Source organism: Phaseolus vulgaris, chromosome 3 (genome assembly GCF_000499845.2).
Source record: "Phaseolus vulgaris cultivar G19833 chromosome 3, P. vulgaris v2.0, whole genome shotgun sequence".
Lineage (NCBI taxonomy): Eukaryota > Viridiplantae > Streptophyta > Magnoliopsida > Fabales > Fabaceae > Phaseolus > Phaseolus vulgaris.
Window position 1 is genome coordinate 21,645,691 of NC_023757.2, and position 119,529 is coordinate 21,765,219.

The 119,529-nt window shown below is 33.3% G+C and overlaps 8 protein-coding genes and 1 long non-coding RNA gene across 14 annotated transcripts in view; 6 read left to right on the forward strand and 3 right to left on the reverse strand.

Annotated features, from left to right (window-relative positions):
* LOC137806859 (stem-specific protein TSJT1-like) overlaps positions 1–768 on the forward strand; it is a 3,868-nt gene extending 3,100 nt beyond the window's left edge. The window contains exons 2-5 of the mRNA XM_068607198.1: positions 1–24; positions 113–233; positions 312–421; positions 559–768. The exon at positions 1–24 is cut by the window's left edge and continues 217 nt beyond it. Of these exons, the coding sequence (XP_068463299.1) occupies positions 1–24; positions 113–233; positions 312–421; positions 559–594 (291 nt within the window). The 3' untranslated portion in view covers positions 595–768. The remainder of the gene's footprint in view (positions 25–112; positions 234–311; positions 422–558) is intronic.
* Positions 769–4,287: 3,519 nt separating this feature from the next.
* On the reverse strand, positions 4,288–9,266 carry LOC137806855 (ATP-dependent (S)-NAD(P)H-hydrate dehydratase). 4 transcript variants are annotated; one of them, XR_011080437.1, is made up of 11 exons: positions 9,056–9,214; positions 8,592–8,848; positions 7,842–7,918; positions 7,610–7,719; positions 7,397–7,511; positions 6,695–6,757; positions 6,415–6,578; positions 5,918–5,979; positions 5,502–5,568; positions 4,636–4,825; positions 4,288–4,559 (listed from the first exon to the last, which is right to left on the reverse strand). XR_011080437.1 is itself a non-coding variant. In XM_068607192.1 (11 exons), exons 2-11 carry the CDS (start codon positions 8,824–8,826, stop codon positions 4,532–4,534), a joined length of 1,116 nt encoding a protein of 371 aa, XP_068463293.1. In that variant the 5' UTR covers positions 8,827–8,848; positions 9,056–9,266; the 3' UTR covers positions 4,288–4,531. The 4 variants fall into 4 exon arrangements, 3 of the variants coding, with proteins under 3 accessions (XP_068463293.1, XP_068463294.1, XP_068463295.1); XM_068607192.1 differs by having other exon boundaries at positions 4,636–4,830; positions 9,056–9,266; XM_068607193.1 differs by having other exon boundaries at positions 4,636–4,830; positions 8,592–8,851; positions 9,056–9,250.
* A 4,713-nt stretch (positions 9,267–13,979) lies between these two features.
* Positions 13,980–18,420, forward strand: LOC137806856 (protein trichome birefringence-like 11). 2 transcript variants are annotated; one of them, XM_068607196.1, is made up of 5 exons: positions 14,053–14,505; positions 14,590–14,868; positions 15,876–16,265; positions 17,444–17,602; positions 17,703–18,420. In XM_068607196.1, exons 1-5 carry the CDS (start codon positions 14,423–14,425, stop codon positions 18,067–18,069), a joined length of 1,278 nt encoding a protein of 425 aa, XP_068463297.1. In that variant the 5' UTR covers positions 14,053–14,422; the 3' UTR covers positions 18,070–18,420. The 2 variants fall into 2 exon arrangements, with proteins under 2 accessions (XP_068463296.1, XP_068463297.1); XM_068607195.1 differs by having other exon boundaries at positions 13,980–14,868.
* Positions 18,421–35,958: 17,538 nt separating this feature from the next.
* On the forward strand, positions 35,959–40,580 carry LOC137806861 (NEDD8-activating enzyme E1 catalytic subunit). Of its 2 annotated transcripts, XR_011080439.1 has the most exons (10): positions 35,959–36,173; positions 36,281–36,444; positions 36,561–36,763; positions 37,114–37,346; positions 37,414–37,476; positions 37,569–37,625; positions 37,830–37,951; positions 38,022–38,139; positions 39,434–39,817; positions 40,503–40,580. XR_011080439.1 is itself a non-coding variant. In XM_068607199.1 (9 exons), the coding sequence occupies exons 1-9, from the start codon at positions 36,081–36,083 to the stop codon at positions 39,719–39,721; spliced, it is 1,341 nt and encodes a 446-aa protein (XP_068463300.1). In that variant the 5' UTR covers positions 35,959–36,080; the 3' UTR covers positions 39,722–40,460. The 2 variants fall into 2 exon arrangements, 1 of the variants encoding a protein (XP_068463300.1); XM_068607199.1 differs by lacking the exon at positions 40,503–40,580 and having other exon boundaries at positions 39,434–40,460.
* A 2,267-nt stretch (positions 40,581–42,847) lies between these two features.
* LOC137806857 (uncharacterized) lies at positions 42,848–43,688 on the forward strand. Its single transcript, XM_068607197.1, is given in 3 exon segments — positions 42,848–43,076; positions 43,177–43,380; positions 43,383–43,688. Coding segments are annotated over 3 exon segments (363 nt in total). The 5' UTR covers positions 42,848–42,944; the 3' UTR covers positions 43,410–43,688.
* Positions 43,689–61,520: 17,832 nt separating this feature from the next.
* On the reverse strand, positions 61,521–63,687 carry LOC137806858 (uncharacterized). Its single transcript, XR_011080438.1, has 3 exons — positions 63,505–63,687; positions 61,927–61,998; positions 61,521–61,829 (listed from the first exon to the last, which is right to left on the reverse strand). It is a non-coding gene; the product is annotated as an uncharacterized lncRNA (long non-coding RNA).
* Positions 63,688–65,438: 1,751 nt separating this feature from the next.
* Positions 65,439–66,853, forward strand: LOC137806863 (glucose and ribitol dehydrogenase-like). Its single transcript, XM_068607201.1, has 4 exons — positions 65,439–65,631; positions 65,777–66,153; positions 66,240–66,598; positions 66,683–66,853. The coding sequence occupies exons 1-4, from the start codon at positions 65,506–65,508 to the stop codon at positions 66,703–66,705; spliced, it is 885 nt and encodes a 294-aa protein (XP_068463302.1). The 5' UTR covers positions 65,439–65,505; the 3' UTR covers positions 66,706–66,853.
* A 2,177-nt stretch (positions 66,854–69,030) lies between these two features.
* On the forward strand, positions 69,031–74,060 carry LOC137806862 (protein root UVB sensitive 6). Its single transcript, XM_068607200.1, has 13 exons — positions 69,031–69,705; positions 69,799–69,897; positions 69,975–70,088; positions 70,166–70,237; positions 70,338–70,448; positions 70,531–70,650; positions 71,523–71,624; positions 71,715–71,787; positions 71,956–72,036; positions 72,122–72,186; positions 72,294–72,395; positions 72,490–72,669; positions 73,359–74,060. The coding sequence occupies exons 1-13, from the start codon at positions 69,412–69,414 to the stop codon at positions 73,425–73,427; spliced, it is 1,482 nt and encodes a 493-aa protein (XP_068463301.1). The 5' UTR covers positions 69,031–69,411; the 3' UTR covers positions 73,428–74,060.
* Positions 74,061–80,186: 6,126 nt separating this feature from the next.
* LOC137806865 (zinc-finger homeodomain protein 4-like) lies at positions 80,187–82,607 on the reverse strand. Its single transcript, XM_068607202.1, has one exon. The coding sequence runs from the start codon at positions 81,508–81,510 to the stop codon at positions 80,695–80,697; it is 816 nt and encodes a 271-aa protein (XP_068463303.1). The 5' UTR covers positions 81,511–82,607; the 3' UTR covers positions 80,187–80,694.
* Between the last annotated feature and the right edge of the window lie 36,922 nt (positions 82,608–119,529).

The following is a 119,529-nucleotide window of genomic DNA, read 5'->3' on the forward strand; positions in this document are numbered from 1 at the left end:
ACTTCTACCCTCTTCCTCGCCTCTGTCAGTAAACATATTCCCACATACCAATTCTCATGATCCACTATAAGCTTTCATGTCTTGCTCATTTTGCTTTTATTATTTTTCACAGGATCAATATGGTAAGGTACCTCTATATTGGGGAATTACTGCTGATGGCTATGTAGCATTTGCCGATGATGCAGAATTGCTTAAAGGTGCTTGTGGCAAGTCACTTGCTTCTTTCCCTCAAGGTGATTATCTTCTATCATGTGCTTATATTATTACAATTCCCATTCATTTGCTGACACTCTTGCTCTCTAATTGAACAGGATGTTTCTACTCCACAGCTGTTGGAGGGTTGATGAGTTATGAGAATCCTAAAAATAAGATTACTGCAGTTCCTGCTAACGAGGAGGAAATCTGGGGTGCAACCTTCAAGGTAACAAAATGAAACAAATATCTTAAAGTACACTTGCCATTTCACTGCTCCATTATTTTGCTCTCCATGGATGATGAACTTGAGATCCAATTATGTTGACTAATTGTGAAACTGGTGGGATGATATATACACATCAGGTGGAAGGGCCAGCAGTTGTTGCAGCCAGACAATAGAGCTTCCTTTGGAGAGTGTAAGGCATGAATGGGGAAATGTAATTACATGGTTAGGTTGGGAAATCACTACTGGAATGTGTAACTTGGTTCATTAGACACACAATTTACTCTTTCTATCGGTGCACAGTTACGCTTTTCAATCTAATAAAAACTCTGCTTTTAAATTCCCTACCATCATTCTATGTTCAAATTTTCAATTACATAGCATACAGACTATAATACAGATTGCCACTCAACTTTCTTAACCAATTAATCAACTTATTCGCCAATTATTTAAATGCATACAAGAGCTCGGTTTCTGTAAACTTTTCAATCTGCACATTCTGAAAAAAAAAAGAAAAAAAAAATTATTTATGAATTAAAATATATTTAATTCGCCTCACTTTACTTAATAATCAAAACCAAACATAATTTAAACACACTTCATTTCCTTAACCTCTCAAAATAGTTTTTAACCCTAATAATACTATCTTAACGATGATTTTACGATTGAAGATGTCTGTTTCGATAAGCACACATGATATAATGTACAAAGTGTTAGTCACTACAACCACAAGCGAAACGATTCTGCAACTTTGTAATTATCGAGGAGAAAAATTGTGAAACGTCTTTTTTTACCTTTTTTCTTCTTATTTTCCCAAATGACATCTTAAGTAAAGATTTTGTCTAGTTAAAATAAAGAATTAAGAAAGAGTGATAAATTAACAAAATAATGAATGTTAACACTTTGTATTTAAAAATTTAAAAACTAATTTATTTTTAAGTGATTTATGAGATGACAAAATACTTCTTATCATAATTTTTATCTTATATTTTTTTTTTCTTGTTAAATTTATCCAAATTGGACTTGACTATTCTTTATTTTTGCTATTCTTTTCTTGCACGTTAAGAGATTCGTTTTGTCTGCAGGTGAGAATGCAACATAGCGTGATATTAAATTTGCATTCCATATTTGGTCTCATCTCATTTTAAAAACGAAAAGAAACAGGACACACGAGATGTTAAAAGTAGATTATGTTGTTTAAAGTAATTATTAATCATTTCCACCAATTTGAGAGTGAAATAAAAAAAGTGACTCACTTCTTTATTTCTTTCTTTCTCCTACGCTTTCAAATATACTTAATTAATTTCTATTTTTCTTTATTTCTTCTACTCTACCGATTTTTTTTTTTAATTTTGAATAAAGAAAGAATATTTTATATAAGTATTATTTTAATAGTAATAAATATATGTTATCCATTTTTTCTAAAAAAATTGTCTTATTATTCACTTTGTTACTTATTGGATATTTATTGAAAAAAACTAATTTATATATACGAGCATTTATGAATACTAAAAATATTTATTTTATTTTCATAAAATTAAAATAAATTATTTAAAATTATTGGTTAAAATATAAACTAATTCAATATTATATATTTGTTAGAAAAAATATTTGATAACTTGTGTTATTAATAGAACTTGTTTTATTTTAAATAATAGAACTCGTATTAATAGATTGAATTTTGTATATTATAATATCGTTGTTTATTTTAAATATATATTATATATTATTATAATATACCTTAATCAGGCCTTATACTTATTTTATTTTACAAATTAGCTATATACATGATGGTAATATTGATATATTATTCTGAAAATTTATAAAAATTATGTTGTCAGTTTAACTAGCTTTATAACAAATATCTATATAGTTAATAGATTAACTTATTATCTAGATTAATTATTTAAGATTCTATTAAAAAATAATAGATTACTTTTTATATATGTAATTTTTTATCATGAATTTTTTTTACCTCAAACATTCAAAATGTGGACCTAAGTTATTCAAACATCACTAAAATTTAATATATGATAAAATAAGTTTAGAGAAACATTTTTCTCAACTATTTCTATTAAAATTGATAGTTAAATTCTAAGAAAAAAATATGTAATAAATATCTTACTCTATTTAAAAATCGAATATAGTAGAAATGTAACTTGACTTTTCAATTAATACACATCTAACAAATTTCGTAGTTTTTTTTTATATAATATTCATTTTCAATAATTTTTTATAATTTAAAATATATCAACTTACGAAATATTTATGGATTAAATTCTGAATATTATAATAGATTGAATTTTGTATATTATAATATCGTTGTTTATTTTAAATATATATTGCATATTATTGTAATATACCTTAATCAAGCCTTATACTTGTTTTATTTTACAAATTAACTATATACATGATGGTAATATTGATATATTATTCTGAAAAATTATAAAAATTATGACGTTAGTTTTACTAGCTTTATAACCAATATGTATATAGTTAATAGATTAACTTATTATCTAGATTAATTATTCAAGATTCTATTAAAAAATAATAGATAACTTTCTTTATATGTAATTTTTTATCATGAAAGTTTTTTACCTCAAACATTCAAAATGTAGAGATCTAAGTTATCCAAACATCACCAAAATTTAACATATGATAAAACAAGTTTAGAGAAATATTTAAATCCTAAGAATAAAACATATAATAAATATCTTTAGAGTAAAAATGAACTTACTCTGTTTGAAAATCGGATATATTAAAAATCGGATCGGATATATTAAAAATCGGATATAGTAGAAACGTAACTTGACTTTTCAATTAATACACAATATAAATCTAACAAATTTCATAATTTTTTTATATAATATTCATTTTTAATAATTTAAAATATATCAACTTAAGAAATATTTATGGATTAAATTCTGAATATTTAAATAAATTCCAATCGATGAGAAAAAAACATATAGTAAAAAGGAGTGTAATGGAGAATGTGATTTAATTAAAAATAAATATAATTAATGAACTAAACTCCAAAAGTAATTCAACAAGATTAGATTAATTGAATTTTTTTTATGAACTGAACTACATTATAATTTAAGTCAAGTAACCGAAATCAAATTAAATAAACTTTAACTATTTGAGCTATTTGAATTATTAATAATAAAAAAATTATTTCAAAATATATTTTTCAATCTAATAAATTTAAGTCAGTTTAATTCAATCAATTATATTCAAAATAATCAAAGTTTTAAAAATTAAATTAAAAAAATTAAGTTTTATTCAATAGTACAGAGACAAAAATCTTTATTATTTATTTAGTTTTTATTTTTTTATGTAATTCAAATTAAAAAAAATTGTAACTAAGGCCCCATATATGATATTATGTAAAAATTACATACAATAAAAATTGTAAAAAAAAATTAATGTAACAATAGTTTAAATTGAGAAATAAATAAATTTTAAAAGTTTATAAATAAATAAAAATTATATTTGATTAATTCTCATTAAATTACCTAATTTAAATAAATGACATGTCCAATTCTTAAAAACTAAATAAAAACACTACAAAATTTAATAAGAATTAATTTTTTTAAATCTACAATTATACTTACATAATATTATTATTTTTCATAAAATAATTTTTTATTTATATAATAACTTTTATGTAATTATATTTTCAAGTCTAACTAGTTAATCAACTAATTCTACTACATATTTTTAATTCAATAACCATCTCATCACTTTTCATGGTACAACTAATTTACGAGTTAAAACCTAATTTATTACCAATTAACTAACTTAAGCTAATTTTGACAATTCCGCACAAAACAGATATTTGGCAACTCAGAAAATGTAATACAAGTAACTCAAATAAATACATTGTGCACCTTTAACATTAAATTTTAACCAAACTCTGTTCCACACGCTTCGTCTATTATGACACAACAGACAGACATATTTTAAATATTCAAAATAAAAATACAGACCAAACGGGGAGAAATAAAGACAAGAAAGGAGAAAACTCAACAAAAGAAGGAAAATATTATTGCAGGATACGCAAATTTGGTTGCCAAGGGTAAGCATCTGGAGGCCACAAAGACTCACATGGAATTAACTGGCAGGAGAAATGTCTTCCAAACTGCAACAAAGAATGCAAAAGCTTAATAATAACTTGGTCACAATCCCACAAATAATTTCATTCAAGAATACGCTACCATTGTCCCAAGCATTCAATGATGTCACCAGTGACTGTGGATCTTTTCTTCTTCAGGAAAGCAAGTGATGCAGCCTTCCTCAGTATAGTAGACCCAGCGATGCATCCCAAAACTGTTGGATTTTTATTACTGAGATGCGACTTTGAATCAGCAGACAAGATATGTTTACGTGCCCATGATAGGAAGACACCTACACTGCACCAATTAAGAGAAAAGAATAAAAAAACTTCATCTTCGAACTGCACAATTAATGATCAATGGAACTAAAAAATGTCTACAATGGAGTAGAATGTGAAGAAATGGATTAAAGATATCACGTGATATCCAACGAGGAATGGAGTAAAAATCATATTAAATAAAATGTAAGTAGGTCTCATAATCCCCAAAAAAAAGTTGGGAGGACAGAAGCGTCGGATGGAATGGATTCTACCATGTTTTGTTTTATCTCATCTTGATTTTGAAAAACTCAAATAATGAAGATGGCAATGTCATTCCATTTTCTTCTCATCAATAACAAAATTAGCCAACAACATATAAGTAATTACATACTTCCTGCCAATCAGTAATTGAGTCGCTTTACTCCAATTCTCAGAGCTAATGATAGGATAGTTTAAAACTGAAGAATGCCTTAACAGCATTACCGAAATAATCTCCTTCCAGAACTACTTTTTAAGTATTAGATTTAGTTGTCCACCCAAAAAGATGAGGATATAATTCATTCATTTAAAGAGGAAATCAATATTCTACTTGAAAGTTCATCAGCAAATTTGGCAATAGACAAAATAAAGAAATTCTCATCGCGCTAAGAGACGAACCGCCAAAACATATAGCATACGAGAATTTTGAAACAAAAAAAGAGGACTTGCCTTCCAGAAAGGATATCACCTTGGCCACCACAACGTCTAGGAGAACCATAGATGCTCACTGCTTGGACTGCATAAATGAAAATAACACCACAATCAAACGATTTCTTAGCACTTGCAAATCTCTATTAATATTCTTTATGCTGATACAATTTATCTACTGGAGTCGATTGTACCATGACTAGATCTTTCGTCATGTTTGGTAGAACATTTCTGTGTTCCAAAACCTAAAGGCCTAATCAATATAGCCACAGGAGAGACCAACACGTGCACCAAAACAGACCAATTTAAAATGAAAGACTTCTTTGTTGCAATTGCAGAATATTAATAGAGAAGGATGAACAAAAAACTAAGTAAATCTTTGATCCCCTCCTCCAAAAAAGAGAACAAAATAAGACTTACATTTGTGAAAGACCTACCTGAGTTACCATCACTTATAAGATCAGAATTTCCTTTCCTTAGGATAGTAACGCCACCAATCCTGTTCATTAAAAACAGTCCATCATTGTCATTAAAATTGAGCATTGAACCACAACATAGATAACAGTGAGAAATAACTACAATCAGGGATCAAAGCAAACAACTTAAGCATTAAGCCATTATCTAACTCCCTTTATTTATTGTTAAAATATATTAATTTTCTTTTAGCAAAAAAAATCAGAAGGATTATAACCTGCTTTTACATATTGCACAGCACTCAAGAGCTGAGCAAATAAATTTAACAACACAGAATGAAAACTAACAAAACATGCTCTTTTACCACTCTGTTAGTCCAAGTACATGTGTGGATGCACATGGTTTTACAACTCAGACTCATTGTCTAGGTACATGTTTCATAAACATCAAAACATACAAAGATCAATTGCCTCACAGCATTGGCATAAAAAAAGCTAGTATGTGGAATCGAGGAACTTACTGTTTGGCAAGAGATATCAGTTGTTGAGGAGCATCTTCATTATTTACTTCAGAATTCAGTACTTTCTGAACAAGACGCTTATATTCATTGACATTTGGTGTTAGAACAGCTAAGGGATAGCCACGGACAAGGTCAATATTATTTGTAACAAGAAAAAGACCATCCTGAACAACACCCAAAAATTTAATCAGAATGCTCAAACATAAAGAGTGAAAAAAAATGAAAGGATTCACATGTTTATCAAACCTTGTGCCAGATATCTAAAACTCAATATACATACCCCATCTATAACTATTGGGATATTTGACTGTCTTGCATGTCTCATGAGTTCACTCACACAATCCTGACAGTATTGAGCAAATGTTGAAATAAAGATGGTGGTCAGTGGCTGAAAGAATGTCATAAAAGCATATAAAAAATATCATAGAACTGAAATAAGAAAAATATATTGTCTGCAGCACACAAGGATAAAAACTTGAGTACAAAATAGCATTAAGTTTCAAGAACTATGCCTTGCCACATTTTAAGCCAAATGAACGTTTCAATATGTGTTAAAAAAAACCCTGGGTTCTTCTCCAGTAGTCTGTTTCCTTAAATGAGTGTTTTTTTGTCGGTCACTATACCATAGTTTGTTTGTTTTGTTTTTTTATAGAATGATCACGGTTGAAATTAGCATTACATGAATGGATTAGATACATCATACCTGCTTAATGGTAAAATGGATGGGGTTTACCATCCTAACATTAACATGTTCACTTATGAGGGAATGGGACAGGGATAACAAAGCCCTGACCTAAGATTGCATCATGTAGTCAGAAGAAACACAACTCACTAAAAGACTAAATGCATAAGCCTTCCAAAAAATTATGGATTTAAGATAAAACTCAAATATCTAAAGTAAACACAATACGTGAAAGGTAAGCAAGATATATCCATGTGCAATAAAACTGGTATATAGTGAAGAATTCAAGAGAAAGCATACTAGAAGAAATGGGTCTCTTCCAAGGCCTGGACCAACAACAAGGCAGTCAAATCTTTCCATCCACTTATCAACTTCAGCAAGAACCTTGCTTGATATGGATCTCTTGTTTTCCTCCCTGAAATTAGTCTCTCACTAAACACAACACCCACTTGGTTTCGAAATGTTCATATAGGGGGTAAAATATAACATTAACTAGAGCACTGGATGTTATACCCGACACCATACGATTCTTCCAAAACAGGGTGCACAATCAGCTCAGGACTGTAGCTTTTGATGACAGGAGCAGCATCTTTTGTACAAAAAACATGGGACAGATCTGCACCCTGCATGGATGGGAAAATAATGGGATAATTTGAATTGACAGAAAGAAAATTTCTTTCTTTTTCAGGTCAAGAATTCAGTTAAATGGCAAAAGGCTAGATGCGACAGGAGTGCTTGCACTAACAAGTTTTAAGGCCGAAATTGCTGCAAAATATGGAGCCCCTGTGTATTCACGGCACCCTCCAATAACAGCTATATTTCCTGATTTGAAACAAAAGTGAAGGATACATTACACATTACTTCTTTTTCTTCAGCCAAAAATAAAATACAAAGATACAGGGTTAGTCCTGGATTACTTTTTCATTAACTGAATGAACCACCAATTTGGGCTACGTTGGTTTTTCTTTTGGATGCTCCAAACTCAATTTGAAAAATAAACCCAGTTTCATGGCATGTTTGGTTATCCTAAAAAATAGGTCTGCACATTAAAATTTTGTCTGAATAATCAATTTTTCAGAAGCAAAACTTAGGTTCCCTCGCAAATTCAGTTTGCAAACTTAAGGTTGGTTAAGTTTAATCTGAACTTAAGTTAGCAAACTTATATCCAAACATGCACATGGTCTCCCAAGTATAACTCACTCTCAAGTAGTCCTTGAAGTAAAAATACATATATGAGTAATCCACCAAATATTGAATATTCATCAATTTAGTCCGTACATTCATATATTTCAGTAACTTTCAGGAATCAATTTAAAGTTTTTTTTTAAGATTTAGGAAACTACTTATCATGACTTTTAATATTTACAAATGTAGTTTTTCTACTTTAGGCACCATTTAGGAGAGAGAGTAATACTTCAAGTACTAAATTTGTGGTTTATTGTCTATTAAAAAAGAAAGGATCATAGAGAGATGGAATGCAAGAATGTTGTTATACCAGCCTGGCCTTTATGCCTGGTATGATCAAGAGCAGGAGTAATTGCTCGAATAAGATTCTCAGGGTCAACCTCAATAGACCTTAGGACTTGCATATCTCTAGAAAGAGGTTGATGATCAATGGAGCCTTCCACACACCTTATCAAGAATTGTTGTCTTCTGAAAACAGGAGAAGAAGCCAATATGCAACTTTTTGCACAGTCCAACAATAATCGGGAATTCATGCCATCTTTCATTAGCTTGAGCAAACAACAATCCCTACTAACACAACACAAACACTTATATCCCTTAGAAATTCGGAAGAGTTAACAGTGGTTACAGCCATAAACGAGTTTTAAAAAAATGGGCATCTCATAAGAAATAATTGCGAAGTTAATTTCTTCTTAATTACACAAAGAAGCGAGTAATAGTAAGCATGCCGACATCATTAATTCTTCAACTAATCAATTGAATTCAATTTCTTACCAGCAATGTTTGAGAAACACATAGTTTGACTGAAGCGAGATACAAGTTCTGAAATCGACGCAGATAAAGAGCAAAAAGAGGATACGAGAAACAAAGATTCACAAACTTGGCAGTATCTGCAACTCCCACTGTTCCAGAGAGCTTTCGATGGCTCTCGATGTGACGATGACTAAGCTCAGTGTAAATAATTGGGCCAACCAAATTCGATTACGGGAATTTATTTTTGCAACCTCCTAATTTATTTCTGCACCATATACTTGATACTTATAAAAATTCCTCACTTTAAAAAAAATACTTCTAAATTAAATAATCTAAAAATTATTTTTTACATTAAAAAGAAGTTTTTCGGATTTCACAATTTATAAGTGTTTTTTAAAATACTTTTAAATTATATAATTCCAAAATCTTCCGCATTGCATAATTCTAGATTATGTAATATAAATTATACAATCTAATTTTTTTTTATAAAAGAACATAATTTTAAAATTTTAAAATTCAAAAAACAACACACATAAGAAACGGTGGTGGCAGCAAGAAGTGGCCACAATAAAGAGACAATTTGATCTTTAATCAACCAATGGGTGGGTGCACATGGAAACTATGGTGCAAAATGGTATTTGATTACCGCACAATTTGGTCCCTACCGAACAGACTATAATTTGTATTGGGCCAACTGATTTCGAAATACACCCCACCCCAATTGCTAAATTTAATATATATATATATATATACACTAGCGGGAACACAGGTACTGACGTGCCTATGTATCCGCATTTTTTATTTCTATTTCTTTAGTATTTTTTTATTTTTCAAAAACAATTTCTCTTAATAACATTAAAATGAGAAGTTAAAGAGTATACATTTTTTATTTCTATTTCTTTAGTATTTTTTTTATTTTTCAAAAACAATTTCTCTTAATAACATTAAAATGAGAAGTTAAAGAGTATACACTTAAAGAGTACTGTGATTCACATTTTTTATTTCTCTTTCTTTAGTATTTTTTTATTCTTCAATAACAATTTCTCTTAATAACATTAAAATGAGAAGTTAAAGAGTATACAGTTAAAGAGTAGGTTAATAAAATAGTGGAGAACGGTAATTAAAAGTTACACATGGTAAAGAGAATGAATGAATTTTCAAAATTTAAAATTTAAAATTACTATTTGAATTCAAAACCGTCTCTCAAGATAGAAAATAATTAAATAGAATTTGAGTTTCATATTTTTTTATAATTTTTAATATTTTATTAATTATGGGTAAAAATATATGTATTTGGTAATAGTTAAAATTTATTTAAAACTGCAAACTCAACCGAAAAATAATTAAATAGAATTTGAATTTCATATTTTTTTTAATAATTTTTAATATTTTATCGATTATAGGAATTATTTTTCATTAGGTCTATAAACAACCAATAATATATGACAATCATTACAGTACATATGACACCATTAAACAATAAACCAAAAATTCATCCTCAATTGTTTGAAAAATATTATATACAAAAGAAGAAAATGCAATGAAATCTGCTTCTCTTTTCTTCAGCTTGGACCTGTATAGAGACTCGTTTAAATTGTTCTCATCTTTCGCACCCAAATCTAATGTTCCTTCGTGTTAGAACCTTACGATTGGGGTTAGAACCTTACGATTGGGGGAGTGAGCGCGACAATCCTTCTATGATTCCTCTTTTTTGCTATGAATATTAACTCTCTACAATTAACAAATAAAAAACAAACAAAATATTAGTATAACATGTAAAACATAGATTTAAGAACACGATGACATACCTTCTCTACATAATGTTCTCCGGTGAGAGAACCTATTTTGAAGGTGGTCTCTAAAGTCATAACTTTATGAAAAGTTAAGATGATTTCAAAAATCAAAACCTAAAAGAAGAAAATATAGAGGAAGAGCAAAGATAAAGAAATGGTGATGACAAAAAACTTAAAAATTAAATTGGAAGTAACTTTTCCGTAAAATATGAGGAAATGATAATATAGTTTAGTTAATGCTCTGTATGATTTCATTTAAATCCATAAAATTGTTACCAAAAAGGGTCTTATGATGACTTTCATCATGTACATCTCTTTCCTCTTGTTGAGTCCTTCTTATCCCTCTAGTCACATGTTTCAATCACAATTTCAGAAGACAAATTAGTGTTTTACAAATTGAAATGCATATAAAGAGAATTACCTATTGTTGTGATGAAGCGCGCAACTTTTGAGTCTTTTCGTTCCCTCTAGTCACAAACTTCAATTACAATTTCATGAAACAAATGTCAAATTAGGGTTTCAGAAAAATTAATCAAAGAAATGAAAGTATGATTTTACATGAAAGTGAAAAGGAAAGAGAAAAGAAAGTGAGAAGTATGGTAAAAAAAAGAATGTGTTATGTGTAGTGGAGAGAGAAAGTGGGAAGTAGATACATATATAGGAGAGAGAAAGTGGGTTATGTGTAGTGGAGAATCATAAAATATGTTTCTTAAATCAATTTTAAAATTCTACAATTTTAATAAAAAAAGAATATCAGTTTAAATCAGAAAAGTAACATACCAAATCTCCACTTTCATGCTAAAGTGGTCCACAAAATATTACAAATATCTTTAATTTTTTATTTAATAGAGAAGAAGATTTTTAAAACGGAGAAGTAATTAATCAATCTTTCCACTCTCTCCACTCTCCAGTAAAATAATAACAAATAAAATAAATTTTAAAATTAAAAAATTATTTTATTAATTTTGAAATTATAAATGTCCAAATAACCAAAATAAATTAATACAATAAATTATTAAGTAAAGATAAAATGAAAAAAAAATCAAGAGCAGTTAAGAGGAGAATAAGAAATGACACAATGACCATAATACAATAATAAAATTAAATATTAATATAAGGATAAAATAGGAAAAAAAAATAAAAGCAGTTAAGAGGGGAATCCCCTTTATATATAGGTATAATATAATATATATATATATATATATATAATGAAGTATTTTGTCATTATAAAATTATTTTTTAATTTTTAAAATTAATGTTATGTGACTCCACTCTTCTCTTACTTCCTTATTTTAAGGCAACAATAGAAATAAAGAGAGCATACTCTCACCCTCACTCCTCCATTCCCACATATATCAAATAAAATAACATTTATTTTCAATCACTCTCTCCACCCCATTTCAAACAACTCTATTCTTTGGTAAAACCATCATTCTTTTTTATCTACCATCCATCAAGTGAATCTTAAACTTAACATAAACATCATCACACTCTCCGATCTCAAAACCACCAATGAAAGAAAATAAAAAGCTTGAATGATAGAACTCAAACCATAGGAGAAAAAAATGTTGATTAATTAATTCATCATTTTTTTACATATTATTTTTTTTTAATTTTTTCTTATCCAAAATTATTTTAATTTTTTCTTATCCAAAATTATTTCTATACGTAAGTTATATAAGTTAAACAGAAGAAAGAAGGAAATGTGGATTCACTTAGCTGTCCATTATAGTTTTATTCTAATATTCTAAAAATTCCATGTTAACTAAAAATAAACTTCAATATTCCACTCTTAAGTCACCACTACATTGAACGAGTTGATTACACAGAATGATCAAAACAAGGGTAATATATAATAAATTTCAATAAATTTATAGGATGAACTCTTTATCTATACCTATATATATATTATATATATTATTATATTATTATATATATATATGGGATTTCCTCCTCTTAATTTTTTTTCCCATTTTATCCTTATATTAATATTTAATTTTATTATATTATGGTTATTGTGTCATTTCTTATTCTCCTCTTAACTGCTCTTAATTTGTTTTTCCATTTTATCCTTACTTAATAATTTATTGTATTAATTTATTTTGGTTATTTGGACATTTTATAATTTCAAAAATTAATAAAATAATTTTAAAATTTATTTTATTTGTTATTATTTAACTTAGAGTGGAGAGAGTGGATAGATTGATTAGTTACTTTTCTATTTTAAAGATCTTCTCCTCTATTAAATAAAAAATTAAAAATATTTGTAATATTTTGTGGATCACTTTAGCGTGAGAGTGAAAATTTGTTACGTTACTTTTTTTATTTAAACTGATATTTTCTTTTATTAAAATTGTAGAATTTTAAAATTGATTTAAGAAACGAATTTTATGATTATCCACTGCACATAACTCACTTATCCTACTTCCCACACTTTCTCTCTCATATATAGGTACTTACTCCCCACTTTCTCTCTCCACTACACATAACACGTCATTTTTTACCATACTTCTCACTTTCTTTTCTCTTTTCCTTTTCACTTTCATGTAAATAAATAAATTCATTCATTCTCTTTGCCATATGTAACTTTTAATTACCGCTCTCCACTATTTTATTAACCTACTCTTTAATTGTATACTCTTTAACTTCTCATTTTAATTTTATTAAGAAAAATTGTTTTTAAAAAATAAAAAAAATACTAAAGAAACAAAAATAAAAAATGCGGATACACAGGTAGGTACGTCAGTGCCTGTGTTCCCGTAGTATATAATAATACACATAATATATAAATATATACAATTTTAGGTTACTATAACAAAATTAATATTACAGCTATACTAATACAAAAATAGTTTTTTTATTTTGTTAAGTATGTTTAGTTTATTAAACTTAGAAGATATTTTTTTAGTGAATATTAGATGGAATAACACAAATTGTTAATTCTGGCTTACAGTAAATAGTATTGAATTGTGTTACTGTTAGTTTTTTTTGGAAGGAGTAGGAATAAGTGAAGTGAATAAGATAGGAGGGTTTAACCGCTGTTAAAACTTAGAACACGATATCTGCGCGCGTGTGTTCAGGGTTAAGCCATTCTCTCATTCTCTTTTCAAAGTTCAAACTAACGTGGGACCGTTTCTTTCTACCGTTAACCCATTTTCCCTTAATTATTTTGTATAGTGGGTTAGTGGGTTCACCCAAATTCTCTATATAAAGCATTCTTGAGAGTGTGGGAGCAAAGTCTTGGTTGCTCTGAGCCTCATTGTGTTGTTGAATACGTCACCAAATCTCAGTTTAGAAAAAAAACTGAAACTCAATGACTGAATCAATGAATGCTTCTTTGCTTCCTCCACACCCATCCCTTTCTTTTGGCTGTTCCTCATTGATGCTATTTACCAAACTGACCTACCAAGCCAAGTTATCAAAAACATGATTCTTCTGTTTAATGCGTGCCATGAATGCCATCTTGCTTGCATGCCACCCTTCTCACTCTGCCTTCCGCTTTTAACTCTCTCTTCGGTCTCCTTATTCCACTCCACCACTCCCACCGTTAAAGCCATACCCACAATCTTGAATTTGATTTTTATTTCATTGTTTAATGTCTTCTCCTAAGAACTCATCACAACATGAAGCTGAAGTCATGCCACTTTTTGAAGCTATCAGGAGGTCTAAGCGCTTAAGGTTGTTCGAGCCGTCTTTGGGTGTTCTTGGGTTTGTTGTTGTTACTGTCTTTGTGATTTGTTGCTTCTTCTATTCGGATAATAGATACCCTGCTTCAAGACTTGGATTCTTGGACCAACCACAGAGGTTTGCTTGGTTGCGGATAAACGGGTCTACTGGGCAACGCAGAGTTGAGTTTCTTGGAGGTAAGGGTGGTGGGTGTGATTTGTTTGACGGGGAATGGGTTTGGGATGAGAGCTACCCTTTGTATCAATCAAAAGATTGCAGTTTTCTGGACGAAGGTTTTCGATGTTCGGAGAATGGAAGACGTGATTTGTATTACACAAAGTGGAGGTGGCAGCCCAGAAGTTGCAACTTGCCAAGGTAGATGTTTGATGTTTCTTTTCCACCGGTTTCATTCTATTACTTCTCAAGTTCGTTATGTTTCTCATGTCTTTCTTCAGTAATAATCGTTGGATGAAGATGGTAAATTCAAATGCTGGTCTAATAATAATTTCTCTAAGGAACAAAACCATCGAGTATCACGATGTTCATGCTTAACTTTAAGTATTTAGAAAATTGGAATGATAAGAGATAAAGATACTCGCGGTTTGTGGCTTTGAATGAATGTCTTTAACCATCTAACTGACATATTGTCAGAAGGACAGCGACCCAACATTTGGGTTTCAATTTGCTATCGTTCCGTTGTCTCATTACCACTCATTTGTAACTTTCAGCTATTGGGACATGCAGCTATGTGAAAATGACAACATTTTTGTGTGTGCAGTTTCCACTCGGATACTCGAGTCTTTCTTGGATGTCTATATTGATAAGCATGAGGAAGTGTTCGATTCCTTTTGTATTATTGTCTCTCTCTCTGTTTTAAATTCCACATCATTTTCACTTTTCAACAATTTTTTGCTTTGTCTTTTCCTACGCAACCCCCGTTTTCTTTGTTAGTTTTGATCGTTTCTGCAACCTTGGCCTTTAGTTGGAGTCTTGAACTATCTTCCTTACATTCCCTTTATATATCTAGTCTAAAGTTTTCTTTGGAGAGTTTAACTGTTATATAGTGAAAGTGTAAAAACACCTTTATATTACAAAAGTCAATGAGCTATGATTGGATGACAACATAGCACAGTTAATTCATTATATTACTAAAACCTTTATCCATAATTTTATCATATATGACAATATATGATTGGATGACTTTTACACTACCAATCCATCCTCTTTATATTCTTTTTTTTCTTAATGCTGTCAGTTTGTGATATATGTGTGTAATGTTGGTTAATTTCAACAATTTTATCTTATAACTTGGTTGGTGAATCTTTTAAAAGCAAAAGTAGATCAAGCAAACTTACACAGTCGGTTTCTCACTAATAAAACAGATTCAATGCAACATTGATGTTGGAGAAACTGCGAAACAAACGAATAGTGTTTGCGGGGGACTCAATTGGGAGGAACCAATGGGAATCACTCTTATGCTTGCTCTCAACTGGAGTTTCTAACAAGGAATCAATCTATGAAGTGAATGGCAGCCCAATTACAAAGCACAAGGGGTTCTTGGTGTACAAATTCAAGGATTTTAACTGTACAGTGGAATACTATAGAGCTCCATTTCTTGTATTGCAGAGCCGGCCTCCTAAAGGAGCTCCTCAAAATATTAGGACAACTCTCAAAGTGGATACAATGGATTGGAACTCTGAGAAGTGGAGAGATGCAGATATCCTGGTTCTTAACACAGGGCACTGGTGGAATTATGAGAAAACAATAAGAGGGTATTTCAATCCTTTCCATATTTTTATTCATTTTAACATTTCCAGTTTGAAAATGAGAAAACATGAATAGAAAAAATTTCGAATAGGATGACATGACATTTATAATTGAGTATTTTGGATTTAACAAAATAAAAGAACCTATTAGTCAGTATGGGAAGTTATCTTAAAAAAGCATAATAGGGAGTTCTGTCTCTGCAATCACCAGTGTCACAAGAAAAGAATTACATAAAAATAGACTGGAAAAAGAGGATAGAAGAAACTACTCATTTGTGAACACTAATTTTAATTTTATGAATGGAAGATTATCTTTTCCCCTTTATGTTCTGCGTGAAATTAATGGATTAAGGTGCAGCAAATTTTTTTTAAACCAGCATTTTTCTGTTTTTCCTCATTTCGAGGAAGGAAGACCATGTGAATTACTGCGGCATTGGCCAATTTCTTTATAGAAAACTATGATACAGATGTAAATTCTAATCATATTAGAAGAAGTATCTTATAATCTATCATTCTCACATTCAAATATAATAGTGATTTAATTATAATAGAAATATACCCTAAACCCTAAACTTACTGAGTAATGAGTAATTAATAAGAGAGCCATAAGTAGTTTCCTTAATCTTTTTTTTAATTTATCTCATTCCAATTCTTTTCTTGTTACACTTTTTTTTATGTCAATAGTGAGCAACCACCATTGCAGACAGAACCTGGTTTGCTTTTGCTTCACAATTTCAATCAAATTGGTTACCATCAAATTTTTCTTTTTAAAGATAACTTTTCATATTAACCAATAAACTCTTTTATTTTATTAAATCATATTTAGACCCAAAATATATTTCACATAAGTCACACTATTTAATTAATTTACATAATTTTTCTAAACAGCATCAGGTGTCAGCTTGACATCTATGATCTCTCTATGGTAATTAGACAGATTCTGAATGGTGCGACAAAGGGGACTGAAATTAGGATGATGATTAATTGATTTTGAAAAATGACTTTGTTTTTGCTCTCTCCCTTTTATTCCTGTTCGTCGTCCTTTCTTCAAGTTGTGTGCTTCCTTAACTCCATGAATTTGAATGATTCAAAACTATTGGTTGTATCACTCTTAAACTGTACATGCCATTTATCTGTAATTTTTTGCCAAGCACAAGGGTTCAAAGTTTTGTATTTTGGTTCAGGGGTTGCTATTTTCAAGAAGGCGTGGATGTTAAGCTGGAAATGCAGGTAGAAGATGCATACAAACAGTCCATTCAGACAGTAATGAACTGGATACAAGATACAGTAAATCCTAGCAAGACCCAGATTTTCTTTCGTACTTTAGCCCCAGTGCACTTCAGGTTTGTTTGACGTTTCAAATGATGAGTTTCCACCACAATAATATTCAGCAAATATCTTTACACATACTTTGGGAAACTATATTGGTGTGATATGTTTCAGAGGCGGGGATTGGAAAAACGGTGGAAACTGTCATTTGGAAACGCTTCCGGAGCTTGGCTCCTCACTGGTGCCTAATGACAACTGGTTACAATTCAAAATAGCCAATGCTGTTTTGTCTGCACACACAAATATCTCTGAAACTAAGAAGTTCATGGTGTTGAATGTAACTCAAATGACTGCTCGTAGAAAAGATGGGCATTCATCGGTCTATTATCTTGGTCGTAATGTCGGCCCCGTGATGCCTCATCGTCGCCAAGATTGCAGCCATTGGTGTCTGCCTGGTGTACCTGACACTTGGAATGAGATGCTCTATGCACTGGTGCTTAAACATGAAACTGCTCACAGAGGGAACCTGTGGCATTCATGAGTGTGATTCACTGTGAAATCCTTTTGATTGTGTTTCATGGAATCATGTTGCGCTGAAAAAAGCCAATTCTTTCCTACAAAAGTGTTGCAGAGAGAAGCAAGAGATATTTTACATCAGAAATGTGCAGCCAGGGACTGAGGTATCAGATTTTATTGCTGCCAACAACATTCTGGGGACACGGACTTCAGCTTTGAAATACAAGTGCGAGAAACTATTGGTTTCTTTGGTTTGGTTATGGTGTGAGTTGTGACTACTAGACGAGGGATGGAACAACTGTAATTATCAAATTCTTTTGTAAGGTAATAATACGAACACCGTTTTGATGCAGAATGGAATATTATTTAAGGAAAATGGCAACTGCAATTTTATTCCTGTTAATTTCGAAACAGTAATTTGTGATGAAAAATCATATATGTAACATTCACTTTTATTTGATACGCTCTATTTCAAACTATTAAATTTCAATCTATTATACTCACTTTTTTTTTACAAAATGTACTTTTAATAATATTATTTGTACCTATATAGGCAAAGAGAGCCTAGATAGTACATGAGATTGGTTGTACAATTGCTGATGTGTCTGGGATCCTCTGGTTCCTTTCTACGAGTCTCTTTCCTCAAATACTGATACTCTGACCATCAAGTAAGTACTATGTGTAAAAAGTGTATATTGATAATTGATAAAAGCGTACCTTACACCTCCTTATAGGGTTTTATTTATAGTATTGGTTATGGAACCTTGCCATGGTTATTCACTAATGTGCATCATGATTCCTGATTAATAGTGAAGTACATTAGTATATAGGTATGTTTGAATATCTGAAGAATATTTGTATCATCTTTCAGTTAATTAGTATTTAGATGATTTGTCGAAGATGATTCTTGCATATTCTGGGATATGAATTAACTCATTAAGTGCTATTGTAATTGTCGTTATTATCATTTATTGCGTGCCTTGAGATGTTTTTCGACTCAGTCGGTTATTAGGCTCGAGACTGACTCGTCCGGTCCCGACCGGTACACTTGCCCCTACGCTCGAAGAAGTTAATTTCTGAAGAGTCGTAAATTGACCGTTGGGATTCTCGAGGGCATATGTGACTGTTGGGTGCATTTATTGTTTGTCAGGGATGTGTCGCGTGCTTTTTCGAACTTGGTGAGCACAATTATGATCGAAGAGATCTTACGGTTGGTAAGATGTGATCGCTTCAGATGCCGAGTGGCATGAACCCTTGGATGAAGAGTGATCAAACGATGTCGGGCAAAGTATGCCTTATTCTCTCTCTTCTTAGTTTTCTATAAATAGAAAACTTGTTAGCATTGACAAGTTTACTGTTTCATCTCCTGTGTTAGAGTGCTTCAAGCATGATCCGAGAATTGAGTCTTCAGGCAGTTCCTTGTCTTTCCCGTTTTTTACTCATAGAAGGTTAGTAATGTCTTCCTTTGTTGAGTCTTCTAATACTATTGTAAATATAAAGTCTTTCGATCCCACTAATTTTGCATCTGGTGATGTGAGAAATAATTCATACCAATCAGTAGGTGTCGGTTCTGACATTCCTAACTACATATGGGTTGACCCACGTGTCTTAGACATCCTGTCGCGTTTTAGGGGTTTTCTGCTTTAGACAGTTTTTTGTCTAAAGTATCCATTCTGAAACCGGACGCTCCATCTGATGCGGTTGCTACAGATAGTTGCACTCATTCTGACTGAGTATGTCACGGTTGGGAGAATGCAACCTGAGAATTCTTTTATGTATATAATACTTTTTTTAATGACTTGCATGTCACTCTTCCATTCGACGAGTTTACGATGGGGTCCTTCGGATCCTCAATGTTGCCCCTACTCAGTTACATCCCAACTCATGGGTTGTTCTTCAAGCTTTCAGAGCACTTTGTGATGTGCTTAGATTGATCCCGACCCCTCAATCTTTCCTCTTTTATTATAATTCCATATCGGTAACTCCTGTGAGTTGGCTATCTCTAACTAGTCGTTCGGGTAGCATATGTTTTCCCCCTTACACCTCATCCTATAAACATTTTAAGGAGAGGTATTTTAAAGTGAGGTCGAAGTTGGCATTTCATTGGACTCAGAATCCTAGGCGATACATGTCTTGACCGAGGTCATCGATGACTTTGCATGATAAAACGAAATTTTTCGTTATCAACTTCCTAATAGGCTTTCCAACTAGGAAGCTTGTTTCTTTGTTTGAGTCGTTCAAGAGGTGGACAAACATGAACGGTATGTCATATTTTATTGTGCAACATTTGACTTGATGTTCTGACAAGGTGATTGAATATTTCTTGTGTTTTTTTTCGTAGAGATAATGACTCAAGTTGACCCTGCATCGATGAATTACCTAAAGCAGCTAAAGCGCCAAGCACTTAAGCGACAAAAGGTTTCACTGGAAATGCTCGGCGCAGGAATCTTAGCCCCGATCGTGAATGTGGTGCCTTAAACGGTGACCCAAGCTCTTGTCGGTCAAAGGAAACGAGGTCGTCGATTGCATGACAAATTGAGTAGACATGGTTGACCGAACCTTTAAGCATTTACTTTTATTAATTTGATAAAAAAACTAATCGATGCCATAACTATTTGCGCAAGTGAATAGCTTGGATAAGCTCTTATATTTTGTTTTTCAGCGTTTGACATCCCTCGGTCGTATGGTCGAAGTTGCGATGGTACTAACAATGCTTAGACATATCAACATTTCTTAGACTTTGTGAGTGCTTTAGGGTCGAGATTAGTTCGACTTGCAATGCCTCATCTAGAATTTTACCCCTTGCAGCATTCAATGAACTGTAATAAAGAAGTCGAGGTCCTCGATTTTCTCTGAACTTGTCCGACCGATCAGATGTAGATTGATTCCCTATGTCTTTCTCCTTCCATTTATCTCATCCGTTCTCGGATTAGACGCTTATGTGAAAGTCAGTCAATTCCTCTATCTGCATGAATTCGGTTACTCGGTTCCTCAATTCGTTAAGATGCTTGACGAGTCTCTTGATAAACTTTCGATGAACCGACCCAGTTGGATTGTCGAGATCAATGATGCATGACTATTTTTGGCGAGAGATTTCTGATACTCATGCAAACCTTACTAAACCTTTCCATGAACAAGTCGCATCCTCCTTGCGGTCAGAACCAATGCTAGCGTTACCTTCTCTATCATTTGTTACCTTGTCTCGACTGCATGGAGGGTGCGACTGACAAAGTACACCGTCGTTTTTCTTTGTTGATCTCTTGCACCAAGGTTGCGTTGACCGCTTCTTCTAATACTGCCAGGTATACCACGATAGGCTGCTTCTGCCTTGGCTTTTGAATGATGGCCGACGACGATAGAAATTCCTTGAGCTGGTTGAAAATGTCTTCACAGGTTTCATTCTAGCTAAAATTTGTTGTTTTTCGAAGCATCTGCGCCATCGGTCTGATCCGTTCAGCTAATCGAGGAACAAATCTGGAAAATGTTGTCAATTGACCGAGCAGTTGCTGCACCTCTTTCAGGTTCTTCGGGCTCCTCATTTCAGTTATTGCTTTACACTTTCAGAGAAAATCGAGGACCTAGAATTTTACCCCTTGCAGCATTCAATGAACTGTAATAAAGAAGTCGAGGTCCTCGATTTTCTCTGAACTTGTCCGACCGACCAGATGTAGATTGATTCCCTATGTCTTTCTCCTTCCATTTATCTCATCCGTTCTCGGATTAGACGCTTATGTGAAAGTCAGTCAATTCCTCTATCTGCATGAATTCGGTTACTCGGTTCCTCAATTCGTTAAGATGCTTGACGAGTCTCTTGATAAACTTTCGATGAACCGACCCAGTTGGATTGTCGAGATCAATGATGCATGACTATTTTTGGCGAGAGATTTCTGATACTCATGCAAACCTTACTAAACCTTTCCATGAACAAGTCGCATCCTCCTTGCGGTCAGAACCAATGCTAGCGTTACCTTCTCTATCATTTGTTACCTTGTCTCGACTGCATGGAGGGTGCGACTGACAAAGTACACCGTCGTTTTTCTTTGTTGATCTCTTGCACCAAGGTTGCGTTGACCGCTTCTTCTAATACTGCCAGGTATACCACGATAGGCTGCTTCTGCCTTGGCTTTTGAATGATGGCCGACGACGATAGAAATTCCTTGAGCTGGTTGAAAATGTCTTCACAGGTTTCATTCTAGCTAAAATTTGTTGTTTTTCGAAGCATCTGCGCCATCGGTCTGATCCGTTCAGCTAATCGAGGAACAAATCTGGAAAATGTTGTCAATTGACCGAGCAGTTGCTGCACCTCTTTCAGGTTCTTCGGGCTCCTCATTTCAGTTATTGCTTTACACTTTCAGAGAAAATCGAGGACCTAGAATTTTACCCCTTGCAGCATTCAATGAACTGTAATAAAGAAGTCGAGGTCCTCGATTTTCTCTGAACTTGTCCGACCGACCAGATGTAGATTGATTCCCTATGTCTTTCTCCTTCCATTTATCTCATCCGTTCTCGGATTAGACGCTTATGTGAAAGTCAGTCAATTCCTCTATCTGCATGAATTCGGTTACTCGGTTCCTCAATTCGTTAAGATGCTTGACGAGTCTCTTGATAAACTTTCGATGAACCGACCCAGTTGGATTGTCGAGATCAATGATGCATGACTATTTTTGGCGAGAGATTTCTGATACTCATGCAAACCTTACTAAACCTTTCCATGAACAAGTCGCATCCTCCTTGCGGTCAGAACCAATGCTAGCGTTACCTTCTCTATCATTTGTTACCTTGTCTCGACTGCATGGAGGGTGCGACTGACAAAGTACACCGTCGTTTTTCTTTGTTGATCTCTTGCACCAAGGTTGCGTTGACCGCTTCTTCTAATACTGCCAGGTATACCACGATAGGCTGCTTCTGCCTTGGCTTTTGAATGATGGCCGACGACGATAGAAATTCCTTGAGCTGGTTGAAAATGTCTTCACAGGTTTCATTCTAGCTAAAATTTGTTGTTTTTCGAAGCATCTGCGCCATCGGTCTGATCCGTTCAGCTAATCGAGGAACAAATCTGGAAAATGTTGTCAATTGACCGAGCAGTTGCTGCACCTCTTTCAGGTTCTTCGGGCTCCTCATTTCAGTTATTGCTTTACACTTTCAGAGAAAATCGAGGACCTAGAATTTTACCCCTTGCAGCATTCAATGAACTGTAATAAAGAAGTCGAGGTCCTCGATTTTCTCTGAACTTGTCCGACCGACCAGATGTAGATTGATTCCCTATGTCTTTCTCCTTCCATTTATCTCATCCGTTCTCGGATTAGACGCTTATGTGAAAGTCAGTCAATTCCTCTATCTGCATGAATTCGGTTACTCGGTTCCTCAATTCGTTAAGATGCTTGACGAGTCTCTTGATAAACTTTCGATGAACCGACCCAGTTGGATTGTCGAGATCAATGATGCATGACTATTTTTGGCGAGAGATTTCTGATACTCATGCAAACCTTACTAAACCTTTCCATGAACAAGTCGCATCCTCCTTGCGGTCAGAACCAATGCTAGCGTTACCTTCTCTATCATTTGTTACCTTGTCTCGACTGCATGGAGGGTGCGACTGACAAAGTACACCGTCGTTTTTCTTTGTTGATCTCTTGCACCAAGGTTGCGTTGACCGCTTCTTCTAATACTGCCAGGTATACCACGATAGGCTGCTTCTGCCTTGGCTTTTGAATGATGGCCGACGACGATAGAAATTCCTTGAGCTGGTTGAAAATGTCTTCACAGGTTTCATTCTAGCTAAAATTTGTTGTTTTTCGAAGCATCTGCGCCATCGGTCTGATCCGTTCAGCTAATCGAGGAACAAATCTGGAAAATGTTGTCAATTGACCGAGCAGTTGCTGCACCTCTTTCAGGTTCTTCGGGCTCCTCATTTCAGTTATTGCTTTACACTTTCAGAGAAAATCGAGGACCTAGAATTTTACCCCTTGCAGCATTCAATGAACTGTAATAAAGAAGTCGAGGTCCTCGATTTTCTCTGAACTTGTCCGACCGACCAGATGTAGATTGATTCCCTATGTCTTTCTCCTTCCATTTATCTCATCCGTTCTCGGATTAGACGCTTATGTGAAAGTCAGTCAATTCCTCTATCTGCATGAATTCGGTTACTCGGTTCCTCAATTCGTTAAGATGCTTGACGAGTCTCTTGATAAACTTTCGATGAACCGGCCCAGTTGGATTGTCGAGATCAATGATGCATGACTATTTTTGGCGAGAGATTTCTGATACTCATGCAAACCTTACTAAACCTTTCCATGAACGCCCGCAATGATTCCCCATTTTCGTGTTTTACGTTAATGAGGGGCATGGATGACGTGTGATGCGGTCAACTCGTCGCATATTAAGTGGTGAACTTAGCTGTCAAGACTTTGAAGTTGTCCTCCGAATAGGGTGGAAGCCAAGGGAACCAACCGAGCACCCCTGCTTGGAGAGAGGTGGGAAAAACCTTGCACCACACGACTTTGTTTGTCGTGTAGAGGTTCATTTGTGTCTTGAAAACGTTCAAGTGCTCGTCAGGATTTGTGGAACCGTCACAGAGCATGTTAGTCAGCCCCTTCCACTTTGATGGAAGAGGCCAAAGGACAAGCCCAAATGCAAGCCCAACAAAGAGAAGATCTGGGCCTACCACTAGAGCCATGGCCAAGAAGATTCACGAAGACTGGAACACTGCTACTGATGGCAGGGAAATCTTCTTGTATATGTTTAAAATTCCATAACTCTAGTGTAGATTAGGATTTAATTTTTGTTAAAGTAGAATAGGAGATATTATTTGTAATTTTTCCTTAGATGAAATTTGGCACCTAAAAACCAACCTAGGTTAAATTAGGGTTTCTAAAACACCTAATTTAACCAAGGCTGGTTATGATTAAGACATGGAGAAGAGTACACATTTTCCACATGTTCCATATCCTACATGTGCTAAACGTTTTCCATCACATGTTAAATATGCTCCATGTGCTCCATGTGCTAAGTTCAAAAGTAGGCGCCAATTTCAAATTGAACTTCATTTGAATTTGGCTTGTAATTCCGGCCTTCCTTTGCTACAAAAGGATGTGCTTGGGTCATGATTTTTTCAAGATTAATATAGAGTGAATTGCTGCCAAAATTGTGCCGATTTCACTCCTTGTCTCCTACCTCTCTAGGATTGACATTTAGTCTTCATTTTTCACCTATTCCAAGTGAGATGGCCTCACCACTCACTCTCCACACCTAGCATTCACCTTCAAGGAATCCACAAGCTCTACGTGAGCTCCTTGTCCATTACAATCCGTGATGCTTTCGTCACTCCTCCAAAGAAAATTCCAATCCCATCAAGTGGTATCAGAGCCAAGGTTCTTCAAGAGATAAGTGTGCCTTCTTCTTTTCATTTTAATTTTTGTGTTTGATTCTGGATTTCGTGTTGTTCATCTTGTTTCCTTAATGTCTTGCTATTTTTGAATTTTAATTTTGATTTGGTTGCTGTTTGGATAAATCCAATCGGTGCAATGTGTTTAAATTGTTCTTGAGCTTCTAATTTCAATTTTTTGTAGGATTCCTTTGAGTTTTGGTGTTGCTGTTTTAATTTTGCTAGATTTGAGTCTTTCTTGAAAATTTAATCGGTTTATATTGATTGTGTTTGAGTCATTTTGATTTTTGAATCTAAATTTTGTTTTGTCAAGTCATGTGCATTCTAAAATGTCATTCATTCTATGTAGTACTTTTCTTGATAATTTTGGTTGTTTGATTTTAAAATTGAGTCCAATTTTATAATTCTGTTTTGAACCTTTGGTGCATTTTAATTTTTAGATTTGAGTTTATACTTGTATGTTAGATCCATACAAGTTCTTATACATCCATTCTATTGTGTTCTTGAAGTTTATTAGTACTGTTTTTTATTCTAGATTAGGTTTCTTGAAATTGTGACTGACTGAGTTTGTTTATGAAAATTAATTTCGTTGAAAAAAAATTGTGGAACTCTGGATATGAATAGATTGAAGTGTTAGAATAAAAATGCAAAAAAAAGTGAAAAAAAAAATCAAAATAAAGAAAAAATGATAAATAAAAGACAAAAAGTGTGCAATCTGGCGCAAACAAAAACAATGAAGTGGCAACAAATTTGAAAATTTTATCACAATTAATTGGCGCACTGTTTTGGTGTGATTCCAGCGCCAAAATTTAGCTAAGATCTTGAATTGTCTGTGATTTAGATTTCAAATTCAAATTTGAATTGTCCAACTCAGCATAAATATTTTAAGTCTCACATTTGATACCTCAAAATTTCCAGTAGTACTGTTTTGGTTTTATTAATCCAATTCTACTGTCATTCTTTAGGTTCAATTTGTGTGCCACCTTTTGTTGTGTGCCTTATTTTGATTGTTTTTCATATTCATTCAATTACTAATTCAAGTTGTGTCATATACCTACTCTTTTTGTTGTAGTCCAATTACATATTGAATTTTGTGGCTTTAAATTTTGTTGACCTCTTTCTTGGTGGGAGAATTTTAAAGGTGCCTTGATAAGTTTGGAGCTAACATCTTTGGTGAGAGCTTTATCACTTAAATAGGGGCAAATTTGAATACCAAGTTGAATATCCTTGAGAGGTTGAGCAAGAGGGCAACAACAAGTGAGCTTAAACACATACACAAAGAAGGAGTGCCAAAAAGAAAAAGAGTACCAAAAAGAAAGAAATGCATAGAATAGGATTTGCTAAAAAGTTGTGATCCAATTTTTCATTGTATTTGCTTTGAGTTGTAATTGTATTAAACCTATTAATTGCGCATTAGACAGTGAGTGTGTCTTCAATGGTTATAAGTGCCTAGAAGCCTCACCTTAGGATACGTCTAGTTTAAAGCTTTTTAGTTAATTTTCCAATTGTGTTTTTGATTAATTGCTTTGCATTTTGTTTTCTTGCATAAAATAGTGTTTTCATTCTTGATTGTGCTCTAAGTGAATTACTTATAGGAAGGTTTGTGAAAGTGTTGAGGGATAAAATCTGGCTAGGAAAGGCTTGGTACTTAAGTGATCCAAGTGATCCACCTCCCTTTCTTGGGAATCTACCTCCACTACTCAACCTATCTTTCTTACAGTAATAACTTTTAACACATAACTTTAACATGTCTTCTCATTCTTCAAGTCCAAATGAAAGTGATCGAAAGTCTACAAAAACTCTTTTAAAACAATTAACAAAAGACTTTCAAGCACTTTCATATAGACAATTGCAACATGAGACCCTACTAAAAGAAAGGGATGCTCACTTTGCTAGAAGAGTTACAACTTGTTAAAGTTGAACTTTTGCCCTACCAAGACTTGAATGATTTAATCCAACTTTGTATCAAAGTTGAACAACAAAATTTGAGAAAAGAATCAAGTCATAGGGAAAACTCATACTCTAATTCTTATCCCAAAAAGGAGTATAAAAGAGAGGAAAGCTTACCAAAGGAAAAACAAAGAGAAACTCCCAAGAGTATAGAAAAAGATGTGCTAACCCCACCAACCCACAATAGAGATGTCAAATGTTTCAAATGTTATGGTAGAGGTCATGTAAAAGCCCAATGCCCAAATAAGAGAACTATGTTCCTAAGAGGGGTAGATGAATATAGCAGCCATGACGACGAACCTAGCGAGATAGAAGAAGAAAATAGTGAGGGAGCATATCCATGTGAGAGGGAGTTAATAATGATCCAAAGAACCTTCAACAATCAATCTAGCGTGAACCTAGCGACACAAAGAGAGAACATTTTTCATACAAGATATAAAGTTTTAGAAAATGTTTGTTCTTTCATTGTGGACAGTGGCTCTTGCTGCAATTGTTGTAGCGCTAGAATGGTTGAGAAGCTAAATCTACAATTAATACCTCATCCTAAACCTTATAAACTTCAATGGATAAATGAAGATGGGGAATTAACTGTAGATAAGCAAGTGAAAGTCGAGTTCTCTGTGGGAAACTATAAAGATAAAGTTTTATGTGTTGTAGTTCCCATGGAAGCTTGTCATATTTTGTTGGGTAGACCTTGGCAATTTGATAAGAAAACTATGCACAATAGTCCTACCAATGAGATTACCTTCACCCACAAAGAAAAAAAAGTTTGTACTTTATCCCTTATCACATTCACAAGTGGTAAAAGATCAAGTTCAAATGAAGCAAAAGAGGGATGAAGAAAAAAAAATAGAAAACCAAGAAAAAGCCCTTAGGGAAAAAGAGGCGTGGGAGAAGAGTGTTCCTTCCCACAAGGTTATTTAAAAGGAAGAAAAAATTGAAAACAAAATTGGAAAAATACTTCTTTTTGAACAACCTTCCGGTCTTTTGCTTTGTAAAGGAACACTTGCATGCACTGCCACACTTACTAAGACTTGTATTCTACCTCCTCAAGTAAAAGAACTTTTAAAAGAATTTGATGACATATTCTCTAAGGAAGGCCCTATAGAACTTTCCCCTTTTATAGGAATAGAACATGAAATAGATTTAGTTTCGGGAGCCAGTCTACCCAATAGACCAACTTATAGAACTCATCCTGAAGAAACTAAAGAGATAGAATCACAAGTACAAGATTTGTTGGAGAAGGGTTGGGTTCAAAAAAGCCTAAGTCCTTGTGTTGTACCTGTCTTGTTGGTGCCAAAAAAAGATGGCAAGTGGAGAATGTGTTGTGACTGTAGAGCCATCAATAACATCACCATCAAGTATAGGCATCCAATTCTAAGACTAGATGACATGCTTGATGAGTTGCATAGGTCCACCATATTTTCTAAAATTGATCTTAAAAGCAGATATCACCAAATCAGAATTAAAGAAGGTGATGAGTGGAAAACCGCTTTTAAAACCAAATTTGGACTATATAAGTGGTTAATGATGCCATTTGGACTCACTAATGCACCTAGCACATTTATGAGGCTAATGAATCATGTCTTAAGGGATTGTATAGGTAAATATGTAGTAGTTTATTTTGATGATATATTAATGTATAGCCAAAGCCTAGAATCTCACCTAAGTCACCTTAGGGAAGTTATCAGAGTGCTTAAAAACAATAGCTTGTTTGCTAATAGTGATAAATGTACTTTTTGTGTTGATAGTGTTGTCCTTTTAGGATTTATAGTTAACACAAATAGGGTACATGTTGATATGAACCAAGAACATGATATGAACATGTTATGAATTCAATATGAGTTGGGACATGAATAGGCACCTTTAGAATTGGATCAAGATTCTTTACCCATTCAAGAACTTAATCAAGAACACAAGAACCAAGCCAAACTCACATAGAAACCCATTTTTTCAACATATGAACCGAATGAAACAAGGAAAGAAAACTAATGCATCGATTAAAACTTCAACAAACACAATTAGAACTACAAGAACAGCAAACCAATACAAACTACCGAACATAAACACAAACTAAACAAGTTCTACCGATTGAAACAACAAGAAATAACAAAGACATGTTTTGGAGTTTGATTTGGAATGGGTATGGAAGAAGAAGATGAAAAGGAGAAGGGAACTTATGTGGTTGTAGCTCTTGGAATTGTGCACGCCACTTGAAGGATGGTTGGCTTCAAGATAAGTGTTGCCGCCACTTGAGAGTCCAAGCAATCTCCCAAGATAAGACTGGAAGAGGAGAAGACACAAGCCTCTCACACTCACTCACCAATTCGGTATAGATTCCTTTCTAAAAGCTCAATTTCAAACTTTCAACTTATTTTTTGATATAAAGTACCCTACACCTCTATATATAGGAGGTGGTGACCGGTTCTATAAGTCAAGAGATGGGTGAAGAGTCATCCTCTAGCTCCTTCCAAGTCATTCTAGCGCCTAAAGAGAAAAGGAGTGTGAAAAGGCACTCTTCTAGTCTCTTCCTACCAAAACTAGCGCCTATGTGCCTTTGTACAAGAGAGGTGTCTTTTGGTTTTCCTCTTTGGCACATCCTAAAGCTATTTCTATATTATTTACAAATTTATACAAAAGAAATTACAAAGAGAGATATTAATTGGAGCCCATTCTTGAATGCTTGTAGTCTTCTTGTTGGCTTTGGGCTTGGTCCTCTCTTTATTTAATTCTTCTTTATTTTTTAGAAGACTAGAAGGAAGAACTTTAAATGCTTGGGTGGATGGCCTCTTCCTCCATTAGTGAAATCCTCTTCTACTTGATCTCCATCACATGTTGACACTGAGAAAATCAAAGCCATCAAAGAATGGCCAATTCCTCAAAATGTAGGAGAGGTTAAGAGTTTTCATGGTATAGCAAGCTTTTATAGAAGATTTGTGCCTAACTTCTCAAGTTTAGCTTCACCACTAAATGAGTTAGTGAAGAAAGACCCTCCGTTTTGTTGGACCGAGAAGCAAGATCAAGCCTTTAAGAGGCTAAAAGCTCAACTCACTAATGCATACATTCTAACTTTACCAAATTTTGCAAAAACTTTTGAGCTAGAGTGTGATGCATCAGGAGTAGGCATAGGTGCAGTGTTGTTGCAAGTTGTGAGGGTCGTAAATGTTGGGTCTATTAGTGTCTAAGTTCAAGAGGGGAGGGGTGAATTGAGCTTATAAAATTTTCGCAAGAACACATAATTTTCAGTATAACAGAGACAAAAAGAACAAATTGATTTTACATGAAACAGATTGATTCTTCAGAGCAGTTTAGCACAATTTGACTTTGTTCAAATTAAAATTGTAATCAACAAAGAGTTATAACAGAATCAGATTTTATGAGTATGAAGAATACAGCTATGCCAAGAAATCAATCAACTTCATTCAACACAAGGTTTTAATGAGAATGAATCTTTTTCAGGTTTTAATGAATAGACAATTTGTTTTCAAATCAATTGAACAACATATACAACTGCCTTGTTTGAGATTATAAAGCTTTAACAAATCAGGAAGAACAGTTCTTATTTAAACCCAGAATTAACAGATTCAATTTCAAAAGAACAGATTTAGTTCTTGACAGAATTAAGCAAAACCAGAAATGAGTGCAGGGATGAGAAGAAAAAGTACACAAGTTTTTATACTGGTTCACTCATACAGAGCTACGTCCAGTCTCACCTTACCCCAAGGTGGAATCCACTAAAAACAGTACCAATTACTTACAAACTCATCAGTTCTTGAACACTACAAGAACAACACCAACAATGCTGATAAACCCTATTTCAGCACACCTTGCACTCCAAGAAACCCTATCAAGGAGTGACTAACACTTACACCTTTACAAAACAGAATAAAGGAAAGATTACACCTGAAAAGAAGATGCAAGAACTCAAAACCAGTAGTTCAGTTTGCTGCAGAACTGCACCAACACCTTCACCAAGATCAAAGGTTTCCTAGAACAAGCACACTTGAAAATCTCTTTGGAAAACCTTTCAAAAATCTTTCAATCCTTCTTCTCACATGGAAATTGTTTGATCTCTGTCAAAAACGTGATTGCTCAGCACTTTTTCATGTGAGAGAGACTTTTCTTTATATAGAAAATAGTTTCTAACCTCTTTTCAAAAAACAGTTGAAAAGCAGTTATGAAAACAACAGATTCATTTTTGAACTCAACAGATTTATTTTGTGAAAACCGCCAACTCAGCTAATTGAAATAACTGTATGAGTTGTACCTTTGGTGCCCTAACTAACTTGTGAAAAACCTTTCAACTGACCAAAGGGCAAACCGATTCTTTCACAGTGAAACAGATTAAAATATAGCAAACAGACCAGCTCAGCTTTAACTGAAATAACTAACTAAGCTTTACCTGTGGTGCCCTAACAGAATTTTAGAAAAGCCCTTTTAACAGAGAAGAAATAAACCGATTCTTTCTCCACAAAACAGATTTATTTTTGTACTGATTTAAATCTTTTAAGAGAACTTTTTAAAAGCTTTTCAAAAACCATTTAACCACATCATGTGCTTGATCTAGACTTGGTTAGGCATCTAGGATAGGTTATACAGCAAAAGGTAACCTTACACAATTACAAGCCTAATTACAAACGAATCTAAAACCTATTACAATCTTCAAAGCACTCAAGCTATTTTCTTCATCAAACACACATCAAGCCTTGGTAGGGAAGAAGCTTCCTCCAGCTTCAACAGTAAAGACTTGGGAGCACTATCTAGTTTATAAAGAATTTGTCATTCATAGTGATCATGAGTCTTTAAAATATTTGAAGGGTCAGCATAAGTTGAACAAATGTCATGCAAAATGGATGGAATTTCTTGAACAATTTTTTTATGTTATTAAATACAAGAAGGGCAGTACAAACATTGTGGTTGATGCTCTTTCAATGAGACATGCCCTCTTTTCAAAACTTGGAGCCCAGATTCTCGGCTTTGAAAACATAACTGAACTTTACAAAGAAGATCATGATTTTGCATCCATCTTTGCTAAATGTGAACATAGAGCACAAAGAGGATTTTATGTGTCTGTAGGGTATCTTTTTAAAGAAGGAAAACTCTACATACGTCAAGGAACACATAGAAAACTTATTGTAAAAGAATCTCACGAAGGAGGTCTCATGGGCCATTTTGGAGTTGATAAAACTCTAGAGCTTTTAAAAGGAAAATTCTTTGGGCCACATATGAGAAGAGACGTTCAAAGACATTGTTTTATATGCATATCATGTTTGAAAGCTAAGTCTAAAACAATGCCTCATGGACTATATACTCCTTTACCTTTTGCAAGTGCTCCGTGGGAAGACATTAGCATGGATTTTATTCTAGGACTTCCTAGGACCGCAAAAGGTTTTGACTCCATTTTTGTGTTGTGGATAGGTTTAGTAAATTGACATATTTTATTCCCTGCCACAAAGTGGATGACGCTAACAATATTTCTAAACTCTTCTTTAGAGAAGTGGTAAGACTTCATGGGCTACCTAGAAACATAGTTTCGGATAGAGATCCAAAATTTATAAGTCATTTTTGGAGAACCCTTGGGAAAGGCTTGGAAATAAATTGAAATTTTCAACTTCTTGTCATCCTCAAACAGATGGTCAAACGGAAGTTGTAAATCGATCTCTTTCTACTATGCTTAAGGCGGTCATGAAGGGTAACCATAGATCTTGGGATGAGTATCTTCCCCATATTGAGTTTGCATACAATAGAGTAGTTCATAAAACTACTAATATTTCTCCATTTGAAGTTGTATATGGGTTTAATCCTCTTACTTCTTTAGATTTGTTGCCACTTCCTAATCCACAAGAGTTTGTGCATAAGGAAGGAGCTACAAAAGCTGAATTTGTTAAGAAAATGCTTGAGAGGATTAAAGAACAAATACAACAGCAAACAAAGAAATATATAAAACATTGCAATAAGGGGAAGAGAGAGATAATATTTGAAGAAGGAGATTTGGTTTGGCTTCATCTTAGAAAAGATAGACTTCCAACTAAGAAAAAGTCTAAACTTAGTCCCCGGGGTGATGGACCTTTCCAAGTCCTCAAAAGAATAAATAATAATGCATATAAACTTGATTTGCCTACGAAGTACGAAGTACATGATACTTTTAATGTCATTGATTTAACTCCTTTTGTAGGTAATAATGAAGAAGAAGAAGCATTGAATTTTAGGACAAATCCTTTTCAAGAGGGAGGGGATGATGGAAGAGGCCCAAGGACAAGCCCAAATGCAAGCCCAACAAAGAGAAGATCCGGGCCTACCACTAGAGCCATGGACAAAAAGATTCAGGAAGACTGGAACACTGCTACTGATGGCAGGGAAATCTTCTTGTATATGTTTAAAATGCCATAACTCTAGTGTAGATTATGATTTAATTTTTGTCAAAGTAGAATAGGAGATTTTATTTGTAATTTTTCCTTAGATGAAATTTGGCACCTAAAAACCAACCTAGGTTAAATTAGGATTTCTAAAACACCTAATTTAACCAAGGCCAGTTATGATTAAGCCATGGAGAAGAGTACACATTTTCCACATATTCCGTACGCTACATGTGCTAAACGTTTTCCATCACATGTTAAATATGCTCCATGTGCTAAGTTCAAAAGTAGGTGCCAATTTCAAATTGAATTTGGCTTGTAATTCCGGCCTTCCTTTGCTATAAAAGGATGTGCTTGGGTCATGATTTTCTCAAGATTAATATAGAGTGAATTGCTGTCAGAATTGTGCCAATTTCACTTATTGTCTCCTACCTCTCTAGAATAGACATTTAGTCTTCATTTTTCACCTATTCTAAGTGAGATGGCCTCACCACTCACTCTCCACACCTAACATTCACCTTCAAGGAATCCACAAGCTCTATGTGAGCTCCTTGTCCATTGCAATCCGTGATGCTTCCGCCACTCCTCCAAAGAAAACTCCAATCTGATGAAGGCAATACTCCTTCACACTTGGAGGGGAGTTGTGCCTCCATTATCTCATACGTAAAAGGATGTCCTTTCGGATCCTCATCGTCATTGCCCGGGTGGGATCACTCTGTGTTTGAGACTGCTCTTCTCATTCGGGTCCATCGAGTCGTTGCTTCAACTCTTTATTCTGCTCCTTGAGAAGGCGCGCTTCTTCTTCATTCCATCATTGATCTTTCAATGCCTTTTTGTTGCTTTTCTTCCACTTGGGCCTGATGTGTTTGGATTAGTGTGATATGCTCCTCTGTGACCCGATCGTGGTTGATAGTGTTCCTTGTCGACACCATTGTTGCTAGTTTGGAATTGATGCTGGACTTGACTACTGTCTCGACCCCACGATGGGCACCAATTGTACCTGTATAGGCAGAGATGGCCTAGGTAGTACCTAAGACTGGTTGTACAATTGATGACGTGTTGGTGATCCTCTGGTTCCTTCCTATAAGTCTCCTTCCTCAAATGCTGATGCTCGGTCAGGATTAACCTGAAAAAGGTACTCTGACGATCAAGTAAGTACTTTGTGTAAAGAGTGTATATTGGTAATTGATAAAAGCGTACTTTACACCTTTGAAGAGAGTTTTATTTATAGTATTGGTTATAGGCCCTTGCCGTGATGGGCCGAACATCGGTTATTCACTGATGTGCATCGTGATTCGTGATTAATAGGGATGTACATTGGTATATAGGTATGTTGGAATATTTGAAGAATATTTGTACCATCTTTCAGTTAACTAGTATTTAGCTGATTTGTCGGATATGCTTCCCGCATATTCCGGGATATGCTTCCCGCATATTTCGGGATATGAATTGTGACACATTAAGTGCTATTGTAACTGTCGTTACTCTCATTTATTGCGTGCCTTGAGATGTTTTTCGACTCGGTCAGTCGATTACCAAACCTGAGATTGGCTCGTACGGTCTCGACCAATACATCATTAAATTTTAAATAAATAAATAAAGACATGTTTGGCTTTAAAATTAATAAGAATAATTTAATCAAATGAAAAATAATAAATTTATGAAGAACTAACCAACTAATAATGAGATTACTTAGATATGGTTTAAAAGTAAAATGCCTTCTAACTCTCTTGAATGTTCGTTAGTTGTTTGATATAAAAATATATGCACACTAGTTCTTATCGTGGAGAAATTACAAGTATGAACCACCTCATAAATTTTTTCTTACTATTTAGACAGAGAAATAAATAGTGTATAAGTTAATTAATTAATTAATTAGACTAGTTATTAATAATAGTTGATTAAGAAGTCATCTTGTATTTTGAAGAAAGTTATTAGCTTAAAAGTTTTAGTTAGATAAGGTGATTATCCAGTTTTTCTGAATTAGAATATTTTTTTAATAAAAATACAATATTATTTAATAAATTTAATATAATACCAAGTTAAAATTTTAATTAATTTCTATATAATTATATTAATGTTTTTAGCAGTACTTATTACTAATCTAACACAATTTAGTTGTTGTGAAAATTTTCAGAATTATGATAATTGGTTATAAATTTGAACAATTTAAAAATAATTTGATCGAAATAAATAAAATCCACGACTAACATATATGCATTCATTGCTTAAAATTAAAGCCGAAAAAAAAAGGAAAAAGTGTGGAATTAGTGGAGAGAAAAATCTGAGGCGCGGGTGCCGGTGAAGAGAGCGTAGAAGGTAGGGAGTGAAGCATCTTCAGCTCCAATGGCGGATACCTCGAGTCGATCCAGAGACCTCGACAAGCTCCTTCTCCGCCCTGGCAATCTCGTCGGTCCCAGGTTCGAACCTGGCGCCGAGGTACTATTGTTTTTACTGTTCCTATTACAATTCTATTCAAATTACTACACACTCTCTCTCTCTCTATAGGGTTTCGGTTTTGTTCTCTTATATTTTCTCTGTTGCAGTTGCGAGATGACCTTCAGGCCTTCGCCAAAGTGTTGGTGGTAGGGGCAGGAGGTTTGGGTTGCGAATTGTTGAAGGATTTAGCTCTCACTGGTTTCCGAAACCTTGAGGTCATTGATATGGATCGCATAGAGGTTACTAATCTCAACCGCCAATTCTTGTTCAGGTTAACTTCACGCGTTTCTTTTGAATCCTCATCTTTTACTTGTCTAATAATCCCATTAGTTTTTGTTTTGGTATTTCATTTCTACAGTTTCTTTTGTTCACTTGCTTTGCTTGTAGACTTGAAGATGTTGGCAAACCCAAAGCCGAGGTTGCTGCCAAGCGGGTCATGGAGAGAATCAGTGGCGTGCAAATTGTGCCGCATTTTTGCAGGATTGAGGACAAGGAAATTGAATTTTACAACGATTTTAGCATTATTGCCCTTGGTCTTGATTCCATTGAGGCACGCAGCTATATCAATACTGTTGCCTGTAGTTTTCTAGGTGTGTTTTGTTTCCTATGCCTTTCACGTAAACTGCTTGTGATTTGCCTTTTGAATTATGGTCGCAGTCGTGGTTTTGTAGTTTCCTTAATATTACTGGAAATTTTGGACAAATAACCACAATTGTGGTTGCATTGTGGTGACAGACACCTAATAAATCATGATGGTGTGGCAAAAAATGTGGTCATGGACCATCTTTTAAAACTTTGGTTTTATATATCCTCCTTGTTTTATTATTGAATTGTTTTCAAGCAATGGTTTTTGTTTTGGCGCTCTGACCTTAAGTATAAGGTATTCAGCAGTATGCTTATGCTAATATTCAGTTTCTTTTCTTTTTGCTGATAATGCTAGAGTATGATTCTGATGATAATCCACGAGAAGAGACTATCAAACCTATGGTGGATGGTGGGACTGAAGGTTTCAAGGGCCATGCTAGGGTTATCTTGCCAGGGATCACTCCTTGCTTCGAGTGTACAATCTGGCTTTTTCCGCCTCAAGTAAAGTTTCCTTTGTGCACCCTGGCTGAAACCCCTAGAACTGCTGCCCACTGTATTGAATATGCTCACTTGATTAAGTGGAATGAAGTAAGTCATTGTTTACTCTTTCCGTTATTTGCAATGTCCATTATTTCATCCAGAATTTAATGTACAGGTTCATGGCGGAGTGGATTTTGATCCAGATAATCCTGAGCATATGAAATGGGTTTATGACGAGGTAACCACTATTTCATAGTGAGTTTCTTGACAGATTAATGTGCATTTTTGGCCACTCAATCAGTTAGACGTTTAATCATTTATGTTTTACAGGCCGTCAAGAGGGCTGAGCTTTTTGGTATTCCTGGAGTTACTTATTCTCTTACACAGGTATGTAGATGATTAAGTTGGATAATTAATCCATAGCAAATTCTCAGTTTTTGTGCGGTGTGTATAGTTTTGTACTTTGCTTTTCTCTAAATGATAAATTCCTAGGAATTCTTTGATGTTTATCTTGTTTACTGGGTTTTCCTGGTGATAGTCAGCCATATTCTCCATTTATCCATTTTCACTAAGAATTAATTGTTTTAATAGGGTGTTGTGAAGAACATCATTCCAGCTATTGCTTCAACAAATGCTATTATATCAGCTGCATGTGCTCTAGAAACATTAAAGATTGCAACAGAGTGCAGCAAAACTTTGTCGAATTATTTAACGTATGGCTGTTTTCTTATCAATGTTTGTCTTCTGGCCGTAAATATTATTGATTGGTTAATACCTCTGTAGGTATAATGGATCAGAAGGCCTCCATACCGAAGTGGCAGAATTTGAAAGGGACAAGGACTGTGTTGTGTGTGGTCCTGGTATACGTATAGAACTGGATACCTCAATCACATTGCAAAAGGTTAATTTTCAATTATCAACTCCTCAAGTTCTTTGTATATACATATATGATATATGTCTGAGTTAAGATACGTTTACATCATGTGTAAGTATATAGATTTATACCAAGTTCTAACCATTAATTTTAGTTAGTTAGGGGAAAGTTTTAGGGAAATACAAATATGAAAGAGAGTAGCACGTGACTTACACCTTGTGTAAACAGATCCTACGTATATGACAGTTGTGAAAACATTTGCTTATACGAGAATGATTACAACTACCAACAGTCATCGTATTAAAATTAAAAATAGTGAATAGTCAACGTTTATATACTTAGGGAAATACAAAATGATGCAATATGAAAGAAAATAACACGGGACTTATGACTTACATCTGGTGTAAACTGATCCTAACCTTATATATAAACTGATCCTATCCCTATGATAATGAATTCAGATTAAATTTCCATGTATTCATTATATCTCTAAAAGATTCATGATAAAATAAAATAAAATCTATAAAAGATCTTCAACTATTATTATTGCACGACTACCACCATGATCGTTGCTGCCACAGCTATCAAGACTATCATCGTTGCTTCCACTACGCCAATGATGGTAGTGACAATGTCATGGTTTTGGCAGCAACAACGGTCATCATAGTAGTGGTGATGACAGTGACGGTGGAATGGGTTAATGTTTATGGTCATGAATCTTTTATAGATTTGATTTGGTTGGGTGAATCTATAGAGATTTGATGGCTGCAAGATATTTGAATTTGTACTTTTAAGTATTTTAATCTTCACTGTCTATTATATTTAATCTTTATCTGATGGTTGTAATTTGTTCTTCTCACTAGAGCCACTCCTTGTGTCTCTGTGTGTATATATACGTTTAAAGCCAAATCTTGGATGCTTCATTATTAGTTTATTTTCAACCTCTGTTTCCATCTTCCTTTCCCCTTTTTTTTCCTTATTGATGGCTGTCAAGAAATTGTTAGAATGTTGAATAGGTAGTAGGATTTTGGAAGTATTAATCCTTGGAAAGTCTTCCTTTATTGGCAAAACCAGCCATTTTTGTTTCTTGAAGTACTCGTTAGTATGAAAGGTGAAATAATGTTTTTGTGATCTATTAAATGTTTTTCATCATGACTCCAAATCAGTGAAATTAGTACCCTTAAAATCTAGGGTACTCATGATATATATGTATTTTTCACAAGTGAACTGCTTAGTTATTTCTGTTTTTAAGCAACTCATCTTAATGCAACTTTAGCATAGTCCTTTCTGATGCGTTTTCTAATCAAATTGTGGTTAACAGTTCATGGATCTTTTGGAAGAACATCCTAAGTTGAGGTTATCAAAAGCTAGTATCATACATCGAGGAAATAATCTGTACATGCAAGCCCCCCCTGTTTTGGAAGAAATGACTCGATCAAACCTGAGTCTATCTCTTTTTAACCTCATGGGTAAACTGCCCAAGGATGTCATCCATGTGAATGGTATGACAATCAAGAACGACCAAAAGTTCTCTTGTTTGAGAAAATTGCGTGTTGTTTTCAAGGGAGTCGATGGGGTTACGGATATGGATACAGCTGGAGGAGCATAACTTACGCCATCCTATCATGTGTTGCTGCTTGAAGTTTTTAGGCTCTATTAGCATAATTAATGTTAGATATCTCAGCTTGTTTCCAATATTGATCAGGTAAGTTTTTACAGTTTCTACCCTGTCAAAGTTTTTCATAGACAAGCCAGTCAATAACACTTGATGCAGTGGATTGGTTGCCCCACAGGGTGACAAATTTTGGCAATTCCATTTTATCTTATGATCAGTTAGACTATATATGATGAGATTGAGTTGCTTTTATGTTTCCAAGTTCCCGAATTCCATCTCTGAAATTCTGAAGTTGGTCTTAACATCTTGGAGATGAACTGTAGAGAAATGTCCTCACAAGTATAATTTGGCAACGAATGGTTGAGAATTTTGAAGATTCTGGTATCTAGTTGCTATTAATATTTACTAAATTGAAGTCAAGGCGCCAATTTTGGATTGAATTCAGAAGGGGTCAGCTTACAGACGGGAGAAATGTGCTAAATAGAAACCATTAAATTATTAGCTTTGTACATTCGGGGGAATATCTCCCTGGCAGGCTAAAATTCAGGGTATATCCACAGATCTCTTGTTTGTTTCGTGTTTGAAAAGATTCATCACTGTGCCATACATTACAACTAACAGTAAAGGTGGCAACTTACATTGTTTGAGTCTTTGAGAAGTACTAATGATTTAGTACAACAAAGTCTGTTTAGTTTTTCAGTGGCTAATGATTACATGTCAGTTGTTTGTGTCATATTATTTAGCTAGAAATTCAAGTACCTGGTTGTGATTGCAGCTTCCGTGCAAGACATTGAAGAACATGCAAGCTACACTTCATATCATTGGATAAAATTTATTGAATATGTTGGTGGTATGATTTTAACTAAAAAAATCCTTGCAAAAACAAAAGCATTGAAAGAATATATAGTTGCTGAATTTGAAATAAACGACTTTGGAGAACTTAATATATTTTTGGAGATTGAACAAAGAAAAAACAAGGGATTATTCTTGACAAGAAAAATATGTTTAGACCTTTTAATTGAAATTGGTATCTTAACCATAATGTGTTATTATAACTATTTTCATTCTTGCTATTAATTATATATATGACAATAAAAAACAATGAAAGGAACTTAGTTTTAATCTAATATATGACATTTGAGATTTTTATTTGACTTCCATTTAATTCTCGTTCCCCAAATCATAATAGTTAAGCCCAGATCATTCTATGCTAGGATTTCATTTTTAGAAAAAGTGATACTTGTAGTCGTGATTTTATATTTCAGTTAGATAATCATTTTTAATAATTAATTAAAGAACTTACGTGTCGAAGTACTTATGTTAATGAATTCTGACAATTGTTTATTGATTTACTACTGAGACACGCACTCTTATCTAATACCATTTATTGTTGCTTAGAAAAAATTCCGATCATATATAGTCATTAAATTGTTTTCAAGCCATATGTATTCATACAGTTTTTTTTTTATTATAAATGAAACATTTTAAAAATTTGTGTTTTAATATTTTTAATTTTAATCATCAAAATATTTTATTATAATAAAAATAATTTTATATACAATACGTTAATTTTACTCATTTTTTAATTTTTATCTATACTTCATACATAAAAATTAAAATAAAATCTATTAATCAAACTAATTTTGGTTTAAATAGAAAAATATCGTCACAGAAGAGTTCTCATGTCATTAATACGATTAATTTGTTGGAAATAAAAAAAAAACTACTTGTTAAAAATAGGTAATTATTTTAATAAGAAAATATATTAATAACTTTTAATTATAATTTGGTTGTATCGTTTTAGCTTCTAGTTATTTTTTTTTTTTTAAAAAAACTGTGACAAACCAAAAAAGTGATTATCTTTTTACAGAGAAGTGATTATTTGATGAAAAATATTGTACATACGGGCGCTTAATTAAAAGCTTAAAACAATAAAAAAACATGTTTAACAGAGTTAGAGGCCAATAAAATTAATCTAACTTAAATACAATACCGCTACTATAATCAATATTGTTTTGATTTGTCAATCATTCAAAATTTCTACGATTGCAAGGCAAGCAATTTTAAACTAGGAATGGGCGAAAAAGAAAAAGGTAGAGAAACAATATAGCTTTTATGTAAACAACACTCACTTGGACCAAATAATAATGCTTCTTCTTCCACGTATTCAGGAACCACATTTTCTTTGGTCAAGGGTAGTACTTGGCAAAAAATGAGATTGAATATCCACCCAAAAGTAAAGAAAATAATTGACATTAAAAGTAACTATTAATAGAATATAGTTAGGCTAATGAACTGAGTGAACTATAATGACGAAGAACTTTATTTGTTGAATTTTAAAAAAGAAAACACTATATGAAGAGAGTTAAATTCAGGATGGTTAAATATGTATTTTTTTTCACTAATCTAAATTTTGGATTTGAAAAACCATTGGAATAAATCATTACGGTTTAATGTAACAAACGAAAATATTATAATATGGTTAACATGAAATAAATTGAAAATGTAGCAAAAGGCGAAAAATAATTTGAGAAAAAAGTAAAGAAGAAAAAGACATATTTAACCCGTAGGTGAAGTGCAACTGTCTGAAGAAATTGAGTTGCGAGTGTGACCTTTATATAATTGATTAATGATAGGAGGCATTATCCATGTTAAGAAGAAAAAGGTAGGAAAGAGAGTTTTGGGTGGAATTGCAAGTTGTGAAAGATGAAGAAGATCTAGTGACGGTAACATGCAGGATCTGTCTCGGTGGTTTAATCTTGACCAAGAGCAACCGGTGCAAGATAGAAAACGGATAAAAATTGATTGTTTACTGAGCCATGAATGTGATGAGTTTTTAGGATATGATATGAGGGTGGACCATTCAGAACCATGTGTGTATTTTTGGGATCATGAATCTGCATGTCATGGATTTAATATCTTCACAACAGTTGTTTCCTGCTGTTCCTCATCTCCTTTAAGATCAACTGGATAATATCACAACACACTTCCATCATTCTAGTGGGCTGCTTTGTGGGCCTCAGACAGATTGGCCAACTCTGCCCATGGCCCACCAACCCACATGCCCATCCCTTCCATCTCCTTTTCATTTCAACCCTTCTCTCTATTAAAACCTCCCCCACTTTTGGGGCAACACAATACAACAAACATAAGACACACATCAAACTTCATAGAAGGAGTACCAACTCTTACTACTAACTAAACTGCTTTCATTCTTATGGAGGTTGCTGTGGAACTAGAAGATGACCTCTTTTTTGCTGACTTGAGCAAGCAAATTTCTCTCCTAATTATGGATGAAGATGAAGATGAAGACCCCCTTCCTTCTTCTCCTCAACAACACCATTTCCAGGTTTATTCATACACACTTTTAAATAAAGAAAAGTACTTCTCTTCTACTTGTTTATTCAGAAAAACCTCACTTCAACTTCATTTTCTTTTTCTTATTTCAGACCTTTTCTGGATCATTGTATCCTCCTCCACAGTCTGCTATGTTCTATGAGCATGCTCTGAGAAGACAAAGCAAAGGGACAGGGGTGTTTATCCCTCAATCCACACAGCCTAGAAGGAAGCACAGGAAAGGAAGATCAAGCTCAAACGCAAAACATCAAAAGCAGTCTCCAGATACAAGAACGGCTGCTCAAGTTCCTTCAAATAAAGTACTTTCAAATCAAAAAATGGTTGAGGATATGTATATGTCTTCCCACAAATCTGCATAAGTTCTATCGATTAATTCACTTTGCCAAGTTTAATTACTTCTGTATTCTTTAGTCTTTAGGCAATAATTGTATGGTTATATATAGTTTGAAGAAACCATGTACAGTGAATATGTGCTGAGAGAGATGCCAGTAGAACAATTGTATATACAGTGGAGATTGGAGAATGTTTGTTATGAATTAGTTTTTAGGGGTTTAGTTCAAGTTTAAACTCAAATTCTAAAATTATGTACAAGAGAATTTTGCTAGTGGCCAATGTCTTGTAACCTTTAGGCTGTGTTTGGTAACATGGAAATAACTCAAAAATACATAAAACCAAACCATAAGTTTTGCTTATGACAGATACTTTCTGTTTCTTCATAACGATAGAGCAACAATACTATCTTTGTACCAGAACTTCCATAAAATTATTTTTTGCAAAGGTTTTTCAAACCACCCATGTCAGTTAAGCAACTGCCGCAACATATATATAATTATGTAACTTTCTTTTATTGCATATTATATCCTCAATAAAAAATTTAAAATAATTTTGTTGATCTAATCATTAAATTATAATTTTATATCATTTAATAATTATTGTTTCAAATTTTATTAATAATAATATATTTAAATTATTTATATTCTAATATATTTTAAAATATATATTACATCAATCTTAATCCATATAAATAATGTGAAAAGAACTTATACTTTAATGATAAGTTTAAAAAAATTAATTAAAAAATATTAAGCAATTAATATTTAAATAAAAATACGAATTCAATAATTATATATATTAGAAGAAACTATAATAACTAAGTATTTTATCATTCAATAATTTTATTTAAAATGGAAATTTTATCAAGTCAGCCTTGAATTATAAAATACATATTATCTTGATTCTTATTATGCATATTAAGTTTTATTAAAAAAAATAACAATAGTATAAAAATATGAAATTATTTATATTTTAAAATATTTTCAAGAAAGAGTATGTATTACTTTTTTTATTTATGTGAAAGATGTATAATTTGATTTGAGATTATTCTGAAAAACATGAGTGGCCCTTTATAAAGCAGTTGGATTGTACTTTCCGAATTCAAGAAGAGGAATGTTTATCGTCCCTCCCAAATGTTCATGAACGGTGAGGATTCCACGATCGAATATAGCTATATAAAAAAAATACTAATTGTAATAATTTTATTATAAAAATATATTTATATTTTATTAAATAAATTTTATTTATATATGCATTGTAAATACTGTTGTTACTTTGATAAATTTTAAAAATATTTATTTTAAGATACTTTTTAAGAGGTGCATGGGGAATTACTAAATAAGACAAAAAAAAAAAAGAGTAAACTCAATTCAATCCAATTAATTTGATTAGGTAATTGGACCCAAGTGAGACTCTTTGCATCCTTAATTAAACTATGTATAAATATGACTACAGTTATTATCACAATGTGTTATTACTATATGACAACTGTTATGTTAAATATTTCAATAACCTCGTGATATTATTATTCAGATGTCAAATCAAATTTAATCATTATGAATGATGTTTAATGAATTTTTGTGTCAATTTTCAATTACAAAAGATGACACATTTGATTCTCAGATATGTTATAGAAAGTAAAAGGTTGGAGATTTGTTAAATGTTGTGAAAGTTATAATGTGTTTTTTATTTGAAATGAAAAGGGGGAATTGAAGAATTGGGCTAAAAGTATAACCGAATAAGTATAATATATGAAGCTCAAATAATAAAGTTAAAGGAAGAATTTGTAAGTAGTGTGAGAAGTACATTTACACCACAAACAATTGACACTTCCTTTTAAGCCAATAACATTTTTTCTTCATCAAAACGATTAATTTTGCATTCATTTTTCACTAATGAATACTCTTTTCAAACGGGTGTTGAGACCTAGAGAACGATTGTCTTGCTCCTTTCTTAGGTCGATCGTTATCACTCTCAACTTCATGCTTCACCTTCCTCCTCTCGGTCGTCTGGTAGCATAGGCTGGGATGGTATCTGCAGAAGGCAATCCGACGATCAAGTCAGTCAGGGTGTCGACACTCGGTTGTCTGAGTACTTTAGATAATGACGTACCTGATTCTTGGAATCTGCGCTATTTATATTACCTTAATGGGTCTTCGTTGGTGGGTCAGCTTAGGAGGTTGGTTCTTGTTTAGGGTTGCGCTAAACAACTCTTAATTATGGATTAACCTTGCTAACTTGGTCAACCCATGACTCGTCGTCATGGGTCGGTCAGCCACGTGTCGTCATGTGACCTTTTATCGTGGTCGAGTGGTCAGTTGGTTCGGGATTCTGACCGACTCAGTGAGTCGTCCGGTCGTGCCAGCACTAGTGCAAAAAGGAAAAACGAATGCGACTATTTTATATTTATAAGGGCGATTATATAGCCGCACTTGATGAGCACGCATTCTTAAATCAGAGATTTACAAGTGCGGCTATTTAGCCGCATTCGTAAATGCGATTTATAAATGCGGCTATGGTAAATAGCCGCATTCTTATTTAATTATTTTAAAAAAATAAAATAAAACCCTAAACCCTAAGGCAACAATAGCGGTGGCAGCAACAACAACGAAGCAAATACGACATATCAATAACACAAACAGCAGGCAATGAAGCAGTGGTGACCTTCGTCAATACAAGAAAACAAATAGATAAGAGAAACGAAAAAAATATATATAAACCAATGGTGAAGAAGAAAGAGAACTCGAAACGAACTTACAATGACACAAAGAAGATAATGAAGGCTTGTAGAAAACAAGAGGAAGCACGAGAGCATAAACAAAAGAGAAAATGAAGCGTCAGAGAACCCTTCGTCAATGCAAGAAAACAAACAAATAAGTGAAACGAAATTTTTTTATAAACCATTGGTGAAGAAGAAAAAGAGTGAATCGAAACGAACTTACAATGTTACGAGAACACAATTAAACTCGTAGAAGAAGAGAGGAACACCATAGCAGAAATAAAGAGAAAACGCGAAGCGCCAAAAAGAAAGTATGAAAGCGTAAGTGGCGCGCTTCAAAATTAGGGTAAAAAATGATTTAAGAATGCGGCTATTAGTAATAGTCTTATTCGTAAATGAAATTAATTTAAAAAATGCTACCGCGTTTTGAATGACAGCGGCTAACCCTAAAACTGCATTAAATAAATAGTCGTTGTTTATACATTTTGTACTAGTGCAGTACACTTAACCCCCAAGCTCGAGGGCTAATGCAGCCAAAAAGACTGAGAATTGGGTGTCATTTGGTGACGTAATGATGGGTGATGTGATTGAAAGCGGCGCCTGAACGAGTGACGTGACGCCCATTTATGAGGGGATTTTTGGGAGCCAAATGACGTGGACCGTTGGATCGAGGAGATCCAATGGTTGAGAAATTTGTGACGTTTGGGCTTCTGAGACGTCCTCGGGCTATAAAGAGAGGTTGTCAACAGTGGCTTCTCACGCTTCCTTATTCACATTGTGCTCCGAGTCCCGAACGACTATCGTCGGTTTGTGTTGTTGTTCTCGTCCTTTCAAGGTTAGTGATGTCTTCCCACTCTCGTCCTACTTCTTCCACTTCGGCCGCTCCTTCTCCTCTTCCCGAGCCCCCTTTGTCTTCGTCTTCCTCGTCTTCTTCGTCCCCTTCCTCTTGTAACGAAATCCTTTCGATCAAGGCAATTCAAACCATTGCCCCCGAGATGGAGGAAGTAAGGGGTGATGACCCGGGCAGCGATTGTGTCTGTATGAGGGTCCTAGCTAGGTTGATCCCAAAGTGTTCAGAATCACGTTCGTCTTTCTGACGGACGCCTCTGTTTTTGATTTTTTGAATAGGGTTTCTGTTTGGAAGGCTTCTGCTAGGGGATCCCTGTTAACATTCGGTCCTTGTTCATTGACCGACCGAGTGTACAGGGAACGGTCATCCACCGAACCCCCTTTCTTCTTCATGTACTCTTGTTTGTTTTCTAACTTGCACGTGTCGCTTCCCTTTGACACGTTCACGGTGGGTGCCCTTCAGGCGCTCAACGTTGCACTCAGTCAGTTGCACCCGAACACGTGGGCGTCCATGCAGGCCTTTCGCGTGGTATGCCAAACTTTTGGTGTGCGTCCTTCTGCGTCCTGTATTTTGCATTTCTATACCTCTCATTCGTCTGACCTTATTAGTTGGCATTCATTAGTCAGTCGAGTGGACAATATTTTGTTCAAAGCCTACACGGCCTCCTACAAAAACTTTAAAGAGAGGTTCTTTCAAGTGTTTGTGGAGCTCACAGGTATGTCGCACTTCTTTGATGTTGTCGGGCAGCCTAGGTTTCCTTTATTTTGGACCAAGAAACCTACAAAGATAAAGGATTAGCCTTGTCCGGTCAACCCGAGTGCTAGTGAGCAGGAGATTTTCGCTCTTTTCGATAGCCTTCCTAGAAAAGTCCTCGCTCAGCTAGTGATGTCCTTGTACACCGAGTCTGATCGCGAAGCGGCCTTTGACGGTATGTTAACATCTTAGACCTTCTGTCGTTTCTTGGAATTTTCACTAACACTTTGTTTTTGCTGCAACAATCGCAAAAAGAGAAGTCCCCCAAGCGGTCGGCATGTTGAAAGCCTTCAAAGATCGTGTTAAGGAGAAGAAAGGGCGTTCGAGCCCCGAGACCCTGCAGACAGAGGCCCGAGCAGGGCAATCCCAGAAAAATCCAAAGAAGAGGGCACAGAAGGGTTTCAAACGACCATCAACCTCGACTCCCAGCCGACTGATGACTTCAACCGGTCTATTCCAACCACAGTCGCCATGCCGGTGGCGGCCGTTCAGTAGTCACCCCTATCGGTGTTGGGGGGTGACTTGCGCTTTGTTGGGGGGGGGGAAGTGTGAATCCGCCTCCCAGCACTGAAGAACTAATCTGGGCGGTCCCTGAGGACGACTTGCTCGAGGATGACATAAAGATGATATGCCGAGGTCTGATAACCCGACACGAGGCAACGGTGCGCGGTTGGTGCGTGGAGAAGGTCTCCCGCTTGGAGCACGAGCTCTTTGAGGTGTCGAGCAGCCTGAAACAAGTTGTTAACGCGAAAACAACTTATTAGAAGAAGCTATGCGATCAGGCTGTTGAGCGGGAGCTCGATGCGGCACAGATAGCTGAGCTGCAACGGTTGGAGGCCAACAGGGCAGCGACTTGTTGTCAGACTTCCTAACATCACTGCGCATCCTCCAAACAAGGTCTCCAGCTTCTTGGTCGAACCTTCGTGTTGTATCTTCTTGCCGCCCGCAGCTTGCATGCAGCCTCGCAGATTTTGCTCTTGTCGCGAAGTTCATTGATGAGGTCAAACCCAACCGCCAGGCTTTCTTGATTTATGTATAAATCGAAGAGTTGTCATCTGATGGACGACTCACCCACTTCTATCGGGATCATGGCTTCAGTGTCGTACATGAGGCTATACGGCGTGTCTTGTGTCGTCGTCTGAGGTGTGCACCGATATGCCCACAGGACTTCTAACAGGTTCCTCTGTCCACCTTCCCTTTGTTACGCCAAGTCTCTTCTTCAACTCGTTCAAGAGGACTTTGTTAGCGACTTCGACTTGACCGTTCGTCTGAGGATGTTCGACCAAGCTGGTCACAAATTTGATATCGAGGTCACCATAATAGGTCTGAAGCCCTCGATTGATGAACTACCATTCGTTGTCCGATATGATAATGTTCAGCACCCCAAATCAACACACGATATTCTTTCAAACAAAGTTTTGGACATTTTTGGCCGATATAGAAGCGAGAGGCTCGTCCTCTATCCACTTTGTGAAGTAGTCCACCGTGACCAGTAGGTGTTTCGTTTGACCTTTGTTGGGCGAGAAAGGGTCGATGATGTCCATCCTCCATATGGCAAACGGCCATGGCGATGTCATGATGTGGAGATCCTCCGATTTTGAGTGATGCAGGGGACCAAACTCTTGGCACTTCAAGCATTTCTTCACGTATTCTGCACAATCTCCTTGGACGGTCGACCAATAGTACCCTTCCCGGATAACTTTGCCCGTCATTGTTCGTGCTCCAGAGTGGTTATCACACGCTCCGTCATGAATCTCTTGTAGCACGTATTGTGCTTGTCCTTTGGTGAGGCATTTTAGGAGTGGCGTTGAATAGCCTCTCCGATACAGATTCTGACCGATCATCGTGTATTGGGCGCATTGCAGTCTGATCGCTTTCTCATCGCCCGATTTGCACGTTCCATGCTTCAAATATTGGATGATTGGACTTATCCAAGTATTGGCTTCGGTAATGGCCAAGCATTCGACATCCCCCACGCTCAGCTGTTTCAGATGAATCTGAAGGACTGATCGATGGTGGCTTTGCTTCTTTGTGGAAGCAAGGCGAGATAGCGCATCTGCTCGTTCATTGTCCTGTCGGCGTATGTGTTTGATGATGACCTTATCGAATTTGAAAATTGAATTGTCGACCGTGTGGTAGTATATCTAGAGTAGGGGCTCCTTGACTTCGAATTCGCCTTTGATCTGGCCGACAACAAACTGGGAGTCAATTTTGCACACTACCTCGTGGGCTCCGAGGTCATGGGTGAGGTTGAGGCTGGCCAAGATGGCTTTGTACTCGGCCTAATTGTTTGTTGCCTTGAAGGCAAACTGCAATGCTTGTTCAACTAGTAAGTCGTCTGGTCCTTCTAGGACGACCCCTGCGCCGCAAGCGGTCTTATTGGACGATCCATCCACATAGGCCGAACGACATCACTTCATAGAAGTAATTTGCGCCATCGGTCGTGAAGGTCGTCTTCTATTTGTTTTTGGGGTGCATGCTTATCTGGTTATAACCAGAGTAAGCGTCTAGGAAGCTTAGCACTCTGTGTCCGACCACCTCATCAACAGTCGATTGATGTTTGGCAAGGGATATGAGTCCTTCAGGCACGCTTTGTTCAAGTCTTTATAGTCAATGCACATTCGCCACTTGCCAGTGGATTTGGTGATCATGACTACATTGGCCAACCAAGTAGTATACCGGGCTTCTCGGATGAACCCGGCTGCTAGGAGCTTCTCGGTGTCTGCTCTGGCCGCGAGCCTTTTTTATTCTCCATGATTTCTCTTCATTTGCGCGACCGAGCGCGCTTCTTTGTAGATCGAAGGTCTGTGGCTTATGACTTCAGGGTTCACGCCTGGTACCTCGACGGTCGTCCAAGTGAAAAAGATCAACATTCTTCTTCAAAGCTTGATGTATGAGCTCGGCATCAGCGGTTGCCATTGTTGGACATGACGCAACTCGTTCTTCGCTTCAAGCCTTAGTTCCACCTCTTGATGATCGAGATCGATCATGGCGACTGCATGCTCTGCTGGTCACACATCTCTTTGAGGAGACCTCCCTCGTCCAGGCATCTTACGCTTGGGTGATCGACTACCAATCGCCTTCTGACGAGTGGGTTCCACTCTTAGGCTCTTTGCGTAGCACTCCCTTGCAACCTTTTGATCCACATGGATCGTCAAGATGTCGCCTGTGAAGTTGTCAATGTCAACCGACATCACCATTGGGTCATCCTAGGAAGGGTCGACACCCTTGAAGTCTTCATCTATGAACGTGATAGGTGACATCCTCAGCCGAATGGCCACATAATTGACCTAGTGCACAACGCGCAGATGCTTCTTCCTGGCGCTGTTTGAGTTGCCTCCCTAGCGAATCCACCAGCTATGGTGTTTATCACTTCACGGCCCCTCCTTCGGTCATCCCTTGGAGGGTCGTCCCTCCTCGTGCGGTGTTCCTATCACCGATCGTCCTCCCGCCCTTGGAGGTGTGTGATCTCTTTTCCTTGATGTTTCTTCCCTGCGCGGGGGAATGCCTCATAGTACGACTGCCTTAGACGAAGCGGCGCAAGTGCCCGGTCTGTATCAGCTCTTCTATCTTTTCTTTCAGGGTCTGACATTCTTCAGTCGAATGAACGGTATTCTGATGATAGTGACACTTCTTGTTGCGGTCGACGTTATCAGGACTTAGGGCCCTTCTGGGTGGTGGCATCAGTTCTGCACTAAGGGCTTCTTGCATAATCTTCCCCCTATCAGCATTGAGAGGTGTATAGCGTGAGAACCGAGGGCCACGATTATCCCGCCTGGGGTCTCCTCGTCCAGATCCGAACTTCCCTTGTCGCTCCTTATCATCCTTCTTCTCACCACTTGCCTCTGCCTGAGCCTAGTTTCTGAACTCGCGCAATTCTTCCAGTTGCATGACCTTAGCAGCTCGGCGCCTAAGTTTGTCCAAGCTTGTATCAAGTTGCATGCATAAGTTATCTGCAAAAGGACCCAATCGTAGGGCCGTGAGCATGTGGTGCAACGCCACATCAGGACTGAGATTTCGGATGCTCATGGCGTCCTTCCCGAATCGGTCGATAAATTTTCTCAACGATTCTCCCTTCTCCTAGCGGATGCTGACTAGGGCGATGGACGTCAGGTGATGGGGCCGGCTGGTAGCAAACTGGACTTCGAACTTATCCACCAACGTCTCAAAACTGTCAACATAATTAGGAGGGAGCTTCGTGAACCAGTTCAAAGCGCCTCCGTTCAGAGAAGTGGGGAAGACCCGGGATATGACTGTGTCATCAGTGGTATATAGACTCGTGTGGGTGGTATCTGCATCCATGTGCTCGTCCGGGTCGATCATTCCATCGTAACGGTCCCTGTTGAACCCCTTCCACTTGTCCGGTTGGGGAACTTCCATGACAAAGTCAGTGAAAGGGTGGCGACGACTAGTTATTGCAGTTCCGGTCGTGTTCAACGACTTGTTCGGGTGGGATTCACCATCCATCTCCAAGGTAGGACCTTGTTCTTTGGTTCTCTCTCAGTCTGAGGACCGGCAGCAGTGGCAAAAGACCTATCGTCCTGATTGGTCGGGTCTATGGACGGTCCTCCCTCTACAAGCTTCTTCATTTCCTAATTCTCCTTTTTGAGGTTCCTGATCTTGTCTTCGTGCGTCCTATTCATCTCGACCAACTCTTTCTGCAGAGCCATCAGCATTGCCGCTTGATCTGCCTCTGACATCCTCTCGCTTGCCATGCTTCGGGTTGATACCATCTACCAATGTTTCTTCGCACTGATCCTCTCAACCCCACGGTGGGCGCCAATTATTCTCGAACGGGTGTTGGAGCCTAAAGAACGATTGTCTTGCTCCTCCCTTCGGTCGATCGTTATCACTCTCAGCTTCCTACTTCACCTTCTTTCTCTCGGTCGTCTTGTAGCACAGGCTGGGATGATATCTGCAGAAGGCACGCCGACGATCAAGTCAGTCAGGGTGTTGGCACTCGGTTGTTAGAGTACTGTAGATAATGACATACCTGATTCTTGGAATTTGCGCTATTTATATTACCTTAATGGGCCTTCGTTGGAGGGTCGGATTAGAAGGTTGGTTCTTGTTTAGGGTTGCGCTAAATAGCTCTTAATTGTAGATTAACTCTGCTGACTTTGTCAACCCATGGCTTGTCGTCATGGACGCTAACCACGTGTCGTCGCGTGACCTTTTATCGTGATCAAATGGTCAGATGGTTCGGGATTCTGACCGACTCAGTGAGTCGTCTGTTCGTGCCAGTACAAATACATTTTAAAAAAATTATAAATATGGGTAACTTTGCTTGTAAGCACCAATTCAAAAAAATATCATGCTTACAAGTACAAAAACTGTTGGAAGAATTTTTTTATAAAAAATATATTTTTTCTTAAATTTTTCCAAAAATTTCTCTGACTTCACGGAAGTTTTATAGAGGTTGAATTTGGTATTTGGATATTTTTTTCAGAAATAATTTCGTCAATCATTTAGAATTAAAAATAGATTATGATATTTTGTAAATTGGTATAAATTGATAAAATATTTTTTTATTAAAGATAAAATTTGTATACTTATATATTATGAAATGTTTTTATATCTCAAGTTATAATGTGAGATCTCCTACAAATTATTTTTAATATTTTTTACTTTTTTTTTTAATTTTCTTAGGTGTTGTAATTTTTTTATAAGGATATTTTTTTATATATATTTTTAGATGTTATGTTTTTAGATAATTTGATTTACGAGTTTGGTAAAAGATTAAATATGTTAACGTTAACACTATTAATTTCATTTTATGGAAAGTGTTATATTAATTGACGTGACAAAAGTTATTGGGGGAGAAGAAAGGGGACACAAATTGGAGACATGTGATTTTAATTTGTTGAGGTGATATATGACAAATATTATGTTGCATGCATGTATTATGGAGTATTCCACAAATGACCACTTTCATAGAACTCATTTTTCTAAATTAAGCGATTATGTTGAGACATTTACGATAAATATCTATTTTAATTCTATTTCACTTAGGCAATCAACTACCACATTCAATTTCACATGCCTATATTACTGTTGTTGATCAAAATTTGCAAAGATTCAATATTCAGTCAACACTGCGAACCTCTAGAACAATGCATGCAAAAGTAATCACTTTGAAAATTCAAAACAAGAAGCGTGCATGCATAGATGATCACATGTCAGTTGATCTACTATTTATAGAAAAGTCGTGGAACAAAACATGTCTTTGGGTCATTAAACTTGTGCCTAGGTGGACTACTTTGGTTCATTGTATTTGGCTATTGAAATCATGCTTAGTGCATAACTTTTGGGTTTAATTGATAATTAACGTCAGGAAAATCAAAACTAATTCTTTCAATCTTAGTATAGATATAAAATGAGCATTTGTGAAAACAATAAACATATCGAAAAAGCAAAACAGAATAACGATACCGAAAATTTTAACATAAGAAATCTTTCTCAACTTGAAAAATAAAAACTCACGGATCTATTTCAGTAAATATAAAAAAAATTAGCATGTTATGCTTTCATACTCTTCTAAATATAAGTTTCGTTTAATATATTTAAAAAATTTAATAAAATTAATTATGTAATATTTTATAATATAAAAAAGCATAATTAAACTATTTTTAAAAAAAAAATATATCAAACTGAATCAAATCTGAGAAGTTAAATTGATAAAACCCTAAATTCAAGACGTTAAAAATAAACCAGAAACTTTAATCAAAAAGTTAAAACTGAAAACGCTAACCGAAAACTTTGATTCTCAATAACTTTAACCGAAAATCTTAATTGAAAATCTTAACTTGAAACATAAAACTCGAAGTTGTATCCGAAATGATGAACCGAAAAACCGTAAAAACATAATGCATAAAGTTAAAGCCTAAAATTATTTAACTAATGAATGTAGGAATACTCCATAATTTTTTAAATATGTTCAAAAAATGTTATGAGAAATTGTTTTATATGTAGAAAACTATTATTTCTATTGATTTAGAGTAATTTGTTATAATTATATGCGTATAAATTACATAAAAAAAATTGTGAATTTAATTCAATAAATTGTCTTATAAAAAATAGAAAAATAGTACAAGAGTCTACATTTTACTATTGTCGATATGAACAGTTTGCTCAATTGTGGGCTTCTTTCCTACTGTAAGAACATTTGTTTGGCTTATTTAAAAGTGGTTCATCTATTTCATTATGTATATGACTAGTTTTCTATCTGTTTAATTCCTTACCGCGCATGTAGGGGTGCAATATGAAATTTGATCTCATATAAATATACCAATAATCTTAATTTCGAACTAGATAAAATTGAACTTCATAAGGCCTAGACGACATGCAATCTAGGTTCTCAAACATTCCAAATGACTTGATCAAATAGTCAAAAATTTAATTTAACATGTTAGGTTTGGAAACATATTGAATTTGAAGAACATTGACATAAATCACCATCTAGTTACGACAATAGTAGAGAGGTGAAGAACTGAAATGCACACCTTTTATTTACTACTCGGAGAGATGAAAATCACCTTAGAAGATGTCACAGTTCAACTTGGGCTCCCAATTGATGGGGAACTTGTCACGTTTAAAGACGATGTAAGTTCAATATGTACATATTTCATATTGTAATTTTATTAAACAGTACATTAATTATTTTTTAAAACAACAATACGACACGCCATTCGACAGTCAACCCCACCCTTTCGAAAGTCACCCTCATCATGTTGGGTCTTCTTAAAATGTTGCACAATTTGGACAATAAGTCAAACTTCAATCGGTCCTAATCAACCACTAAAAATATTCATCTTTATAGAGTACCACCACAATATTTCTGCCCAATTTCCCTACCATCAAGCGCCATCAACTTACACCACCCTCCGCATTTCTTCCAGTTCCTAACATGCTTTGTTATCGGCCGAGAAGGCCTTCAATAGGGTTCAATATTTCATCTGACAACAACCAAGGGGAAAACCATGGCAACGATAGCCCACCTCCATCGATACGTCCACTAAGACAACAAAGAAGGCTCCCATCTGGGACAAGATCTCATAGATAGTTCGTTCATCTTTATATTAAAAACCTACGTAAATTGTTCAAATTAAATTAGGTTGTCATGTTTGTATAATTCACTTAATGTCAGACTTCCATATTATTTTTTGTAATATAACTTTTTTAAACATTTAATTATCAATTTCTGATTAACGTACTCAGTTTTAGCTTTCCGATTAAAGTTTTCGATTTACTTTTAGGATATTGTATTAAGGGTTTTACTAATTTAACATCTCGAATTAGATTTAGTTTTTTCATTATTCTTAAAATAGTTTAGTTATGTTCTTTTATATTGTAAAAGTATTACATAATTAATTTTATTAACAATTTAAAATAATTTAAATGTATTAAATGAAACTTATATTTAAAGGAGTATGAAAGTGTAACATGCTCTTTCTTGACAACCCCCTTAAACTTATGGGAGATTGATCAAGAACCCTAAGTTTAGGTTTACATCTATGAAACGCTGCACCAAAAACCTGTTTCGTAAGGATATCAACTATTTAGAACTAAGATGGAAGGTGAACAAAAGTGAGACGATGACCTTGAACATTATCACACACGAAGTGCTAATGAATTTCAAAGTGCTTGGAGTGTGAGTTCAATAGAGGATTTGCTACAAGTTGAATTGGACTGAGGTTATTCGAGTAAAGCTTCGGCGTTGGAGATGTGATACAAAGTTCATGCATTAGGGACTGGATCCAAATGAATCAGCAAGCGTAGCAACAACATTTATGTACTCAGTCTCAGTGACATTTATGTACCAAGTTGTTTTCAACAAAAATGCAATATTCAGTTGTAGACTTGCGATCATCCAGGTTAGTGGCTCAATCTGAATCACTGAATTCGTTGATAAAATAGGTGGGAGAGGAAGAAAGACAAAGCCCATATGTAGAAGTTCCAACTATGTAGCGAAGAATCTGTTTGACAGCTTGCTAATGACTTAATTGAGGACGATGCATGTACTGACAAACTTTGTTGACGAAAAAGAAAGCTTAGGACGAGTAATGGTGACATACTGAAGAGATCCTACAATGGATTGGTACAGAGAAGGGTTGTCAGCAAAGACAAATTGATCAATTGTAAGACGCATACATGAAACCATGGGAGTAGGTTGTCGCTTGGAGTGAAGCATGTTGGTTTGTCGTAGAAGATTACAAATATATTTTATCTGAGAGAGGTGAAGGGAATTGATGTTGAATAATAGTTGGTTTGATCACCAGACTAAACATATAAGAAAAATCTTCTCCCTTATTGTTGTCTTCATAGTAAGAAAAGGATTATGTAGCATGGTTAAGGGAAAAATATATTCATTAAAAATGACATGTCGGGAGATAATCCTCTTTACCAAAAGGAGTTAAACAAACATAGCCTTTGTGTTGAACATTATAGCCAACAAACAAGCATAAATATGAACAAAAATCAAATTTATATTAATTGTAAGGACGTAATAACGAATAACAAGTGCATCCAAAAACCTTTAGAAAATTATAGTCATGTTTTACATAAAATAGTTTTTCATAGAGACTGATGTTGTGCAACGTTGGAGTGGGTAAAATATTTATTATATGAACTATGGAAGTAAAAGCCTCACCCTAGTACTTAAGAGGAAGAGATGAAAAAGCGAGAAGAGCCAACCTAGTGTCAGCAACATTTCGATGCTTACGTTCAATGGAGCCATTTTTCTCATGGTTGTGTGGGCAAGTGAGTCTATGAACAATTCTGAAGTTGTGCAGAACGCGAGTAAGAGATAAGAACTCCTTTGCCTTGTCGCTTTGAACACTTTTAATACTGTGACCAGTTTGCGTTTCCACAAGAACTTTGAAGGGTAAAAAAGGCATCAGTGGCTTGAGACTTGGATGTTAGAAGATATATCCAAGTGAACCTGGAAAACGCGTCAAGAAAAGCAATATAATAGAGAGAACCAGTGGTGGACACGATATGTGAAAGTCCCCAAATATCAACAAAAATAAGTTGCAACAGAGTAATGTATATAGTGTGTGAAGATGAGAAAGGAAGTTGGCGAGATTTAGCTTGAACACACAAGTCATAGAAAGAAACATTTTTATTGAATGGAACGTTATTTGTATGCATAACATATTGAACAATCCTAGAAGAAGAATGTCCAAGGCATTTATGCCATAGATCATAAGAATTTAGATTTGTATTTACAAAACAAGTATTAGCAGAACAAGAAACAACACATTGCAAGTTTGTAAAAACATATAAGCCATCACAAATTTTTCCTTGCAGTATTATCCCCTTTGTAAACTGATTAGGAAAAAATTAAAAGAAAACTCCAATGTCTCTAGCAAACTGAGAAACACTTATGAGATTTTTACTTATGGATGGAACATGTAACAAGTTATGCAAAGTAAAAGTTTGATTAGAATTGGTGGAGGAAAGAAAAGCATAGCCACTATCACAAATTTTCTTACCTAAACCATTCTCGAGTTGAACACTATCATTACTAGTATATGTGTTTTTCTTGGAGAAAGCAGATGGATAAGAGATGATATGGTGTGTGACTCCCATGTCTTAATACCACAGAGGATCACAAACAATGGAGGGAGTGCCCAAATTGGAGGAGGCATTGGCAAAAGGAGAATATACAAAGCTAAAAAGAGAAAGCTGGAATGCACCAACACTCACCTAAACTCACCCAAGCTAGAAGCCCCCAGAGGATCTCGCCCAAGCGAGCCCAATCTTGCCCAGGCGAAATCACTCCAGTGACGTTGGGCCATTTTCGTGCAACTCGCCCAGGCGAGTCCAATAACACCCAAACGAGAATTCACTTAGCCCAAACCCAACTAGGTTAAATGTGAGGCTTGAGGCATAACCCTAGACATCATTGAGTGTATTGGAATCCAAGTGGGAGAATAAAATGTGTTAGAAACCCTAGAGGAGACAACCGTCAAGGAGAAACATCCTGGATCTTCTTTTCTTGCTCTCCATGCTTGTAATAGCCAACATGAGTGGCTAGTTTTACCTTTTGGGATTGAGAGTAATTTGTTCAAACTCTTATGTATTGAGGTGATATTTAAATATAATATATCTTCTTAATTGATGATTGGTATTGTCATTTTATTTGTAATGTTTGTTTCTATGATCTAGATCCTTAGATTTGACTGGAAAGTACTTATAAGTTTCTGACCCAAATGATAATGCTTAACATATTTAAATACTAGGAATATATTTCAAATGTTAATTGTTATCAACGTCTAATCATAATGATAAGAAGTTTTTATAAATATGCGAAGAATCGATATTTAGGAGACTTTCTTAAGAATTTTATACTAGGAATCAATATAAATGATTTTTATATGGACATCAATATCATTCAAAAGATAGAATATTACCATGTTAATCAAAATACAAAAGAGTAAGAAGGATGAACCCCAATCCCAATTTTTCCAATTGAAGTAACAAACTCTTTGACGTGTTTTCTTTTTAATTATTGCAATCATAACAAACTCCCAACAAATTTTATTATTTTATTTTCTATTTAGTGAATCTTTTACTTGATTACTCAACTGTTTCTTGTGGGTTCGATATCCATCCTTTGGGACAAATTATTACTTCTGAAAACACGGTTCACTTGTCGTAAATCAATCATCAGTAATGCAGTGTGACCAAATTTGAAACAGAGTTGATACTAAACTCGTTGTTGTTGGGACGAAGACGAATGAAAAGGTTCCGAGAATTGTTGTGATTATTGAAATAAGATTAACGGTTATTACTTTTATAAGGTCTTGAAGAACCACGACTACCGCAAGAGTTGTTTGAGTGAGAAGAAGACTGTTAAGACAATGAAGGAGTCCATTGAGTGAAGGTAGCATTGGCTTGAATGGAAAATCGCTCAAGATTTATGTGCTTCTCAAAGCGTTTTTTTGTGCCAAGAGAAGGGCTTCAATATCTTCAATAGTATACGGGTCAAGCCTGGAAGTAATAGAGGTGATGAAATCGTCGTACTCTTCAGGTAGACAGTCAAAGATGGTGTCAATGTGGTCGTCCGACAAGATAGTGGCTCCAGTAACATCAAGGGAGTCAATGTCTTGATATCAAAGAAGATAAGCAGAGATGGTGCAATCACGTTTAAGAGATTTCATTTGAATTTTGAGTTTTCGAATCTTGGCTTTTGTATGGGATGCATAGTAACATTTAGCTTATCCATGTGATGAGTAGTCTGAAGGCCTACCATTTGAGTATGCATTGAGGAAGTCATTGAAGCCAAAAACCATGCAACAAGAAGGTTGTCTTGTTGTTTATGCAAAAAGAACACAAGGTTTGATGTGGACGTATCAGAAGAAAGATATTGCATAGGGAAAGAAGAAGATTCCAAGAAATGAAGAAGGATGAGACCTTCAAACCAAAAAAAATTATCATCATTGAGTATCATTGAGTTTGAGAGAGAGAGGTGGGAAAAGTAGGAAGCTAAACAAAAGCGAAAGAATGCGAAAAAAATAACAGTAATCAATGAAAGTAAAGTTAATAAAATATATTAGGTGTTATTATAGTTGCTTATTAAAAATAATGAAAAAGAGAGATTGCATTAACTTATTAAAAAAAATATCAAACTAAAAAGTCTATAAAATAATTGGATGAAAATGAAAAAATTATTGAAAAAAAAAACTATTCAACAAGAAATAACAGATGTTTTTTTCAGATGTTTTTTTGACAGTATAGTGTAGGACTATAAGAGATATCAAGATTTACCTTCTATTTATTCAATGTTTTATATTTAATTTTTATTGTATTTTAAAAGTAATAAACAACATGGTTTTGACAAAAAAATTTAATCAATTTTTGAACATACAATACTGATTATTTATGTGTTGCATTTATCGGTGTCTCTATTTTCTCCAACTCTCTAGTCCAGTGGCATTTTTCTCTAACTTCATTAGGCCAATAAATTCTTACATAATATATATACACCCAGTTGTCTATATGTGAATGTTGATCAGTAGGGGAACTTTGATCTTAATAAGTGTTTATATTAGTTTTTTAAAGCCCTCCAATCTACATTTGAATTTAGATTCAAATAAAATCCTTCTAATTTGTTTTTTATCAATTCATTCAAAATTGTTCCTAGTTTGTATGTTTAACCAACTCTGCAAATGAAACAGACAAATCATTTTACCCTTTCAAATCCTATCTTGGTAGCTAGTGTTTGCACTCTAGTAGAAACCTTCAAGATACAATATTTATGCAGAACAACTATTTGACCATTTAAGCAAGTTCACTCAACTTAATATTGTGTTAGTAAAACTGACTTTATTAAATTTCTAAGGAGAATCTCGGCTTATGAAATTTAAATTAATTATATATCAGTACTACAAAAGAATAGGATGGTTGTAAAAATAATCCATTCACAAGATCCTAAAAATATAGCAGTATATTACTCTAGCTCAAAAGTAAGATCTAGAGGGAGAAAGATGACAAAGGATCATATCAAAGCAGTTTGACCAATAGATTAGTTCCAATCAGGAAAATAAGGTTAACTTGTCATGAAAAGAAACATGTAATTTTGCATCCCTCTAGTCATATTCAATGAAAGTATAGTATCTTAAAATTGACGATGAAGTTTGTCCCTTTGAAATTTCCTGCTATATCAAGCTCATTATGCTTATATAGGACAAGTATTCAACGCATTATTTAGCAGCAAAAACCCATATGGTGTTTGATAATTCACTAATATTCGAAATCAAATATAGAAAAGAAGTATGGACATGAGATAAACAAATAAGATTAAGACAGTAGAGATCCTAAAGATGATGAGATGTACAATATATTTGTTAGCAACAAGTTAAAAATGGAATTACCTATGGTCAAGTCAAATCCATGATTTTTGAGTTCTCTATACTCTTGACATAGAGCACAGGTTTTAAAACAAAAATGAACTAAGCAATCTATACATGGAGCCTCTGGCAAGTCATATTGTGCCCTCATTTTGGACCTGTAATCGCATGAGTACAAGCATGCAAGCTCGCTTAGAGCTAATAGTGTGCCATAAATAGTCCCATTACAGGTGCAAGCTGCATAGATGAAAGAAAAATAGTAGCAGATATAACCATTATGAGTCATCAGTCGAATATATTGTGGTCATGAATGCAATTTTTAATTAAAACTTACTTTTATTGCCTTTTTCTATTATTTCTGCTATCAATCCGAATGTAACACAAGGGCAGAAGCAAGTGACCAAACCTTAGACAATAAACAACCATACTATGTCAATTGCTTGATGTTTATACTAAAGAAAAAAATAAAATAATGAATCCACAAGGTCGATTCATGGTTCTTAGTCTCAGTTTCCAGGATCATCAAGACAACGACAAAAACCAGTTGACCTTCGTTGTGTCTTGATGATAGGACCCCTAACATTATTGCTATTGTATGGAGGAGCATAAGATGGTATTGTGGAGGGCTATAAGTTGGAGGCACCACCACTCACTGGTACAATATACCCTGAATGGCTATGATGAGCTACATATGCCTCATTATGTTCATCTATTGCAGGCTACATTTTTCTCAGAATTAGCCTCAATTATACGTCACAACAATGACCCTCTAAGCAGGGCAAACTTTTCTGGCTTATCTTAGTATATATAAATGAGAGGAACTTAGTTTAAAGAGGAGAATCATTATTTTAATTACTAGCTATTTAGGAAATAGATTTTCATTGTGAATGTTTCAAAATTCATAGTTGCAAAGAAAAGTACCAACTAGTAATGTGCATTTATCAACATAAATAATTGGACTTGGTATAAGATAGTTGTTTCCTCGAAAATTGTACTGCAAAAAGATAGGTGTTTTGTGGCACAGAAATTCATCAATATGACTTATATGAAATTTTCACGATAAAATAAAATAGAAGTTTCATTTGTTTATTTATTGGGACAAAAAAATTCGACTCTATAATGAAGTTTAAAATTTTCGACTCCATAATGTATCAGGATATGTCTATTCCATCCATAACAACTCACAGCCTTCAAATTAAAGCCACACGGAGAAGTACCTATACATCTTAATTCATTGGTGGAAATGATTTATTTTTGGTTCAAATTGAACTTTTGGTTCTAATTTTGTCCTTTATGTTAAATTGTTTCACTTTAGTCTCATGACTCCGTCACTCCAAATTAGTTTTGTTAGGAATCTAATTGCAAGTTGAAGTATCTAATTGAATAGACATGAGAAGTTTGAGCAACAGAGGAACACTTAACCTCATTGTCTTAGTTTGAGTTGAAATTTATGTAACAGTTTCTTATATAGATTCACTCCTTGCTTATTAGAATCAAATCTTTAGTTAATCCCCATCAAAAGACCAACAAGTATTTCTGCCAATTACGACAAGCTCTGTACCAACCAAATCTAATACAATCAATTTATGTACCAACCAAATCTAATACAATAAAATTCATAAGAGTGACATCAATGGTACGAGAAATCGATAACATATTACACATCAATTCATTTATTTTTCATTAATGACTAAAGTTGACCAGAAAGATCAATTGCATGAACTAAAGTCGTATAACACAATTTAGTGTGCACATGTATGACAGAAAGAGGTGAAAAGAGATTTGCGTCAAATTCAAATCATTGGCTCTCACTCAACTCACCAGGGACTTGGCAACCAAATACTACAAACAACTATAAAAAAGAAAATAATAAAGAACAATTAAGCAGAAATAGTGAAACGAGGAAACCAACCGGAGAGAGTGTTCCAACAGTTGGAACAAGAAGTAGTATGAATCGTCTACTTTGACGGCAGTCTCGTCCTTCGTCAGCGGCCAATTGATCTGGTCAGCGACGCCCGCGTACACGACGACTGTGTTGTCACCCTGCTGGAGGCGGATGACGGAAAAGTCACCGCATGCAAGCTTGACATTGTATCTCAAAGGAGGGGTAAAGTGTGATCTGCGAGGAGGATGAGAGATTGAGATAAAGGAAGGAGGATTGAGATTATAATCGTTTACCTGAGGATATGAGGATAGTGAGAATTTCTTTTTAATTAGGGTTATTGAAGAAGAGTGAACTTCGGTAAAGGAGGTTGGGTTGAGTTTCTGACAACGGAAGGGAGAGGATAAAATCAATTAAAAATAATAAAATTAAAATAATACATTTTAATGAGGTTTATTAAAAATAACCATCACAATATAGGTATCACAGATACACTAATACGGACCAAGATATGTATATTTTTAAAATGTAGCACACTATAATTTTAAATTATATAAATTCACTTTAAAAAGTTTTTTTTATGCTATTTTAAAATAATTTGTTTTTTATTTCTATAATAAAAATTTATTATATAAATTTAAATTTTTAAAAAATTAATATATTTTATTTTTTAAAATTATATAAAAATTGTGTTAGAATTATAAAAAATTCAATAAGTATATTATGAGTGTTTGAGTAACACATGTCCAATAAAAACACGTTATTTATTTATGAAAAGTGTCAATCTCATATATATTTAAAAAAATAGTTAAAAAAACACGTTTTTTTAGTGAATACTCATTATTTTGATTTTAGCATTAAAAATATCATTTTCAGGTGAATTTTGGTGTTCATTTCTCATCTACATAAAATTCTTTCTTCAAGCTCACAAAATTTCACCTCATCAAGCACGTCATAAAAATATTTAAATTTTGATAAATATATTATAATTGTTTTATTTTTATTAAAACCAATATGAAATAAATAAAAAGTATCTTAAAAAATTTAAAATATCAACTTTATATATTATTATAAATATCGATATAAATATGCCAGATGGCCAATTACATTTTTTAAAACTCTTAAATTTCAGTTTTTTAAACTATTAAGAATAACTCTATCGAAACCTAACTGACACGATATGACTGTAATTTCAATTTACATATCTTTGTATTTAAAGTTATATATTTCATTTATAATTTTTTTTAATTAGCAATTATAAAAAAATAATTTTTAAATATTAACTATATATTTTTAGATCAATAACATTAAATTAATAATTAAGTTAAACTTTAAAAAATGTTATAAAATTTATTGCTAAGGAAAATTTATAAAAATTGTTAAAAAAATAGGTAACAGTTCGTCATTTAAAATAAAATAAAATATAATGAAAGTTTATTAAATTGCTAATAGCTTGATGTAATCTCAATCAAATATATGATTTTTTTGTTCAAAGATTCTGGAGTCGAACTGTTATGGTCCAAGATGATATATTTTGACCCTTTAAAGTAATATGCATTATTCCAACAACAAGGTGATTAAAACGTTAATTAAGATTTAAAAGGACTTGCACACATTATCTAAGTTCATTTATTAATCAGCACCTGTAACTTAAGTGAGTGTCTTGAAGTTGGTCGTTCATGGTGATACTTATAAAAACCATTATACATACCTGTCAAATATTATTAACAGATGCTTCTAAACTTTGGTGGTGATATCTATCACACATGCTTCTAAACTCCACCGCATGGAGTCCATACCAGTGCCTATAAATGACACGTTGGTAGTTCCTCTTTTACGTGCCATGCCATCATCACACCTCACTTGCCACCTATTCTTTCCTTACTCATCCCTACAAAATACACGTCCCCTCAGCTCAACAACACGTAAATTCATACCACCTAACTCAAACCATCTATATATAAACACCACTTCCTCCTACCATACACATATACTTCAACGTTTCCTTCACAAACTCTTTCTTCACCAAAAATGGCCACCAATAAGGACTCCAAGTTCCCACCTCAGAGCCAGAAAACTCAGCCAGGAAAAGAACATGTAATGGATCCACTCCCACAAACCATACATAAAGACTACAAGCCCGCCAATAAACTTCAGGTATAGGCACCATAATTTACCAAACACAATATCATGTTTTAGTTTTTAAGAGTGTAAACATATATTTTTTTACCATGGTGTCAGTGTAAGTCTTTTTGCTTAGAAGTTAGAGGAATGTTTAGTTTATTGGTGTGGACATATACAGGGAAAGGTGGCGTTGGTGACAGGAGGTGACTCAGGAATTGGCAGAGCGGTTTGCCTGTGTTTCGCCAAAGAGGGTGCAACTGTGGCTTTCACATACGTTAAGGGCCATGAGGACAGGGATAAAGATGATACTCTGAAGATGCTGCTAGAAGCTAAAACAGGTGGTGCAGATGATCCATTAGCAATAGCGGCGGATATTGGCTTTGATGAGAACTGCAAACAGGTGATTGACCTGGTTGTGAAAGAATATGGACGCGTTGATGTTCTAGTGAACAATGCAGCTGAGCAGCATTTAACAAACTCTGTAGAGGAAATCACACAACAGCAGATTGAAAGAGTCTTCGGGACCAATATCTTTTCACAGTTCTTTTTGGTCAAGTACAAAACATCATTGATTTTTGACCTTATGATAGAATGAAACATATATATGTGATGACCCTAATGAGTGGAACATATTTGTGTAGGCATGCGCTGAAGCACATGAGAAAAGGGAGCTCCATCATCAACTCCACTTCAGTTAACGCCTACAATGGGAATCCAGAAGCGTTGGACTACACCGCTACTAAGGGAGCTATTGTTGCCTTCACGAGAGGTCTTTCTCAGCAACTGGTGAGTAGGGGAATCAGGGTGAATGCTGTTGCACCTGGCCCAGTTTGGACGCCAATACAACCTGCTTCCAAGTCTGGTGAATTGGTTCAGAACTTGGGGTGTGAGGTTCCAATGAAGCGTGCGGCTCAGCCTAGTGAGATTGCTCCGTGTTATTTGTTCTTGGCAACTTGTCAGGACTCTTCCTACTATACTGGTCAAGTCCTCCATCCAAATGGTGCGTCACTTATTATTCTCTTTATGCCTTTTACTGTAACAACTGTGTTGAAAGTTTGCTTACACATTCTTTGGTTGTTTGTAGGTGGAGAGATCGTCAACGCTTAATGCTGTCCAGTGGCAGCTTTTGTGCCTTCATCTATTTGCTACTGAACTGGTGGTTCTGTGTTACGCCCCTTAATAAGCAGTCTTATGTTCGGATGCAGGACATGCCTTCATATATAAATGAACAAATAAATAAACTTTACTTCACTTATTTGTGCTCCTTTTTTAAATATTAAATTTAAATTTCTCATCAAAGAGACCGTCTATAATGAAAATAGTGCTGTAAAACAGATAACATCTACATTATATTAATGAAAATAGTGCTGTAAAACAGTTCTCTTCTCTTTCCTTTATTCCCTATACTTTTAATACAATTATAATTTCTTCATATGACACAACTGCAAGTTCTTTCCAGATTTCAAGCTTTCTTGCCAGATTTCAAGCTTTCTGACAGTTTTGTTGTTCCTCCAAAGTACAAAGATGCAGATGATGAATTTAATAACAGATTTAACCACCATGACCAATGAGAAGAAATTTTTTAGAAGACTCGTGCATGGAATAGCTGCTTCTACAAGCTAATCTTGTTTCCAATAACGCTCCACTCAATCGTAACAGTAATTCTTTTCAACAAAACAGAGGAGGTCGTGGATATTCTCACTCTACCAATTTTGCTTCGTGATCTTTTGGATAAAGAAATCACAATTCCAATACTTGGAACAATTGTTTTTCTTCTTCTTGGTCAAATACATGATCGCACATTTCACACAATTAACTGCTGGCATAGATATGATCATGAATGTCCAAAATGTCAAAACAATATTAGTGCTCATAGTTTCGGTGTTTTCTCTTCGGTTAATGAGGATAGTGAGGCTTTGTGTACAGTATCTCTTTGGTATCTGGACACTCGAAACATTACTCATGATATAGTACCAACTTCACCAAAAACGTACAAGCTGGTACTCATATGGTGAAAATAGAATTCTTAATATTGGTTCTGCAACTTATACCATACCACCCAATGCATGTACATTTACTCTTAATCAGTCTTTGTATGTTCCTGAAATTAAATATTATTGAAATTAATAAAAATCTTATAAGTGTTTCCAAGTTTCCTGACATTAATGTATTTTTTTAATTCTATCTTAATCATCTATCATCTTATGTTAAACACCAAGAATATTCTTTCCTTCTTTTAATCATACCCCTGCTATTTCTGCGAATAACACTACCATCAATCATAAGTTGTTTTCTTTCCAACTATGGCATTCAAGACTTCTTTCTAAGTTGTTTTCTTTCCAACTATGGCATTCAAGACTTCTTTCCAATTATGGCATTAAGTGAAAAAATAGTTCTGCAAAAATTGTAATATATCTCATCACCAACATAACTTCTTAAGTGATTCTTGTCTTATTGCTAAGACACACCAATTGTTTTTCAATGACTCTTGGCTTTTCAATGACTCTTTGATTGTGCATAGTAAACCACTACAACTTGTTTATATAGATAGATATATGAGGACCATCTAGCTTTAAAATTCAATGACTCTTTACAATAAAATGTTGATAATTAATGACAACTTTTTTTTAGTGGTATTGGCATTAGTGGAGACTAACAAAGTTAAGTCACTTTAGTCATATAAAATTGCAATGATTTTAAAATCTGTAGTCAATTAGGTTTCAAAACAATTTTTGTTTTTTCTGAGGTGTGAGCGATCAGTATCGTAAAAACTTATCTCAGGAATTTTCAAGGAATTTTCAAGATTAGGTAAGTTACTCTTTTAAACTTTCAGAATTAGGTAAGTTACTGAAAAAGGGAAGAGAGAAAGTGAGGAAGAATCAGATATCTTTGATTAAAGTGTTTATAATAGGAAGAGAAATCAAAGATATTTTTCAGATTTTACTATTTTAGTTTTTGCACTTTCAAAACCAAATTTAATATTTCTTTGGCAACGTTGTTCTCCATATTTTCTAAGATAGATGAGTTTACAAACTGTTTTTCTATTTGTTGTGCAATATTTACTTACGGTTTTATAACAAAAATCAAGGACTGACCGAAGTGATCCATTTATTATAAAATTAAACAAATTAAACAAAAATTAAACAAAAAAAAGCTAGATGGTCTTAATTAAGTTGACAAAAAAATGTGACCGCCACCGCCGACCATCTTTGCGTGCCTTGAAGTTGGAAGGGTGATTTTGTGGGAGGAATTTAGGAGTTTATACATCTTAATTTTTGACAGCATTACTTTTTAAAGTGTTTATACAACCAATTTAAAAATTCGAAAATAGTGAGAATGTAATTAATAGTAAGAAATAGAAAATTGAAAAGTATTTTATAAAAGGAAAATAAGATTGTGAAATTAGAAGTAATAATTAGAGAGGAATTAAATGGAATTGGATAGAAAGGAGAAGGTGGGAGGGAAGTGAGGTGACCCCACCAAAAGTAAAGTTGCGGCCTTGATTAGGCGGTGGGACAGCTGTTAAAAGAAAATATAGAAGAAAATAAAAAAAATGTGGTTCTCATTTTTCAACTGCCACCACTTAACCCATCATCAATCTCATCTCATTTCTTTTCAATCCTATGAAAATGACGAGGATGATGCGGAGGAGCATGGCATGCGGCGTTAGGGTTGTTAGTTGTAATTGTAATTGTAACTGTGTCCTCATTCCATTCGCCATTTTGTTTCCATTTCGATGAAAACTATGCTCACTCACTTCTTACTCTACAAATTCACTCTATAAATTACAATCTTCAAATCTCATCTCGATTCATGGCTCCTAATCCAATGAAGATCAACACCAAGCAATCTGCGGATTCGAGTACCATAGCGGCAGCAGCAGCAGCAGCTTCGTCCCAGGAGATTCTCGTCCGCGAAACGCTGCGTATCAGCGCCAATTTGGCCTCCACCCCTCTCCTCCAAACGCCCTCCTCCCTCACAATGATCTGCTGCGAGGAAATCGACGGCCGTCGGTGGAAGTACGTCGCCGAGACCGATGCCTCCGGTCATTTCAAGAAGAATTCCTTTCGCCCTCTCTCCCTGCACACTCCCCAGGCCCCTGTCGACGTATGTTCTCTTCTCTTCTCTTTTTTAATCTCTCTCAACGCACCCACATAAACCCTCATTTCCTCGATTCGTTCTCTCACCATCACCATGCAGGAACTCCTCGCTTTCATTAGATCCTATGTTGTTCCGGAGGGTTTCCCCGACAGTGTTGCTCCTTCCTACGTCCCCTACATGAGATGGAGGGCTCTTAAGGTATCCTTTTTCCCATCTCCCTCTGCCAATACTCAATCTTTCAACGCTTTCCTAATTTCTGACCCTTTTCCTTCTAGCACTTTTTTGGTGGAGCAATGGGCGTTTTCACCACCCAAACCCTCTTGAGTTCAGTTGGCGTCTCCAGAAACAGGGCTACTCCTGGGGCTGTCGCCATCAACTGGATTCTCAAGGTAACAATAACCATAACAATCGCTCTCCTCTTCACTCCCTACTGTTTAACTCAATATGAACATTAATAATACCGTAGGACGGTGCTGGTCGTGTGGGGAAGATGCTTTTTGCTCGCCAAGGAAAGAAATTTGATTATGACCTCAAACAGGTAATCATTAACATCCTTGCTTCTTCTGCTCAACCTCGTCATACAAATTGGGGCTACCCAAATTCCCACAATCTGCTGTCTCAGAGTTATTGTGTTACAGCTGCGGTTTGCAGGTGATCTTCTGATGGAGTTGGGTGCTGGAATTGAGCTGGCAACTTCTGCAGTGCCACATCTGTTTCTACCTTTTGCTTGTGCTGCTAATGTAGTAAAGGTTTGGCAACTTCTTTGCGATGAGTGATTCACTTGTATTGTATGTGAGCTCTGCAGGCTTATTCGTTCATTTCTGCTCTCAGAATGTTGCTGCTGTAACTTCAACATCAACTCGTACACCAATTTACAAAGCCTTTGCCAAAGGGGAAAACATAGGGGATGTCACTGCTAAAGGAGAATGTGTTGGCAATATTGCGGACCTGGTATGTTTCTGAACTTTGATTAGCTCTAATGTTGGCATAATTTTGATTGAACATTGTTTGCAACAGTTTTTGCACCCTGGGCTCACCTAGTACTAGGGTTCGTTCTTTTCTTTGCCATCCAATCAATCAGCTTCATTCTTGCATGGGTACATGGCCATTACATGCTTTGAAAATCATGACTTCTGAAGTGATTGCTTTGATTTAATATTTAATAGGATACAAGAAAAACATACAATAGTTATTGGTCCAAAATCTATCTGATTGATTTTGGCTATAAGAGATGCATTCATAGGCCAAAATTATGTTTGCTTAGATTAATCAAGGGCAGTAGAACCGTAGAGAATGATGGATTTGAGGTCTGTGGTATTTATCTTAAGACATGGATAAAATGTAAGCAAGAGGTGGAGCTATTAAGAGTTATTTTTAGAAATCACCCATGACTAGAGATGTGATGATGATATATATAATAATACAAATCTTTGTAAGAAGTGAGTTAGACTTTAAAGTTTATTTCCTAAGATGGAATTAGAGTCTATCCTAGCAAGATTTTTTAGGTCTATCCTTCCACCCACTATTCTATCACCTATAAATATTTAGTTTTATGTTTGACATATTTAGTTTTTAACGTGAAAGAGTGTTAGAGATTCCACTTCAACTAAAATATGACCAAATTATAGAATATAAATGAGTGCAAATCTCTCATTAAAAGACAGTTTTGTAAGATTAGATTTAGTTTAAATTTACTTTCTAAAAGTCATATTAGAGACTGTTTACCTCTTTGAACAGTGTCATTATTATAATTGAAAAATCCAGGGGTGATGGATGTTTGTGAAAAATTGTTTACCTCTTGGAATTCCTTTTTCAATTTGCAGTTAGGAACTGGTTTTAGCATATTGCTTGCCAAAAGGAATCCGTCGCTTGTCACCACATTTTCCCTCCTTTCATGTGGATATATCCTTAGCTCATATAGAGAGGTTTGTCTTTTGTATATGCTATGATGATGCTAATCTAGCCGTACTTCCAATCTGGTGATTTTGTGTATCTAATGTTTAATGCATTAATAGGTTAAATCTGTTGTTTTGCACACACTTAACTGTGCAAGATTCAGTGTGGCAGTAGAATCCTTCCTCAAGACAGGTATCACATTGCATTGATGTATCTGTTTAAAATCATCAAATAGTCAATCCATGCTACTCTTTTTGATCAGGATGTTCTTTCTTTCATAGGAAATTTTATTTATATAATCACTAGATGCAATTCCACCAGAGGCCTTGTTCACATTTTAACTAGATTAATCTATTTCAGGACGAGTTCCCACTTTGCAGGAGGGCAATATGAATGAGAACATATTCAGTTTTCCATGGAGAGATAGGCCTGTTGTCCTTGGTATACCAATGGGCTAAAAGAATTTTACCTGCTATCATTTTGGCTGAAAAATTAAAACTGAACTCTTTTTTAACTGTCTTTCTAGGATCAAGAATCAAGGAAGCATTCCAAGACCCTAGTGCTTATATTGCCATAGAGCCCTTGTTTGATGTAAGCCTTTTAGAGAACTTGAGATTTTCCATCTCTTTCCTAAATTATCGGTTGATTGATGTTGCTATATAATATATGTAACTTATGTTCTCTTAAATTGGTAACAGAGGGAGAAATATATTGTAACATATAACCCCTTGAAACACAAGGTTTATGCTGTGCTCAAGGATCAGGCAAAGTCAGATGACATTCTAAAAGCAGCATTCCACGTGAGATATATGGCTATCTAATAAATTTGTCAGAACAGATCGGGAAATATTTAATTTGAAAAGTACTCAAGACTTAAATAACTTTGTTTTGTAGGCTAATGTGCTCTTCAATTTGATAAATTCGAATAAAAGTAAGGCCTCATCTTTGAAGGAAACTGGGGATCTTAACTCAAACGTGACACACACAATTGCTGATATTGAGGCTTGTATGGCTGATACTTGCAAGATTGTGGCTAATTCTTATGGTCTTTTCAAGAATAAAGCTAAGGAGCAGGTAATGAAGCAAACGAATTTCTTTGTTGGTTCTGCGTCCTATATTGTTTACTGCAGTACTTTTTGGCTTGGCTTTGAATGTTGTGTTTGACATGTAATTGTTGGCTATTGTGGTGTTGAATTTTGGACACGTGGAATGCCTTTTGTTTGTTGAATGCAATCCTTGTGAAAGGATTTCACCCCTTTCTGGGAGAGACGGGGTAGGAAGAGGTGCTAATTTTAAACTCATGTTTCTATTTGAGTACTTGGCTTCTTGGATGATACCCTGTGATGGGTGACCATACCTTGAAGATTCTGTTGTTTTAAGTAATTCCCAAGGTAGAATAATTATTTTTTATATATATTTTGATAGCTGGAATGTAAAGATATTAAATTTTTTAATGTAGTATATTCCCCATCTTCATCAGGGAGTTTAATGCTGTATTTATACTTATAACTAACATTGCATCTTGAAACACGCTCCATTTTTCTGAAGGGTTTTTGTTGCTTTGATATTTTATTTGATTCCGTAAGTGAGGGGAATTGGGGAATTAGGGATGCACAGTTGCAAATCTTACTGTAAATAACTGAAATCTAAGGGCTTAACTGCATGCTTGAGATTTTTGTCAGCATTTTTTCGAGTATGTTATGTATATATGTATGTTGCAAGTCATTGCAAATGTCAAGCTCATATAATCTTTTTGCTTGCAGGGTTGGGCAATGTCAGAATCACTTCTAAATCCTGGTCGAGCTAGGCTGTATCCACGTGATAATAAATGATATTCTCATGTTCTCTCTGCTGTTGGGTTGAGTGCCAAAGTTCTTGGGACTGCTCTCAATGGGAAATGGGTCTGGCAATTGAAGCTTAAAATAACCACCGTGGAAAACATGCAATGCTCGTGGAATCGTAGCCATCCTTGACCCTCTCAAAAGCCAAATGAATTTTTTGCGGATGTTCTGCGTGGATGGCCTTTAACATGAATATAGTTATAGCAGTTTTAGCATGACTGCATATGACCACGTAAAATACCAATGCTCGTCTCTTTCTCAGTCTCTTTTTTCTCGGTCGAAATATACAAATTTGTGACTCTGTTCTTTCTATTTTATTAGTTATGTTCTGAATTCTTTTTGCAGATGGCATTATTCTGTAGTATAAGTTTTCAATTTCAATTTTGCAGCTGAGTTCAAAAACTTGTTGCACATGTGTCAGTGCAATTTCCATGTTGCATTCTTGTAGTTTTATTTGTGCAAAAAGTCTGATTAAGCTAGGTCCAAAGTATTTGTATCTTGTCAATTTTTTCCTCGAAGCAGATAAGGAATCATAGTGTGTTAGGACTAGAATTTGTAAGCTTGATTTTAAAGATATTTGTATGAACTTTGATGATTGTATGAACTTCATCTACATTCATATTACCGTGTTTTCCATTTCATGCACCGTGTCAAATATTAGGTGCTTCATATTTAATAATTAATGAATATGATATTTCAACTCAACCAATTAATTTAGTTCAATTAATAAGTTTTTTAGTATCTCATTTTGATTCTTCTATTTTGGTCTTTCTATCTTATTCATGAGTGCCAGTAGCATTTTGAATACTCTGTAATATACTTCTGAGTTATATTTTACAAAATAAATAAAAAACAAGGGGTTTTGTTAAATAAAATTAAGTTTCGTAATCTTTATCTTTAATAACTATTTCGTGTTAATTAATAATAGAGTGTGTATTGAAAAGAGTTAGAAAATATTTGAAGTATTTTTGTTTCATTCATTTTGAATCTTAAGATTTTATCAAATGTTATTAAATATAATGCTTTTGTTATGAGTGAAAAAAGAAATAAGGAAATTTGTATGTTGACTAGTACTTAGCATACAAAAAAAAAAAGTTAAATTCATTGGATGTTCCAATTTCCATGATGGTGAGGCTGGGAGTGAGGTGGTAGTGGAATTCCATTCCACTCAATATGCTCCTCTTTTCATCCCCAATTAGCATTCATTAATTCATACTCTTTTCGTTGATTAATTATTCCAAATAGATTTGGCACTACCCGTGAATTCGTCTCTAGTGTCTTGATAAATGTTAAGTATCATTGCTTAAAGTATTGCAACACATGTACAATCACAATTGCACAGTGTTCCTACAAACGGCTTCAATATTTCAATCTGGATATTTTAAATCTATAATATCTTAACATATTATAGTTAGAGTTAATTATCACATTTAAAATATTGTTTATTTTAAAGTCTGAAATTTTAAATATTGTTTATTTTGAAGCCTGAAATTTTATGACAAATTTATCTTTAAAATTTTTTCAATAGATCAATAAAAGAATGTGTATTTAAATTATTTTGATCTCGAAGCGAAACGTATTAATTGTTAAAAATCATTTTGATAAAAGAAATTTCAAACCATGATCGAATAAAAAAAATACAATCAAAATTAAAAAAAATAAACTCAAACAATATAATTTAGATAAAGAATAATTATAAGAGATCCACAAAATTAGATTAAAAATCACATCTTTAATAATAAATTTAATTAAATAGCATTTAAATTTATATAACATTAACTTACCCATAAATTTAAGTTAAACAGTTATATATTACAAAATAGTTTATGGCAACTCATCAATTAAACACTATAAACGAATGGAAGTAAATTTTAAGTATGTCTTTTGATGCGTGTAATAGAATTGATTTTAGATTAATGTCATTTTACAAAATCCATTACCGTTAAAACTATATTAAAGTGAAATTAGTTTTGCTATCTTTATTTCTTTTTTAAAACGTGGATTTTGTTTGAATAACTAATATTAGGATGTTTTTAAGAATGTCTAATTATCCAAATGAATTTTAATGACTATATATTTTTTATAATATAATTATGATATATATCACTAACTTAAAAATAAATAAGCGTGTAGTTCAAATTTTTCACTTCTTATTTAATTATTAAACTATATAAGACACACTCACAAAAAAAAACTTAAAGATCAATCTCAAATTTTTTTTAAAAACTATATAATCTTTTAACAAATCAATCTAAAACAAATAACTCCATAACTTTTAGGTCACCTAAGGTTTAACTTGCTCTGATACCATAATGTAACATTCCTAATTACATCACCTAAAGATTATATCATGCAAGTAATTATCAATTAATATAATATATACAAAAATATTGATACATTATCTCAAAATATATCCCTCTTCATAGGGATTTTAATACTTATATATATATATATATATATATATATATATATATATATATATATATATTAAAACAAAATATCCAAACAAAAACATCAAATGCTCCATCAGCTCAACGTGAAGCTTTATCACCTGAAACATCATACGCTCCATGTAAATACGCAATCATCATAGATAAACAAAACACAACACAAACAAAACACAATAGCACAAATTCACCCCATTTTTGCTGAGCAAAAATCTCGCTCAGCAAAATGGACCCAAGAGCACCCTATTTTTTACCCCATTTTTGCTTGAGCGAGAATTTTCTCGCTTGAGCGAAAATAGGTCTGGAAGTTATTGTCTCCAGCTAGCTTGAGTGAGAATATTTTGCTTAAGGGAAATATCTCACTTGAGTGAAAAATGTAGATAAAAAATTCTCACAACTAATTTATCCATGATTTCACTACAATTTTTACATTCTGACTTGTATTTTATAAAATCTATCATATCAACATAATAATCAATTTTCTCAGAATTATACATGTACACTCATTAAGCTATTTTGTCAACCTATATATTCATTATTTCTAAACCACTTTCAATCATCCAGATTCAAATAATCAATGCTTACAATTCCTACACTTCAATTGAATCATAATGAAATTCAAATCAATTCATACTATCATTGAACACTTTCAATCTCAAACAAAAACACCTTCAATAACTTATCAAAATCAACCATTTCATATTTAATTTTACTCAATACATAACCTACTAAAAAACAAACAATCTTGCAAGGATTTTGAAACTGGTAATCACATCAGCCCCACATCCAGATCTTCTAACTTAGGGTTCTATTGAAAATTTAAAACTAGTTTGTCTTACCGACTTTAGTAGGTGTGCTCATAAAGAGTTCCAATTCCTATTGAACCTAAAGATAACTTAACATGGATCATAGAGTCCTGATAAAAGGTATAACTATATCACTAGGACTGTGAACTAACAAGGATTAATATTGAAGCTAGAAACACCACATGAAAAAACCTATACCATAGACAAACTTAACAAGTTCAAAATTAACTCAAAGATAAATGAGCAAAAATGAACTTACCTTGTTTAAAACTTTGATCGGGCAATCTTCTAATATTCATTGTCAGAAATTTAATAGTAGATTTTGATCGTCAGTATGATGACGGATGGGGAAGACAGAGGAAGAAAAAAAAAGAAATTTCTAGAAAAATGGTGGTTCACTACTAGAAAATCATTAAATAAAAACCCATCTTAGATACCAAAAATAATTAGTTACTATATTGGCTAGATTAAATACTATTTTAGAGACTAAAAGAATTATTAATATCTAAATTAGTTTTCATTGTTGATAAATAATTTCTAAATTGGTATCTAAAACCTTGGTAGCTAATTAGATACCAATTTAGAAAATATTTATTAATAATAGAAACTAGTTTTGATACCAATAATTTTTTTAGTCTCTAAAATAGTATCTAACTTAGTCAATATAACAACTAGTTATTTTTTTGTTTCTAAATTTGATTTCTATTTAATAATTTTCTTATAGTGATTCTCTTAAAATGAAAGCTGAATAACTGATTTTTCTATTTATATACTTTTTTTTCACTTTAATAATAAAATATTCAAGTGTCATTTAAAATATAAAGTTATTTTCTATATCCTTACAATTCATCAAGATATAAAATTCATAATTGATATATGTACTTTTGAATATTAATTGTTTTAGTTTGTTTTACGAATGAATATGTTTTTTATTATAGGTTTTTTAACAATGATCTTAAAAATGTTGAAGAAAAGAAAAATAGACACTCTTACACTTAAAAGATAGTACATACGAATTTTCTTTTTTGTCATTAATTAAAAATATATTCAGAATTTTGAAATAATCACTACAAGAAAACAAGGATCTAGCCACGGCCGACGCAAACTGAATTTATTTTTTTAAAAAAATTAAATTTATAAGTGCGTCCGTTTTGCGTCGAATGTTATTTTTGCGTGAATTTTTCGTCATTTTAGTCGACGATATTAGCGTCCATTACTGGCCCATGCAAATATTTGGTAACTAATAGCTTGTTTTCTTGTAGTGAATGCTTGCTATTGATGATTTTAGTCACATATACAAGAGAAATTGATATGGATTATTGATGTAATTAACAGTAGAAGATAGTATTTAATTATAAAAAACATGCATAACATTTTTTTTTATCATGAATAAATATATATAACATTTAATAGTTTATATTTGTTAAGTAGAAGTTTGGTTAGAAAAATAGCAAACACAAAAAAAAACCCTTATTAGATTGTTAATTAATGTGAATGTTCTCAAACAAAGCCGCCATTATGTCTAATAATTAGAGACAGGGCTAAGTTGAAAACAAACATAAAGGACATTTCATCAAACAGTTAATAGACAATCTGTTCCTCTTATTTCATGCTCCCCGTATCTGGGAGGGAGACACGATGATGACTAAATAATTACTATATTAGGTGTGCAAAGTTCATTGTATAATCACTACAAAGTATGGAATTATGTGAAGTTACTAGAAATATTAGAAGTTTCGTGACATTGTAAGCTTGATTGCATGAATAAAACTTTCTAAAACTTTCATATTTTATTTTTTCAATTCAAACACATTATAAATGGCAATGGAAGTTTTAGAACGAGGCAAATGTCTTGAGAGGTTGTCGTTTTTGGGGAAAATAAAAGTAAAATTGAGAAGCATTATGCAACCGAAGTGTTTTGTTGTGGTTGATGTTGATAAAAAATGCCAAGTTGCTTTAGGTTGCTTTTTGCAGTGTGGTGTGTTGTGTTTTGTTGTTATGATGCTTTCCCTTAAACCAAAGAACATTCTGCATGGAAGGATGTGCATCCCGATACAAATTAAAGACACCACCTTTTTTCTTTTCACGCTTTTTTATTCCATTCTTTTTCCTCTTTCGTCCCATCCATTTCCACTATTCATTATCCACTACTAATTAATGTTTAATGTCTTTCAAATGCTAATTAACTCGATTCACAAAAAAAAAAGTTAACCTTTTTTAAAAATTCATTTAAAAGATCACGCTTCTTCTTACCCAAGTGGACCCATTCTTCTTTTACCCCTTTTCAAAGCAAGGCGTGCTTCCAAGTTTTGTATGATTATTTATGGCTACAGAATGATTCATCATCGTGAAATTGAGATATTATATTATTCGTTCTGCATTTTTCTTTATCTTTCTTTGATTTGTATAGAAGGAATTCTGTTTTCGAGCTGACAAAACGATACTAATATGTTGTAGTACATATTTTTTTTGCATGCTTTTATCATTAAAGAAAAATAAAACATGTTTTCTTTTGTTTTATTTTTTAAAATAATGTAAGATGTTTACTGTTTGCGGTTGTTTATATCGTGCCCTAGTGTCCATAGGGATAGGGTGACAACCGACAAAGACAGCAAACTACGTTTGCACGTAATGCAATGAACCATGTTTTGTTTAAAAATTTGTGGACAAAATCCTTTTAATTCAGTTGTTGAATTGTTGATTGATGTTTTTGAATTTAGAGCTATGTGGCAGGTATGTCAATTGCCTCACCAGTTCATGATAAGCACACCCGTGTAGCCTCCACCTCACGCGTTCACACTGTGTTTATCTTTCGTTAGTTAACCTTGGGAAACATATGTTAAATATCAACTAATTTCAAATCATATAATTACGTATAATGCACTATGAAACAGCATGTTGTTAGAAGATTGCTCAGCTGAAATTGTTCGAGAACATTACAAGATTACTATCTTCTCTTTAACCCCAACCATTTTTATTGATTTTATGATATTTTAGCACTGAATACAAAATAGTTAATAATGACACACAAAGTTTACTTTTCTGATAGCATGCAAGGTGTGCAATATCATTAGTAATAGCTTTTGACGAGTTTAAGTTTTGTTTGATGAGTAATAATGAGTTTAAGTTTGAATGCCAGAAGAAGAATATCAAATAAATAGCTTCCTTCCGCCAGGCACGACGATGACACACACATGTACGCTGGTCCAGACATAGAATCCAAGCTTCAGATGTGAAGACAAAAATCTAACGCAAAGCTGATTTCACATTTTCTTTTTCTTCTTTCTGATCAATGTATACTTGGTCGTACTTTCTAATTTTTTCCATGAGTTTATTGTCACAAATTAATGCAGAAACCTTACTATTTGGAGCAAGAAAAACATTTAAAAATTAGTGATGAACTGGTACATTTTTTACCGCTTGAAAAATGATGTCAGAAGGCCCTACATGATGCAGCACTGAGAAGCAGAATTCGTAAGGTGAAAGAGAAAGCAGCATACACAAAAGCCCTATGTAATTCTATTAATACATATCGTACCTCAGAGTCTATTCATTGCATAGATTCCATGTTCTCATGACTTGAATGCCAGCCAGGTAGGTTGAAGAGGAGAGAATTAAGCACCGGTCACTCAGAAACTAAAACTTCACGCAATGCAAATGCAATTTCCTAAGCTAGAGCACATGATGGTGTAGATGGAGATATTTGTGTAGTGTGTAGTGTATATATTGGTAAGCAGGTACTAGAAGGTAAAAGAGAACTCATCTGATACGACAGAGGCAGGAGAGAAGGAGATGATGATTAGAGAGATAGTATAAGGAGTTGATGAAGAAAGTCAACAAACACTTGCGGCTAGGCTAATGATTATACGTAGAGGAGAGTGGATGGAGTTTATAATACTAGTAACTAGTAATAATAATAATAATAATAAAGCACAAAACACAAAGCTAGATAAAAGGAAGATCGATGGATGGATAATTATAATGATAATAATAAATTATTGTACTTTAAGCTGCTGCAGTAGGGGGATTCTTTTTTGCGAGATTGTGCTTATTGTTGTGCATCCAAACCTTGAGCACTCTTCTCTTAACCCCAATCTCTTGGCAGAACTGTTGCACCACGGACTCCTCTTGCTTCTGGATTTTCCACCCAACCCTCTCAGCAAAGTTCAGCATTTTCTCCTTCTGCTCCTGGGTGAACTTTGTCCTGAACCTTTTCTTCACCAGCTGGGAGGGTCTAGGCTGCACCATTCCTCCACCGTCTTCTTGTTCATCAGACTCTGAAGGGAGGTGACCAATGCTGTAGGGCATTATCATCTGGTGTGGTGGGACACTTCTAGAAGGAAGGATGTTACCTGTAGGGTACCCAAGAGCCTCGGGAGGGAGGAGGTTCTTGTGAGGGCCCAGAATGAGTCTTCTTCTGTTGAAGGGGTGGTAGTCACATGAAGCGGCCTCTCCCTCCACTTCCTTTCTGTGGAAGTTTCTGTGGCAATGGCAGGCTGAGCAGTTCAGTGCCTCTATGGTGCCTTCTTCTCCACTCGGCATGAACTCGCCGCACCCATCAGTGGCATTCCCTCCCATGGCCGCAGCGTGGTTCTTCAGGCATTCCCTGTACCTCACCATTTTCTTGTACCCATGATCCTCCTGCTGCATAGTAGGTGTGCCGTTCGAAGGCGCCGTGGAGGAGATAATGTGGTCGTGGTTATGGTGTGGAGGGTCATGGTGAATCATGAGACCATGACCGTGTCCATTACCATGTCCCCCACCATATGTAGCGCTGTTTATTGGGATTGGTATTTCTCCTTCTTGACTCGAAAGTTCCATTCCTTCCTAGCTACCTGTTTGCTTCTTTGGGGTATTCTGCTAAAATGATTGCAATTCTAAGTTTCACCACTCCTTCAAATCCTAGGACTTGCCATCAAACCTAATCTTTCAAAACCAGGCTAGGAACAAATGAAAACGTTTTGAATCAAAAGAGAGTGTAGTTATATGATGAGGTAGCCACAAAATCTAAGTTGAAGAGAATTAAAGGAGTGAAAAGCAGGAAGGTAGGGGAGAAAATTGAGTGGTGTTGGAAGCAATTGAGTTCAGAAGCAGCACTATGACACTACCACTACCCACCTCATTATCTTCAGGTGAATTAAGAAGAGAAAGTAAGAAAGCACAGACTCAGAAGTAGGGCACACAGGATATGGTCATGAGAAGACAACTTTTTAAGCAAACAAGACACTTTCCCACTCTGGGTATTTTCTAATTTCTATCTCTTGAAAAGGAGACACACAGAGAGAGTGGCGACAGACAAACTAACCGTCTCTATGTCTCAGCCAGAAGATAATCAATGAAGACAGCTACAAACAAACCCTGTAGCTTTCTTCTTTTTTTTCTTTTTTAATTTCAGCCGGCTACAAAGTCAATTGGAGAAGAGGAGGAGGAAACTGACTTGGATCAAACACTTTGTGTTGCAGACATGGTTGGTTAGAAGGAAAGAAAAGGATGATTTGGTTTAGAGGGGAATCACAGTAATTAGAGTAATAGAAGGAAGCAGAAGGTGAAGAAGAGAGAGAGGGAGAGAGATGGAAAGGGGTGGAGAGTTTTGGAGGTGGGTTTTGGTAGTGAAGCACTAAACAGGAGGTGCTTATAGAGGTGGTGTGGGAGGACAAAAAGGAGAGGTCCAAAAAAAAGCAGATTTTAACAGACAAAGAGGAATGCAGAGTTGAGTATTTGGAGAGGGAGATTCAGATTAGAGACTCCAAAAAAAAAAAAAAAAGTGGGGTGCTTGCTTTGCTTTGCTTTGCTTGCACTATCAGCTATCGAGTTTACGCCATATAGAGGGGAGCAGTGTGTCAGATAGTGGTGAGGACAAAAGATGGCAGAGAGAGACAGACACAGAACCTTTCTCAAATTGAATTAACTGAAAGAAACGTTTTTTCAAAGTAAATATGTTAAACTTCCCTTCTTTATGTATCACAAATGCTCTCTCCCAATATTTTTTCTTCTTATTCATAATTTAACTCATTATTATCCTCTCTCTCTTCTCTCTCTCTCACACACACACACACTTCATCCTACCAAAACCCTCATTAAGCAAACCCACTCAACTAAATACCATTCATATTCCAATGGGGGACAAAGTTAGACATCACTATAAATATTTGCATCAAATTCGTTAGGGAGCCATTAACTTCAAAAACAACATATAACTCTAAAGACTAGTATATTTCAGGTGAGTATTTGCTTCTTTTTTTGAAGAATTGAATGCTGTTCAAATACAAAATGTCTCCATTTAAACTACCTATCTCCCTTCTCACGTGGGGTTAACTTTTACTACAAACTAAACTTAAATGTGTTAGACGAGTAGGAGGAGAAAATAATTAAAAACTATAAATTCATCCGTGAGAGCGTGTGTGCGTTACTTAATACTATAATTTTTTTTCTTGATTACAAAAGTAGAGAGCGGATGAGCATATTAATTATGTTGAAAACAAAATAAAGTAAAAATAGTAATCTCACATGTTTGTACCTATGGTGTTTACTCATTACTGGCCATACAAACAGCATTTACATGAAAAAACATTACAAATGTAGCTGTTTAACATTTTTTTGGCGTATCTCATCTTGGTGTTGTTATTTGTGTTTGTTGCCTTTAGTTGATGACTAAAGAATGAGTAATGAGTTACAACGTATGTGTGGCAGTTAAATTAATAGGCAAAGCATGGAAAATATGTTTGGGTATGGGTGATGAAGGAGAAATTTTGGTCATAATTAAAGTGGGTGACGATGGCATGCAAAAGTTAAATGCAGTACTAGGGTGAGCTGAGGTGTTAAGTTAGGTTTTATACACAACTTACTCCTTCACGCGCCAACATTACTCCTTGGGAAAATACATTAATTTATGGGTTTTTTGTTTATACAATATTTGCAACATATAAATATGAAAGTAATATATATTATCATTATTTGTGTTCATATTTGCTTTGGTTGTGGTGTTGTGTCAATAAATAGTTGGCTCAACATGTCAATGATGTTCCTTTGGAATACAAACAGCATTGAATTCCATTCAGATTTTTCACATGTGAGAGAGAAAGAGAGGGTAGCAGAGACAGAGCATGGTAGAGCATGCTTGATTTTATTCAGATGGGTAAAAACTGTATTAGAGAGTGTTTTAGCTAAAGTAAAAATGGAATGAACTGATCTAAAAGAAGAAAGAGGGGATTAAAAGAATGGAGAGATGAAAAAGGTTGACAGTGGTACGTCAGGGTTAGTCTGTAAAGCTGTTGTTGTTTACTACATTACAATACATACATATATTCTACTGGGAAGTAGGAAAAGGATTCTCCTTTTCATCATATATTTTTATTTGTTTATGAATCATTCATCCAAATAGCTTTATTCTTTTATTATCCTTCCCTTTATTCCACTCTCTACACCACATTTAAGGCTTTATCCATCTTTACAATTTGTTTTATCTATGTTGTCTCTTCTTCTAGTAATTCTTCTCTGCATGGATATTACTTTTCCTTTCTTGCTTTTCTTTCTACTTTCTGTCTCAAAGACAAAATTATTCTCTACTTCTTTCTCTTTTTCCAATTTCTTCACAGCTACGCCCAGATATATATGTATCATGTGTCATATCATGCACTTAAATACAAATGGGTTATTAGATAGGTAAATTTGTTTAATAGATATACAATTGCAATGTATATTACAATTGGGAAAGAACAGAAAGAGAAAGAGAAAGAGAAAGAAAAATGGTTATGGTTATGGTGTTGGGTTGATGGGATGAAGGGTCCACATGAATAAATAGTGTTGATGACAGATGACAAAGCCTTGATCACAATTTTCAAGATGCTTCAGACCCCTCCAATACCCTTTTTTTGCTTGGGAAACATCTTTTCTCAACACTCAACATTATTTTTCCATAATCAAAAACTTATTTTCATTTCATATCTTTTACTTCACTATCTCATTCTAAATATATTAAGAAGTTTGTGTGATTGAAATTTAAGAAAATCAAATTATGGTAGCTGTGAAAACTTTCCAAAAATGAGCGTTTATATGATCTTATATTTTCTGTAAATAACCCCTACGAATCACTGCCAAACAAGAAGCTTATATACAAATAGAAGCATGGCCTAATCACTTCATCCTACTCCTTTATAATTTTTAAAATAGTTAACAAGTTGTCACAACCAAAAGTTAAACATATTAGCTATAACATCTGTTTTAAAAAGTAGAAGATGAAGTTTATTACATTTACAAAAAGTAGATTAACTATGAAGTGCATATTTATTTGAAAAAAGAAATGAAAAGTGGGCAGAAGAAGCATTAATTGAGAGGGTAAAAGACATGTACTGTGAGTTGCAGAGCAGTTGTCCAATCCTTCAATTGCATCAGAGTCACCAATGAAGATTGCATTGCACGAGTGAGTACACAATAACACACCTCACCTCAGTCTCAGCTAAGGAATTTAATCATTTATACTGCACCATTTTTTATTTTATTTTTCCCAATGTTTTTTTAATTGGATGCTTCATCAAATCACTAGTACTATTAGTTTATAATTTACTTGTTCAATTATTAAAATAATAGTTAAACAAATTACTTATGCTACATTTCCACTTATCTCAATTAAACCTAAATCTCAAACAATTTTTTTGTATATTTTCCACGTTAAATCTTGGTTGTTTCAAAAGTTATTTTAAAGGAGCTGAAAATGAAAAAAAAAGTGGTTCAAAGTGATAATAAATTTTGTTAGTTTTATAATGGTTCAGCACTTAGCACTCGTTTTGATGGTTTTCTTGTCTCCTTTGATTTTTGTTTTCTTGGCACTAAAGCTCTTTAGATTGATAGATAGCAATATTAAGTTATTTTATTCTTTTACATGTTGACAGTCTGATTTTTATGTTTCTCAGGAAAACAATTATCAATTAATACAAAATAATACTATTTTTATAATTATTATTTAATATCTTCATTTCCCATAAAATTTTATTTATATATATAGATGACAACAAAATAGAATTATTATTTTATTTTCTTTTTGTTATATTATTCTCTTACCGCACAAACATATATGTATGATTCAATATATTTTCACAATGATATAAAAAAGGATAAAATATTAAAAATAAAAGTAATATATATATATATATATAATCAATATTTATGTAACAACAAGATACTTTATAAGGAATATTTAGTTACTTCTTCCAAAAAAAAATATGTATTAAGTATATTGTATAAATAATAATATTTAACCTATTCTAATTAAGTTATATGTATCAAAAATCGACTTCATAATGACAAGTTTAAAATAATCAGTATCCAAATTTATTAAAGGTTAACATTTCATCTCAAGCATATTACTTGTACAATTTCATTATATCATGTACAAATACATATTCATTTATAACACAAATTGACAAATATTTTTTAATTAATATAATATTATGAAATAAGATAAATTTACTGGCAGATCTCACTCTCTCCAACAAACAAATTAGGAAAATTTTGAGTAATATCCTATATTTTTTCACATCTAATAACAACCATAATCTATGTAAAATATTAAAATAAATATATAAACATAATATAAATATGTTTACAACTCTTTCGATGTTTTAAAAATGTTTTGTAAGACTTTAAATATTTACATAAAATTAAAACGAATATCTAAAATAAAATAAAACATTTCCATCATCCAACTTCTCACTAAGTAGGTCTAACACCTGTAACATCATATGCTTCCGTGTAAATACACGATCATCACATATTAAAGAAAACAACCACAAAGTAAAGCAAAGGGTAAGCTAGCTATTTTTAAAACTTGTAATATAAATATAACTTTAAACATCTGAATAAAATGACCAATTTGCCTGCAATTCACATAACCATCAAGTGTCTATCAAAAATTCACAATTCATCTTTCTCATGTCAGACTTCTATTGACTCACAACAAATAGACACTTGACTCTACTTCCAGATGACTCGTGTATTGAATTTAGCATCCAGAAACATGCATCTGTCATACTACTCGTTGTGAAATCCACAGAGTCAATGTCTCACCATCTCATTTTTTTTTTCCGGCAAAGAATAAAATAAATTAAAGAGATACTTTAGGGGTATCCCAAGCCGTATACAAGACAAAAGAAAAGAGAAAAAAGATTAACAACCATTTTTTAGCTTAGAATAAGAATAAGATTAACAGTTTAAAGGGAAGGGCTATGCAAAGTCTCACCATCTCATCATCACATATGAAAGGGTAAATTCATTTGATATGCTCTGATAAGTTCTTTCAAACCTCAAACTCAGCCAAATGGACCTCCTTCAACTCCCACTAACTAAATAACTTCATCTATGTGATTTCATTATATTAGTAGAGGCAGGATTATCTCATTCATAGGATACTCACAGATCAATACAACCTAATAACAATCTCAACACGGTATTTTCTTTCCTGAAAATACTATGTCTTGATCACACTTTCACATCATTCTATATCTCATGTAATACATCAATGCACCATTTATATGAACACAAGAACATGATATGGATATGATATGAACATGTTATGGATTCAATAAGAGTTGGAATATGATTAGGCACTTTTTAAGAATTGGATCAATGTTCTTAATCGTTCAAGAACTCACCAAAACATAAGAACCAAGCCAAACTCACATAGAAACCCATTTTTGGACATATGAACCAAATGAAACAAAGAACAACACAAATGCACTGATTAAAAGTTCAAGAAACACAATTAGAACCACAAGAACAACAACCCAAGGTAAACTACCGAACAAAAACAGAAACTCCACAAGTTCTACCGATTGAAACAACAAGAAACAACAAAGACATGTTTTGTTTCTTGTTCTTGATTTTCAATCGATCAAATGTTGCTATTGAATGTTTCTAATCAATAGTTTGTCATTGGTTCTTGTTTTAATTAGTTGGAATTACTTGTAGATGTTATATTTGGTTCATGTTCTTGAAATGGATTTCCCATGGGTTTCTTGATTTGTGTTCTTGAAATGGGTTTCCATTTGGTTCTCCTCTTCTTGTTGTGTTCTTGAATTGCTTGTATAATCTTGATCCAATTCTTGAAAGTGTCTTATAATGGATAATCCCTTAACCAACTCACATCAACCATTCAATCACATCATATTTTAGACTTTTCAAAACAATCAAATTATATCTCAAAATTCTCATAAACACAAATCTAAGTTCCTTTAATTATATTTTTAAATAAGATTTAGAATTTTCACCTAAAAATAATAAGCAATAATACATTAGGGTTTCAAAAGAAAAAATAAAAAATTAAGTTTTTTTTTACCCAGGGATTCTAGCTTGAGCGAGAATGAGTCTCGCTCAAGCGAAAATTCTCCCGCTTGAGCGGAAATCAAGCCGAGAGCACCCAAAATTTCATCCCAAGTCTCACTTGAGCGAGAATCAATCTGAGAGCACCTCTTTTATCCATTCTATTCTTGCTTGAGCGAGAATTATCTCACCTTAGCGAGATATGTAGAAAATTCTGCATAATTTTGCCTAATTTCACCATTAAGAGTCAAACAAAACAATTCCAACAACTCATTCATTTCAAAAGTAACTTGCACTAATCAACTATACAAATCAACTAAATTTTCAGATTTAAACAAAATCCTCAACTATAAATAATCTAAATCAAAATCAACATTTTTCACATTTTATTTCAAATAATACCACATTACTCATAAACAATAATTCCTGCACACCAAAATTAGAACTGGTGACCACGTCACCCCACATCCAGATCTTCTAGCGTTGGATTCTATTGAAAATTTAAACTAGTTTCCCTTACCTGAACTTGAACAGATTGCTCCCTAAGAGCTCCAAACTACCAAAAGCTCAAGGGTAGCCTAACTTGCACCGCAGAGTCCTGATAAAAAATCTAACTATACCACTAGGACCCTGAGCTAACAAAGATTAACCCTAAAGCTAAAAGATTCACATGCAAAGCCTATGTAGAGACAAACCTAAAAGTTCAAAATTTGACTCATAGAGAAGAGCAAAAATGAACTTACTCTATTAAAGATTCTGATCGGGCAGTCTTGTAGTATTCACTGTCAGGAGTCTGATGGCGGACTCCGATCGTCAAATTGATGAGCGAGGTGATCAGAATCTTAGAGAGAAAGTAGAAGAAAGGAAAAATGATTTTTAGAAATATGGTGGTTCTTTTTAAAATGAAATCTGAATAACTGTATACTCTTCTAACTTAATAATAATATTCAAGTGTCATTTTAATTGTACCACTTCTACTCTAAGACTATTTTTCTCGGTCCTTACTTCTACTCGTAAATAAAATAAAATATAATTTTATTTTTTTTATAAAAACACAGGTTTATAATAAAAAATAACTTGCATATTATGAAAATAGGAAACTACTTTTAGTTGAAAAATATTATTTAAAAAGATTTATAAACAATTTCTTAAGTTTGATGGTGATAAAATAAATTTTAGGTTTAGTTAAGTTTTAAATTTTTTATAAATTTAGATTTTTTAATTGAGCTTTTTATGAAAAATATTTATTCCATTATGTATTAAAAAATGTTATATCTTTTAATTGAGTTTCTATAGTTTGATTTTACGGTTGGATTGGAGTGACTCTTATCTTACATTATTATTGTTTACGTATCTCTACATGAAAAATAGAAAGTAACATAATTAAATTTTAAGTTCCTTATAAATTTAGGTATTTTCAATTTAGTTGTTATAAAAAAATTATTTTATTGAGTATTAAAAAAATTATATTTTCAACTGAGTTAATGTCGCTTGATTCTATCGTCAAGTGAATTTTCAAGGCCATTCAAATTTGAAGTTTCAAATACAAAATCACCAACTTTGACAACAATAATAAGAATGAATGTAACATCCCAATATTTAATACATATAAAACTATAAGATGCATGAAATGTCAAATAAATATTTACATGTATATACATATTAGTCATACAATAGGGTAATATAGTTATTTTTAAAATTTTAAATATAAATATAACTTAAATTAACAAGCATAAATGCATCAATCCTCATATATTTTCACAAAGAGATCAAGTCTCTATAAAATTCATAATTCATCTTTCTCATGTCAGAATTCTACTAACCCACAACACATAGATACTTGACTCTACTTCTGAAAAAACAATGTATTAAAATTAGCACTGACCTTCACCTGTCGTACTACCCAATCCACACAACCATGCACATAAAAGTATTTCAACCTCAACCTCCTCACATGACGTGGTTAATTCATATGACTTAAAACACCAAATTCTTTTTCATACCCTAGACAAAATCGTATGAACCTCATTCGACTCTCACCACCTGATACTTTTCATCTACACAATTCTAAGATACCAGTAGAGTCAAGATCGTACATTTGCAGAGCACATCACAAATCAATACATTTTCCTAACAATCTCCACACACGATATTTCCTTTCCTAAAAATATTATGTTTCTATCATATTTTGACATCATTGCATACTTCATTTAATGCATCAATACACCATTAAACATACACACACGCACACGCACGCACGCGCACACACACACACACTCACACTCAAACACGCACGCACGCGCGCACACACACACTCACACACACACGCTCACTCACTGAAAGGAAGAAAGAGCATAAATGAACTTACTCTCAGTCTTACCGTATGATGATAGATGAGTTCAAAAAGTCACAGAGAGAGCAGAAGAAAAACAAAATTTCTAAAAAAATGGTAATTATCTAAAAATGAAACTTGAATAATTAATTCTTTAAAAATAAAATTTGTATAATTAATTTTTTTTTCCACTTAAATAATAGTATTTTTAAAGTTAAAATCATTATTAAATTGATTTAGACACTAATTAAAGGTTTCAATGAAATCGAGATCCAACTTAAGTTAATAAATTTATTAAAATAATTTAGAAATATATAAATTAATATTAAAAACATAATATTATTATTTTATCAGACTAAAATATAAATTTAAACATAAATTTATAATTTTTAAAATTTAAATTAAATATGAAAATTAGAAAAATACATTATACATAAATTTGAAATTTCAATTTATATATATAACACTTTGTATGTTAAAATTTAAAAATAAAATAAAATTTTAGACTGGTTTTATTTGTTTAAAAAAAAAAGGTTTTGATGGTGTTTTCTTAAGTTTTTTTTATCAGTATTTTTATTTATTTAAGACAGTGTTCAACTGACCTATAATAAAAGTTGCTTTAATTCAATATTCAAAGTTGGATTAATTCGATATTCAAAATAAGAAAAGAAGAGAACAGAAAATAAATAATAAAAATAAGATTTTCAATTTCAGAAAAATAAAAAAAATGGGTGGGAAATATAATTGATAGGTTGTTGTTTAGTTGAAAAAATAAAAAAAAATAAGATGAAATATTTATTTTATATTATTGCATTATTCTAGTATATTATTTCTGTGTTTTTTTAAATAAATATACTTTTCCTCATTTTAAAAATATATTTTAATATTTGTCTTTGAATAATAATAATAATAATAATAATAATAATAATAAAATATTATTATTATTATTATTATTATTATTATTATTATTTGATGTGACAACACGTGTAAAATGTTGATGTCAAATATGGAATTGACATGAATTACTAATTAACGTGTAGATAAAAAATAAGATAAAAGTAAAGGAGAGACACGAGTTGTGAAAGAAAGTTAAAGGTGGGATATACTTGTTACTAAGTCTTCTTTATTCAGAATTGTCAACCTTTCTTTCCTCATTTTCAATAGTTTTTTACTAATAAAATAATTTTATTAGTATTATAAGAGCTTACTTTCATAGATTCAACAGAAAGAATGAAAATATTTATAAATAAATTGTAACAATTTCATTTTTTTTCTTACAGTTATTTTTCTTCAAGGTCCTCTTAGTAAAGAGGCAGTGTATAACTTATTTAGACAAATATCTTGAAATATTAATTAAATTATTTTGTACTTATTCAATATCTTTTTTTATTTCTTTTATGTCGGATTAAAAATTTAAAATTAATCTTTTTTATTTCTTATATGTCGAATTGAAAATTTAAAAGTGATGTTATTGTTAGAGATTCCACATCAACTATAAAGTCAGTTTATAGTATATAATTAGGTGCAAAACTCACCTTATACGAGATGATTTTGTAAGGTTAAGTTAAACTTAAAATTCACTTCTGAAGATGATATCATAACATTCTAGAGCATATCCTAGCGAGAGTTTGTTGGGTTTATCAGGCCGTTACCAGACCATCCATAAATATTTAGTATCACATACAAGTTGACAGGTCTCGACGTGAGATGAAGAGTTGACGATCCCATATTGATTAAAGATAATGACATTTCATAGTATATAAGTGGGTGCAAACTTTATCTTATGAACTGATTTTGTAAGGTTAAGTTAGACTTAAAGTCCACTTGTTTAAGAGTTATTTGTGTAGGTAATACTTTAATTTCTACCAATCTATCGAGAAATTATTGTAGTTTGAAGTTGTTTTGCTAGTAGACATACTACTTTCAAGTAAGGGGAGTTATAACCTCTATTAAATTGGCTATTATTTAAGATAGGTGAATTCTATGATTGTTGAAATGGTTATGATCACATACACTTTTGGATAATCATAATGATTTGATTGAGTATAATTGGTGTTATGGGATAGTTCAAGATGTAAATCGCTCAAGTGGTGGACTAACACTCAAGTTGTAAGGACCGAAAAAAATAGTCTTAGAGCAAATATGATACAATTAAAATGACACTTGAATATTTTATTATTAAAAGGGGAAAAGTTATATAAATAGAAATTTAGTTATTCAGGTTTGTACAATTAAAATGACAACTGAATATTTTATTATTAAAAGGGAAAAAGTTATATAAATAGAAATTTAGTTATTCAGGTTTCATTTTAAAAGAACCACCATCTCTCTAGAAGTTTCTTTTTTCCTTTCCTCTCCCTTCTCTTTAAGATTCTGACCTCCTCGCTTATCCGTTTGACAATCGGAGTCTGCCATTGGATTCTTGGAAAGTGAACTCTACGAGATTGCCCGATCAAAATCCCATATAGAGTAAGTTCATTCTTGGCTCATTTTCCTTCGAGTTAGTTTTGATCTGGTTAGGGTTGCCTTTTAGTTTAAGTTTGCATGTGAGGTTTTTATCTTCAGAATTAGTCTCTGTTAGATCAGGGTCCTAGTGATATAGTTAGATTTGTGATCATGACTTTGTGGTGCATGTTAGGTTATCCTTAAACTTTTGGTGGGTTGGAGCTCTTAGTGAGCATCCGCTCAAGTCCAGGTAAGGGAAGCTAGTTTTATTTTTAAAATAGAACCCTAGGTTAGAAGATCTGGATGTGAGGTGACGTGGTCACCAATTCCAATTTTTGCTTGCAAGATTGTCTCTTTTGAAAAGTAAAGTAATATATTGACTGAAATGGTTGATTTTGAATATTTTATATTGATTTAAGGTGAATAATTTGTTGAAAGTGTTTGTGATTGAGAAGTGAAAGTGTTTGAATGATGATATAAATGAGTTGAACTATTTTTGAATATTTTGTTGAATTACTTAAATGAGATGTTTGATTTAGAAAGTATATATTTGGAACTTAGTTATGTGTTTAAGTGAATTTTGAGATATATTTGGATTGTTTAGAAAGTTTAAAATATGACGTGATTGAATGTGGCATTGATGTGTTAAATGATGTATGTAATGAGGTGAAAGTATGATCAAGACATAGTATTTTCAGGAAATGAAATACCGTGTTGAGATTGTTATTTGGGTGTATTGATTTGTGAGTGTCCTGTGAATGAGACGATTTTGACTCTACTGATATAATGAAATCACATAGATGAAGTTATTCAGTTGGTGAGAGTCGAAAGAGGTTCATTTGACTAAGTCTAAGGTTTGAAAAAACTGATCAGAGCAAATCAAATGGATTTACCCTGTCATATGAGATGATGAGATGTTTAGATTGATTATGCGCATGATTGTGTGGATTCACAGTAAGTAGTATGACAGGTGCAGGTGTCTGGATGCTAATTTCACTACACAAGTATTCCGGAAGTAGAGTCAAGTGTTTATGTTTTGTGAGTCAGTAGAAGTCTGACATGAGAAAGATGAGTTGTGAATTTCTTGGATAGACACTTGAGGGTTATGTGAAATGTTTGAGAAATTGTACGAGAATTTATGAATTTTGTGTATCAATTTGAAATTTAAATTATATAGAAAAAAAATTTATAGTTAGCTTACCTTGTTATTTGTTTGTGTTTGTTTCTTTATCTATGATGATCGTGTTGTACACGGGAACAAATGAGATTGCAGGTAATAGAGCTCCTAAGTGAGCAGCTGGAGGATGTGATAGTTTTAATTTGAATGCTCTGTTTGTTTTTAAAAAATTTTGGTGTATATATTAAAATCCTTATGAAGAGGGATATTTTTTTTAGATACAATTATGAGATAGTTATATATATTCATATGTTAAGTAAATAGTGTTTATTTTACTTTTATTTTATTATATATGGGTAAAAATTATGGATGTTACACAAGTGACACTTAGGTGGTAAGTAATGACTACATATATTACTTAACATCGCTAGAACGATAGATACTATCGTTCAAGTTATGACTAGAGATTTGAACAAGAGAAAAATTGAGTCAAATATTTCTTCTTTAATAAGGTATCATTTTGAGGTGTAATAATGACACATGTTCTAAAATTGTTGTACAATGCAAATAAGTATCCTTGTTCAAGCGACAATGTGATTACTAAATCATTTAAAAAGACTATATTCTTGATATATTTGAAATTTGTTGGATTGTACAAGAAGTCTCCTCATTCATGTGTTGATATGACACTTGAGTGAAAAAAGATGATGATACTTACTTAAGCGACTTGTAAGTGAGAAAGAGATTATACTAATATTTTATCTTTTAGAGTTTTTTTTATCGGCCTCTCTTCTAAAAATTGTGTTGCTTCAACAATTTGAGCGCTCATGCAAATAAATATTATTTCTAATTGAGAGCGCAAAGTCCCTCAAGCGAGAGGAGTTCACTTAAGTGATGTACATATGATGGTTTTGTCACAAGTTTATTATGAGTGTGATGGGGTGTGTGTATTGTGAGAGATGATATTGATCTATATTGATTGATGATTATAGATGGGTAAATTATGATAGTGTGACCTAATATGATTGTGTTTGTTGATACCTTTTATGATCTTTTAAGTGTATGGTGAGAGATACTTGTGATGATTTTCTATAATGTTAAATACAAAACTCGTTACTTGAGGTGTTAGCATAGCTGAGATGTCAAGTTGCATAGTGATGCTTAACATGAAAGCTTTTATTTAAGAAAAATTCAAAACTCATTATAAAAGAGAGATATCCTAGTTTCACTAATGATTTAAATCATAAAGATTAAAACATCACGTGATGAGGAGTATTAGAAGAAGGTTTCTTGAATTATGTAATTTGTTGTGTTGTTATTTAGAATGACAATAGAATGTGATGTTGTATGATACTTCAAGTTATTTTAATATTTTATTTTATTAGGTGTTGTTAAGTATAACATTCCTATTTACCACCTATGAATACTATAATACACATGCAATATCTAATATATATATATATATATATATATATATATATATATATATATACACCTCATTCATACAATATTTCAAAATCTCCATCAACATAGAGTGGAGCTTTATCACTTGTAAAATCATATGCTCCTGTATAAATACACGATCATCCTAAGTAAATAAAAAAACAACACAAACAAAAGGGTAAGCTAATTATTTTTAAAACTTATAATATAAATAGAACTTCAATTAACACTCATAAATTCATCAATGCTTATAGATATAAATAAAGAAATCAATTTCTATAAAATTTCATAATCAATATCTCTCATGTAGACTTCTACTGACCCACATACTCAAACACTTAAGTTTCAGAAGACTTGTGCATTAACTCGCAGAGATATGAACCTGTCATACTACCTTAATGTGAATCCACACAACTATGCGCATAAAAATCTCAATATCTCGAATCACCTCACACCCCAAACAAAATTATATGAACCTCCTTCGCCTCTCACCACCTGAATAACATTTTATATGAATTCATTATATCAGTAGAGTCAAGATATACCTCCTTTAAGACGCATCACTTGTCAATGCACGTCCTAACAATTTCAAGACAATATTTTCTTTTCTGAAAATACTATCTCAATTTCAATTTCAACTTCATAATTCACATTTCACCATATACAAAGTCACACCATTTAATCATACCAAACCTTAGAAAGCAAACAAACCAAAAATGACATAAACACATAAAAACTAAATAATTTTCAATAAAATATATAATGAAAATTCTCATAAATATTAATTAAAAACAATAAACAAATATAAAACATAAACACAAAAGCAAATCTTAAAATTTATGTTTTTTAAGATTGAGCAAAAATAATCTCGCTTAGCGTAAATGGATCTCGCTTAGCGAAAATGGATCTTGCTTAGCAAAAATGCATCTTGCTTGAACGAAAATCATCCTGAGAGCACCTTAATATTCACTCAATTTTTGGTTGCGCAAGATTCTCTCCTGCTTGGGCGAAAATGGATCTCTCCCGAGTGAGATTCCTTCCCGCTTGAGCGAAAACGGACCTGAGACCTCATTTTTTCACCTTATTCTTGCTTGAGCTAAATGTTATCGCTTGAGCAAGATATGCAAAAAAATGTTTCTCAAAACTGATCTCATTAATATTTTCACCAAAATTTACATTCAAACCTGTACTTTTCATAAACCTACAACATTAAAATTGTCATTTCTTTATTAAGAAAGGTAGAAGTACTCTCAATGAGTTACTCTATCAACATATATATTCATTATTTCTAAACCAAATCTAATTATCCAGATTTATAAAACAAATACATACCAACTCTTACACTTTAATTTAGTTATAATTGCAATGCAAATCACTTTATAATATCATTCAATTCTTTCAATTTCATAAAAAAAACATACTCAATAACTCATTCACATCACAATTGACATAAAATATAAAAATCTCAAACAACATTATATTTTTCTCAAAGACAAACATCTTAGCAAAAAATTTGAGACGGACCCCCCACATCCAGATCTTTTTAACCTATGATTCTATTTGAAAATAAAACTAGTTTCCCTTACCTGAGAAGAAGTAGATGTGCTCACAAAGAGCTCCAATCCTTCAAAGTCAAAGGGTAGCTTAACATGCACTAGACTCTGAACCAACATGGACTAATCTTGAAGCTCAAAATACCATATGCAAAACATCTACCAAAAACAAACCTAAAAAGTTCAAAAGTAACTCAAAGATAAAATGAATAAAATGAACTTACTCTGTCTAAAATTTCGATAAAGGTAGTCTTATAGTATTCGCTGTCGAGAATTCAATGATGTACTCCCATTATCAATCTGAGGACAAAAAAGTTTATAAGGTTAGAGAGAAGGCATAGGAAAAAAAATAAATTTAAAGAAATGGTAGTTATTTTAAAATAAAATATTAATAACTAAATTTTTTATTTATGTATTCTTTTTACATTAACAATCAAATATTTAGGTATCATTTATAATATATAACTTCTACTAAGAAGCTATGTTCAAGGTATTAAGTGTGTAAAAAAACCATTATAATTATAATAGTACAACAAAATATACAAAAATCACTTTAAAGAAAAAGTTTAATTAAACTTAGATGATATTCTACTTTAAAGTTAGATCGAATTCCTATGTTTAAACATCCAGTGCAAGCAAATATAACACATCACTTTTCCTTCCTCCTTAAAAACACTGTAGAAAGAAACTTGTGATTTTAGACAATCAGGTGAGAAAAAAATATTTATTAAAATATAAGTTGAGATTCTAACAATTTTATAGTTGTTGTGCACATATCTGTACTAGTTTATAATCCTTAATTATTAGTTTTGAATTAAAGACTATAAATTTTGAAGCTAAGGACAGTTTAGAGAAGACGAGCAAAAGAACAGTAAAGTAGGCATACAACATAGTAAAAGGTCTCGCATGGAAATTATCAAAATGCATAGAAGAATATGTATGCTTTGTTACATGATGCATGATTCAAAGTTGATGATTTAAAGTTAGGTTAGTGTTGATTTGAGGTTTATTCTTTTTCTTTTAGGAAGCCGACAAATGGAAGGAATATTATATAAAGAGTAGCAGATGTTCGGAATGAAAAGTTAAAACCTTTTTCTGCTGCATTAAAAACAAATTTTTGAATGTCGAAAGTAAAGAAGAAAAGTAAACAATTGTGGATCTGATTGAAAAGCAGATTATTCCGGGTCAACTAGATCCTCTTGATAATTTTGCAAGATGATGTCTCTTCTAATCATCCTACTCTACAGTCTACTCACCAACGTGATTTCCTAGATGCCTTGTCTTAGGAAACAAGTGGTACCTTTGTTAAGCCAATCATTTTCCATTAACGAATCAAATTACTGGAGTTGGCTTCGATTTCAGCGTTCTCTTTGGATGATTTGCTTGTACATGCTTGTCATGATGAAGACAGCTTATAATAATTGCTTTCCGTTTAAAGCTACAAACACATGTGTTTTAAATCATAGAGCAGTGTTTGGTCATTTGAAGTTTTTGTTTCTTTCTTTAGATTTATTTACTTTGTGTGTATGTGTAGGTGGGTGGGGGGCTGGTGTTGTTTGGGGTTGCAGGTGGGGAAGGAAGAGATTTATTTTCTTAAGCACATACATGATACATGAATGAATAATACCTAAGCACTCAACAATGTGCATGTGTCTTGGCAAAAGGTAGACACATGAAATGTTGCAAAGCAAAGCAGAGTGCAGGCGACCACCACCAAATATATTGCTATCATATCATTCTTGCTATCTTCCTACTCATGGACAACTTTTCTCTTTCAGTGTGTGTGTCATAAGAGGAAAGGATCATTTTACACTCTTTCAAAAGCATATATGCACACTTCCAAACTCTTTTTGCCTTGCTTCCTTACGTCTCAAATGTTCAGAGAAATACCAGTTTCTTTCCTTCCAAACTCAAACTGCCAGACTGGACTATCATTTTAGCTCACCCTCTACTCATTATGTGTAAATATAAATACACTTTATCACATTCTTCTTTCATACTACTTTAAAAAATAAATCAAAGACAAATCTCTTTCTCTTTTCACTCCCATGTTTAAAATATGCATTTAGACAAATTAAGCACCCACCCAATGAAGAACATCAAAACCAACACTGGATGGCTAGTCATTTTGCAGCTGAGGCACGTCTCTATCATGTACATAGAATTCATTGATTTGGAGTGAGGGTAGGGTGTGCTTTCTGTCATTTGAGACATTTGGGACCTCACTGCTTATGATAGAATCTGTGTGTATGTATGAATGAATGTGTTTCCTTTTGTTTTTAAAAACGACTGAAAAGCAAGGACTATAGCCGTTGGGAACATTCCCACTGCTTTTAATTTTTGTCTCAAGTTAACAGAGTAAGACCCATGCACAACAAACAAATGGGGCACCCCACCCCACTTTCTACGTGGCCAAGGCATAAGATTCAAAGTAACGCCATGCTCAATCAACAAATATAAATTATTATTGTTAATATTATGACCAAAACCAACCAAATCAACAAAAGCCAATACTTTTCCTTGTACACGGCTCTTTTATATCCCTTCCACTTTAATTTCTTATCCAACTACCATCTTCCAGCTAACATCAAGGACAAAGCCACGAACCAAATTGAATGAGAATATTACCGAACAAATATCCAATCCATGTTCTTACAACTTTATTTGCTCCTCCATATTCCATGTTTATGTATCATACTTTCGCATAAACTTTCTTCAAATTATACAAATTTACTTTGAACAAACACTTTCCCTTCAAATGTTGGGAAGTAATAAATAAACTCACAAGACAGGCAGGATGCAACATGAAAAAGTTAATTTGCTATGGTAGGATTTTAAATTGTTAATGGTGTCGTGCAGTTTCCTCATTTTTATACTTTGAATAATTACAACACAGTAAAGTTTTCTGAAACCAAGAAGAAAATATATATATTTTGACTTTTGATAGAAAAATTAACACAGATGATGTAAGGTCACGCTGAGTCATATCACGGTTGAACTTCAGTTTCTGGTAAACTATAAAAAAATGCTATCACAATACTATGATGCTGCTAATGTAAGTTGACTCCTTACAAGTAACCACTGGGTGAGACCATATATAAAATTTGTCGATAGAAGATGCAAAATGGGTCAAAAGGAGGATATTAGGGAATGGAAGATTTAGTACTGGTAGTAGTATAAATCAACAGCAGGAGAGTAATGTCTAAAATTAGATTATTGGTTTTGAATTTGTGTTATGTATTGAATGCATATCTGGAAGAAAAAGTGGATAGAATTATCTATCTTGATCTTAATGAATGATAAGGTGTAGAGGTGCATGCGAGAGAGAAGGCGATGGGTTTTAGACACTGACCATTTTGATTCAGTTGAGGGGGACCATAAACCAATACTTGAACACTCTCATTATTATTGCATTTATGCTAAATGAAGAAAAACATGACTAGTTTTATGCATTCATTCATATGAAGTCATTTATTGAGAATGAACTAAAGACCATGACCATTCATTTGATATTTAAGGCTCTCTCTCTCTCTATATATATATACACACACACACACACACACACATATATATATATATATATATATATATATATATATATATATCTTCTTTCCTTCCACACAGGCAAGAGACAACTAGGGTCACAAATCCATCTAGGTTAGCCATTAATACTTTATCAGTTCATTTGTCTTTTTCCTGTGAGTTCATGAATTTCTTACAATTTTAATCCAGTCACGTAATCGTAGCTAGAGGGCTCCACTGCATCGGTGAATGCTCGTGTGCCTCAGGTATCTATATGTATATGAATATGTCAATTAAGTATTTGCAATCTCAAAAATATTCAAATTCTCAACTTTTCTAAACCACAATATACCTACTTTGAATTTCATTATTGAAAATTTGTTAATAAAATTCTCGAAAGTATATTATGATTTAAAACACGTCAACTATTTACAAACCAAACTAGCTGTAAATTTCTCATACAAAATGCCAATGTACAAAATCTAAACATTAGATGTGTAGTGTAGTTGATTAAGAATGTAGTGTAGCTTAAACGCAATGAAAAATAGATAGGTATTTGTAAAACACATTTCGATGTGCAACATCTTCTTCTGGTTCTTTAATTAAGATGCCTTTTCTCTCGTGCCCTAAACTCCACAACGTTCCTCAATACTTTTATGTTTAGAGGTATTTGTCTTTCGTTCCCACCATTTCTCTATTATGGTGGCAATGGAGTTTCCATTCTACACAGAGTAACAAGATAAATATCACTGGATAGATATTGTTCTAGACATGTTTCGAGTTTAAAACTTTTAATCAATATGATATCAATATATTGGTCATTCTTCTTCCTACTCCTTATTTTCTTAACTTTCTCGAATTCATATAAAATGAATTCTATTCCTTTCAAAAGAAAGTGCTATTCATCCTTTGAACGCTCTAGATCCTGTACTCTCTAAAGATATTTTGGACTCCAACTCGGAACATTTTTTTTTCTCATGTCGAGCAACTGTGAAAGAATATGAAAATATTGTTTTCTCTATAATAAACTAAAATAAAAAATTCTCCAGATTAAATTTCAAAATCATTCTCCTTCACAAATTTTGTATTCAATAACTCGGGAAAATTTAATTTTTAAAATCATGTTGGGTAGTGCTAAGAAAAATATACTAATTCGAGATAACAAAATATACTAGACTGATTGTTTAAAATTTATTTATTTTACTATTTAATAATAAAACTTATATATATATATATATATATATGTTTCGAATTGACGTTGGGTTGGAACATATTAAATGATCCATATCTATCTAGTTTTAGTAATTTTTAGTTTTCAGTAATTGAACATGTGTGAAGATATCCTATTTCCCATGAATGAACGTTTAGATTTTTTACTATAGACATAGAAACACTTGATGCGAAATTATGTCTTCCTGAGCTTGGGCAAATAGGTAGTGTAAAAGGTAAAAAATGGCTTATATAAAATAAATGAACCAAAGTGAAATCTTAAATTAAAAATATAGATTAAAGGAAAAAAATAGTAGCGATGGAAGTGAAGTGAGAGGGACGTACGCATGCGAAATGTGGCATCATGATGATCTCTCTCTGCATTTCCATTCAACTTTTTCATTCAAGTGTGCATGTTCCATGGTCCCACCACCCTCCTCCTTCACCTATTTTCTTTTTACTACTGCTACTACTTCTACTTTCTAATCAATAAATCACAGATTTTTTGTTTTTATTTTTTCATTCCAACACATTTTTATGTCACACTACACTGCTACTTCTCCCATCACAAATAACCCTTTGCATGCATCTTATTTTAAATCAAACATGATAATTAATTACAAGCTTAATCTTGAATAACGAATTCCTGATAACGTATTTAAAAGAACAGTGATGTGAATGATATTTGGTGGTCTTAGTATACACTCACTCACTGACTGCTTAAGTGACGTGTTTGCTTCTGCAAAAGAGTTGAATATTTGAATTGTGATCTCGGTATGTTAAATGAAAAAACGAAAAAAGAGAAATAGTGGAACTAATAGCAGAGTGGTAAGTGCGCCTCGTGATGTGTTATGAGGGAAACCATGAAAGAGCCAGTGTGTAATAACTAGAAATTAGAAATAGCAGAGCTGACTTTTTTGGAGTTTATTAAGTTGCGTTGTGATGAGTGGTGAATGGTGAATGGTGAATGGTGATGGTGATGTTAACATTTGCAGAAAAAGTGGGTCGGTGGTGCAGTGGTTGCAATAAATTAAAAAAATACAAAATCCAATTCCCTATGAACGTGGGTCTACGATTAAGCATTGAATGGTTTGTGGCAGAAGGAAGAAGGATTTGGTGTGGGCGAGTATGCAGAAAAGAAACAGAAGCAGAAATGAAAAGACAGTGTAGTAGTATGGTATAGTGTAGCATAGTAATGTTACCATAAGGGGAATCTAATGTCATGCAATCATGCATTTACTTGAAGGGTGTGACCTGAAAGTGTTATGTTATGGAGGATGGATGTGGCGTGTAAGAAAACCTCTCAGTCTCAGACAAATGAGTGTGACAACCAGACAAAGTACACACACATCTGTTTAATATACAAACCCCTTTTTGTTTGCATTCATCTGCATATCTGCATGCATATAAATCTCTCTCATTAGCGCTTCGCCAAAGGTTCACTATCTATTTTATACACTCTGCACTGCGATTAAGAATAAAAAACACAACAAAACTATATTTCTTATTTATAGTTTAGAGATTAATCTTTTGATTCGATTACGATGATGGATGTAGTGGATTTGAGAAAGTAGATTTTGAGATGATTTTAAAAAAAAAAAATGTGAAAAAAATGAGATTGGATTAAACTAAGAGGAAGAAAAATTTGTGAGTGATTTAATGGATAAAGATCGCAAATTTATAAAATTATTCTTATATTTAAAAATGGTTAAAAAGTTAATTTAATTGATTTATCTATAAATTATAATTATTTTTAATTTGAAATATTAACTTTAAAAAAAATATAAAATATACAAAATTTGATAAAAACTTATTTTTATATTAAATAACATTATTACTTTATCTTTATCTTTTTATAATTAATATAATTAGTATATAAATTTATTATTTATTATTATTATTTGTAATTATAATTTTATAATAATTATTATATTCTTTTAACCTAAATTTATTTAACATTTAATATTTTTATTTTATTTTATTATATTATATTTAATTATATATTACAAAGTGGACTTTAAGCTTAATTCAACTCAACCCCATAAAACCGGCTCATCTAGTCGATGTGGAATTTCCAACACACCCCTTCGTGCCGAGACTGCCAACTCGTGCATGAGACTATATATTATGGGTGGTCCGATAGCGGGTGACCTGATAAACCCAACAAATACTCGCTAGGAAAAGCTCAAAATGGCTCTGATACCATATTACAAAGTGAACTTTAAGCCTAACTCAATCTCATAAAACCGACTCATGAGGTTGAGGTTTGCACCCACTTATATACAATGAAAGACTCTAATCTCTAGTCGATGTGAGATCTCCAACATTATGTAATTTTATTTTAAATAAAATTAGTAATAATTTGAGTTAAAATTGTAAGGACCGAGAAAATAGTCTTAGAGTAGAAATAGTACTATTAAAATGGCACCTGAATATTTTATTATTAAAGTGAAAATGCTATATAAATAGAAATTTAGTTATTCATGTTTCATTTTAAAAGAACCATCATCTCTCTAAAAACTATTTTTCCTTTCTTTTGCATTCTCTCTAAAATTCCGACCTCCTTGCTCATCAGATCAACGATCGGAGTCCATCATTGGACTCCTGGCAGTGAACTCTACAAGATTGACTGATCAAAATCTTAGATAGAGTAAGTTCATTCTTGGCTCCTTTTTCTTTGAGTTAGTCTTGATCTGGTTAGGTTGCCTTTTAGTTTAAGTTTGCATGTGAGGTTTTTATCTTCAAAATTAGTCTCTGTTAGCTTAGGGTCCTAATGATATAGTTAGATTTGTGATCAGGACTCTCTGGTGCAGGTTAGGGTATCTTTAAGCTTTTGGTGGATTTGGAGTTCTTAGTGAGCATCTGCTAAAGTCCAGGTAAGGGAAACTAGTTTAAAATTTTCAATAGAACCCTAGGTTAGAAGATTTGAATGTGAGTGTGACGTAGTCACCAATTCCAAATTTTTTTGCAAGATTTCTTGTTTGAGTAGATTGTAGTTTGATTGAAATTGAAAGTGTTGTGATTGAGAATTGGTTGTTTGATTTTAAATGGTTTTGGAATTAGAAATCATATATGTATAGATGGACTATTATAATAGCTCAATGATTCAATAAGAGTGATTATATCATGTTGAACAGGAACTGTCAATGTAATGTGTAGATTTATAAATTTATGAATTGAATGAGATGTTGATTTATAATCTAATAGGTATATTAAGTTATGCATAATTTTTTTTGCATATTTCGCTCAAGCTAGAAAAGTTTAGCTCAAGCTAAAATTCTGAGTGCTCTCAAGCTCAAGCTAAAATTTTGGATGCTCTCGGGTTGAGTTTAGCTCAAGCTAAAATTTTGGGTGCTCTCGAGTTGATTTTAGCTCAAGCTAGCAAATTATAACTCAAGCTAGACTCTCTAAAAAAATAATAAATAAATCTGAAGTTTGTTTTCTATATATATTTGTTTTTAAAAGGTTGGTTTATTTCTTTCTGTATAGTTATAAATTATATAGACTTTTATTTCAAGTATATTTAATTGAAAATCTCTTTAATTAGACATTTATATGATTTGTAGATAAATTATGGTATGTTTTGGAAATTCTAAAATTTTGTATAATTTGATTCTTTGATGTTGGATTTTTGTGAGGTTCAGAGTATGAATTTTAATCAAGACATAGTATTTTTATGAAAGAAAATACCGTGTTAAGATTGTTTAGGATGTGCATTGACTAGGATTCATCTAGAAGGAGATATCATGACTCTACTAAGATAATGAAATCATATAGATGAAGTTATTCATGTGGTGAGAGTCGAAGGAGGTTCATATGAATGTGTAAGTTGTTTGGAAGATAACTAACTTGATATGTTATATGAGTTAACCCTGTCATACTAGGAGAGAAATGATATTGATATTATTTATGCACATAGTTGTGTGGATTTCACAGTGATGTAGTATGACAGGTGCAGATCTCTGAGTCTAAGTCAACGCATGAGTCTTCTTCCGGAAGTAGAGTCAAGTGTCTATGTGTTATGAGTCAGTAGAAGTCTGACATGAGAAAAATGAATATTGAAATTATTGATAGACACTTGATGGTTATGTGAAATGCATGAGAAATGATGAATTTATGTGGATGTTTAAAGTTATATTTATGTTATAAGTTTTAAAGATACCTAGCTTACCCTTTGTTTTGTTTTGTGGTTGTTTTTTTTTTATCTTTTGATCTGTCATGATCGTGTATTTTACACGGGAGCAGATGATGTTACAGGTGATCAAGTTTCTCGGTGAGAAGATGGATGATGAAAAATGTTTATTTTTCTTTTGAAATTTTGTTTTTAATTTTATGTAAATGTTTCAAGTCTTATGAAGAGAGAGATATTTTGAAACATTATAATAATAAAATTGTAGATATATTTGTATTATGTTTATATATTTATTTTAATATTTCATACAAATTATGGTTATTAGATATGGGAAAATACTGGGAGGTTACAAAAATAAAAAAGGATAAGAAAGTAAATTATAAATAAATAATATATATATATATATATATTAAACTTTTGATCATTGGTCAGAATTGGAGGAATCTCATAAGTCTTGGTACTAACTATCAATATATTAATCAAGATATAAGAAAGAGTGGGGGCGAGAAGACGTAAAACGAAGAAGTTAATTTCATTAGCCAAAATTTCTCGTACTATTTGTTTAGTTGTTTAAGGGCTGAAGAATGAAAAAGATTTCCGGTATATAAAGAAAACGTGAAAATTTAGAAAATAAAAAACAAAAAGAACAAAAAACAAGAACCATTTGTGATTCAAACTTTCTTTGTTTATTATGATATATATATATATGTATATATATATTTTTATAAAATTTTCGTGTTAGGCATCACTATGCAACTTGACATCTCAGCTAAGCTGACACCTCAAGTAACAACAATCATCTGCCATCACATGAAAAAAAAATATTATTAAAAAAAAAAATACAAAAATATAGGGGACTAGACCAAAACCCATATGTTAACACAAACTATACATAGGTAGATTATACCTATTCATAAAGAATTCTAATAACAGACTAGATATATATATAATCATTATATTATTATTTTCTAGATTAGTTATCATTTTATTATTACTGTTCTCATTTATAATTATTATTACTATTACCTTTTTTTAAACATCACAACCATTATTTGTTAATGTTGTTTTTACTACATTGTCGTTATTAATTACATTGTTACTAGCATTATTTTCATTTCTATTATCTTTATTATCATTATAATTTTCATTAATATTATTACTATCATTATTTTATTAAGAGAATTAATAAAAAAAATGAAATAATTAATACTATAAAAGATATTATAGTTGTCGGAGGAATATTGACTCTATGTTCATCCATAGTTTTCCAAAATATTAATCATTATTTGTTTTCGGGTGAACATCGCATACCTATATCGTGGTAGCAAATTACAGTATTGTATTAAACTTAATCGTGTATTTGGATAAGAAATTTTAAAACGCAATTCATTTCTATAAAAAAAATTGTTTTAAAGAAATTTTGAAAATAAATTATGAAATTTTATTAAAATAATTGGATTATTTAAAATTACATAACTATAATTTTTTTTAAATGTAAATTTAAAAATATTCATATTATCATATTTATGTTATTTTTTCTTCTTACCTCAATAATTTTGGTTCGTACATGATGGAAGAGTGCCTTCATTCTCGGAGGATTGTTGGTGGAAGCTTAATGGAGGTTCACGGTCTAGGCTCTTCTAGGAGATATGGATGCCTTGGAAGTGCAGGCTAGGTATGAAATGAGAGTGGTGAAGTCATCTCTCTTTGATAAAATGGAAATTGAAGATCAATAGTTTAACCTTGAGTGGTTTTTGACAAGTAGTGATATTGGCTCAAATTTGAGAGCAATTCACTATTATATTAATCTTGAAATTACATGAGCCAAACCCTCTTATTTATAGTGTTTAGAGGGCTGAAAATTCAAATGAAAGTGGAGGGAAATTCAAATGAGAAGCATTTGAATTTGGAACCAATTCCTAGTCACAAGGGAAATGTGACTTGGTTTCTTTCTTTGACACCTCCTAAATCTACACCTACACTTTCTTTTTATGTCACATGGAAGGTGTGACTTATCTTTATACATTTGCACCTCTTATATTTATATCTACACCTCCCTTTATGTTCTACTAAAAAAACTACTCAAAAGTAATTTACAAAAACAGACATCCAATGATGCTTAGTTGGCTCAGATCTTCTATTTGTTATGCTTGAGCTGAAGCTTCAACTTGTATTTGGGCTTGGGCTTAGACTTCTTCTATCATGGGCTTGGGCCTCTTCCATCATCCCCTCCCTCATGAAAAGGATTTCTCCTCAAATCCAATGCTTCTCCTTCTTCATCATTATGTGAATGTATGTGGCTGGATGGTTTCCATCATCCCCTCGTTCTTGAGAGGTTTTGTCCTCAGATCTACAGGTTGATCTCAAACAACAGCCTTATTCTTGTTTTGACAACTAGGCTTGTCCTCTAGGATCAAATGTCAATCTATGGGAGTCATCAAACAAAGAAAATGAGTTAGTTTGAGCATTTGTATAAAAATCAATTTTATTAAGTTGCCATCCCTCTTGTTTTTCTATTGTTTTTGGCAACTTCTCATAATATTTCTTTGTTTGTTGTTATATTTGTTCTTTAATCCCTTTGTGCATTTTTTTTCACAAATTCAGTTTTTGTTACTCCTTCCTTAGACACAAATTCTTGTGGATTAGGAAGTAAATCTAAAGGAGAAAGAAGATTAAATCCATATACAACCTCAACTAGAGAAATATTAATAGTTTAATGAACTACCCTATTGTATTCAGACTTAACATGGGAAAGATACTCATCCCTAGATTTGTGGTTGACTCTCATGCTTACCCTAGGCATAGTAGAAAGAGCTATATTTTCAACTTCATTTTGACCATTCGTTTGAGGATGATAAGAAATTGAAAATTTCAACTTAGTTCCAAGTTTTTCCAAAAGAATCCTGAACAAATGGTCTTCAAATTTTGGATCTCTATCTAAAACTATGCTTGGAGATAAACCATGAAGTTTTACCACGTCTCTAAAAAAGAGCCTATCCACAACCATAAAAATGGAATCAAAACCTTTTGTTGTCCTAGGAAGTTCTAATATAAAATCTATGCTTATGTATTCCCATGGAACATTTGCAAAAGGTAAAGGGGTATAGAGTTCATGAGACATTGCCTTAGAGTTAGTTTTAAAACAAGAAATGCATCTAGGGTAATGTCTTTGAACATCTTTCCTCATGGGTGGCCAAAATAATTTTTCTTTTAAAAGCTCTATAGTTTTATCAACTCCAAATTGGCCCATGAGTTCTCCTTCATGAAAAATTTGTTTTTTATGTGTGAAGGTAGTCTCGTTGGTACGACCATTGAGCATGGAATTTTTAACTCTTTGTAATGGTCGTCTCAATAAGACATGACAAGTTTCTTTAGACACTATATCACATAAAAATTTATCTTTGTTGACGCTTATAAATAACTTGATCTTCACTTGTTGATGATATCTTAACATATGCTCAAAATAAACTACTACATATTTATCTATGCAATTCTTAAGGACATGATGCATAAACCTTATGTAAGTGTTAGGTGCATTAGTGAATCCAAAAGGTTCCACTAACCACTCACATAGTCCAAATTTGGTCTTAAAAGTAGTTTTCAATTCATCACCTTCTTTGATTCTTATTTGGTGATATCCACTTTTAGGATCAATTTTGAAAAATGTAGTGGATCCATGCCATTCATCAAGCACATTATCACGTCTAAGAATTGGATGCCTATTTTTGATGGTGACATTACTGTTGGCTCTATAATCATAACACATTTTCCATTTTCCATCTTTCTTTGGCACCAACAAAATAGGTACAGCACAAGGACTTAGATTCTTTCGAACCTAGCCCTTCTCCAACAATTCCTGAAATTGTGATTCTATCTCCTTAGTCTCGTCATGATTAGTTCCATAAGCTGGTCTATTTGGTAGACTAGCCCCTAGAACTAAATCTATTTGATGTTCTATACTCATAAAAGGTGAAAGTTAAATGGGGTTTTCCTTAGGGAATATATCATCAAATTCTTTTAAAACCTTTTTCTCTTGAGAAGGTAACTCACAAATTTCAGCAAATGTGGCACTGCATGCAAGTGTTTCTTTACAACAAATGAGGTCTAAAGGTTGTTCAAATAGAAGTATATTTTCAGTTTTATTTTCAAATTTTCCTTCTTTCTAAATGACCTTGTGGGAAGGAACACTCTTCTCCCACACCTCAGATTGGTCCATAAGGACTTTCTCTTGATTTTCTATTTTTACATTTTTTTCACTCTCACTAGTTTCTTTTTCTTGGCTACTATTGTTATCTTTGTTCCTTAAGATCATAGATCTTTTGTTGGAACAATGATATTCTAAATGACCCTTACCAAAACATTCTAAGCATTGAATTTCTCTAGCTTGAGTGTGTGAGATATGCTCGGATAGGTTTTGGAAAAGTTTTAGAGATGTTTCTTTTATATGTTCTTCCCCTCTTTGGAACCCATCCTTGTCATAAGATACAGAGTATTAACTTTGTTTTTGACTTGATTGTTTTCTCAAAATTTGTTTTTCAACTTTAATGCTAAGTTGAATCAAGTCATTTAAATCTCTATAAGGTAAAAGTTCAACTTTGTTTCTTATCTCAAGTTTGAGACCACTTAAAAACCTAGATATGGTGGTATGGTTTTCTTCATTAATCCCTGCCCTTATTATATATAACACTATCTTTTGCCAATATTCTTCTACACTCAAATTTCTTTGATGAAGTCTTTGGAGCTTGTCCATCAACTTCCTATTGTAATGTGAGGGAATATGGCGACATCTCAAGGCTCCCCTAAGGTCATTCCAATATGTAATGGGAGGGTCCTTGTGGAAATGTCTCTCTCTTATTAGGGCAGTCCACCAATTCATAGCATTTCCTTGAAAACTTAAGGTGGCTAAGGGTACCTTTCTTTCCTCACTTACTCTATGGCAAACAAACAATTGTTCTACCTTCATTTCCCAATCTAGATATGTTTCAACATTTTCTTTTCCATAGAAATGAGGTAGCTCTACCCTAACCTCCTTTGGGCTTTCTTGTCTTTCTTTTCTAGCTCTCTTAGGGGGTGTTTGATAATAGTCATTAGTTCTAAGGTTTTGTTCCCCAAAAGAATCATTCACCCTAGAGCTAGATGCATGAGAACTCTTTTTGGATTTGGTGTAATCATCTCTTTCTTTAACCATTTTCCACTCATCTTGTACCAAAGCAAATTGAGCATCCCTTTCTTTGAGTTGGGTCTCATGTTGCAATTCTCTATATGAAAGTGCTTGAACGTCTTGTGCTATTTTTTTCAAAAGATATTTGATAGACTTTCCTTCACTTTCATTAGAATGACAAGAATGAGAAGACATGGTTAAAGCTATGTGTTGTAAGTAATTTACCCAAAAAAACAAGGAGAGTAATGAAGGTAGCTTTCCAGGAAAGAGAGGTGGATCACTGAGATCTCTTAAGTACCAAGTCTTTCCTTGACAAAATCTATCCCTCAAGACTTTTCACAAATCTTTTTCTAAGTAATTTACTTAGATCACAATTAAGAATGAAAAACACAATTTTATGCAAGAAAAATGCAAAGCAATTAAACAAAACAAAGCAAGTAAACAATGTAAAGCAATTAACTAAACACAATTAAAATTTACTAACTAGAAAGCATTAAAGCTAGGCGTATCCTAAGGTGAGACTTCTAGATACTTAGAGCCATTGAAGACACACTCATTGTCTAATGCGTAATTATTCCACTAATTAATCAAGGTTTAATGTAATTACAATTCAAAAGAAATACAATGGAAATTGGACTACGAAAGTAAAATTTAGAATTCCTATTCTATGCACTTCTTTTGCTTTTGGTACTCCTTCTTGTTGTGACTCTTTCTATTGGCACCCACTTTTTGTGTATTTTTGTAAACTCACTTGTTGCAGCACCCTTGATCAACCTCTCAAGTTTAGTCAATTTAAATCTTCAAAACAGTACCTACTAAGTAGTAATGGACTCACCACAAAGGTTAATTCCAAACTTAACCAAGCACCACTTTTGAAAACTTTCACCAACAATAGAGGTGAACAAATTTAAAGCAAAGAAACAATTCAATTTGAAATAGGACAATAGCAAAGGAAGTAATTATATGACACAACTTGAAAGAGTATTGAATGAATATGACAATCAAACAAATAAGGCACTCAATAAAAGGTGGCACACAAATTGAACCTAAGGAATGACACTAGAATTGATTAATAAAACCAAAACAGTACTACTGGAATTTTGAGGCACAAAATGTGTGACTTAAAAAAATTTATAGCAAAGGAAGTAATTATATGACACAACTTGAAAGAGTATTGAATGAATATGACAATCAAACAAATAAGGCACTCAATAAAAGGTGGCACACAAATTGAACCTAAGGAATGACACTAGAATTGATTAATAAAACCAAAACAGTACTACTGGAATTTTGAGGCACAAAATGTGTGACTTAAAAAAATTTATGCTGAGCTGTATATTTTGAATTTGAATTTGAAATTTAAATCACAAGCAGTTCAAGGTCTTGGCTAAATTTTGGTGTTGGATTCACACCAAAACAATGCAACAATTAATTGTGACAAAATTTTCAAATCTGTTGCCAAATCACCGTTTCTGTTCGCGCCAGAATGCACACTTTTTGTATTTGATTTATCATTTTTTTTTCTATTTTGATTTTTGAATCATTTCTTTTTTTTTTCTAACACATCAACCTGTTTAGATCCAAAATTTCATAATTTTTTTCCAACGAATTTTAATTTCATAAGCAAAAACAACCAACACAAAATCAAAAACAGAGGAAGCCTAATTCTGGAATTAAAAACAGTTTGAAGAAACTTCAAAAAAACAATGGAATTGATGTATAAGAATTTGTATGGATCTATCACACAAATATGAACTCAAATCTAAAAGAAAAATGCACCAAAGGATCAAATAATTTAGATTAAAAACTGGACTAAAAAACAAATCAAGAAACCAAATCAATCAAGAAAAGTGCTACTAGGATTTGATGACAATTCTTGGAAACACATGACTTGACATAACATGTATAAATTCATAAAATCAAAAGACTCAAGAACCAAAACAGTTTGCACCGATTGAATCACAAAGAAATACTCAAATCCTACAAAAACAAAACATTTTACCACAACACAAATGAATCCTACATAAAATTTGCAATATAGAAGCTCAAGATCAATTTGAACATGCTTTCACCGATTGGATTGAACCAAAACAACAACTAAAACAAAATCAAGACTCAAAACAGCAAGACAATCAAGAATACTTGAAGAACAACACAATTGAAATGAATACAAAATTAAAATCAAGATAAGACACTTATCTCTTGAAGACCATAGCTCATGATACCAAATGATTGAAGAGTGCCTTCATTCTTGGAGGATTGTTGGTGGAATTTGCGGAAGCTTAATGGAGGTTCACGGTCAAGGCTCCCCTAGGAGATGTGGATGCCTTGGAGGTGCAGGCTAGGTATGAAATGAGAGTGGTGAGGCCATCTCTCTTTGGTAGAATGGATATTGAAGATCAATAGTCTTGAGAGGTTTTTTACAAGTAGTGATATTGGCTCAAATTTGGCAGTAATTCACTATTATATTAATCTTGAAATTACATGAGACAATCCCTCTTATTTATAGTGTTTAGAGGGCTGAAAATTCAAATGAAAGTGGAGGGAAATTCAAATGAGAAGCATTTGAATTTGGAGCCAATTCCTAGTCACAAGGGAAATCTGACTTGTTTCTTTCTTTGACACCTCCTAAATCTACACCCACACCTTCTTTTTATGTCACATGGAAGGTGTGACTTATCTTTATACATTTGCACCTCTTATATTTATATCTACACCTCCCTTTATGTTCTACTAAAAAAACTACTCAAAAGTAATTTACAAAAACAGACATCCAATGATGCTTAGTTGGCTCAGATCTTCTATTTGTTGGACTTGAGCTGAAGCCTGCCTGAACTTGTATTTGTATTTGGGCTTGAGCTTCTTCTATCATGGGTTTGGGCCTCTTCCATCAGTACATCATTTACTTTATCCAAATTAAGATATTTTTAGAAATTGATACTAATTAGTTTTTTATTAATATTGATAGAAATTATTTTGTTATTTTAATTATTAAAAAAAATTAACCATTATTATTCTTTACTCAATATTGGTTGAGTTTTCTTGGACAATGTGAGAAAGACTATATTTTTATGTAAATTAGATTTTTTTTAGTTTACGTTTTATTGTGATTTTTGTTGTTGATATCTGTAGTGATTTTTTTTTATCATCCACACGCTGTTATTCTTTCTTTATAGTTTCTGAGTATATTTTTATAATGTCAATGAATTTTTTTTAGCTCACATTGATAAAAGAAAAGGCGTAAAAGTAATATTAATGGATGTTAGCCTAAATAGTTATGATTCAAATTAATTAAAAATAATTTCAGTTGACATTATTCGAGAATTTTTTGATGGGGTGTGGAAAGAAATATCTAAAAAAAAAATAAAAAAATACCTTATTAAACTTTTATTATATTACAAGTGCATTAATATTTTTTTTATTTTTAATAAAAAAATTTATGCCCATCATCTTTAAGCCGGACAAACCAATAGATTAAATCCACATTATTTAAACGGAAGAGACTAACCCACTCACTTCTTGTGGAGCAGTGCAGAATGGACGACACATTACTAGTTTCTAAATACTACATTAAATTTATCTTTTCTGAATCGTTTTACACTTAACACCATTAATGTGTTTGTGTGACATTTTTTTTAATTTTTAAAATATCACTAAATTAATATGATAAACTTCTAAATACAAACTTGAAATGAAATTAAGAACAAATTAAATCCTTCCAAAAATGATAAAATTAAAATTTCAAGAAAACCAAACTAGAAACAAAAAATTTAAAATAAGAGATTAAAATATATTTTAACCTAAATTTAATTTTATGTTTTAAAACTATTTTTTTATTTGTTAATAATGTAATATACATCTAAACATCTATTATCATATTTCCATTTAAAAAAATTATGCCACATGATTTTTTATAAATTGGGGATACTTGAAAATTAGAGACTAATTCGTCCATGTGTTAAAAAATAATTTGTACTTTGATTAAATTCGTAAAAATAGGTAGATAAGAAAAAAATATGAAAAAATTAAAATATAAATTAATTGGTTTAATTAAAAATAATAAAATAAAATTGTAATTTTTTTAATGAAATAAGAGACATACATTTTTAATAAAATTGTTAGCCTTTTTTTTTAAGTTGGTTGCAAAGGTTTTTTTAAATAAAAGCGGTTAGACATCACTATGCAACTTGACATCTCAACTATGCTGACACCTCAAGTAAAAACAATCATTTGCCATCACATGAAAAAAAAATATTATGAAAAAAGAAAAGAAAATACAAAAATATGTAGGTATTAGACCAAAACCCATATGTTAACAAAAACGATACATAGGTAGACTATACCTATTCATAAAGAATTCTAATAACAGACTAGATGGTAGCCTATTATACTAATGAATAGATTCTCTATGAATAAATCTTAAATTAGCCAACTTATTAGCACACACATTCCCTTCACAAAAAATATGGATATCTCTAAACCTGATTTTCCCACAGTAATTAAGACAAGTATTCCATCGATTACGAAACATCCAAGGAACATTGGTTCTAGCAGTAAACACAACACAAACCAAAGCAGAATCACATTCCAGCCAGACATTAATAAGCCCCATTTTTTGAGTTTCCTCCATAGCATGTATAACCCCATAAAACTCAACAACCAGAGCATTCTGAACTTCAAGAAACGCAGAGAAAGCTCCAATAAATTCCCTCATACTCCCATGAAAAATACCTCCACAAGTAGCAAGACCAGAATATCCCCTAGCAGCCCCATTAGTGTTAATTTTAACCCAACTGAAGAGGACAAAAAACTATACCAGTACGAGTATTAATACCAAAAAACTTGATCACATTGAAATCCAACATATCATTTTTCATTGAAGCTTTAGACGAATTACCCACTAGACGAGTTAAATCTTTAATAATTGAAATAGCCGTAGAAACCTCAATCTTATCCTGAAAACGAGCATAAATCCTTATATGCCATATCATCCAAATAGAAAAAGTTATCACAACAAGTTTAATCAATTTAACCAAAGGACTACCATCACTCTTAATAAAAGAGAGAAGATCCTCCTTATTAGAGAAATGAGAAGTAGGAAAAATCTATTGAACCCAACTCCAAATACGTAAAGCATTAGAACATTCAGAAAATAAATGTTCAATAGATTCCTCGTGTTTTTCACAAAGCGTATACATAGAACAAATATGCAGACATTTATTTTGATTATGCTGATATGTAGGAAGCCGTCCATGAAAAACTTTTCAAAGGACAAGAGTTTTGGAAGGGTGAAGATATGAAGACCAAATAAATTCACCCCAACCACAAGGAACTCCTGGATCCAAGAAAATGTCCTAGCAAACAAGTGAAAGGCAAACAACCATGACTACAAGAAAGAATACGCTAAATTTTGGTGACAAATCTTGCAGAATTATTCATGGTGAAAAAACTACTCTTAAAATTATTAACATATTGACCCGAGAAATCACCATAAGTTTTAAGAAAAATACTCAAATTTATGAGAGACTTATTATCTGCCCTACAGAAAACAAAAATATCATCCACATATAAAATATGAGAAGGAATGAGAAAACCTTACGGGCTAGCCATATGTAGTATCTTCTTATCATTCACAAGCTTTGAGAGACCTATACTAAGAACTTCCTCTGCAAGACAGAAAAGTAGAGGAGACAAAGGATAACCTTGTTTGACACCTCTACTAAAGGAAAAAAACCCACCAAACTGCCATTTATTATGATAGAAAGCATAGCTGAACAGAAAATAATACTAATCTAACCGACAAACGAGGGGTGAAAACCAAAGCGTGACAAAACTAATAGTAAAAACCTCCAACTCAGAGTGTCAAAAGCTTTGTAAATATAAACTTTGTAAGCCACATTACCTCCATGAACCTTTTTAGAAAGCAAGTTAATAGCTTCAGAAGCCATATCAATACAATCCTGAATCTGTTTGCCTTGCACAAACACATACTGATTAGGAGAAAAAATTATGGCAGCCACAAGAGCAAGTCGATCGGCCAAAATCTTGGAAATAATCTTAAATTTAAAATTGACAACAATAATTGTTCTGAAATCTTTAATGGATTTAGCATCCTGAATCCTAGGAATAAGAGATACCACATTACTGTTCATTACAGGGAGAACCCAGTTTTGTTTAAAAAATTGTTGGACAACATTGCAAACATCTGTCCCAATAATTTCCCAACAAGAATGATAGAAAGCACCACCAAAACCATCAGGACCAGGAGCACTATTACAATTAAGGTTAAAAATAACATTCTTGATTTCCAAAAAATCAGGACATTTAATCAACATCTTATTCTCCTCAGAGGAAACCAACTTAGGAATATAAGTACCAATAAAATCTTCCATATTGCTTGTATCCTAATCATGAGAAATAGACTCAGCATAGAGAGTTCTATAAAAGTCCAAAATATGTTCCTCAATGAGTTTAGGATCCTCAATAACCACATTGTCAATCCGTAGACGATTAATTCCACTAGAATTATTTCTCCTCTTGACCAACAAATGGAAAAAAGCAGTATTTCTATCCCCATATTTAAACCAAAGCATCTTAGCTCTTTCTTTCCAAGTCTGATCAAGCTCCTCCTTAGCGATTTTTTCTTGACAAAGAAACCCATCAATATCATACATACTCACAGTCTCTAAGGTTTGTTGAATACCAAGGAGGAGACCTGATGGCAAATTCATGGAGCTCTTCTCGGAATCATGTGAAAAATGGTGCGGAAGCTATGGATGTAAATGTGCAAGATCCTTCTAGGAGCTATGGTGATCTTGAAGGTGCATGATGTGTATGGAAGTAGAGAGGTTCGGCCAGCCCTATGGTAGGTGATGAAGGTGAAGATTAGATCCTAGAAACAAGGGAAAAGCAAAGTATGGCACAATGTTGGCAGCATAACTTTACTCTCATTAATCTTCAAAATACAAGAGCTAGGCATCTCCTTTTATAGGCTAAGGAGGCCGTAATTCTTAAGCTAAGTGCAAATGAAATGCTAGTTAAATGTAATGTAAATGTGAAGCACATGGGTGCACATGGTCCTTTATTAGTAAAGGCTTCTAGAAACCTTTAGCTAATCAAGGTTAATGCTTCCTTAATTCTAATGTGCAGAAAATTAAACAATTGTCCACATGGTTATGCTATTTACACCTCATTTAAAGCTAAACTACACTTGATGGGCCTTCACAGAATATGTGTTATTTAGGCCTTTTCCCATTCATAGCTTGATCCAAGTCTTCTTGTTCTAGATGCTCTTGGCTTGGTCTTAGACGCTCCTAGCTTGATCTTAGATGCTCCTAGCTTGGTCTTAGACGCTCCTAGCTTGATCTTAGACGCTCCTAGCTTGATATTTAGACGCTCCTAGCTTGGTCTTAGATGCTTGGCTTGGGTCTAGACGCTCTTGGCTTGGGGTCTAGACGCTCTTGACTTGGCTCTTGCCTTTCATGGAAGGTTGTGCTTGGCCCTCTTCCTTCATCCCCTCCCTTTTGAAAAGGATTTGTCCTCAAATCCAATGCTTTTTCTTCAACTAGGGGGATGAGTGTGGCTGGATGGTGTCCATCATCTCCTCCTTCTTGAGAAGATCTATCCTCAGATCTTCACGCTTGATCTCGGATAGCAGCCTCTTGCTTTGAGAACTAGGAGTGCCCTCCCGGGTCAAACGTGTACCTACGAAAATCATCAAATAAAGCAGAGGTGTGAGTTTGAAAATTAATTTCACTAAGTTGCCATTTTTGTTTTTCTTTTGTGTTTGACAACTTTTTACAATATTTCTTTTTTGATTGTTGTATGTGTTCTCTAATCATCTTATGCATTTTAAAATTTTCAATTGTGGTTACTTTCTCCTTAGTCACAAATCCTATAGGAGATGGTAACAACTCAAAAGAAGAAAGATGATTTAGCCCACATACAACCTCAAAAGTAGACATATAAGTAGTTTTGTGAACTACTTTATGGTGTGCATGCTCATCTCTAGAGTTGTGTTTGTCCTTTATGATTATTCTAGGCATAGTAGAAAGAGCTAGATTTTCAAATGTATTTTGATCATGCTTTTGAGGATGATAAGAATTAAAAGTGTACAACTTAGTTGCAAGTTTTCCCAAGAGAATCCTCAAATCATGGTTTGCGAAATTTGGAGCTCTATCCAACACTATGCTTGAAGATAAACCATGAGGATGTATCACTTCTCTAGAGAAGAGTTTATCCATATCCATGAAAATGGAATCAAAACCTTTTGTTGTCCTAGGAAGCTCTAATATGAAATTTGTGCCTTCCCAAGGATCATTTGCAAAAGGTGAAGGAGTATTGAGTTCTTAAGACTTTGCCTTAGGTGTAGTTTGAAAACAAGAATTGTACCTAAAGTAATGTCTTTGAACCTCTTTTCTCATGGGGGACAAAAGTTTTCCTTTTAAAAGCTCTAGATTTTTATCAACTCTAATTTGACCCATGAGTTCTCCTTCATGAAGATTTTCTCTCTTATGTGTAAAGATAGTCTCGTTGTTACAACCATTGTTTATGAGAATTTGTACACTTGGCAATGGTTGTCTCAATAAGACATGACAAGTTTCTTTAGGCACT

What these genes read in the sequence shown, in the direction of transcription:
- LOC137806855 (XM_068607192.1), bottom strand. Translation starts at nt 8,826, where the DNA reads ATGAAAGATGGCATGAATTCCCGATTATTGTTGGACTGTGCAAAAAGT. An exon ending in GAAGAATCGTATGGTGTCGG is followed by an intron (nt 7,512 to 7,609) that starts GTATAACATCCA and finishes GACTAATTTCAG; the next exon opens with GGAGGAAAACAAGAGATCCA. An exon ending in GAAGAGACCCATTTCTTCTA is followed by an intron (nt 6,758 to 7,396) that starts GTATGCTTTCTC and finishes CAATACTGTCAG; the next exon opens with GATTGTGTGAGTGAACTCAT.
- LOC137806856 (XM_068607195.1), top strand. Translation starts at nt 14,423, where the DNA reads ATGTCTTCTCCTAAGAACTCATCACAACATGAAGCTGAAGTCATGCCA. An exon ending in TATGAGAAAACAATAAGAGG is followed by an intron (nt 16,266 to 17,443) that starts GTATTTCAATCC and finishes ATTTTGGTTCAG; the next exon opens with GGGTTGCTATTTTCAAGAAG. An exon ending in TTAGCCCCAGTGCACTTCAG is followed by an intron (nt 17,603 to 17,702) that starts GTTTGTTTGACG and finishes GATATGTTTCAG; the next exon opens with AGGCGGGGATTGGAAAAACG.
- LOC137806861 (XM_068607199.1), top strand. Translation starts at nt 36,081, where the DNA reads ATGGCGGATACCTCGAGTCGATCCAGAGACCTCGACAAGCTCCTTCTC. An exon ending in TGAAATGGGTTTATGACGAG is followed by an intron (nt 37,477 to 37,568) that starts GTAACCACTATT and finishes TATGTTTTACAG; the next exon opens with GCCGTCAAGAGGGCTGAGCT. An exon ending in TTACTTATTCTCTTACACAG is followed by an intron (nt 37,626 to 37,829) that starts GTATGTAGATGA and finishes TTGTTTTAATAG; the next exon opens with GGTGTTGTGAAGAACATCAT.
- LOC137806863 (XM_068607201.1), top strand. Translation starts at nt 65,506, where the DNA reads ATGGCCACCAATAAGGACTCCAAGTTCCCACCTCAGAGCCAGAAAACT. An exon ending in AGCCCGCCAATAAACTTCAG is followed by an intron (nt 65,632 to 65,776) that starts GTATAGGCACCA and finishes GGACATATACAG; the next exon opens with GGAAAGGTGGCGTTGGTGAC. An exon ending in TCACAGTTCTTTTTGGTCAA is followed by an intron (nt 66,154 to 66,239) that starts GTACAAAACATC and finishes ATATTTGTGTAG; the next exon opens with GCATGCGCTGAAGCACATGA.
- LOC137806862 (XM_068607200.1), top strand. Translation starts at nt 69,412, where the DNA reads ATGGCTCCTAATCCAATGAAGATCAACACCAAGCAATCTGCGGATTCG. An exon ending in AGATAGGCCTGTTGTCCTTG is followed by an intron (nt 72,037 to 72,121) that starts GTATACCAATGG and finishes CTGTCTTTCTAG; the next exon opens with GATCAAGAATCAAGGAAGCA. An exon ending in CCATAGAGCCCTTGTTTGAT is followed by an intron (nt 72,187 to 72,293) that starts GTAAGCCTTTTA and finishes AATTGGTAACAG; the next exon opens with AGGGAGAAATATATTGTAAC.
- LOC137806865 (XM_068607202.1), bottom strand. Translation starts at nt 81,510, where the DNA reads ATGGAACTTTCGAGTCAAGAAGGAGAAATACCAATCCCAATAAACAGC.